This window comes from Schistosoma haematobium, chromosome 1 (genome assembly GCF_000699445.3).
Source record: "Schistosoma haematobium chromosome 1, whole genome shotgun sequence".
Classification (NCBI taxonomy): Eukaryota; Metazoa; Platyhelminthes; class Trematoda; order Strigeidida; family Schistosomatidae; genus Schistosoma; species Schistosoma haematobium.
The window spans coordinates 81,356,767-81,500,945 of NC_067196.1; the positions used below are offsets into that span (position 1 = coordinate 81,356,767).

At 33.5% G+C, this 144,179-nt stretch overlaps 4 protein-coding genes across 4 annotated transcripts; 1 reads left to right on the forward strand and 3 right to left on the reverse strand.

Moving 5' to 3' along the window:
• The first annotated feature begins 4,509 nt into the window (after positions 1-4,509).
• On the forward strand, positions 4,510-76,179 carry WC2_3 (blue light receptor). Its single transcript, XM_051209826.1, has 5 exons — positions 4,510-4,848; positions 55,994-56,289; positions 57,998-58,319; positions 72,975-73,500; positions 74,317-76,179. Exons 1-5 carry the CDS (start codon positions 4,764-4,766, stop codon positions 75,305-75,307), a joined length of 2,220 nt encoding a protein of 739 aa, XP_051075289.1. The 5' UTR covers positions 4,510-4,763; the 3' UTR covers positions 75,308-76,179.
• On the reverse strand, positions 27,968-42,134 carry MS3_00002255 (uncharacterized protein). Its single transcript, XM_051209827.1, has 2 exons — positions 41,895-42,134; positions 27,968-31,272 (listed from the first exon to the last, which is right to left on the reverse strand). Exon 2 carries the CDS (start codon positions 31,149-31,151, stop codon positions 30,816-30,818), a length of 336 nt encoding a protein of 111 aa, XP_051075290.1. The 5' UTR covers positions 31,152-31,272; positions 41,895-42,134; the 3' UTR covers positions 27,968-30,815.
• A 2,390-nt stretch (positions 76,180-78,569) lies between the features above and the next one.
• Positions 78,570-84,909, reverse strand: MS3_00000942 (uncharacterized protein). The gene is made up of 5 exons (XM_051208505.1): positions 84,507-84,909; positions 84,191-84,311; positions 83,310-83,504; positions 81,616-81,803; positions 78,570-79,289 (listed from the first exon to the last, which is right to left on the reverse strand). The coding sequence occupies exons 1-4, from the start codon at positions 84,507-84,509 to the stop codon at positions 81,691-81,693; spliced, it is 432 nt and encodes a 143-aa protein (XP_051075291.1). The 5' UTR covers positions 84,510-84,909; the 3' UTR covers positions 78,570-79,289; positions 81,616-81,690.
• Positions 84,910-98,088: 13,179 nt separating this feature from the next.
• MS3_00000943 (uncharacterized protein) lies at positions 98,089-118,006 on the reverse strand. The gene is made up of 8 exons (XM_051208506.1): positions 117,563-118,006; positions 116,540-116,670; positions 114,935-115,130; positions 107,315-107,457; positions 106,455-106,596; positions 101,586-101,786; positions 100,132-100,319; positions 98,089-98,660 (listed from the first exon to the last, which is right to left on the reverse strand). Exons 2-7 carry the CDS (start codon positions 116,561-116,563, stop codon positions 100,207-100,209), a joined length of 819 nt encoding a protein of 272 aa, XP_051075292.1. The 5' UTR covers positions 116,564-116,670; positions 117,563-118,006; the 3' UTR covers positions 98,089-98,660; positions 100,132-100,206.
• Between the last annotated feature and the right edge of the window lie 26,173 nt (positions 118,007-144,179).

Sequence of the window (144,179 nt, forward strand, 5' to 3'; positions counted from 1 at the left end):
AATGTTATTCACTGTTTTTAGTGTTATTATATGCACATTATTGAGTCTTGAGATTTCTGTTAATAAATTCATATTCTTTATGATTATTCGTTCTTTTCTGGTCTATTTAGTGTGTAGAAAAGTTGTGTTAAGTGTATTCTATAATTTGAATATTTCCCATCAATATTACTATCAACAACAATACTCAACTAAACTAGGTGATTACAAAATAAAACAAATAATAACTGTCATTGGGAAAAATAATAAATCCAATCCATTGTGGTAGAGTTTAGTTTTCTGAGCTGGATAGTTTAGTCGTAAAACTTTCATTATCCTTCTGAACAATAGTATTAGCACAAACTCCAAGTAGAAGAGATGTATTGGAATTTCTTCACATATAACTATCAGCTTGTCTTGCTGACTTTGATTTTGATTGGTTTTCGTTGACCTTTAACTTGTTATTATCTTCATTACTAACAATTTTAATAACTTTCCCTCAGCAGTGAGCATCCATGATCCCACCTCGAGAGATTCGAACACAGGACCTATCAGTCTCGAGCACGAGCACTTAACCATTCGACCACTGAGCCGGCATCCAATGGTGTTGTTGTCTAGTTTCAACTAATACACGAAATTGCGCGACCATCTTCCATTGTACTGAGGTAGGTACCTGTCACGATTCTTTCGGAACAGAAGATCGAGAAATTACAGAACCACTAAAAAGTATATTATTTTAGATATTTGGACGAATGAGAGAAGTAATAAATTGTATTTGTCCCTTTCAGAAATATGAATTGAAAATTTTTGGACTGAAGTTTTACTCTATGCATTGAATTGCTGACTGATTTTTAAAAAAGTGAATGAAAGTCAAGTTATGATTATGAACTAGTTATTAGCTAGTTATGCAACTTGATACAGTGGTAAACCTGTTTGTTCTAACATATCTGTTAAGAGGACATGATTTATGAAGAAATGACATACTATGAAAGCCACTTTTTGAACGTTGGTTTGCTTATTACATAATCTGCAATTAAATTCCCTTAATCATAAGCTTTCTTTTAGTCTATAAACCGTTTTCATACTTTCTTCTACTCCGTAAATGGCTTAGTTTGGCGTAGATTATATTTTTTTCTTTATTGTGAGTTATGATTCAGTTATTTATGTGTTTCGTTTTGAGTTCTAGTTACCGGATATATATGTTTTTGCTACGGCGTCTTGTTTTTTCTCTTCCCAACCAATTACTGACAGTGTAGCAGGTCATTAGACGGCGAATAGGATATTTTTCTGAGCTGAAATTTGATCAATCACTAGTCGAATTCATGCATTCACAGTGTCAAGGTTATATTAATGTGCTTGACTCATCAACGCCATTAACTAGTTCAGAGGCAAATCTCCCTGCATATCTGATGCAGAACCATTGGGGAGAAAAAGGGCACAAAAATCATCTCCTATTACTAGTATGAAAAGGAATCCTTGACACATTGTAACGTACAACCTTTTTAAATCCACGTCTACCCTTAACGTATGTTGTTTGCTTATGGAGTTTGAAGAACGACGTATGAGACACGATGTATAAAAGAAAGAAACATAAACCAAACAAGCAGTAACTAGAACATAGATAAGTTAGCGAAAAAACAAAGCGGGGATACAAAAGAATGTAAAAATATAATTTTGTATTAAACTTTCTGAAGAAATCGACGTTAAACTGGCTCATAGATAATTTTCAATACAAAGGATAGTTATCAAAAGAACTGAAAGACAGTGAAAAGACTTACTGAATACACATAGTAGAACATTACAAAAAATCTGTAGTACTTTGGAATATCACTGAAATGATCAGAGTCATTGTCAAGTCGTTAGACCTGGAGGTCCTGAGTTTAGTCGGTTTTCTGATTGTTGGTAAGAACTGTTAAATAAACCAAATACTAGGAAGAATAAGCTATCTACAACTCACTACTTTTGAATGATGTTCTGAATTAAGATAATCAGTGACGAATACCACCTAAAAAAGATATTACATTGAAGAGGAAATAACTTATGACTTATAAATTGAACAAATCTTAATATGAATCAAAAATCGAGATATCCATATTAATAATAATAACAAGTGATCTAAATCAATTAATGCATAAAAACATAAGTTTTATTATTTCACTTTAACATTTAGCTACTGTAGTCATAACATACACATAAACTCATAGGCTGAAAAATCCTTTATATTATAAAATATCACGTTCATCACTATATGACATTAACACAAGGTGATTTCATGTAATTTTAATGTTTGCTTATCTATTTTTTTTGTACCGGGATATTCAGTCGAATTACGAATTAATTAGATGAAGTAATCATTGTTCTTCAAGTTATAACACACAAACAAGCATTATTTACTGATACTTTAAACACCATAACGAATTATATTTATAATGTTTATTGACCACTGAAATGGTAGAAAGATTGTTTTTTTTTAGAAATGTGAATTGACAGAAATCAGATAATGAAGCTCCACAGAAGAGTTATTATTTACTTCCGTTTAGAAATTCAACTTGAATGTAATCCACCTTCGTATTTTGAAGAGACCTTGGAATTCTTGGAATAGGCTATTGTCTAATTTAATTAAAAAAATGTTTATATATACGCCTGATTCTATCGTTATAAAAAGTACTCAAGTGATAATACAATAAGCATAGGTATGAGAATCATTGGGAAGGAGTAGAAATGATAAAATCTAAAAAATAACAAATCATGATTGTTTCTGCTCGTTTCCAATTCTTTTCATAACTATCAATTAGTAATTATTACAACGTTTTGTAATGGTTTTTTTTAATTTTCACATTGATGTTTAGAACTGCATTTGATCAGTCTCTTATTAGCACATGTTCATCTTATGCTGATTACCCCACTATTGCCAGTGGCTATCTAGAATCAATAGGTAAGTGGATAACGCGATAATATTTAAGCGAACGGTACTGGGTTCAAATCCCAGAGTAAACATCAACTCTAAGATGCAGGTATATCCAGCTGACGAGTCTTGAACAGGACGAAACGTGCGTCTAGGATTCCACTGGTAGCTACTGATCATCTCTACATATAATTATTATAACAATTTCGATGGCTAAAAATTTGTCAGCCAAAAGATTTATTTCAGTATGTGTTCAGTTTTGTTGCGGATTAAACTTAGTAAATTTTGTCGTCATAGTGATCTCCTTTTATTTGGGGATAGAATCTACCTGAGTAGAGAGTAGCTTGCATCACTTATATCAATTAGGAAATTCATCTTTCATAACTAACTGGTATAAGGCATGTCTTTATCATTTAGGCCAAATTACTTTTAACAAAGCACCCTAAGAACCTCACAGGGAATAAAACCAACTGTTTTCTGCTCACTTGGTGATTTTTATGCTTTTGTAACACTAAACCAGAATCTAAAAATCTATATTTCATACAACTTTCATTCAATACAGTCATATAAGACTTATTATTCTTTGAAGTTAATCACTTCCCTAAAGAAATTTTGGAAAATTCACATTTGCAGGTAGTAATTAATGCAAATATATTTTATTATAAAGCGATATATATTCAAATTATTTAGATTTATACATAACCTATTAACAATAAAAGGAAGCATCATCGATGAACAAGGAGGTTCAGGTGCGGACGTAAAGGCGAGTATTGGCAAAGCAAGGGACGCATTCCTACAATTGAACAACATATGGAACTCAGAACAACTTTCAACCAATAACAAAGTGGGAATATTCAATACGAACGTCAAGGCAGTCCTACTGTACGGAGCTGAAACTTGGAGAACTACAACAACCACCATCAAGAAGGTACAAGTATTTTTAAATGGTTGTCTACGCAAGATACCCAACATCCATTGGCCGGATACCATCAGCAACAGCCATCTGCGGGAGAGAACAAACCAGCTTCCAGCTGAAGAGGAAATTAGGAAAAGACGATGGAAATGGATAGGACATACATTACGCAAATCACAAAACTGAATCACGAGGCAAGCCCTAACTTGGAATCCTGAAGGGAAGCGGAGAAGAGGAAAGCCATAGAACACATTACATCGGGAAACAGAAGCAGATATGAGAAGGATGAATAACAACTGGAAAGAGCTGGAAAAGATTTCCCAAGACAAGATTGAATGGAGAATGTTGGTGAGTGGCCTATGCTCCTTCACGATGAGTAACAGGCGTAAGTAAGTAAGTAAGTAAGTATTAACAATAAAAAAGCTGTCACTATTAACTTTTTATCAGAATCTATTAGAAATTGTTTTTTGTTTTTCTTTCTTGTATTTTGAATCTTTTATAATTTAAATTACTCAAAATGACAAGTTACCTTAGTTTACTTTAACTTCTTGTTAACAAGTCACTTATTATTGTATCATTGTTTATACAAACAAAAACAACAAAAAAAGAGTCCATGTCGTAAATTCCTGATTGGTTCATTTTTCATTGAATTCTAATTGGTTGATTTTATCAAAACATGTATATTTTTGAAAATTGTTTTTTTTAAGAGGTTAATGTTCAATTGAATTGTGAATCTTATATGGAGAAAAACGGTTTTAATAAATGTACAATTTTTTCAAAGTAAAACAAACAAACAAGCAAACTGAATTGTAAAATTAATTTATTAGTTAATGAATCTAGAATAAACATGAATGAATGTCTTGGATATTGATGAGATGATAATTAATGATTCATTAAATTAAGACTATTGTCTATTATTATTGTCGTATTATATTCAATTGTAATAACAGGAAGAAAAAAAAGACAATTATGTACAGTTTAATAACATATTCTCATGTTACTTCTCTGTTTATATTATTAATTCTGGGAGAATTTAACATGCAAATAGTTTATAGTAAGTTATATTGAAATTATCGAGTAATTCATTTATTTTTATTACATATGTATATTTGAACGCATAAATATTGGTACAAGGAGGAACAGAATACATATACGCCACACAAATCACTTGATTTGTATTTGAGCTGTAATACTGCACGGGTTCTCAAACAGAAGCAGGTGGTTCCTTTAGAGGGGCCACAACCGGAGCCTTCGACGTAAAGGTCTAATCCACGTGGCAGTGGAACAACATCAGACGATGCAGTCTCATGGTAGCCAGTGACCAACAATAGGTCCATATACCACTTGTTCCTTCAGGATCCTGGAGCCCATGTAAAATATCGGTTTGGAATCAGGGTTTTCCATTTCCCCTTGGTGGATCCTATGCATCCACAAACGCCATTAAAGTGCCGGACATTTGCTTTTGGTTCTCTCAATTTCGTAAACAACCTTCATCACCGCGAGAAGAAAATGAGTAGGCGTTGTCTGGCAGTGATTGCATATATATATATATATATAACTGCTATTCACATATTTGCTAAACATTTAGAAAATATAATAAGTCAAAGTTCACCAGAACTATAGGACATACTAGAGTAATATATTACATAGTTCGGATAAACTTTATCTTCTTACTGTATTGTCTGAACTTATTAGTGAGACTTTTAATTAAGTTAATTTGTCAAGTGTTAATTTATTTTACAAATGTTTGTTGACTAAATAAAACATGTCAAACTACTTAAGTGAATGATGAACGGTTGATAACCAACGAGAATGCTTTTTGTTTTGAATTTTTATGAATTGAATGGACGCTAGAGTGTGATAAAATTTGACAAATGTTCTGTCTTAATTTGTGAAAATGCATATATAATAAATTATTAACTTGATTTGCAACGAAAACAATTTAATCAAGAAACTTAGCACACATAAATAAAGCTGTATAGTTTTATTTATGAGTTACTTAGCACATAAGTCTACAGTCACACAGATATGTACAGCATCATTTAAAATATGATCAGAAATATTTTTATAAATAAGACTTTCCAATAATATTTCTTAAGAACAAAATGAAATGATATCTTATACATGATGTTTGTGAAAGTACAGCTCAATCTTGAAATGGTAAATTGCCAACGTTTTTGGATGGTACAGATTTTTTGATCTGTGTTCTCTTTGGGTAGGATTGCTTATATCTTTATGTAATTTTAAAAGTTATTTATAGGGCGGTTATGTGAACAAAATGAACTACGTATTTTAGAATACGACAATTGATAGCTCAGATAGATTGTACGTCACTGAACAATGGACAAACGAATGGTGACGAAGAAACTCATTTTCCCTTTCGACTGCTTTTCAACTACGTATATAATTTAATACAAAAAGTTCATGTTTGTTCAGTATATTAAGTCAGTCATACAAAGAAGAGAAGAGCTTTCAGTCATGAGTAACCACCATTTGATCAAAAAATTCTCATACGATACAACAGATTAACTGAAGTGTGCAGCTTATGTGACTGCCTCAACATAGGTAGTTGAATTGATAAGCATACATATGAATGCGATGGATTCGGGGAGTTTATAATTGTTTATGGTCATAATTATCAGGTGATAAAAAAATGATATTTTTGTAAAGATCCCAAGATATCAAACAAGTACATACCCATATATATATCTTGAAAAAATTTACGATTAACTAAATGCTCACTCTATACACTTGTGTACATTTACATATGAGTAAGTATTCATTGTAAGAAAATATATCAGGTCATTGTTTTTTCGCTTCAGATTCATTAAATATCCATTGTATACTTACTTACTTACTTATGCTTGTTACTCCTCGTGGAGTAGCATAGGCCGCCCAATTCATTATATACTTGTTTAAGTTATTATACTGAAAAAACAAACAATTTAGCTTAAAATTAAATTTCTTAGACAATCCTGTTTGACTTGCCTTTCCTTCTTTTCTTTTTTTAAAAAAAAGGAAAATAGAAAAAAATAACAATTTAGACTAATTAATACCCCCCCTCCCTTTTCACTGTAAAGATAATTTAAAGAAAAAGTTTAACCTTAGAAACAATAATTTGGGTTACATTTATAAGAAGAAAAAATAAGAAGTTATTTTATCCTCAGGCTCTATTATCAGTTAACATACAAATAATCAGTGTTTATGATTGAATTAAAACGAATGAAAATTTGTTTAAATTGAAAAAAAGGAAATAAAATGAAAAGTTAAATTATTATTGATGAAGAACTATATATGACCACCCAATAGGTTTTTAAATTGTCTATCATTTTATTCATAAATAGTGTATAAATCTATATTCCATATCAACTGTAAGGGTTTAATTTAATATTAGATCGGAAAACAGTGTATATGTAAACATTTAAATGATTGAATATGAATAAGGATGTGAAAATTAAATTGAAAAAAGTAATTATATCAAAATTTATATTGGTCTATTATTATTAAGGGAAAGGTCAATTATTCATAAAATTTAGTAGATATTTTTATTTATTTATTTGAACACATAAACATTGGTACAAGGAGGCACCAAATAGATAAATTGTTCGATTTGTGTGAAGGCTAGGATACTGTACGGGTTCCCAAACCGAAGTGGATAAGTTTCTTCGGAGGCCACAACCGGTACATTCGACTTAGAGGCCTGATCTACAATGTAGTGAAGCAACGTTAGAAGATACAGTCCCATGGTAACTGAAGCCCAACAATAGGTTCATGTACCATTTGTTCTCTTAAGATCCTGGAGCCTACGTGTAACATTGGTTTCGAATCAGGGTTTTCCGACTCCCGTATATAGATCCTTCATATACACTAACCCGATTCAAGTGCCGGACATTCGTGTTTCGTCCTCTGAATTTCTTAAACAACACCCTCGCCACAAAAAGGCAATGAGAAGAACTTACCTGTCAGTGGTTGTATGCACGTGGCCATGTGGGAGAATTTTGAGAGACAGAGGACCCTTCCCACTCTCGGCCGTACCAGATTATTTGAGGGCATTTTGTGTACAATAAAAGTTAGAAATTTATGTATAATCAATTTGTTCCGGTATGATTGTCTTCAAAATTTGTACACGTAAACTTATATCCAGGAGTGAATCTAACATATTTAAGTTAGTGAATATTTTTAGGTTCTTTCAACCTATGACATATTGTGATCTTCACTTAATGATTCATTATCTTAATATTGAATTAACTTAATCTATAAATGATAAGTTCGCACTAGATCTTCGGGAGAACTATTTCGAAACTATTCACTAATGAATCTAAGTCTTTTAAAAGGTTACATATGTTTAATTTTTAGTGGTCCTATATCTGATTCCAGTGAGATCGGACAAATGATCATTATTGAATGATTGCTGACTAAATACCCATGTTGGCTATCCTCGTATATAATTATCGACTTAAATCACGTTAGTGTATAACGGAGTTAAATAAATCAAATACAAGAATGAATTTCGAATATGTATATTTCATACAGTCGTTGATCTAAACAAAAGATTGGAGAAGCGAAGAGAAGAGAGGAGAGTGAAATGACATGTAGTGACGCGACAGTATTTGAGCCGACTCAATTTAACCAAGTGTTAGTTAATATTTATAGTCATACAAAATAAGTTACAAGTATGTGATGAATAGAATAAGAAGTGTACACACATAAACGCTAATATGAAAACAGTCAGGTCTGATAAGTGAATGATTAACAAGGTCAGAATGTGACTCAAGAAGAATGGATAGAATAAGTTATATGGGCTTAACATAGTAACGGACACTACACATTTACACTGAATCATTACAAATGTTATATCCTCTTTGTACTCCCTAATATTAGAATTAATTAATGTGAAATACAAGAGGAATTTCTTTAAGAATTTTCCCAATTATATTGATGGATATATTTATATACATAAATTAATCTTTATGAAATATAATCATATTAGAATAATTTCATTTTTATTTATAAGAATAACAATTCTTGTTATGATTGTTTGTTTAACTAAAATGATTCACATGGTTTGACAACTAACCAATGACCAACCGAATAATTACTTCGTGTTAGGATTGATTCATGGGGGTTGTGCAATGTATGAACTTCTTCATCTCTCCGTCACCTTCCCTCCCTCCCTCCCTCTCACTCTCTCTCTATATATACTAATTGTCTTGTCTTTAGACTAAGTAACAAATTAATTAATTAACTTTCACATGTCAAATAGTTTTTTATCATATTTATTTAAAGATATGTCAATGTCATTTATAACCTACCGCTTAAAATTAAAATCATGAAAAGAAATCTAATAAGTATTGTTGCTGTGTTTCTAATGTAGTGTAATAAGAAAATTTGGTAAACATTAATGTGATTTAAGGTAAGAAAAGTGAATAACTAATGTTCTTTATCAGAAGGGGTTTGTGGAGATTTTAGGAATTTCAATAGTTGAAATTAATTGGTGTAATTATTTAATTTAATAATGAACATGAAGGATTTACACGCAGAATTTGTCAAGAATAAAGAAACCTGTAAATAAATTAACTTTATCTATACTACGTGTTAGTCAAAATTTAGGGCAATAATTACACGTCGGTTACTGAATGAAGATTAAGCTCGGCTTTTTTTAATCAGTTGACGTTTAAACCTATGAGCCACAGGTTTGAACTTTAAGACAGAGAATTCCATTAGCCAAAAAGATGTATGCACCCATAGATAATAAAATGTACCTTCTGTTAAGTTCACTACTTGATTGACGCAGAATAAAGTATACAACTACGGCACTTGAACGTACAGAACTCCCAAAATCGCAAATCAAAAGACAGAAGAGGACTGTAGAAGTGCTTGTTGGGTAGGAATCAAGATGCACAGTAATTCATGGGTATTTAGAGATATTAGTGTTTGGTATATCAACATTATAATTAAGCCAATCCGCAACGAGGCATGCTATGCTACTGTCCAATAGTAGCATACCATATTGATATTCTAGAAAGCTTCATCATGTTCTAATTGAATGGAAACTCTTCGGCCCCTTTAGGGCCTCTGAGGCCTCCTTTGTAGTTCTCGGAAGCAGTCCCAACACCTCCACTTGACTATAGTCAACAACATTTAATGTACTAAATAATTATACAGTATGATTCATCATGTTCTTAAGAAAAGCAATGTCTCTTCAAGATTAATAGTTAGAGTTTGCTTGTGGTCATCAGAAATTTGAAAACCCTGATCAAAGGACTACAGACTACCGTTAGTAACTGGTACATAACATATACAATAAAATATAAGGCCTATTTATTTAGATTCGTGATTTTGCCGACATGGCCAAACAAACAATACTATTTTTGTGATCGAGTAGTGTGGTTTTTGAGTCAGTTCTAATGGTCATGAAAATTTTCTAGTGAAAATGGACAAAAGAAACAGTTACCGACCGAGAAATGTTTACTTAAATTAGATGAATGAATGTACAATAATTTAAATTTTTAGTCTCCAATCATTCTTGAACTGTAAAAGGGAGGTTATTGTGATTATTATCATATTGGAAACTAAATATATATATTTGCGAATGTACAGCTCTGAAACTGAAGTCGCCGAAAACAGAACTCCTCGCCTAACCAATCTTTATTATTTTATGTTTCACTGGGCATATTCCGATTAATTTCGTACTTTGAGAATGGGGATTTGTGAAGAATATATTAATTTTAATCGTTGAATTCATGAATCGTTTTAAGCCAGATCACCATTGAAAACCTGGAATCACTGATCTACCGTTCTATCGTGGTATGAGACTCTTCAGTAGTGCTCATCCACGGTTCTTCTTGTTATAATTTAATTCGTTTCTATTTTTAATAATTAAACTCATGAGTCAATCTAAGCTACATGAAGGGTTGCGTAAAATCATGGATCAGTTGAAGTTAGGCAATAACACTGTTAGATGCTGACTCAGTGGTCTATAGATTAAGTGTTCGCGCCCAAGACCGAAGGTCTTGGGTTTGATTCCTTTTGATATGGAATCGTGAATACCTTCTTCTGAAGAATACCGTACTAAGACAAAACGATCATCCAATGCTTTCAGGTTTTCAATTATGGTCTAAGTTAGATTGATTCATGAATTCAACTATTATAATTTTATATTTGTTTACTTTGTAAGAAAACTCTATTGATTTAGATTTTTATTTAATGAATAATTTCTAGTGTGATCAATAAAAGCAGGATAATTTCTTTGAAATCACTTTTAGATAGTTTAGTGGGTTTGTTTTAGGGATACGTTTAGTAAATTTACAAACATGGTAACGAGTATGAGTGAGAGATGAATAGACAAAGTTTTGAATCTTGTGACTGAATATTATATATATATCTATGTAGAAGGATTTAGATATGATCATGGAACCGTTGAATAATTTAATTACAGTTATTTATCACTATTGACACTATTGTTTAAACTTAATTGTTATTTCCGTGAAATGCTTTTTTCCCTTTCGAATTGAATCAGTTTACTTATGTGTTTAGTGAAATATTAAATTGCCTTCCGATGATGAGGCAAACAGTTATGATTGATTTTTTACCATTAGATCATGATAATTTTTGATGGATAAATTAATCTTTGTAAACACTTTTACATGGTTACAACTCATGGTGATGTGTATGAAAATTATTAAAAACTTCAATATTGTTTTATGAATAATTGATAGATAATTCCCAGTTAAACATTGAAATTAAAACATGAACTTCAGCGAAGGGATCTCTTTTCAACGAATTTATTATCTAGCTGTACAATCGTATATATCTGAAATTTTTTTGTGAAGGTTTTAGAAATTTCACAGATTGAAATCATGAGTCAGTTGAAACTTGACCACCATGGAAAACCTGAGGAGTCTCATACTAGGACGAAAACGCCGTCCAGTGCTCCCAGGTTTTCCGTGGTAGTCTAGCTTCGACTGACTCTAGATTTCAATCTGTGAAAATTTTTTTGTTTTTGTAAAAGTACTAATTCCGTGAGGAAATGTGAACACAGTTAACCATGACGTAATAAAAAGGGTTATAATACTAGATTACGTAATACGAATGGTAACAATAGATTTGGTGAATATAATAAAATGATTAAAATGTTTTTGATTGAGATCTTGAACCAATTGATGTTAGACCATCACAATTGAAAACCTGGAAGCACTGGACGGCCGTTTTGTCCTATTGTGGGACTCTTCGGCAGTGCGCAACCACGATCCCACGAGCGGGATTCGAACCCAGGGCCTTCGGTCTCGCGCGCGAACGCTTAACCAACTGGACCACTGAGTCGGCATCCAGTGGTGATAGTTTCTAACATCAACCAATCCACGAAATTGCGCGACCAACTTCCATTGTACTTAAGTAGATAACTGTTTCTACCCGACAAGGATTAGCTCCACTGGTCACGGCACTGCTGAGGAGTCCCACAATAGGACGAAACGGCCGTCCAGTGCTTCCAGGTTTTCAATTGTGATGGTCTAACATCAATTGGTTCAAGATCTCAATCAAAAACTTAATAATCTCCACAACCCCTATACTAGTAAAATGTTTTTGTTATAATAATTAAAGGTGATAGAGGTGTAGAAATAAATAAGGTGATATGATGAGCATTTACGAATAAAATAATGAGAATATAAGACATAAGTAAAGGAGGAATGAAGTAATAATAATAATAATAATAGGATAATCAAAATAATTGAGGCCAAGGTAACGATAACGATAAGACGTACTTCTTTTGTACGCATAGTTCTGGTTTAAGCTACTGGATGGTAAGAGCTTCGGCTATTTTTAAGAGTTTGATACGGGGAAATCTGGGTAAATTTGAATGAATCATATAAACAACCTTAAAATCAAATTGTAGATCTGTAGAATGGTTACAATCGATTAGGTGTTCAAGTATAGAACTCCTAACTGCTTTCCTTTCACCCTTATAGAACCAAGCTGGGATATGTTCCCGTATCCGAGTATTATAATCTTTTTATTACGTCATGGTTAATTGTGTTCACATTTCCTCATGTAATTAGTACTTTTACAAAAAAACAAAAAAATTTCATACATATACGATTGTATAGCTTGATAATAAATTCGTTGAAAAAAGATCCCTTCGCTGAACTTCGTGTTTTGATTTTTGTAGAATAATTGTGCAGTTTATAGGTATCATTACCAACGTTTGATTTGGTAGTTTCGAATAAGTCAAGCATTGGGTAGATTGTTATAAATAAATAATACATTTAGTTATTTATTCTCTGAAGAAGTGGCTCACACTAAGTCACGAAACATCAGAAAATCTAATTTTTCTACTCATTGAGATATTAAAAATATATTAGTTATTTATGTTGTACAGTTTGTTCTTGAACAATAAAACAGGTTCTATTTATGCATAAAAGCCAATGGATATACTGAATCAGTATTTGATTTTTCAAAGACTGATTAGACGACTTGTTTGAAAAACACAATTTAACAATATTGTTTATCTTTTATTTCACAAAATAGTTATGTATAAATGACAAAAAGTTGACATGGCTAACAATTCTTGAGATCGAGGGTCCTGTATTTGGTCCATTCTGAGGATTTCAATACTAAGACAGTGATTATTTAAATAGAATCAGTCGTTGATGTCTGTTTTGAAAAAAGAGAAAATGTAAGGCTTTGCAATATCGTATGGTTTTATCATTTCAATTAATTTCACAATTAAATTCATTGTAAAATCAAGTGAAAGCACTAGATGACTTTAAATCATATTTTAATCTTTCTCTATATACATTTACTTGTCAATCGTAAGTGATTATTTCATTTGAGAAACTGTTATTTGGTTGATGATTATTAACCGTAATGTATAGTACTTTATTATTAATCATGAATTGTTCTTAGTTGTATAGCAATCTTCATCAGTACTCGTTCATCGTTGAACATAAATACTAACTAAGAACCACACGGTCACACTGAAAGCACACTAACTATCATATATAATACGAGAAGCTAAGGTTAGTGAAGATTAATTATATCACACAACGTAGACTCCGGAAATGTAAGCTAATGCCTATTTAGTATTACCACTGAATTGTTTTAACTCGAGTCTTTAATTCCAACGAAAATAGATTACTAGCAGCATATATTATTTAAAAGTCATTTTGTGCATCGACATTCTGTAATTTTAGGAATAGCTATTCACATAGTTTATTACATTATAAGTGAAAGGGAACTTATTCCGACTGATAGATTCATTAAGTATAAAAATGACCTATTCTTGCGTTTTAAAACATAAACCACAACTGAGTACTTGTATAGATTTGGCTAGGGTTTTTCAAAACCTTTTTGATATTTAATAAGTATATCATACCATTCAGGGTATTTTTCTTTTTTACGTAGGAGTGCTAAATAATCGACTATAATTTTCAGTAGTCTTAAGTTATTCGTAACTGTCTGCTATGTCTGAATATGTCAATATAAAAGAAGATAAAAGCATAAATATTATAAAAGTTATCATTCATAATCAAGTTACAATCTAAAAATTCAGCACTCATTTAGTAAATTAGCGAAAACAAAATAACTGAAAATTTTCATTAAAAAATAGACAATAAATCAATGTCAGAAGGGGTTTGTGGAGATTTTTAGAAATTTTCACAGATTGAAATCATGAATCAGTTGATGCTAGACCACCATTGAAAACCTGGAAGCACTGGACGGCCGTTTCGTCCTAGTATGGGACTCCTCAGCAGTGCGCATCCACGATCCCGCACCACGCGGAACTCGAACCCAGGACCTACTGGCTTCGCGCGCGAGCATTTAACCACTAGACCACTGAGCCGGCATCCAACGGTGTTAATGTCTAACTTCAAACAATCCAGGTTTTCCATGGTGGTCTAGCTTCAATCGACTCATGATTTCAACCTGTGAAATGTCTAAAAAACTCTCTACAAAACCCATTCTGATAATAATCAACTGCTCACTAGTGATTGACTTCAGGAAAAACTCCTGGAGTTCTAGTGAGAAGCCGTTACCAGTGGAGTTCAACCAGGTCTGTTGTGAGATAGTAACTCACTGAAGACAATGGTGTACGGTGGCGCAACCTCGTGGATTGATTGAAGTTAGACATTAACACCGTTGGATGCCGGCTCAGTGGTCTAGTGGTTAAATGCTCGCGCGCGAAGCCAGTAGGTTCTGGGTTCGAGCCCCGCGTGGTGCGGGATCGTGGATGCGCACTGATGAGGAGTCCCATACTAGGACGAGACGGCCGTCCAGTGCTTCCAGGTTTTCAATGGTGGTCTAGCTTCAACTGACTGATGATTTCAATCTGTGAATATAAATCAATATATCAGATCTGATTTTAATCTATTTTAATCTAAATTGGTTCACCTATAAACAAAATTCAGATTAGATGTATAAATACATTTATTAAACTGTCCCATACACCTGTTTGTTGACGATAAACATATACCTATATATTCTTAATCGTTCAATCTAAAATATAAAGGAATTCCTCCAATTTAATACATATGTATTCACTACATCATATATACAGATATATAAGCATTTGCAAGCATTCACTGGTACATAGTAATATATAAACGAATAAGTATACATAGTGAATATATTGTGTAGCCTAATATATTAAATATGATATGAAAGGGAAATAAATTTTGCTTTCACTCTCCCTCTCTTTCTCTCTTTCTCTGTTTCTTTCTTTCTTACTCTCTTTCAAATAAATGATTATTTGTATACATGGATTCGAATTTTTCAAAGGAAATATAAAAAAAATACAAACAAAATGATTTTTATTCGACCACCCACATGTATTATTTCTTTATTTACTTAAAATAATTTCATAAACCCAATATTATATAAATAAAGTCATTTATTTGAAGAAGAAGAAGAAGAAGTAGTAGTAGAAGAAGAAGAAGAACTAGGAGAAGAAGGAAAAAACAAATGAAAATTCAGAGTGATATACGCCAAGTGAATGGGCCAAAGGGGTGGGGGTGGGGTGGGGAGGCACACTATTGTATTCTATACAAACTTCTTTTTTATATACCTCAAACGATTTATTTTAATTTTCTTACAAAATTAAATATTGAAATCTATTAAAATGTATTCAAGATAAATAGGTTATACTTAATTCAGTGAAATTTATATTTATCTTTTTAAAAAGAAATATGATTCAGAGATGATTGTTCCTTTGGTAACCATTTAAACATCTGTGCATAATAATAATAATAATGTTTATCGTGTTTTCGGTATGTTTATTTTTTATGGTTGTTCTTGTTTTAATAAATAAATCACAATTTTGTCAAATGTTCATTTTCAATTTTTAATAAAGATGTTTTGTAATCATCAATATTTGATCTACCGCTAAATTTTTTTTAATAGTTTGTTTATAAGAAAAAAAAAGTGAGATGATGGAGAAGATTTATAGCTCAGATGGATGATTTTGATGGAGTTTTGTTCTTTGAGTTGGATAGTTTGGTTATGGAGCTTTCATCGTTCTTGTGAATGATATCATTAGTAGAAACTTCAGATAGGAGTGAAGTGTTCAAATTTCTCCACATGTGATTCACAGTTTGTCCTGTACAGCTCGATGTTGATTTGTTCTTGTTGACCTTAAGCCTATCATTGTTTATTGCTTCAATTCTAATTAAGGTTTGTGTTGATGATGTCGTTCAGAAGAACGATGAAAGCTTCACGACTAAATCATCCAGCTCACAGAACAAAACTCCACCAAAAATGTGATATATATATGATGTAACAATCAAATTGGTAGTGTAATATCATGATAATTTACTTTATAATATAAAATTAAAACAAATAAAAAGTGTAAAATAAGGAAGTTTGTTCAGTTTTATTTATTCTAGCCTTGATTTAGTGACTAAAATATACTAAAGTGTTCAGTCACAAGTTTAAACCATATTTGATTAATTTATGTAGGCCTACTAAATATAACCTAAGGATAATAACTATTTAGTATAAAGTAAATCTATCAAATATGATAAATGATAGTGATTTTTTCTTTAACCGAATGAAGGATGTGAAAATAACAGCGTATATTATTCTAATGATAAAGATAAGATAAATGAATGGTGGCTAACAATAGAATTTAGGATATGTATTTCTTTTTTGTGTTTGGGATTAATCGACCGGATGCATAACGAAGTGTTAATCTACCGGTTTGGACTCGAATTGAAGAACTTTTGTATAAAATGTCAATGTATTATCTACTGATCTGATAAGTTCAGATAGTCTTTAATCTGTTCAACGAGTATGGTACATAGATTATTATTAAATAAGCTTGAATTATTTTATTTTTAATGTTCAGAGTTAAATTTTGGTCAGTTTTTGTTAACATGTATGCAGTTAGTGCAGACTGTAAATATATAGTCATTTTGTCAAGAGTTTTTTTTCAGAATAAATGAATTTATACCAATAGTCAAATCTAGGATGCATGTTTGGATCTATTGGAAAACTTATTATCGTTCGAAGCAAGAAGTACTGGGTATGAGTCTCATTCTATGCATCAACTCTAGGATGGAGGTACATTCAGCCAACGAGCTATAACTATGACCAAAGGCATCTCCTGCTTACCACTGCCGCTCACTATCTAACTTGACTTAAAACTATAATATTGAGCCAATTTTCACGGTATGGACATATGTCAAAAAATACCGATCTAAATTCGCTTTTGGATATCACTTTTTACCAATCCATCTTTGTTACTGATAACAATTTAGAAAATTTTCTTTAGGGATAATAACATTATGAACTTTAGTGCTTATTTTTATCTCCTGTCCAATTTGTATTAATTGAATGCAATTAACGGGACTCACAAATTTTATCTTCTGAAGCATAACATAACATCGATTTTAAACAATTCAAGCTGAAGTGTGAGATTTTCGTTTATACATGAGATAGTAAACGTTTATGAAAATGAAAGAAATACGTCACAGATACCTTAAAATGTTTTCCTCTCTTCTGAACAACAATTTTGCATTTGCTGAAAAATTCCCATCATATTAAAACATAGATGTATGAACGAAGAATATTCTTTTTTAATTCATAATCCAAAAAATTGATCAGGTTTAAGACAAGGTACATCATTTAAAATTATAACATGTGAATTGAGCATTATAGACAGGGAAAAATGGTGGCTAGCAGTAGAATCTGGGACGAGCGCTTCGTTCTATTTAGGATTCGTCGGCTGGATGTATCTGTATCCTAGAGTTGATGACCACTCCAGGAATCGAAAAACCAACACAAAAATGAATTAAACCAAGGATTGTGTGTCATATAAAATCAAATCAGATCCTTAATGTTGGGATGACTGTTATGAAGTGTTAACTTGAATGAGTTTATATATTAAAATGAAATTGTAAGATAAATGATCAGAATAAATATAGTTAACTTTGGGTGAGAGCGATAATGAAGTAATTACAAATCATAAATCACTTACTATGTAGAATAATATGAATTGCGTACGAATTAGTAAATAGGAATGGATGCTGAACAAATTTATCAAAAAGGTTGGCAGTTGTTATAATCATAATAACAATGATAAGATGCGTGAATAAATTTAATCTATAAAAAATGAACATCACTATATCGTAAAAATGATTATTAGCTGATTAGACCAGAAGCTGTCCAAGATGAAAGGAACGGTTGAATACAGTTCTTCGAATAATCCATGTCAACCATAATTATTCTGTACATTTATCTCACAATTTCATTTAATGTATAAACTTATTCAAGTTGACAATTCATATTAGTCAGCCCCAACATTAACTGCATAATTTGACGAACAATCCTTGATTCACATGTTATAATTTTAATAATTTATATTCTGAAAATAATAATTACAGAATTCACGCCAGTTTACAGGCATGATCAATTTGATATAAATAGTAACATTAGATGTAGAGAACAAACATGTGATAGAAGAATGTTTTAAGTATATTAGTTCAGTAGTTGTTTAAGTAGTACATGTATTACAGCGATCCAATGCATCAGCCGGGAGTTTTTAATATTTCTTAAATGGACAGCCTGTTGATTTATGAATGGAGTAATTAAGGTCATTTCGTGTGCCAGATCGAATTAATGACAATTATCCACAACTAGAGAAATTAAAACGAAAGCAGAGCACGGAACAACAAAGCAGTAATTACCAAAATATGTCAATCAGGTCTACCAAAATGCATGTGTCATGTGACACAGTGATATACTGTTGATGTTATTCAGATTAGTTAAACTTGCTGGGGACGGTGTTAACATAAAGTGACAGCAAGTGGGTGGTTTCACTTAGGGGATTCACTAATAAAGATGGCTAAACATTTAAAGTTCCTAAAATATCACTTGTGGGATGAGATACACTTACAGGTGCTAGAACATTCAATGCATTTTCAGAGGAGCAGTATGCATCGATGCAGCGAACAAATAGTGGGAGTGACTCTATCGTACGGATAGATTGTGGTAGGTCATTCCAGAGTCTAGAAAATTTACAGGTAATGCCATTCATATAAAGAGATGATTTAGAATAAGTTTGTTTCACTAGTGTCAAGGAATTACGGATGTCACAATGAGAAGTTTCTGCATATTGAATCACGTGATTGGATGTAAAGGATAGTTTATTAAGTACTTTGAAGAAAAAGATAAGATTTAGTTTGAGTCTCCTCCTCCATAAAGGGTCTAGCCCAAGTTTATTACATCTACAATTATAAGTTAAGGTACAATCAGCTCCAAGAATACGAAGTGTAAATCGTCTCTGTACTGATTCCAGCCTTAATTTATCCTTTATGCGCGCACTGCTAAGGATAAACGTGCAATATTCTACAAGTGGTCGAACAAAAACTTTGTACATTAAAATACGTGACCCATTGTTATGAAGGTTTCGAGTTATGTAACCTACAAGACGTTGATACTTAGAGGTCTGTTTTAATATATGTTCAGTAAACGACAAGTCTTGGGAATATCTAAGTCCTAAGTCTACTACTGTATGTAACCTAGATAACACTTCTCCATTTATGGTAATGTCTAGGTTGAGTGATGTATCTCCGAAGCATATCCATCCACATTTAGCCGTATTAAGCTCCAGTTGCCATTTTAAGCACCACTGTGCATGATATACCTTACCTTAAACCCAGCCGATTTTCATTATAATTAATTTAGATATATAATTGTAGGACCTGATGAGAAATTATTGAAAAGAATATTCTTCGTTCATATATCTGAATTTATTCTGATTCACTCATTTACCCTTAACATTAAGTAATGACTAACTTTCACATTGAATTTCATTACGAATATAGAAAACATTATTATTATTATTATATTACTACTGAATAATTTTCAACTTTTATTCAATCTTCCTGAATGTTCATCGGAGCCTGGCGTCTCCCCCTGTCTTTAGAATGATTGAAGTGTTAGCTATTTAATAAATATATGATAATGATGACTTACCTTTACATTGTACATAGATAGTATTTGATATAAGAAAATGTAATAATTTTTGATGAGTATATTTGTGCTTATCTGTATCATGATGATATCAGCTCTCAAGACTTTAATGTTAAACCTTAAACGTCGCCAACTTCAATACAAGTAAATTCATCATCTGTATTACACATTTATAAATAGAGAAGATTCTATCATATTTAAAATGATTGACATATTAGTCTTCTTATATATATACATATTAGTGACTCATTTGATTTATTCTTATATGAATGAGTGTACTCCCATCTATGAAAAACTTAAAAGTGAACAATTTTTATGTATTCAATTGTATTGTGTATCAAATCACATTTACACATAGTTGGTTAATAGAATACACCCCATACAGCAAAGAATTATAAACAAGTTTGTAAAAAAAAAATAAAGCTTCAACATGTCATAAATTAATGAGTAGATAATTATTTTTCAAACACTTTTGATTTTTATGATTGATATCATGAACCGAGTGATGTTAGACCACCATTAAAAACCTGGAAGCACTGGGTGGTCGTTTCGTCCTATTGCGGGACTCCTCAGCAGTGAACATCCACGATCCCGCTCAGTGCCTTTAGTCTCACGCGCGAACGCTTAACCTTTTGATTTATTCATACAAACCATATATGGTTACTTTAAAAATTAGACTTATATCATGTAGATAAGTATAGGAATGAGGATTTGTGGAAATTGTAGTATTTTCATAATTGAATTCATGAGTCAATCTAAACTAGACCATCACTTCTGAGGAGTCCTATATAAAGGATGAAATGGCTATTCAGTGTTTCCAGGTTTTCATTGAGTTTCTAGCTTAGAACAACTCGTAAATTTAACAGTAAAAAAACATCAGGTTTTAGCTGTTTAACAGCTATAACTTCATAAAATTTGGAGAAAACCCAAAAAATCAAAATGTTGAGGCTATCTACTTTTTCTGTGATTGAACAACTTTAGCAACATGTACATTCAGTTATTTCATATTTATTTACGTACTTCAGATAGATCATTTTGAACTGAAAATAGTCTCTAGTCAATAACTGAAATCAGATGGGTAACTATAAGTGACGAAATAATACTGGATAGGAATATCATTCACTATCAAAGAATTCCAGACTAGGATGATACAGTTGTCTAAAGTCTCTTTTTTTTAACCACTAGTTCTCTACCTAATATCAGTCCATGATGAAAAATGACTTTATATATATATATATATATATATATATATATTTAGCAACACCTTAGAAAAACCACTGTAGGAAGTGAAATCTAACATTTTATTTCAAATATATCATAATTTATATCTATGGAGAAATCATTTGTATAAGTTGCTTACAATTCTTACGGTATAACATACTACTTCACTATATTTTACGCCTTTCATAAGATTTCTTTATCCTTACTTAATACTTATAACCTATATATTTCTTAACCCTTTAATAGTTATACTTCACAACTGTTTAAAAGGATAGAATTTAAATTATTATTTTTTAATGCCGGAATCAATTAATAGTCTATAGACAATTAGTTTTCCATTAATGTTAAGTGAAACAAACTCTCTATTCAATTATGAAATGATGTAATTCCATTAGTCAAATATTAATTATGATTATTATTAGCTACAGTAGTTAAATATTAATCAATAAATTTATGTGAACAGATAAAGGGGTTTTTTGTATATAAGACTAAAACTAGTCATCAGGTTTTTAAAGAATTTACTAATTAACCATTCAGTATCAGAAGGGGTTTTGTGGAGATTGTGGTAATTTCAACAGTTCTGATCATGAGTCAATTGAAGCTAGACTACAATGGAAAACATAGAAGCACTGGACGACCGTTTCATACTATTATGGGACTCCTCAGCAGTGTGCATCTACTATCCTGCCTTGCAAGATTTGAGCTCATGACCTATCAGTCTCGCGCCAGGCGCTTAACCACTAGACCAATGAGCCACCATCCATGTTGGTCTTCCTTCAATTGACTCATGATCTCAAGTGTTGAAATTACAAGAACATCCACAAAACTCCTTCTCATACTAGTGACTGGCTTCAAGAGGTATATCCTGAAGTTTTAGTGAGAAGCAGTAACCAGTGGAGTTCAAAAGGATCTGTTTTGAGATAGTAATTCACTGATGACAATAGTAGATGTGTCACTCAGTTTCGTAGATTAGTTGAAGTTAGACATTAACACCACTGGATGCCAGCTAGTTCAGTAGTCTAGTGGTTAGGCGTTCGCGCTCAAGACCAGTAGGTGTAAGATCCAAATCTCGCGAGGTGGGATCGTAGATACACACTGCTGAGGAGTCCTACAGTAGTATGAAATGACCATCCAGTGCTTTCAGGTTGATTCATGATCTCAACTATTGAAACCAACCGTTCAATTTTCACTATATTGAAGATTATTTTTGTGTGAATACATTGGTTAAATAAATTACTATTCATATAGAGTTATATTTAAATTTAGACATTTTTAATGCTATGAGTTAATGACATCATAGGTTAAAAATAAACAAATAAATTTGAGGTCAATTTTACAGACAATTACTGTCTAGTTATTTCACAATAGAAAATATTCATTATAAGGACAATAAAACTGTTCTGATTTATTTCTTATATATAGGTAACTAAAAACTATGATTTATTTCGATGATTAAATGGTTCTTACCTTTTAAAACTTAACTGAATAAAATACATTTTAATGATTCACTTTTTGTTGTTGTGATATATCTCAAGTAATTTCAGGCTTTAATCTTAAAAAATGTAGGTTAAAAATGAATTTTGTGATGTTTGGCAGTAAACTGAGAAAGAACATTCAATGTGAAGGGAAAATCAAATAGATGTGAACTACTAGGATCGAATTTCAAGTAGGTAGCTGAAATAATAAAAGTTTTGCTAAAGTTCTGATTCTCAGTTTTCACAGTCTGTGTTGGTTAAGTTGTCTGATTGTACATACGTCACAGGTTTCTCGAAGTACAGCTAAACAAGTCAACTTATGATTTGTCAATCACTTACCTTCGTAGTTGAGGAAGAGTTTGAAGAAAAACAACAGTATGTTGTTCCGTTTAGTCATATTTAGTTGATAATTGTCATCTAGAAGATCAAACCAAATTATTCTACTGTTATTTATGGGATTCAATGATTCAAGCTAACCAATCAGATCGTTGTACAAAACAGAAATTTATAACACTCATCACTTCCATGGTCGGATAAAGTTTAGCAAACGATTTTACTCACTACTATTATTTTCCCATATCCTTCGTTTGTTTATTATTCTTGAAACCTTTTTCGTGAATGCACTTCACTACACATGGAACGATCAATGTTTTGACACCATTAAAAACCCGGAGGCAGTGTACTGTCGTTTCAACCTAGTATGAGACTCCTGAACATTGCTCATCCATAATCCCACACGAAAAAGATTCGGACCCAGAACCTTCGGTCTCACACGTGAACGCTTAATCTGTAGACCACTGAGGTAGTATCCAACGGTGTTAATGTCTAACTTCAACTAATATTTGTCAGTTCTTCAAAACTTCTTTTCAAGTACATTCGAGTAAACTTTTAAAAGTAATAGTACATGTTATTAAAAACTCAACCTTGATGTTGAAAGCTAACCAACTGTTTACTAGTTTAAGTTACAATAGTTTCCTAATTGATGTAAGATCCTGAAGGAAACTATCCTTATATTGTGGAAGTTTCTTAGAAAAATAACTCAGCTATTGGTTAACTGTAAATACTATAACATATACTGTCATATATGTCTAAAAAAATATATTCCAATATAAATTTCTAAATGATTAAAGGAGATATAAGCTTAATTATAAAACTTGATGTTTAACATATTCATTTCTTCGAGTTAAAATAAAGCACAGGAAATTAGTAAACATTCTATGAATATTGTTATAATTAGACAGATTGAATTGCGTTACATTTGTAAATTTCTCATGAGTATTCTTTGTTATTTTTAAGATTTAAGACTACAGAAAATTTGATTATATATTCAGTGAAGATTGAAACGAATAAAAATAAGACGAAAATAGGATGAAACGATCATCCAGTGCTTTCAGGTTTTCCACGGTAGTCTAAGTTTAACTGGTTCATGATCTCAGCTATCGAAATTACTATAATATCCATAAAAATTCCTTCTGATATTAATTAACATATGCTCACAAGTGACTAGATTCAAGATAGATTTTTTGGAGTTCTAGTGAGAAGCAATGACTAGTGGAGTTCAACCGGGTCTGTTGTGAGATAGTAATTCATTGATGATAATGGTGGATGTGTCACTCAATTTCGTGGATTAGTTGAAGTTAGATATTGATATCGTTGGGTGCCGGCTAGTTCAGTGGTCTAGTGGTTAAGTGTTCGCACGCGAGACCGGTAGGTCTTGGGTACAAATCTCGCGAAGTGGGATCGTAGATGCACACTTCTGAGGAGTCTCACATTAGTATGAAATGACCATCCATTGCTTTCAGGTTTTCCATGGTGGTGTAGCTTTAACTGACTCATGATCTCAACTATTGAAAATAATACAATATCCATAAAAATCCCTTCTGATATTAAAAATATATTATAAACTTCAAGTAGAAATTACTGAACTTATAATTTGCTGTAAAACACATTGAACAGAAGAGAAAAACTTTTTAAATTCAACTCGTGAAATAGTATAGTATTACTTATTAAAGTAATTGAACAAACGCAAGTTAATTAGGGTATTGGTTTTAGCATAGACAATACGAATTTCGGGATATATGTATTTTTTTCACATCAACTTCAGGGTCTAATATAGATGTGGGAATTCTTTTAGCCATTTACTAGAGTCTAATCATAGGAAATCTAATTGACATAATTAAATCTTAAGAAAGTAGTTCTGGAGCCTTCTATCCATTTCCTTTGTTATTCATCTTAATTGTTTATCATTTTGTATTCATACAACTAAAATGTATACAATAAAGATAACAACTGTTTTACACTGAATTATATCCTCTCATGATTTTCATTTTCATTTTTTCTCTAAGCGAAAAGAAACACCCACATTTTAATTATTTTGTACTTTTCAGCTAGAAAAAACAAAACAATGATTGATGATAGTAAGAATGTGTGTGTGGTCATATTCATGTGTACATTCTCGTTTAGCGAACTAGGACAGTACAAATATGATTTTACTGAAATTAGACTACCATTAATGCGTCATTTCATGTATATTTACAATAAGTATATGACAGTGATAATTATAATTGTCATATGATCAAGTATATAGTTCAAGGAAGGTTGAAAAGATGTACGGATTAAGGTTTAATACAAAAAACAATTATCTAGTAGAACAAGACTAGAAAATAGTTTAGGGATGAATTCTGTGAGACTATAATGTTTCATTCTAATTTGTTGTTGCTTGATTTATAATTTAACTATTCAATGATCAGAATTCATTGAAGAGATGTTTTAACCTATGTCTTGACTCCACAGTAATGTGTTGTTATGACAATACTGATTCTGATGCATCGCTTATGGTATATATATATATATATATATATATATACTTATATATAATTTGTCATTTGAATGCTTATTGTCTTGGCTCGTTTAATGCTACTTTTTGTATCTGGTCGTCGCTGATTGTTATGTCGGAAACACTTATCACTTATACTGGGAACGAGGGACCTCTGCAATTCTCACGACGCGAAAGTAAGAACACAAAGACTGGTATAAGTGATGATTTATTAACCTCAAAACACGACGACGACAACTCTAGTAGAAAATACATTCATTTATATATTGATTGTACATCCGTTTTGATTAGAATGTAATCACATACATGGAAAATACCCAGAGTTATAAAAAGTCACAAACTGAGCATAGTTCATGTTAATGGAATACAAGAATATCGTATATTATACAGAATAAAATATCCTACGAGAAAAGAAAACGAATACTACATTGAATAATCATTACATTGAACCACAACGGAAATAATCTTGAACAATCAATCGAAAATTGACTTTTCTTTCCATCATATCAAAACTGAGCGAGTGAAATTTGATAGGTATTGAGTTAAAATATTAATGAAATACTATTAAAGGGCATTTTAATTCACTGAATGAGACTTGAAAGTTGAGTTTATTTTCTCATTTGTTCAATTCGACAAATGTCTATAAACACTGGAAGCAGCTAATATGTCAGTTATGATGTTTCAATTGTATGTACATAGAAAATATATCCAAATTCTTACTATATGTTTGATTAGGATTCTATATTTTACATGGTTAATTCAGTTACTCATTATTCATTCATAAAGGTTTAGTTTTTGATTTTCTTATTACTATTTTTGTAATTATATAGTTATATTCTTATATTGACATTACGTAACTCATAGTGTTACATGAACTTTATACCTGATTGATAATACCCATCTGTTTAATCACTGACATTCTTCCTCAATTTACAATTTCTAGCAACTCGAATACTCACCATTATTTTCTTTTTATTTAGACGTAGGTTCATTTTAATAAAAAAGACTCAAGTCATATCTTTTCACAATTCCGTACTTTATTTAAGCACTCATAGGTTAAAACTGATGAGACTGTGAACAAAATGTTTATTACTCCAGTAGACTTGTTGAAGAAGCATTATCATGAGAACCTTTTTTGGATTCTTAATGATTTGATTGTGCTGAATGAAATACTTTAGAAAAGTATGTTAAAATCATGATGTCGATTATCTAAATAGCCAGTGTTTCAGTGAAACTGATGAAGATTTGAATAACACTTTATTGTTAAGTTGTCACTCTCATATTTTGCATCCTGTCTTGAAATGTAGGCAATAAGATCATTACCAACAAACAAGATGATTTCTTAATTACCGTAATGCTGGAAATCTCTAGTAGTAATAGTAATAGTAATAGTGATAGTAGTAGTAGTAGCAGTAGCAGTAGCAGTAATAGTAATGGTAGTAGTAGTGGTAGTAGTAGTAGTAGCAGCAGCAGTAGTAGTAGTGTAGTGAACTAACACTTACGTGGGAATGACCAATATAATTCTTAATACATAATTACAGTACTTTAAGAAAATATGAAAACCATACATTGGATACATCATTTGTACACTTTCAATCAGTTGTCCTTTACATGTATCATCATCTTTTGAATTCGGCTTCCCTTTCTGTCTTTTTCAAATGAATCTTTACATTTTTCTACATACATTCCATATTTAATTGAAGCTACATACTACTTATATCTGCCAAACATAAGTAGTATACACCACAGCAGTATTAGTAATAATCTTTGTAAATTTAACACCAAACGACAAAAAAATTTTGAAAGACTGACTTCATTCATGGTAACAAAGTCAATTCCTAGAAAGAAAACAGTGATAGTATACTAGAATTTTCTACTTTTATATAAATCACATCCCTATTGATCTTATTTTATTTGTACTTTTCAAAAAAATAATCAACATGTTTTTACTTAAATATAACACAGTTTCTTTTTTCTGTCTTTTGTTACTAAGTCTAGGCACTGATATGACTTGGTATCTAACTATATCAATCATGAATTTATCAAATACATTAACAAAATTCAGTCTATACTAGATTGTGAAACACATTTGACATTTTGACTTCTGTAAAACTTATATTAAGTTTCTATTTTTATACTCATTACAATGTTATTATAATAAAATATTCAATGAAGTAAATTATTCTGGATGTATTATCAATAAAAGTTGAATATAATAAATGTATATGTATACAAGTTACAACAAGTTTAACTGAAAGTATACTTGATATGGTCTGTCAATATGATAGGCTTATGTGAAATATATAGATATATATATTTGGCTGATTAATTTAAATTTTTATATTGTCTAGGTAATTCAATTTACTCTTTAAAGTATATAATGGTTCGAATCTCGTAAGACGAATTCGTGGATGTGCACTGTTGAGGAGTCCAACAATAGGACGAAACGGTCGTCCAGTGCTTCTAGGTTTTCCATGGTGATCTAGCTTCAATTGACTCATGATCACAACTATTAAAATTGCTGTAATATTCACAAAACCTCTTCTGATATAGTGGATAAATTAATTTCCATTAGTTTTGTTCTATGGCCTAATGAATTAATGCAAATCTTATTTATCTAACAATCATCTTTAATTTATAGATGTATTTGATGGTTTTCATTTTAAATCAAAGGCTGATTATTGTTTGAATGATAATGTAGGCAAATAACAGTTGATTAATACTGAATAAGATGTAAACATTTTGAGGATTTATGATAAAATATGATAGATTTAACATTTGATCTATTTTATTGGTACATGTATTCCATTCAAATTAGTTTGTTGTTTGTTTCAATATGTGTTCTGCATACATATACTGTTTTAATGTTAAGTCTAAAAAAGAATTTAATCAAAATTCTCATCTTAATATTTGGTAAATAAGGAAGGAATGGATCGAGAGAAATGAATATGTTGTTTCAATAATTGAGATCATGAGTCGATTGAAGCTACACAGCCAGGAAAAACCTGGAAGCATTGGACAGACCTTTTGTCCTAGTACGTGGATCCTCAGCAGTGCGCATCCATGATCCCACTTCGGGGATTCGAACACAAGACCTAGCAGTCTCGCACGCGAGCGCACTGCTGAGGAGTCTCACAATAGGAAGAAATGTTCATCCAGTGCTTTCGGGTTTTCTATGGTGGCCTAGCTTCAATTAACTCATGATCTCAACTATTGAAATTCCTAAAATCTCCACCAAACCCCTTCTGATACTATATACCTTATGTAATAATTATATAATGACATATTGATTATAAACTGACATTGAGTATTGGAAGAACGAGGAATAATAACAATAAAAGTAATTTTTGTAAGCAATGATGAATTAAGGCAATATCGAGGCATACGCACAGTATGCACATATGCCAATAACAGACTGATCAATTGCAGTTTTAAACCTTAATAGGAAGATACAAGCCAAACAATGCCAAGTGAGATCAAAGCAGTTGATACGTTGCATAATATATAAAAAAGGAAAAATGAACTAACAAAAAATTTGTCCTTTTAACTTCTAGGAATAATCTGTTTGGTTTGCAACATGCACAGATATACCCATCAAAAGTTTGGTATGTATAGAAAATCTAGCAAGCAAATTGGGTTAACTGCACCTTGTATAGTTAAAAGGAATGGTATATAATGACATCAACACTTAGTTTTAATTTTTAACATTCAGCACAAAAATTATAAGAAAAGCACCTTTTATAATATTTTGATATCCTTATGGTCATTAATTCCCTATAATATTCGAAAATGGATAAGAATGTTAGATTGTCATAGGTTATTGGTAGAAAACCCTGGACTTCACTGACTGTTGTCAGCTAACTAGAAACCTGGGTCCAAGATCCTGCTGATTATCCCCAGCTGCCTGACCACTCGACATAATCAATAGGAAGTTGAGTCAGTTAGACTAGTGGCTACATTGAAAATTGAACGGTAGAACTCCATTGACATCAAAGGACTAGGTAAACATGACGTTGGCTAATGCTTAGTGATAAATGAACTGCGATAAAACTGTACAAACTTGACTTTGTATCTTCTTATATTTGTGAATATAAAGCGTTTGAATCTATTGTCAATGGTGTATTTTAAGCTTAATAAATACTAGACATTCAGCCCAAATGAATGGTAGGTGAAGAATTTCTGTTTATTCTTTATTACTGAACATATAAAAGGCGTTCAAATGAATAATAATATTGTTCCAGTTCTGACTGTTTTCACTCCACGTTCATTTAGTTTCTGTCAATAAAATGTTCTACACTTCGTTAATAGTGTTTATTAAAAACTCTTATCGTCTTAAAGATCATCTATTTCCTACTAGTTTCTGACTTAGTAGCTATGCTTTAAAATATTTTATATTGGTGGTGCTCATGGTAAGTTATTAAGAGGTTGTTAAGAGGTTCAAAATTTAACAAAACAGCTAACTTATCAGTATAGGGTTGTGGAGATTGTTGAGTTTTGATTGAGATCATGAATTGATCAATGTTAGACCACCACTGAAAACCTAGAAGCACTGAACGACTGTTTCGTTTTAGTATGAGACTCTTCCGCAGTACACATCTATGGTCCCGCATTCGAGATTCAATCCCAGGACTTTTGGTTTCGTGCGAGAATGCTTATTTAAACGTGTATCTAACGGTGTTAACTCCGCGAGCAGGATCGTAGGTGCGCACTGCTGAAGAGACCCATACTAGGACAAAACAGCCATCCAGTGCTTCCAGGTTCTCAATGGTGGTTTAATATTAATCGATTCATGATCTCAATCAAAACAGCTTATGCCTATTCGTCTGTTAACATTATCTCTTCGCTGGTTTATGATCAACAATGTCTTTCATCGAATTTTTTCAATAAATTATACTTGTATATCAACTGATTCATAATTAATAAACATTGTACGTTAATATCTTAATTGCGAAAATACTATGTGAAAATATTTATTCTTGTTTATGTATATACACTGTCAGCTTCAAGTTGTTTTCTTTTTACTTACTTACGCCTGTTACTCCTCATGAAGGAGCATAGGTCGACCATCGGCAATCTCCATCCAACACTATCCAGTGCAATCCTTGCCAATTCTTTCCAGTTATTATTCATCCTTTCCATGTCTGCTTCCAATTCTCGACACAGTGTGTTCTTTGGTCTTTCTCTTTTCCGATTCCCTTCAAAATCCCAAGTTAGGGCTTTTATCGTGATGCAGTTTGATGATTTCTTCAATGTATGTCCTATCCATTTCCATAATCTTTTCCTAATTTCCTCTTCAGCTGGAAGCTGGTTTCTTCTCTCCAACAGTAGGTTGTTCCTGATGGTATTCTGCCAACGCATATTGAGTAACTTGCTTAGGAAACTATTTATAAATACTTATATCTTCTTGATACAGGTTGTAGTAGTTCTTCAAGTATCATTTCCGTACATGTTTTCTTTTAATTATTTTCATAATTTATATCTAGATTTAGGTGAAAATAATTTGTTAATTTGCCGCTATTCTGACATTTTAATGGTTTGTATTTTAATAAAAAATAATTTCATAAACCTTAATTGTGATGTGTTTTGTTTTTGGATGTCTTAACGTTTTAGTTGTCGTTGTTCTTGTTGTTGGCACTTTGTTTATTTCTAATTAAATAATATTAATCTTATATCCTTTGAAGTACCGTACTTACTAACATTTATTATTATTTGGAGATAAGTAGATTTTTTAGTTAATACTGTATAAGGGAAGATACGTCCTTTTTCTTTGTTCTCTCTTACAAATGATTTAGTTAACAAAAAACTATCAAAATTCAATTCATCTATTTTTGATATATATGCTGATGTTTCTTCTTGATTAATTTAATTGAATTCTTCTAAGACAAACTAAAAAAATTGATTGAAAAACTTCACAGTTTTTCAGTATACAAAAGTTCACCTTTTTCAAGAAATATATCAGTCAGTCAGTCAGCTAAAACGTAGGACCAGGCACATATATGCATCGGTCCAACTTGCCATACCTCATTAGCACAGCAAGATGGACACCGGATTCATAAAAGTAGTTAATTCAGAGGTGGTAATATGTAAAAGAAAGATTGCAATAAGAAGATAGTACAGGAAGAAAGAATTAGTTCCAAGAAAGAAAGATATGAAGCGATTTTAATCCCATAGTTTAAGGGAAGACAGAGAGTGTATACACCGACTCCATTGTGGTCGGTTCTGAGTCATATCACCAAAAGTCTACAACCATTGGCTACGATAGTCCCGCGGATCCCAACCAAGTAGTCTGCATCTACCAACATGGCTCAGACTAGAAATTCGTGTCTTCAAGCACTGATGCCACGTTTTGGTTTGGCCGCCCCTAACTTTCTTCCAACCATCTCCAACACCAGTTAGCATTGCACGTCGTGGTAATCAAGGAATGTATAACAATATTGAATTATATAAAAATCACGTCATCAAAGAAACATTCTGATTAATATAAACGTAAATGTAATAGTATACATGTATTCTACAGGTATCCATATCAAAGTTAGACTTGATAGTTTTAAATAAATTAAGTATTAGGTAAAGAATGGGTTTTGTGGAGAATTTTTAGAAATTTCACAGTTTTTTTGAAATCATGAGTCAGTTGAAGCTAGACCACCATTGAAAACCTGGAAGCACTGGACGGCCGTTTCGTCCTGGTATGGGACTCCTCAGCAGTGCGCATCCACGATCCCGGTAAAGAGTTATTATTGAATATATTTTTCAATAGTTGAGATGATGAGTCAATTAAAGAGAGATCAACATGAAAAATCTGGAATCACTGGATGGCCGTTTCGTCCTATTGTAAGACTCCTCAATAATGCGCACCCACGATGTTGTTATATCACAATGAGTGAAAAAAATTGTATTTCTAACGTTTCGTGACTTAATACAAGCCACTTCATCAGAGTAAATAAATAACCGACAATTATAAATAGTACGAAAGATAAAACAAAAAATAATTTTTTTATTATAAACGCATTCGTTTGCTGATTTACTGAAAATAGTCACTGAATATAAGATCTGACGAAATTTTTACTGGTTCAAGGTGAATTTTGGGGGTAATTATTATAGGTCAATAAATTTTTAGCAAAGAAACGTAAAGGATTCGATAAACTGTCTAATGTAATAGCAGATATTTTCTACTATCTGTATTGTTTCCTCACAATATTGATACCGTTTTTCACATTTTTGGCATGTAAGATGTTGTTTATAATATTTGTGTTACAAAACCCTTCATATATATAATCAGAATTTTACTAAAGCCAATTATTTGTGGTGGTCGAGTTTTTTTATCAATTGCACTAAATCTGTAGAGTAATATCTTATTCGAAGCGCTTGATCTATTATAGCAATAATCCTACAGCCAATTCCGATTATGGTTAATTTTGAGTTATGCTCTTTTATTACCTTACTTAACAGACAATGTTATTTGAGTAGTAACAATTTGTCTATTTCTTTGTACTGTTATAATCACTAGATCACATGACAGACTCTAGTTAAAATGTTGATTGCTTAAATATCACTCGATGATTCATCCTCTTCCCCATTTATATATGTACTCAAATCCTATTATTAGTCCTTGCTTTGCCTTTCTGTGCCCTTAAGCGATTTGACTATATATTTTTCTCTTTATTTGTTCGCATATACATATTCACCTCTTTATTTCAAATTCGTTTGATGTGCTTATAGATTTGTGATCTGCGCTATCCGCTAATAAACTGTAGTTGTCGCTTCTCATGGGCTTCTGATTCTAATCATCACTGAGATCTATATCATAACGGTTAACGAGGTAATCGATTAACGAAGCAAAGCCATTACAATATCACTAAATGTACAACATATCTATGATAGCTAAATTTTTGATATCTAACTAATTATAGTGACAAGTTAAATTAATTAATAATCATACTTCTGAATAAAATTTAACTAACACTAAAGTTAAATGTAACCTGCTTTTAAAATACAAAAAAGTAATAGTCAGAACTAACTGGTATATTTAACTTATAAATAACACTTATATTGTTGAAACTATAAGTCGATTGAAACTAAACTATCATGGAAAACCTGGAAGCACTGGATGGCCACTTCGTCCTACTGTGGGACTCCTCAGCAGTGCGCATTCACGATTCCGCGCCCTGTGAGATTCGAACGCAGGACCTATTAGTCTCGCGAGTGAAAGCTTAACTACTAGACTACTGAACTGGAATCCAACGGTGTTATTGTCTAGCTCCAACCAATCCACGAAATTGAGTGACATCCACCATCGTCTTCAGTGAGTTGATATCTCACAACAGACCTGGTTGAACTCCATTGGTCACTGCTTCTCACTAGAACTCCAGGAAATGCCTCTTGAAACCAGTCACTAAAGAGCAGATGATTATTATCAGGTGTTTTGTGAAGATTTTATTAATTTCAATAGTTGAAATCATGAGTCAATCGAAATTAGTGGATGCACACTGCTGAGCAGTCCCATACTAGGAAGAAATGGCCGTTCAATGCTTCCAGGATTTTCATGGTGGTCTAACTTCAATTTACTCATGATTTCAACTATGGAAACTACTAAAATCTTCACAAAACCCCTTCTGATAACAATTATCTGCTCATTTATATTGTGTTATATATATATATTGTGTGTATCTAACTAACTACTTTTCTATTCTGTAAGTGATTTTACATAAATTTTCACAAATTTATTTTTTTATTTCTGGTTTTAGAAACTTCAATGATTTCTTATTATCTATTATTTTCTTAATGAACAACTGTTAATCTTTTTACTGACCATAAGAAAGAAAATTTTCTAAAAAAAATATAGAGATAACACATGGTTACAAAACTATTTAAAATATGGTTTAATAAAAGTGTGAAACAGATCACCATCATCCTCATCCTCATCAATAGACGAAAAATGAAACACAAAAATAGTCTTGTATAAATTTTACTAATGGTTTTCTTATTTTCATGTAAAAGACATTTGTTCATTATATCTGGTTAAAAGATTAGAAATAAAGTTTAATTAGAATGTAAAATTTTGATGTTTTGTTCATTTGTTTTAATCATTTTAATAATTGAATTTATTCAACTATGTTATCTCCGAGTGATGATTAAATTATAGGTAACTTCTGAGAATTATCAATGAACTAATATTATCTATATATATTCTTATAGTATAACTATTCAGTAACTAGATTATGTATATCTATATTCCTCTTATTATAAACTTCATTTTGATCTATAGGTTATTATTATACGATTTACTGTCCTTGTTATGTTCAGTTTATTGATTACCGTCTCCTACGTTCACAGCCACAGTTTGGGTTGATTTTATATAAATGTTATTTCCTATTTATGGTGTGATGACGTCTGTTTGGCTGATATATAAACCAGGTATGTTTGAAATAAATGATTCGTATAGTGGAAGCTGATATTAGTGTTCTGGACTCAATTGGACGGGTCAGCGTATAAAGGACGCTAGGCTGTTCATAACGCTTGAATGTTATTGGTTTGGCACAGTTCTAAGATTGAATAAGTCGTATTTTGATTGGTGAAAAAATCACGTGATAACAAACCGGCCTTAATGTCACAACAAATCATATCAATCTTGTTTTGAGCATAAAAATCAGAACAGAACAGAGATCCCAAACAGATCTAAATGATCCTTAGAAAAAAAACACAGTTTAAAACTAATTCATAAATAGATCTCTTGTAGTTCCTTCCTGTTTAGACTGAACGTAAATTTTTCTTAAAAATTAACCATAATTTTCATTCACAATCAACTTTCTGTTCTAACTGCATTTATACTGAATAAGTGGGAATGTGATTTTTTGAAACAGTTTGTTCCAACAAAACAGAACAATGTTATGTTTATGATCGACTTGAATGAGTAATTTGGAACTTGAAACATACATAGTAAAACGTTTGACTTCTAAAAATTCTGATGAAATGAATAAATAACCAAATATTTGGCTGTTTTAAAATAAATAAATCAAATAGGAAATCCAAAAATCAGAAATGTAAACTTTTGGATGGAAATTAATCAGTTTAAAGATAAGGTTTTAACTGCGTAGCTTGAGTTTCCTGTATTCACAATCTTGAAGAGTTGTGTGTGTAGATTAGTGAGGAGTTGAATAATCGTTAGTTATAAAGATTAGGCTAATTTACGCGATAAACAAATAGTATACCATTAAAAACTTTAAAAAAACAACTAAAACCCAGGACCTATCAGTCTCTCGAGCGAGCGCTTAACCATTAGACCACTGAGCCGGCATCCAACGGTGTTAATGTCTAACTTCAACCAATTCACAAAGTTACACCACCGTCCATCATTGTCATCAGTAAGTTACTATCTCACAACAGACCCAGTTGAACTCGACTAGTCATTACTTCTCACTAGAACACCAAAAAAACACCTCTTGGAGACCGTCACTAATGAGCATATAATGGTTATTAAATTACTATCATATCCACAAAACCCCTTTCTGATTATAAAGATTAAAACATCGTTTTTTTTTAAAATTATCAAATTGTTTTACATAAATGGACAATTTTTCGTGAAGAAAAAAGACTTTTACTGATTTTCTAAAATTAGTTTACCATAAAAAACCTCTCATTTAATTTGTTCACTTACTTACTTACGCTCGTTACCCTTAATGGAGCATAGGCCGCCGACCAGCATTCTCCAACCCAATCTGTCCTGTTTATTTAAATTATGAATATCTTGTTTTAGTTTGTTTTTTTATATCAACAACATACTTGAAATCAAAAAATCTTGACTTTAAAATGAAATTCGATAGTGTAATTAAAGACAAAGAAAACACACAATGAATGATGTTTATATTTGTTGTTCTTTAATATTATGTAACAAATTCATTGTTTTAGACAAACTGATGACTAAGTTGATCTAATATTATTATTTATTTATTATTTATTTTGTATATTAACAATAATAAGTAATAAGCAAAGATGAATAGTGGCTGGTAGTAGAATCCAAGATGTGCGTTTCATCCCATTTTGGGACTCGTCAACTGGATGTAGCTGCATCTCAGAGTTAATGTTTACTCTAGGACTCAAACCCAGTACCATTCACTTCAAACGCTACCGCGTTATCAACTTAGCTACTGAGTTATTATAAGTAATTGATTTCATATATTCAGGGAGGGGTTTGTGAACACTATAGTAATTTAGCAGTTGAATTCATGGGCCAATAGAAACTAGACCATCATGGAAAATCTGAAAGCATTGGATCGTGAATGCACACTTCTGAAGAGTTTCATACTAGAACGAAACGACCGACCTATGTTTCTAGGTTTTCCATGGTGGTCTAGATTTAATTAACTCATGAATTTAAATAATTATATTAGTATTAATAATCATTAAAGTGATCATATCATTTTTTGAATTTTTTTGAAAGGAAATCTGTATTTTTTTTATCACAGATTTAGTTCTTAACAGAATCCAAGTCATTTATTCCATCACAATTATGTTCATTAGAACATAACAATTCTTTTATAAAAGGTTTGAATAATTTTTTCTTGTTAGCGTTTTTTTAGCGAGTTAGTTTTCTACCCTCCTCCTTTATCTGGGCTTAGGACCGGCAATAGCCCCCGGAGGGACTTCAGGCGGAGTTACAATTCTTTTATAACTAAATGAAAATAGATAAAGATAGATAAAGAAGATAAAATAGATTCAAACTAGATCAAGTTTTTGTCTTTGACTAGGAAAAGCATCTGAAACATACAAAACATTTTCATTGATAATCTATATTAGTGAAATGAGGAACTTCTTATTCAGCCTAAATAATGTAAACAGTAATTTATGATTAGATTTAACCAAAAACAAAAACAAATAACGACGATTCATTATATCTTGATAATAGAAGTAACGTAGAAAAAGATTTACTCCATTGCTTATCTTATTTTTTCTTTATAGTGTACTATCTGTAAACATGTGTTTACATTTTGTTTTTATCAAGTCAACTTAATGTAGAATAAGCATTAAATAAATGTATACAACTACACTATTGGTTATTTATGTATGTATTATTTCCCGAATAGGGATATTTATGTTTTAGGTAATCACTATATTAAATGTATTTCATCATAGTTTCTTTATTTATAATTTATTATTTCTAAATTTATTTATATATATGAGACTGATAGGTCTTGAGTTCGAATCTCGCGGAGGGTGGGATCGTGGATGCGCACTGTCTAGGTGTCCCACAGTAGGACGAAATGGCCGTACAGTGCTTCTAGGTTTCCCATAGTGGTCTAGCTTTAATTGACTTATGATTTCAACCTGTGAAATTTCTAAAATATCCACAAAACCCCTTCTGGTAATAATCATCTACTCACTAGTGACTGACTTCAAGAGATACTCCTGGAGTTCTAGTGAGAAGCCGTTACCAGTGGAGTTCAACCAGGTCTGTCGTGAGATAGCAGCTCACTGAAGACAATGGTGTACGGTGGCGCAACTTCGTGGATTGGTTGAAGTTAGACATTAACACCGTTGGATGCCGGCCAGCTCAGTGGTCTAGTTGATTAAGGACCTGGCCCGAGACTGGTAGGAACGGAGTTCGAGTCCCACGGGGCGCGAGATCGTGGATGTGCACTGCTGAGAAGTTTTGTACTAGGACGAAACGGCCGTCTTGTGCTTCCAGTTGTTCCATGGTGGTCTAGCTTCAATTGACTCATGATTTCAATCTGTGAAATTTCTATAATCTCCACAAACCCTTCTTAAATTGTATAACACAAGATTACAGAGTACTTTGGGAAATTGTGAAAACCATCAAATATCATTTACATCCTTTATGATTCCTCTAATTCACAATTCATTTATATTTCCCATTTTGTTTTATTTGATTCGATCTTTGTTTAGTTTTCTGCTGTAAGCTATTCAACTTTTGATTGGTGTTACATACTACTTATATCGACAGTTATAAGTAACATACACCACAAATATACATGTAGATTGTATTATTGAGAGAATAAAATGTTCTTGGTACATTAAATATGACATTAATAAATGTTTTTTAAAGGCTGGTAAAACTTTATTTGAATGAAGTTCGATATTTACTAATAGATGTGATTGTTATTGCGATATGATTACTGATTTTATTAATAACGAATGGTAGAAAAATTTCTCTCATATACTAATTTCAACTAATGGATCATTGAAATTTAATTAAACATTTAACATAAGTTTCTAATTCCTTTCAGTTGAATACCGATAGTTTTGTCAAGGTTCACACTTTGAACGGATGTATGACCAATGTTTTCTGTAGTCTATATATAGTTTTCTTGATTGTAAAACTTGTTCATTGATGTACTGAATTCTTGATTCGAAAAAATTTTTTTTACAACCTTCCTACATTTTATATGTAGCTTAGTTAGTTATAAATCGAATTAACAAACAAATAGGTTGATATTAAGCTTACCTGTTTAATGGCAATTGATGAAATATATTCAGCCTAATAGAATCACATGAAACTACAACTTCATGTATTTGTTAGAGAAACTCAACGAATCATAGAAATGATGACTTTTTTTGTAAAATGATTATTTAAATTATTCATTGTTATAGACATGTAGTTACATTTAATTTATCATGTAAGCTTAAAAAAAATGTAACTCTAGACTAAGCTTAATTCATTCATAGTAGCGATAAATAAAACCAGTTTAATCTACGGTATCGAAGGCTGCAGTTTCTGACTTGAGAGAGCTATACATACATACATACATATGATTTCTGGTCATTCATTAATATGGAATTGAATTATAAGCATTAAGTTGTAATTTCTTGGTCATTGATTTTGAATAATACAAATTGATTGTGTTTTTTCATAGAATTCTACTACAATTCAGAGATGTCAGTGAAGTACTGATAAGCAAGTTCTTCCCTTCGTTATAATTTTTTTTTGTTTTGTTTTTACCATTCTCTGATATTCAAATATAGCAAAGGAAATACTTTTCACATACATTTTGTATAGAATATAATGTAAGTCTACAAAATTCATAAAACTAGCATACATTATTTGAATAGACTGGTACATGTATGTATTCTTATCAGCATAAATTTGTTCAAATAATAAATGAATACATTTTATAAATAAGGGTATACATTGTATTTATGACGAGATCATTTCCATAGTTTTTTTTCCTGTTTTATTCTTTATTTATATAAACTTTATTCATACTAATCACCATCGAAGCAGAAGTAAAACAATAATTCTCATAGATGTATGATTTATCTTCTAAACGAGCATAATATCATTTGAAATTGGAATTTAAAATGGTCAGTCAGTCTTGAGTGTTGTTGGAGGTATGAGGGCGGTTATCACTTCCCCGTTGCCCACACCGTGAAAAGGTTCTTCTGGAGGTAACTGAAATGGAAATTGGATTAGAGGTGATCTTAGTGACCTGAGAGTGTAACCGCAGTGCCCAAGGGACAACTGCTTGAGGTCGGTCACACACGACTTTTATGTGAGTAGTTTTCGTGTTAGCTCCGTACTTGTTGAGACATTACCGTCTGAGACGGATATCTGTGGGATAAGGCGAGGTGTGCATTGTTAGGGCCGACCTTTTCTAACCCCACCCCTACTTTGTGGGAAGGCAATATTACTGTCATGCTAGTTGTTTGAAGGGAGCACCTTACTGCCGTCACATCTCTCTACAGTCGGCAGTACGACTTCGCCTTCAGACCTTGGGTTTGTTGCTTTTAGTCTTACCGCTTTTCAACTGATATGTCTGGCATGGTAGAACCTTGAGGAACGATTGTTCCAGCCAGTATAGCTCGATTGGTTCATCACGATAGGCAAGCCCGACCACCACGTTAAAGTAGTAACAATGGTCGGGGAATTTGAAATAATTATGGAAACATAATTTATCCATGTGAAATTTAGTTAATAAATGATTATTATTTGCTCTTTCACCAGATGAGATACTCTATTCGAAATGTTTAAGGGAACAAAACAATCTAAACAGATGTTTAAAGCAATAAGTTCACTTGTGAAAAAACATATATTGAATTTGTATAACAGTTACTTTACAAAGCTATTCCATTTATTATATTAGGAGAAATTGATTCAGTTTTAATGTATTTATTGAGACTTGAAAGCATGTAAATAAAAGAAATTACAATCTGTATTTTATATGAAGTGTAGATAATGTATGTGCTTATTTATAAAGTTCTGTTAGTTAAGGTTTCTTTGTTATCAAATATGAACAATTTCTGGTAATTTAGAATTGTCAGTGAACAATTTCGTACTGTATTTGTGAATGACTCTTTCTTTTAATGAATGATTGAATGAATATTTCTTTTCAATTTGATATTATATTAAAATTAATTATGAATTTAATCGCAGCTTATCACAATTGATCGATCACTGGGTGGTAATCAATGTCATGTGTGTCAAGTCCTTTTTAGTGCAGATCGAATGCTATCGATCAAGTTGCAATGTGGCCACTAGTCTAGGTGACTCGATATTGTGATTACATCTCAGTCCTACAGGATGTCGGTTGCAGCTGGGATAGCTCAGTAGTAGCGTCTCTGTCTGTGAAGCTGGGTGGCACGGGATCGAAACCATCAGGGAGCACCAGTTCCCTCAAGATTACAGGTACACCTTGCTGGCGAGTGCCAAGTAGCACGAAACCCGGGTCTAGGGTTTCCTGTTGACTACCTCCAACCACCATCTTAATCGCAGCTTTTGTCCTGTACTCAATTATTAAACTAAATCTTTGAGTAGTGAATCAACTAATAAAACTTTGTCAAAAGATTTAAACAAATAGTATTCTTCAAAATGGTTGACCATAATAGATAAATAGTAATATAGGCACTTAAGTAATATAAAATGGTGAAAATGATAAATGCAGTTGAAATTCACCTGATGAACTAATATTTCTTATATTATTTGTTTTAAATGAAGGACTTGGTAACTACTTAATTTGGCAATTTTTTCAAACTAAAGTACACTAATAACATTCTATACTAGTGACAAGAAAAATTCAATAAAAACCATATCCTATTTTATGAAAGAAATATTTCTCAGTTTAAAATCAGTCTGAAAGTATTCTTACTTACTTACTTACGCCTGATACTCCTCGTGAAGGAGCATAGACCGCTCACCAGCACTCTCCGTACAACTCTGTCCTGAGCAATCCATTCCAGTTCTTTCTAGTTGCTATTCATCCTTTCCATATCTCGACACAGCGTGTTCTTTAGTCTTCCCCCTTTCTGTTTCCATTCAGGATTCCAAGTTATGGCTTGCCTCTCGATGTAGTTTGGTGATTTCTGTAATGTATGTCCTATCCACTCCCAAAGTCTTTTCCTAATTTCCTCATAGACCAGAAACTGGTTCGCTATATATATATATTTGAAATTTTAAGGATTAGATCCATGATACTATTTTTGATTATAAATATATATATATCGTAAATATAATATTAATTTACTACATTCTTTTATACAAAGTTGACGTACGTTTCATAAAAATGCCATAAAAATGGATGAAAAATGTCGTTACATTTATTGTGGTTTCTATAAACAATACATTTAGTTATCGGAAGCCGACAGTTACTTCTTTTTTTTCTTCCTCCATTCATGCTATACAATTCCTTTAGTATATATAGTTATGAATTTATCTAGTTAGTATATATATATAGCCACAGTTATTCAGAAGAATGTTTATATTGATAAAATTTATGAGAAAAGTTAGAATGCTTCTGCACAAAAAAATGTATTTTTACGAGAACAGTTACATTAAAATCCGTTTCAGCCTATTGATATACTGAATTAATCCCATTTTTTATGAAGTTATATAGTGATGCTAGAATTCTGTTGGTTTTATTTATTGACATTTAATTGAAATGAAATAATTAATGACTATTAGTTTGAATATAGTTAAGTCTAATCACTGAGTGCTGACAAATAATAAATCTCAATTATAATAAGATATTAGTATTTTTAATAGTTGAGATCATAATTCAATTGAAGCTAGACTACCATGGAAAACCTGGAGGTACTGGATGGCCATTTTGTACTATTGTGGGTCCACTCAGCAGTGTGAATCCACGATTTCACTTAGCGGAATTCGAGCACAGGACCTATCAGTCTCACGCGTGAACGCTTAACCTCTAGACCACTGAACCAGCCGGCACCCGATGTTAAAAATATTCAATCACAAAAAAATGTTATTAATTACATTAAATATCTTTTTCCTCAAAATTGACAAATCATGAAATAATTTACGTATGTCAAATGGTCTCTAGTATAAAATTTATAAAGTTTAATGATTGAGTTCTTAATTTAATGAGTCATTAAATAATTTTGATTACTTTTGACAGAGTTTTGTAGTTTGAGCTCAGTAAAGAAAACTCCATGAAAACCATCCAACTCATAGAACAAAAGTCCATCAAAATCATTCACCATGAGCTATAAATCTTCTCTACTATCTTATAATTTTGATTTATCTACCATTCATTTATTAGATATTAATCAATGTAATTATATGGATATAAATTACCCCATATGACTAATCTAAGTGTAATCTGATTAATGAAATCTTCCATAGAAAGTTATTCGATGATCACTGCTCATTGAATCTACTCATTTATATCGATAATTGACTTACATTGACATTCTTAACAGTGAAAGCCGATTAAAATAACCATACATTCTAGACATTCATACGAGTGTATTTTAATCTTACCAAGGAAATTAATATGAAATGATATGAATAAATGTGATAGTTTTCTAAACGAACAAGTGAGGTAGAAAATGAAAACTGATACCACACGAACTAATTCATATTTTAAACTGTAAGCCTGACTTTTCCATTGTTAAAACAATTGACTCATGATCTCAACTGTTTAAATTGCCACAATCTCCACAAAACCTCTTCTGAAATGAATGATTTTATTGAGTTATTGGTCAACCACACGAAAAGGTATGTACCAAAAACCGATGATATCTTGAAAACCATTAATTTTATTATAAATTAAAAATAACTGATTCTACTTCTCGGTTAACTTGGATTTGGGTATATCTATCAGATGAGTATTAAACAAAACTAAGACATATGTAATCTATGTTCACATATATATAAGTCAACTAATTTGATCATTTAACTCAGAAAATCAGCTCTTGGTAAATCGGCAAGTGTTCTTTGATTAATTTACTTAGTTACAAATTGAAGTAAAGCAATTTTCATTAGGCTGACGGTTTCAATTTATTCGAAATTCAAGTGTCAATTACATGGCTTTTTATTTCTATAAAAACAAATTCATTCTGTTATTTAATTTTCTACTAAGTGGTATGTGATTTTTGGCTTACGTTTTGACACGTAGACATACAATAAAAACGGATAGCATAAAAAGCTTTTCTGTATTACACTGTTACTTTATGTAAATAGATTTGGCTATTATGGAAAAAAAAAGATACGTGAATGTTAGACGCGTAAAGGCATTTTAAACTTGGCTTTGGGAAACGTTTTAGCCGTAAGTTTACGCACAAAATCTTTATATATATATGCCTAACTTTCCAGAATTGTGCTACAGTTTAAATGTATATATAAGACCGATTAAATACAAATAAATATATTAGTTACTAAGCAAATAAAATAATAAGCTAACCAATCAGAACAATCCTGGCATAATGCATATCAACTGTTATAACACTTTCTACTTAAGTGCATTAATAAATGAATATCACTTAAAATTTGTGTATATTGAGATATTTCATTGGCTTGACAATCGAATTTCAATTATCGACCATGAATATAGTGTATCAAAAAAACAAAACAACATAACAACAAGAACAACTGTGATTAAGGCGAAAGTTTTGTGGTGAGATGACATGCATTCAGTTTCATTCATTATGCTTATATTGGTTTTCGATTAATTTATAATACCCTGTCACATAAAATAGGGTGGTGAAAATGTTACTATAGTAAACAGGAAATCAATAATTATACCACGTATATGAGTTTTTCACATCCAAAAGTATAAATTTTTTTTAGTTGGAACGTTTTTGAGATTTTGTATAGTTTAAAGATAATTTTCATTAAGAAGTGGTATTCACTGAAAATCTGACATTTAAATAACAAGAAATAAAGAACAGGAAAACACTAATATGAAGTAGTCTAGTCTATAGTGTTTTATTATTTAAAATAATAAGGTAAAGTGTTTGAATATCAGAATATTTGTCTAGTTGAGTTTAGATATATATATTTTATCTAACTTAACACGGTACACACATCTTTTCGCTTCCAATAATCACCACGATCAGAAATACTATAAAAATCAATGTAAAGAAACTAAACAAGGATTACTAAAAATTTGAATTTTTGATTGAGATCATGAACTGATTGATGTTAGACCACCGTTGAAAACCTGGAAGCAGTGGACGGCCGTTTGGTCCCATTGCGAGACTCCTCAGCAGTACGAATTCGCTCGAGGGATTCGCACCCAGGGCCTTCAGTCTTGCGCGCGAACGTTCAACCTACTGGACCACTGATGTTGATGTTAGACACTAACACCATTGGATGCCGGCTCAGTGGTTCGAATCCCACGAACGGGGTCGTGGATGCGCACTGCTGAGGAGTCCCACAATGGGACGAAACGGCCGTCCACTGCTTCCAGGTCTTCAGCGGTGGTCTAACATCAATCGGTTCATGATCTCAGTCGGAAACTTAATGATCTCCTTAACCCCTATACTAAAAATTTAAATGCTCAGAAAACATAAATCTATATTTTATAAAAGTTTATAGAATATTCCTTACGGTATCAGTTAAATCAGTCTTCATCCTTTTCTCTGTCTTGAATGTTCCTATTGCCTTGTCTATCCACTTGCACTCTGTTTTTTCGTACGTATTCCTTAATGCTTGGTTTTTAGATGGTAATTGTTACTGCATTATTCCGGTTAATTTTACTACACATCTTATTAATTTATTCTTGTAGTGGCCAAGTAGTACGGGAACGGGCTATGTTAGTAAATTGTATGTTAAAAACATTTTTTTTTGAATATGGTATAATAAAAGTGACTCAATTAATCCATAGTAGTTCACCTATGAAACATATTCCTTCTTTACTGTCAACCATCCTATCCAGAATAATTCAATTAAATACACAACACCATATGGATTCTGTTTTAGAACAGAGCAATGAAATCCTCTTAACATGAATACAAGGATTTCTACCTGGTGGTAACCGTTCACCTAGTTTTCTGTATTCTAAATGTTATAATCTTCACAGTAATGTCATCATTTAAAATCCATTCAAAATATCATTTACATGTTAGCGATTATCTTTTATTTCATTTTACGAAGGTTAAGAGAGTAAAAGTGATTAAATTGTGTCTGTGAGTATTTGATATTCAAACATCTTTTTTCTTAAAAAAATCACTTTGTATTGTTTGTTTGAATCTTCCCATTGATGTTTAGGACTTCAACTTATCAGGTTCCTATTGAAAAATGTGTATCCTGTGAGAACTGTCTCGATATTGTCTTAAGTCACAAGCATTATTAGCAAGTCAGTCAGTCAGTCAGTCGATCAGTCAGTCAGCTACAACGTAGGACCAGGCACATTTATCCATCGGTCCAAACTGCCATACCTCATTAGCACAGCAAGATGAACACCGGATTCATAGAAGTAGTTGATTTAGTGATGGTAATATATATAAGGATTTAATACAGGAAGAAAGAATTAGTTCGTAGAAAGAAAGATATGAAGCGATTTTAATCTCATAGTTAAAGGGAAGACAGAGAGTTTATACACCTACGCCATTGTGATCGATTCTGAGCCATGTCACACAGAGTCTCCAACCATTGGCTACGACAGTCACGCGGACCCTAACCAAGTAGTCTGCATCTACCAACATGGGTTGAGGCAATACGCACAGCATGCACATATACCAATAAGAGATTGATCAATTGCAGTCCTAAAGATCACTTGGAAGATTCAAGTAAACAATACCAAATGAATTTAAAACTTTACCCTATTGCACAAGCAAGTGGCTATTAGGACTCAGTAGCTAAGTTAATAACGCGATGGCGTTTGAAGCGAATGGTACTGGGTTCAAGTCCCAGATTGAACATCAACTCTGAAACGCAGTTACATCCAGCTGACGAGTCCTGGATAAGATGAAACGCGTGTCTTGGATTCCACTGCTGGCCGTATATCTTTTATTACTAACTAAATTGTTCAGTGTACTTCTTTAGACGAAATAGTCTGGAGCACCCCTGGGGCTGCTGCCGGTCCAAAGCCCGGATAAGGGAGGGGGGTCGAACATGGGGTTAGCGACCCCATCTCGTAAAAACTAACTCGCTAAAAACACGCTACGATAGGAATCAGAAGATCAGTTCTTTTTTGAATTAATAACAGTGTATATCACTGAGATGAAATAGACTATCTAATAAATATCATTCCATGACAAGTATATTATCTTAAATATTGCCATCAAAGTACCTAAGTACTGTTTTAAGTACAGATTGAGAAATAACTAGTTTTCACTAGACTTAAATATATTGTATTCACAGTCATACATCGATTAATAATTGATTAAATTGCTAGAGAAAAATTACATTTGTTTCCAATTAACAGTATCACTGTATTATTTTCAGTGATTGAAATCTTATAGAATTTTACTTTAGTTCATAGTTATCCAAAGTTAACTCTCTGATATGGTTGCTATCTAACTCCAAATGAATAAACACTTATTTCCTTATGTATCTATGTATTTGTTACGAATCGCTTTGGAATAGCTATTAAATTTCGATAGCTTCAGATTCATAAAAAAATTTCACTTATTTTTTATTCATCATATAAAATCCAAATCTCATTCAAATTACCAACAGTTATGTATTAGCAGTTTAAAAATCCCCATAGAATATTCAAAAACGAAGAATATTTGAGCGAACAATTGTTTTCAATAACTTCATCATCAGGCTCTACAGTTATAAGTCCATAATTATAATATTTTACAAAGGCCAAAAATAAGGCATGTTTTAATGAGTTTGACAATGTTATGTGTTAAAAAAAAATGGTGAACATTTGCATCTGTTACGATATATATATATATATATACTTCAAAAAATTGTAATATTTGCAAATTAGAAAGGTCATTCAATAAAGGTCAGTAAATTGTTCAGTCACAATAAGATAATAGTACTATTGCAAAATTGAAAATAATTTTGTCAACTGAGATAATAATAATAATATTGTTGTGTGAATATAATATGTAATAAGGGGGGTGTTATCAAGGTAATTACGGTCAACAAATTGGGAATGATGGATATGAAGATTAAGATATAGATAATGACAAATAATGATAATAAGGAAAATAAATAAAATGAAGGAAGGAAGGGGTAAGAGGTTTATAATATTCAGTCTAGGTATTTGGTGATCCAGTCGTAGGCCAGGGTAAACATAGAGGCTGGATATATTTTTTCTGGATGCATAAATTAGGTCTTCTGGAGTTGATCCAGATGGCTTCGGCTGTGTAAAGTAGTCGTAATCTAGCTCCTTGAGGTAGATATTTTGGAACTTAATATAAAACAGAGAAAGCTTCCTCTATTTTAATATGATCTTCACTATCTACCAAGTGAGAAAGAATAGTGCTGTTAATCGATTTGGTGACTCCTTTTCCCAACCATGCTGGTACATGTTCACGAACACGCAAGGATAAAGCCCTCTGAGTACGGCCTATGTAACTAGCTCCACAGGAGCAGTTGAATTGGTATACACACATGGAGGAGCCCATCTTCGGTAACTTATCCTTGATTAGTTGTGTGAGTACTGGCTTAGTCGAGAAAGTTATGTGTAACTTGGCGTTATGTATTAATTTCAATGGTTAAGATCATGAGTCAGTTGAAGCTAGACCACCATGGAAAACCTGGAAGCACTGGACGGCCGAGTCGCTCAATTTCGTGGATTAGTTGAAGTTAGACATTAACACCGTTGGATGCCGGCTAGTTCACTGGTCTAGTGGTTAAGTGCTCGCGCGCGAAACCAGTAGCTCCTGGGTTCGAATTTTGCAGGGGGCGAGGTCGTGGATGCGTGCTACTGAGGAGTCTCACAATAGGATGAAACGGCCGTCCAGTGCTTTCGGGTCTTCCATAGTGGTCTAGCTTCAACTGACTCATGATCTTAACCATTGAAATTACTATAATATCCACAAAACACATCAGATATGTATTAGACTAAAGAGTTTTTACGTGTTTTTAAATACTTTGTAAATATATTCCATTTTGAACAGTATCCATGTGTATATTATGTTTTTCTAATCTATATTAAAACTGATTATCTGTCATTTAAATTAAAATAGAAAATTAGTAGGGATAGCAACACTATCTTAAGGTAGTCTGTATGTATATTTTAATATGTAATTGTGCACATGTCAAAAATAAATTAAAATTATCGATGAAAATATCAAATAATTTAACTGATTGTCTGTCTATTCAGTAATTTAGTTACCTTTTTAGATAAACATTCAAAACTCCAGTTTTGAACAATTGGATATTAGATATAAAAAAATTCTCTTTTGAACTATAAAACTTCGTTGTATTTGAACTAGCGCCTTATATATAGAGTTATATTTGTATAACATTCTTATGTGAATCTGTCCCAATGAAATTGGTTAAGTTTTTTATATCGTATATATCAATAGGTAGGATAGATTGAGTCAATTGAATGAAGTATGGAAATGATTACTGGTGAATTTTTAATTGGTATAGGCTAACTAGTCAGATATTCGAAGTAAAATGTATAAGTTTCCAGGTATGAGCCAACATTATTCAAGCACAATGCTAGAGTGTCCTATAAAGTAAGGGAAGAGCAGTCTAGCGCTTCTTGGTAATTTCATATTTACTATGGTGATTATTTAATACGTGGTATTCGTCTGGTAATGTATAATTTATACATGTAAAGTTTTCATTAAAATAATAAGTTTGTTTGAAATGATAACAAATTTGTCACTTATTAAACAATGTAATTTACTAGTTAAATACGGCTTATTTGGTCACCATAAAACGATAGTACACTTATTAAATCATATTGCCCGGCGACTGAAACATGTGGTCTAGTTGCCAAAATTGAAATGCTTGAACTAATATGTCACTTTTCAACTGTTTATCCAGAACAAGATAATTTTCTTTGTAAGAGTTTATATTTTCCTGTACATGATGTCGAGGACACTTTCCATTACCATTTGTGCATCTCAAATGGATTGCTTCTGTATTTCTATTAAGTTAGAAGTTTTTGTTAAAGTTGGGTTTAAAGTTTGCTTTTGAAATAAAAAATTCTGTGATTTAAGTTTCAATATGAACGTGAACATTGAAATGCAAGTGAATTCAGCTGCTGAATTCCAAGTAGGACTAAATCAACGCTTTGATGTCACTGCTAGACATTATCCAACTTTACTGATAAGATCGTTCGCTTGTCATTAGTTGAAATGTTCTTTGTGTTATATTTATAAAGACTGTGTGTATCTCTCGATAGTTGCTCGAAAGAATTTTTATAAGACAGTCGAATTTTGAAAATGTTTTGACTAATCATTACTCTTTAGAAATCGAGAAAAATCCCTGAACTTTCTTAATATACTTTTACTATTCTGATTAAATAATTATCAAATTTTGTACCAGTATTTAGAATCCTTACTTGATATGTAATACAACAAATACCCTTGATTTTTGTGTATGAGTTAACCGTCAAAGTAAAGCATCTTCCTTCCAAGACAATCTTTAAATGAAAACTTTACAAAAAATGTATTTCATAATGGCACTACAATTGGTGATTTTGATGACAACACTAGAAAATCAACTTAAAGTTTCATTTAAGCATGTGAAAATTATGTTACATACATCATTAGAATTTGAATAAAAGTAAAGCATTTTCTTGTTCACATAGAGACAAATAAAGACAAACTGTTAAAAAAGAAAGAGAGTTCAAATATAACTTTCTGTTTCGGTCGTGGAGCTTTCATCGTTCTTCTGAACGAAATCATCAGCACAAACTTCAGATAGATAACTTTCTGTATTTAACTTCAATCAATATTTCTCAAATAATGAAACTGTTCATCAAACCATATCATGAATCACAAAAATGATTCAACGGCTCAGTATACAGTAGTTCCAAGGCCATTGGAGGAAAACATTTAGTTTATATACTGACTCCTTTAATATTTTAACATGTTGACTGTTTATATATGTATCTACATGAAATGAAACAGACATAAGTTAAAGAAAATTGCAATAAATTGACTACAAGCTAAAAGTGATTGTATATAAGGGAAAATATCCTTTACTTAGTACTTTTCATAGTCTAATCTCTAGTATTATTTTCAATTCAGACTATCAAGATTTTGATACCAATCAAATTGGTCACATAGTGTGAAAAATGTCAAATATCATGAACAGTAGAAATTGTTTTTTTCCAACTACTGTATTTACCAAATAACTCATACACAGGTTGAAATCATGAGTCAATTGAAGCTAGACCACATTGGAAAACCTGGAAGCACTGGACGGTGTTTCGTCCTGGTGTGGGACTCAGTGGTCTAGTGGTTAAGTGCGCGCGCGCGAAACCAGTAGGTCCTGGGTTTGGATCCCGCGGGGTGCGGGATCGTGGATGCTCACTGCTGAGGAGTCCCATACCAGAATGAACGGCCGTTCAGTGCTTCCAGGTTTTCCATGGTGGTCTAGCTTCAATTGACTCATGTTTCCAACCTGTGAAATTTCTAAAATCTCCACAAAACCCATTCTGAAAATAACTCATACATTGAGAAACAATAAATACTAACTATTTATTGGTTTTATACATCAATTTTCATTAGAATTACTCATCCATTTATTGAGATATATTTCAATAACTAATAAAACTAAATTAAAATAATTGTAATAAAACTGACAGAGAAACATTTCAGAAATTTTATAGTTGAATCCATGAGTCAATTAAAACTAGACCACCGTGTAAAACCTGGAAGTACTGGATGAGTACTAGTATGAGACTCCTCAGCAGTGCGCATCTACAATCCCTCACATTGGACACAAAATCAGGACCTTCGGTCTCGTGCACAAACGCTTAACCACTAGATCACTGAACCAGCCGGCATCCAATGGTGTTAATGTCTAACTTCAACTAGTTCACGAAATTGAGTGACACATCCACCATTATCTTCGGTGAGTTATTATCTCACAACAAACCCGGTTAAACTCCACTGGTCATTTCGCACTTGATCACCATGGTGGTTTAACTCATGAATTCAACTATAAAATTACTAAAACCTCCACAAAACCCCTTCTGATAATAAACATTTGAAAGTTTGTATTTATCATTCGTTAAGTTTAAGGAGATTTGTGATTCATGTGGGTGATCTTAGTTGAATGGTGTTTTGTGAGCTGTATAATTTAGTAATTGAGTATTTCTGGACAATATCCTCATTGCAAACTACAGATAAATGTAAGCTATTCGAATTTCTCCACATATAACTGACAGTCTGTTCCAACGATATTGATCTTGATTGATTGATTGTTGTTTCTTGTTCATTCACTGTCTGATTATTTATTTTGCTTGTTTTTCCCTCTAATCGGATTTTCGATACAATAGTTATCCATGATTTTTCTAATTGATTGATAAGTTTATTAGTTAGTGATTGACTTGATTAACAAGCTTCCTAAAGTTCTCGATTCTGCCTTGTATTCCCCTTGTCCAAAATCCTAAATATAAATCCGACAAGATTTCTCTCTAGTTACATTTCACTCATCTTATTTCAAGATTTAATACAAAGGATGTTTTTTTCTAAAAACTATTACCAAAACCATTGATTCATTTGTGTTGTTTGACATGTTGAATTTAGTATTTTTGGAGATAATCTTTGATTAATACAAACTAATAATAATATGCAATGGTCAGGGAATTATGATTTCTTGTAAAGTTCATATATTATTTAAAATTTAGACGGAGATCATGAACCGATTGATATTAGATCACCATTGAAAACCTGGAAACAATGGACGACCGTTTCGTCCCATTAGGGGCTCCTCAGCAGTGCGTACCCACGATTTCATTAGCGGGATTCAATCTAAAACTTAATAATCTTCACAACCCCTATACTGATATTATTTAAATGACATTTTTATATTATCATGATCTTAATACTATCTCTGAAAATTCATTATATCATGGAACTCAAATAGCAGATTTGTGAGAAATGTTTTTCGTATAAATCAAACCTAAATATTATTTTGAATCCAGTTAAAGAAAAATATACCTAATTTGTTTCCAAAATGTCTTGACTGTAATTGTATTTGTAAGGATTATTTCATCACTAGTAACTTTGTATGTTTTTACTTTATGTTAAATTAATTATAAAATTAACACGAAGATCAGCTAAAACTTTATGTGTTTAGGACATGTTTTATCTTTCTGTCAGGTTAATTATAAAATAATTCAAAAGGAACAATAAATGTTAGAAGTAAATATGAACTGAACTGGAATAATAAACCTTAGAAATGAAAATTTCGTGCATTAGTTGAAGTTAGAGATTAACATCTTTGGATGCCGGCTGGTTCAGTGGTCTAGTGATTAAGCGCTCACGCGCGATACTGAAAGTTGCTGGGTTTGAAACCCGCTAGGTGGAATCAGGGATGCGCACTGCTGAGAAGTCCCATATTATGACAAAACGGCTGTCCAATGCTTCCAGGTTTTTCATGGTGGTCTAGCTTTAACTGACTCATGATCTCAACTATTGAAAATATAAAGGATTATTTATTGCCTAAAGTTAATAAATTTCAACTCCCGGTTTACATGCTCAGACATCGCTTCACCTAGTTCTGTTTAAATAAATAGTATTACAAAAATAATAACAAAATATATGTTAATTTACAAGCATTGTCAAATTAATATAAAAACCAATATTAGATGTTTGGTTAAGTTGTTTTAAAGGATATGGTTCGTAAATTGTTTTGTGAGGATATATGTCCCATGAAGTGAAATAATATTAGTGAGCAGTTTGGATTCACTTATTGTTAATTAGAGAATTGAACCGTTTTGTCATAGTATGAATTGTGTAACTAGGCGAAATTTCAGTATTGTTGCAAAATAATTATAATCACTTGCAACTAGAGAAACATAACAAAAACTGACAGGGTAGAACAATAACGGCAAACAATAATGTGATAGGTTTTCCCTTATTCATGTGTTAGGTTGTTTTACGTTCTAATGTTTTGGATAAATATAACTTAAATGAATTAGATCAACCAGGGATAAGTTTAAAATATCCGCAAAAAATGACTTTCGAACAGTATGTTCAGTATTAATAAACATTTACCAATGGAATGTGGTCGATTCACGATTATGAGTATTTCTTAAGCAGTGTCAGGCGAGATGTGATTATTAAGGTAGTAAACAGATGAAGATTTCATAGACAGATTGTTATAAACTATTCCATAGTTACAGAAAGAATCAGATAGTCTTATCACATCAATAAAATTTACCTCTCAAAGCCAAGTATATGAGCTTATCTAAACATGGTTACTGAATTACACAGGAATATAATCTGTAAACTTTTTCATATATTTTTATGCGTTGAGTACAGAACATTAATACTATAACTAGAAATTAGTCATTTGTTCGAAGTTCTTCAAAATCGTTTGAACTTGTCTATGCTTCAATACAATTATCCCACTGGCATTGTATTTATAATATGCTTATTATGAGTATTTCATTTTACTTTTCAGTCTAGTAGAATATAATATATTTTCTTTAAATTTATTCCAATAATGAGAAATTCTTTAACCTATATGATTTTGTGTACAGGGATTTGTGCAGATTGTAGTATTTCCAAATTTTAATACACAAGTTTATCTAAAACAAACCAGGTAGCACTATACTGGCGTCTCATCCTAGTATGAGACTCCTCAGAAGTGCGCATCCACAATCCCATACGAACTGAACTCGAACCTAGGACAGTTGTTCTTTTGAATGAATACTTAACATCCAGACCATTGAACTATTATTCAACAGTGTTAATGTCTAACATAAATCAATTCATGATCTTGTGTAACCCTTCATCTGTTACCTGATATGGATATATGTGTCATGTTATAGATGAGTAAATTTTGATTGACATACTGATGTCACTATGCTATTCTAATGAATTAATAGCCGCTTTCACAATTCACATATTGATATCGTCAGTCAGTAACAAAGTAGAACTTCGTACGTACTCACATCAGTTCGAGTTGCCATAACAGATTAGCACACAAATACAATTATCAATTCAATTCCCATAGTGGTAGAGGTAATAAAAGTATAAGCAGTAATCGTAAACATTAGGGTTTGAAGATGTTATTCAAAGAGTATAATCCAGTGAAATAAATTTGGAAAGAGAAAAACAAAGGATACAAAGAATTCAGAAGATTAGAATTCAGGAGAACACAAAAAATGGATGCACCTACGCCATTACAAACAATTCTGAGTCATAATGATAAATGATATCGAGTAACAAAAATTCGATGAACAGTTTTAAATCAGATGCTTTATGAAGTACTTAAACTTATTTAAACTAGTAAGAAATAATCTTTTATCATAATGAAATGTATAAGACATTTGTAAGCAGTGATGGATAGTGGCTAGCAGTGGAATCCAGGACGCGCGTTTAGTCCTATTTGGGACTCGTCAGCTGGATGTACCTGCATCTCACTCTGGGACTCGAACCCAGTGCCATTCGCTTCAAACGCCATCGCGTTACCCATTCAGCTACTGAGTCCTAATAGCCACTTGCTTGTGCAATGGAGTGAATTTAAACTCACTTGGTATTGTTTGGCTTGTATATTCCCATTGACTTTTAAGACTGCAATTGACGAGTCCCAAATAGGGCGAAACGCGCGTCCTGGATTCCACTGCTAGCCACTATCCATCATTGCTTACAAATAGCTTGTGGATTAAGGTAGTATCTAGGCATACGCACAGTATGCACATATGCCAATAACAGACTGATCAATTGCAGTCTTAAACCTCAATGGGAAGATATAAGCCAAACAATACCAAGTGTACAAGACATTATTCGAACTAGGAGAGGATTATTCGTTTCAATATACATTGTAACTATTTCTTACAAAGTTGTACAATTCATGCATATTGTATATATTTAAACTAATTTACAAATTCTTCTTCTTCTTCTTACAGGTTATATATTCTGTCATTGTGATACTGATGAATGCCGTGCTTTTGGTTATAAAGAATGTAAAGCAGAATTTTATTGTTATAGTATTTATGAATTAAATTCATTATCAACTAATCATATACAATTGATAAATCGATCAACAGAAATTACTGGTATCTCAATTAGTCGTGGTTGTATATCAAATAGTTTTTTAACAATGTGTACAAAAAAAGAAATTCGTCATAATAAACAATTTAATTCACCATATTTAATTACTCGTTGTTGCAGAGATGCTTGGTGTAATACAGATAAAGTAAAAGTAAGTGAAATTATTGACTATTGAATATAATAAATATTATTGTTTAAATTAATGATTAAAGCATTCATTTTATTAGTTGAGATCATGAGTCAGTAGAAGCTAGACTACCATGGAAAACCTGAAAGCACTAGACGGCCGTTTCGTCCTATCGTGTGACTCTTCAGTAGTGCAGATCCACGATCCCACCTCGCGAGATTCGAACACATGTGCCATCGGTCTCGCACGCGAACGCTTAACCACTAGACTACTGAACCAGACGCCATCCAACGATGTTATTGTCTAACGAAATTGAGTGACACATCCACCATTGTCTTCAGTGAGTTACTATCTCACAACTGACACGGTTGAACTCCACTGGTTACGGCTCCAGGAAATCTATCTTGAATCTAATCACTAGTGAGAAAATGTTGATTATTATCAATTTGAACGCATAATTTTACTTTAGAACCAATTATATCCAAAACAAATAAGTAGTAAACAAGGTACTTAACTATAATATAAACACAACGAAATTGAAAGATAGAGGTAGCATCTGATTTTTTAAATCTGTTTATATAGTTTGATGATAATTGCAAGAGATATACTGATTATTTCAAGTAATCTAATATCATATAAACAAGCAAGAAGACTTAACGATTATCTTTTAACACTTCACATTTTAAACGTTAAATTTATAAGCTCGGCATAGTTTTTCTTCTAAATAAATTATGTAACAGACTTTTGAATTGGTTGTAAGTAGTGAAAGCGAAACCTGTATTGGAGTACACATTAATTACCTACTGAAGCTTACTGTTAGCATAGGGTTTGGATTAATGAGTAGCAGTTAGTTAACTGACTAAAACTTGAATAAATTGTCATCTTAAGTGTTTCAGATATCTACCATAAAATGTGAGAATTATAATACGGAATACTGAGTACAAAGAAAACAGTTATAAATTATTTGAAACTAACAATCTGTATTCTATTGTTTTCCCATTGATTACGAAAGACTGATTTCATTTCATCTCTTCTTTAGTCATTGACAATTTTAATAAAATCAGAACAATAATTGTAAGTCATAGAGCCTAAATTACACTACAAAACAAAAAAAGAAGTTTCCATTGTCTCTTAAAAGATTCAAATCATAGGATTTAGGATAGGAAAAATGTTTCTGGGAGAAAGGGTTTGAAATTCTTTCTGTATATTACAAAATCAAGTGTGTACTGTATTGTCTATAACAATTATAACCATTCTATTCAATTAAAAAAAACAAATTTTCTATTAAGATAATTAGTGGGTTAATGTTAGACCACCTTTGAAAACCTAGAAGCATTTGATGGACATTTCATCCTGTATGAGACTCTTCAACAGTTCGCATCCATGATTCCGCAAGTGTAACTCGAACATAGGACTTTTGGTCTCAGTGGCATCAAAATTAGCTTACTCTCTATGCACTATGGTGTACAATAGGTTTACTAATTTTACGAAACTTTTAGAACCATGGACATCCAATTCATGTTCTGTAATTTTCATTATATATATATATATATATATATATATATATATATATATGTATATATATATGATGTCTATATATTGGAGTGAGAATTATAATCACAACTACAATCACAATCGCTAAAATGTACTGATTGATTAACTATCAATGACATAATATCTGTAAAAGTCATAAAAATATATATATTATTTTTATATGTTTATTTATATTAAGATTGCTCAAAGTGATTGGTCTTTGCATGAAACAAAACGTTATACACTAGGGGACTATTCTAACTATGACGCTGAACGAATGGGATCGATTAATTCAAAACAACAAACACAATTCAAAACAGGAACAGAAGCATCATCATTGTTGACAAATTCAAAAGATTTTCAACATTTACAAAGTGACCTTCATTTAACCGATGAAGATTTTTCTGAAAATTTATTAAACTCAAAGTTACTTCATCAAGATGTATCTAAACAAATAAAAATGGAAGATCGGTCTAATGTGATTAATTCTAGAAGAGGAATACGACGAAAAGGAGATAAAGGTATATAAAATGGTCACCATCATTTTAAAATGATTATTAAATACTTTTATATCTTTAAAGTGAATCTAAGTATTAATAATAATTTCATTCTTCGAACTTAAGTAGTGATTAATGAAATCCGAAGATGAGACTTTCAAACTTAAATTGAAAACAGACATGTAATTTATTTCTAGAAAATGAAATGTATAATTGACAGAATGAGCATAAGCTATGTCGAAGTGATCTCAAGTTTTACTCAAGTCACCTTTAATTGGTTTCTAAAATTGTTGTTCTTCACTTAAATAAGTAACACTCAGTTACAGTAATATACAATGAAATCAGTCTCATGATCTCAACAAATGTTTCTAGGGAGTTCTGATCAGTTTGTTAAGCAATTTACTCAAGCTATCTAACTTCTGTTGCTGAGGTTTCTAGAAATCTGGTTTCATTTTTATAAATTTCAAGAAATTTTACTAAAAATCATATCGTAGTTTATGAGCAACTGGTATTTTGTGAAATGTGTTTACACTAAGAAACTACACAAATCGAACCTACAAAATTTAAGATGTGAAACATGTATATATATATATATATATATATATATATATATATAGGGATTTGGAAGCAGACAATAATAATTACAGAATTCATGCCAGTTTAAAGGCATTATCAATTTGATATAAATAGTAACATTAGATGTAGAGAACAAACATGTGATAGAAGATGGTTTTAAGTATGCTAGTTCAGTAATTGTTTAAGTAGTATATGTATGACAGCAATCCAGTGTATCAGCCGGAAACTTTTAACTTTTCTTAAGTGGACAGCCTGTTGATTAATGAATGGTGTATTTAAGGTCATTTCCTGTGCCAGAACGAATTAATGATAATTATCTATAACTAGAGAAAGTAGAACGAAAATAGAGAGCACGGAACAACGAAGCAATAATTACCAAAATATGTCAATCAGGTCTACCAAAATGCACGTGTCATGTGACACAGTGATATACTGTTAATGTTAGATATTATTAAAATTAGTTAAGGTTGCTAGGGATAGGATCAATAGCCACTGGAAAGGATTGCCAAGGAACGAGTTGGGTGGAGAATACTGTTGAGCGGCCTATGGTCCTCCATGAGGGGTAACAGGTGTAGGTATATATATATATATATATATATATATATATATATATATCGTGATGAACGTAAAATTTTCTGCATAAATGTAAACATACGTTGATTAATCACAATAGAAATAAATGTACAATATTATATATAATATATAAGTTGGCTATACGAATGGCGCTAAATTAATGTACACTAGTTACATTTAAAAAATACAGTCTCAGCAACGGAAACTTCGAACAATATTTGGTTTTATTCTTATTGAAGATAAAACGGAGTTTGAACGTATATCCGTGTGTATAGATCTCAACTCTATCAATTCTAGGTCTACAATTCTTTAAACACACTAATTACTAAGATGGGAATTAGAAACAGTCATTGTAGTATATATTACTTTTTATATATCTTCAGTGGTATCTCACCTTGGTGGAGATGAATTAGCTTATAACAACAAGATTTTTTTATGATAATGAAAATATGGAGAATTCTGTTAGAATAAGAACTAACTAATGATGAAACCTTGTACTAAACCAGACTTAAATCATCATCTATAACAAACAATTGAGGTTTAGAGAGAACTTGAAGTATTATAAAGATACGTTTTACTTACGTGCATAGAATCACTACATGTTACATTGGTCAACATAATCTGCTTTCTATGTTACAATCAACTAAAAAAAACTCATTAGAATTTCAGGTTGCTGAGACTAACAATAGGAATAAAATTGACACAGATACTATTTGGTTTATAATGGCTTATTTAAAAGAATTAGAAAAAGGACTGAGTTAGGTCTTACTCATTTGTTCATTTTGCCCACTTTTTCTTGGTAATGAAGAATTAATATTAGTATCATAAATTATTATTATTACTGTGAAAATGTGTTGAATGAAACTGGCATAAATTCTTCATTGTTAACCGATTCAGGATGGTGATTTAGAACGAACAATTCGATTCTCAAAAGTACAATACACATTCGAGTACATTTTTATGTCTCAATAATTTAGTTTATCTCTTTTCAACGTATACTTGAAAACTTAAAAGTTGTTTTTTAAGTAACATAATCATTATACGATGCTTAACAAGGTTTTAACATGAGTTAAATTGATAAGGATGAGAATTTTTCAAGGAGCATCAGCTCCTTCAGGATTATAATTATGTCTTGTGTGATTAGTTCTAACTAAAATAAAAACTGGATTCAATGCATTTTATCAATTAAATCTAATTACTTAACATCATAGAAGGTGTATCTTAATCCTGGATAACCTAGATTATTCGTTAACAATGAGCATCATATGGAAATGTCTTTGTTGTTTAAACTTCAAGCCAGATATCTTATTTTCCTAACCATTGACTGTCTGTACATACAGCAATACATGAATGCTAAAATGATATAATCACTTTATTAGTAAATATTATTGATAGTACTAGTAGTAGTAGTAATATTAGTAGTGAAACCAAGTACAGTACAAAATGTATTCATACAAACAAAATGATTAATAACATCCTTTCAGCTTATCTTAATCATAGATAAACATTTTACTTTAGTAAGAGAAAAAAAGAACATCACTTTTATTTTTGCCAATAACATTCAACCTTTTACTAGAGTGATATTTTAATGATTCAAGTATGAATCAGTTTATCAGTTGTAACATTTTACTTGGTATTTCGTTAAATACCATCATTGCCATCACCATCATCATCATCATCACCATCATCATTAACATCATCAACATCAACATCATCTTTAATAATATCACCATCCTAATCATTGTAATTGTAGTTTACTGATTACATGTAAATGTTAACTAATTGTTTCTGATCCAAACTAATTAATTTATCTAAAAGAGTATTGTCTAGAAAAAAAAATTAATTGTTTAGTACTGATAACAGTAAAGAAATAATAATAATTATCATAGAAAGTTAAGATAAATTACTTCTAATCAAACTAATTTACCAGAGAGTAGTAAGATAAATGTATGTATCTTAAGAAATGAATATTTATTTAAGTTAGATCCCTTTTTGAGATTTTGTTTTTTAGCAAATGTATTGACATAAAATTAACTTTTCTCATTTGTATGACATGAATTAGACGTAGAATAAATGAACATTCTCTTTTGAATACACGCTTAAAGGTACTTGGTGTTATTTTGCTTGTATCTTCTGATTGTTATTCAAGACTGAAAAATTGATCAGTCTGTAATTGGCATGTGTGTATACTGTGTGGATTGCCTTTATATAGCCTTAAATCACAAGCTTTTTAAGCAAATATGGATGGTGGCTAACCATGAAATCCAGGACGCGCGTTTCGTCCTATGTGGGACACGTCAGCTGGATATACCTGTATCACAGAGTTGATGTTCATTCCGGGCTTAAAGGGTTAGCTGAAATATATACAGATTAATCTGAAAGTGTAATAATTCATGTAGCATGTTTAAATATATTAAAATGTAGTTTCCTGTAAACCACTTAGCTAACGACACCAAATAACTCTCATTCAATAGTTGTCACAAGGTAGCGTTAGAACTCTAGTACAAAGGATTGTTTGTATGAATGTATTGTGAAATCTAGGATTAAATATGTATCGTACACTAAATATAACGACCATAAAATTATAGAGTAAATTTGGCTGTCTTCAGTTAAATATGTCAGTTCATTATATCAAATATTCTTTAGAACTATTACGTGTTTTTACTTTATAGATCAAATATCATATATTCAATAGTAAACTAATATGTTATGAGTATAAAAGTCATCATTATTCACATTACCATGTAAACCAGCCTCACTACTTACAACTAAACAGTTTTTTTCAATAGACATTAATTGACATAAATATCAGTTGAATAAATAACAAACACTTAGGTATATTTTACTTAACTTGTAGTAAGCATACGTATATATTTGTATTCATATTTATATATGGTGTAGTCGTGTTTGATGAAATCGAACCTCTGTAAATGTGTATGATAATTTGAATTGAAAAACGTTTAAGTTGTGGCAGTAGATACAACATTTTGCCTTCAGGCACTGTTGTAGTGAATGAGAACATAAATGTAGGCAATCGAATGTATTTGAATACTAAATTACAGAATCTCTTAGTAAAATCTAAGAACAATACAGTAAATTCTTCATTTGCAAAATGTCAATCAACTGTCTCAGACTTGACTGATTCTTCTTATCCATGCCAATTATTCTTTGTTCTCGTTCTCTTCTGTTCGATCTTAACCTTCTGCTACTAGGTATTTCACTTTCGATTCATGATACATACTATTTATATCTATCGACATTAGTAGCACACACCACACTACTTTCAGAAACTCATCTATCAAGTTATGAAACAAGATTGAAAACCATGTCTTAATTTCTCTTTCACTATCGATGCTTATCTTGCTTTAATTTTCTCATATTCAAAGAGTAGCGATCTGTTATATCCGCGGAATTGATTAATTGACTTGATATTTGGTACAGGAAATCATGAATTGAATAAAACAAGTAAGAATAAGAAGGCGATAAATAGAGATTTATTAGGTTTCTATTATAAATTAAAATGATGCAGGAATACACAGCTGTTATATGTTTTATTTAGTCACATAAACAGATGTATAATTTGAACTGTATACTACTTAACACTATCTAACCAATAATTCATTGTGTGAATACAGATTTACAGTATCATACAATTAGGCGTATATAACTAACAGATATAATTCATTGATCGAATTATATAATTACTCCATAAAATGTGATTACATGTTACAGACGATTGGATAAAACTGATCCCAAATATCATTCGCCCCACAATCGATTAATTCATTGGTCATCATATCAAAATGTATTTTGACTGTATAAATAGTTTTTATAATGGATTTACATCAATTAAGATGTAACTGAAAACCAAAGAAAAGTAGTCATTAAATAATCTGATTAGAGATCGAACCAAGGAAATTTTCATTCAGCAGTTACTATGATGATTGTCCGATAATATTGATCATGACATACAAAATCATTTATTACATTTAGGTATTGAATTGAATAGTTCTAAACTATATTTCAATTGAATAACAATGAAGAGGGTTACCAATGTACCTATTCAAAAGATATAAGATCATTATTAGTCACTAAGACATTTTTAAGAATTATATTCACATTTAAATTATTTTCATTTTATACAGAGTTAATGAATGATAATGTAATTTTTGGTAGGATACAATTTTTTTTAGTTTGTCATGGTCACAAATAATTTTATACAAACAGTTCTGTTTAAGTACAAGAAAAAAGAAAAAGATCAAAAACTTTATCACGTTATTATTTAGATCATATTTAAGATCAGTTAAACATCTTCATGAAGAACCAGCGGTGAACAAAATTTTAAGTGTGAATTAAGTATATTGTAAAGGTATACATTGTTCATAAATCAGTGTCAAGAAATGACATCTAGTCAATGCTAATATCAGAAAAGGATTTTTGTGGATATTATATTCATTTCAATGAGTCAATTGAAGCTAGACCACCATAAAAAACCTGGAAGCACTAGATGGCTATTAGCCATTATAATAGGATCTTATTTTCTAACACATTTATGAATTAATTATTATTATTGTTATTATTAATGGCTTTATTCAATATTATAGTTTTGGTACAATATAGAATTCTCAGCACAAAAAAATGAATCACCACATACAACTGGAAGTGAATCACTGAAGGCAATAACAGCGAACTCAGTGAATTCATCAGCGAAAACAGATAGTGCAGATGGTGTGCAATCTGGAGTCACGTAGATATTGGTAATATAAACATATTTGTATTTATTCAGATGTTTTGGACGACATCTTAGAGTTAGACAGTCGATAAAGTCATTTGAAAACTTAAAACACACAAACGAAGATCGACACCAGTTTATGTTTACAAATGTAGCTACACCGCCACCACACCTCTTTTTATTGTTTGATCGATCCTGACGATAAATTATGAAATCACGTAGTGATACTAGGCACTCATCCTGTAAATCATTAAACCAAGATTCTTGAATTGTGATGACACCACAATTACGATACATATTTTGACTTAGTAGGAACTGCAGATAGTCCACTTTGTTGATTAGTGATCGACAGAATTTAGCAGCTCGGGAATCGACATACGATTAATATTCATTCTCTTTAACGCATATTGCCAACCACCACGATGTCTTTTATAGTACTTTTTTGTAACCTGTGCAGCGAAAGGTCGTAGGCTTTTCATAAAAGCGCCTGAATAGGTTATGCGATTAATTGACATAATTATAAGTTAAAACAAACGAAAAAAACAGATAACTTGTTGAAATAATCAGATGGCAGAAACAGGTAGCCCAGACATTCAAGCAGGCCGCCCAGATATCTTAATCAATATAGAATTCTAGAAAATATCAGTCAGTATCTATAGTTTTTATGCTAAAAACATTTTAGAGTTATCTTCAGTTCACAATTACAAAAAGTAAAGTCCATCAAACAATAAAATAAGACATTTGATTTATTCCTGAATAAGATAAAAAGTAACACTGAAAATCACAATAAAATAAGGGTAAAGTGCTCAATGGTTTGGAATAACTCAATAATTCCAGATAACATTATGTTTAAATTGTGCGAGCTATATGCAAAGTCGTTTTAGTAACAAAACCTTCTTGTTCCTCTTCTTCTTCTCCTCCTCAACTAGCAGCTAGACTCAAATAGAGTTTTTGAGGTCCCAGTGATAATTATTTATGTTAGTATTTCATCAATTACAATGAATAATATGTGTGACTTGTCATAGTGTAGCACTATATGACATAAATTCTAACTTTTACCGTGAAAGCTCAAAGTCATTTGTTTGAACATGAAGGAGGTAATGGTCGTAAACGAATGAAAAATTCCGCAGTAAGACAAAATAAATAATCATCGATATCAAGTTTCAATAATTTATCAAACGACATCTGTTTGTAAGTAGGAGAATATAGGTATGAAGTGAATAATGAAAACCTTATTTAAGTAACTTCTTAATGTTTGAATAATGAATCCATCAATTTACGAATATTTCTACACAACTATTATTTCTAGCAGAAAGGATGTTCCTAATTATGATAATTTATAGAAAATTTATCTTTTTCATTAGGAATCTAAAACTTAACACATTTCTTTCATCTAGCTTAAGAGTTCGTAAGCCAAGTCGTTCAATAATAAATTATAACTAGTTTTCATCTGTATATCACCCCTCATCAGTTACATATATTTATTTTATAAATAGATATTAGTACAAAGGAACATCGGATACATATACGCCACACAAGTCACTTGATTTGTGTGTGAGCGGTGAAACTGTCCAGACCAAAATAGGTAGTTTCCTTAGGGAGCCGCACCCTGAGCCATCGACCTAAAGGTTCGATTCACAAGGCAGTAGAGAAACGTAAGGAGATGCAATCCCATGGTAGTCGGTGACTAAACATTGGTTCATACGTCATTTGTTTCTTCAGAATACTGGAGCTCGTGTGCACCATCGGTTTGGAATCAGGGTTTTCCAACTTCCCTAGGTGGGCCGTCCATGCCCACCAACCTGGTTAAAGCGCCGAATATTCGCTTAGCATCTTCTCAATTTCTTAAACAACACCCCTGCCACGAGAAGGGAGTGAGTAGAACTTCTCTAACAGTGGCAATATACACGTGGCCATGTGAGAGCATTTCGAGACGGAGAGCTAACTCTCCCCACCCTCGATCGTACCATGGCATTTGGGAGCAAACCGTTACCAAATTATATCTTCCCAATAATTCTATATAATAATTAGGCCACAGAAAATACTAATTGAATGAAATATATAACTAGAAATATATGTTGGGCAAATTGTTTTCACTGTTTTATTTTACTTTAATACACTAAAACAAAATAGCTTTACCAAAGATTAACAGTGGTTTATTTCTACACTATTTTATTATGTTTCCAATTATCTTAGTATTCATTATGAAATATTTTGTCGTTCTTTTCTTTATGACAATTAAGCAGTTGGTTCATGTAGGTAATGTAATGCTTTTAAATTGCATTTTGAATCATTAATACTTGAACATAAATAAACAATAATATGGTTTATCCGGTAAGAAAAAAACACACAAACAAACTAATTGTCAGTCTATATACAGAATATGACATTAAATGGTGAGACTATAATTTATGGACGACCTTTGAGCTACGTCAAACTGACCTTTAGAATGTCCATCTAACGGCAGGGATCAAATAAGGGTTATAAGCCTGTGTAAGGAAATAGAATTGTGATTTACAGTTGATGATTAGAGATAGAAATTAGATTTAGAGTTTTAATCAAGAACTGACATCAGCTATAATGCAAAAACTCTATTTATTCGAATGAATGAGTGAATTCCGCGTCAAAATGAGGCCTGTTATCTTATAGGTGATTGGTTCGTCCATAAATTATAGTCTCATCCATTAAATCGATAAACTTAAAGAAAATTATGCTTTATATCTAAGAATAACTATACAATAAGTAAATCACAAAATGTATTTCAGTTGTGGATACCAACATTCAGTGGTTATGAGTGTATTTACTGTTAAGTGTATTTAATTGAATAGTTTATGAAGTATATTTTCATATTGATTGTTTACAATTGTCCCTTCACTTCAAAATAATAAATTTAGGACTAGATTTCGCTTCATGAATCATGGAAATAATTAGTATTTAATAGCATACGATGTAGAATAGGAAGTTGCTTTGTTTTAAACCAAAGAATTACAGAAAACTAAAGATGACCAGGCCAATTTCAAGATAAGAACAGATTGTTTCTGAACACATGAAGGATACAGATTTTGAAATGTTCGGTACTTCCAAAAACCTAAGAATATGCTCATATAATTGATATATAAAGATTTAGAAGTTGTCTTAAGGTCATTTGGAAAACCTGTTTCACTTAAGAATTGATATAGCTGTGCATGGCAGTCTACGTTATTTATTTATTTGGGCTAGTGATTCTACCATATTACTTTAAGTAGTAAACTACTAATCATTGTATTTTTCTATATGTTGAAAATAACACTTGGGTATACGAAGTTCTATAAGCGAAGGTAGTTCTCAACTTGTAATTCTCTAATTAAAGGTAGGGCGTTGTTTCTAATCAACTTTCATTTTATCAGAATAGTATTTCATATTGAAAGGTATGAACTAACAGAGACGAAAATATATACCAATTTCGTGTATTTCGTAAACCAAATCTGATATTAGATGAAGATAGGAAGCAGTTGGTCAATATAATAATTAACGCAAAATTTCAGCATTCGGTCAAATGTATTATCGTATATAAATTAGTATACTGTAAAACGAGACATGTCTTTATGTGCTCGAAAACTAGATTGTATTTAAAGCAATTAGTCCCTTTGATAAATTTCGATAATGTAATAAGAAGACGAAGATTATCAGAACTATGTGATATATTAGCGCAATACATTTCGAACAGTCTGATCACATATGTACTTGTTAAGAACATTTATCTATAAAAATAAAAGGTCAACCAGACTGGAAATGGGGATAAGAGGAGACAAGGATAATAATTAGAGTAATAATAATAGTGTGAACACACTCTGGATAATAAGCCAATATTACTAGGGTAAGTTTAAGGTGAGAACAAACTGTTTTTGAATACACAAAAGGGGTTTGGATTTTCGTATGGCTAAGGTTTCAATAAACCTTAGTATACGAATTTCTGCACATTTATACAACACCACAAAAGCCAAGTTAACATCAACCGGTTATATGTTTAGCAATAGAAGGTGATGGATGTTTATCCTCTACTCTTATTATGTCACTTGATTCTATTTGTTTCTGCAACAATTTTTGGTACATGTTCACACACTAATTTTGAGATCACGATTGCTCCTCTTTATGTATTTGTGACCACACACATTTAAATTGGTGAAAACAGTAAGATGTGACACAATCGTTTTCATGTCTTTTAGGTTTTGGATGAAGCCTGCACCTTGTTCTTTCTTTCATAATGACCTTTGCTGAGCAATACGTTGATGATTGATTTAAGCCTTTGTTTCAATAAAAGGCTATTTGAATCACCTTTAAATGGTAAGGTGATGTAGACAGGCTTTTTTTCTACCAAGGCTACAGTAGGTTTCACTGTTCCATGAACTTTCCATCTATATATGAATTTCAAAGGGTAGCCATTTTCCACTAATGATTTATTTCGCAACCTAACATTATCATCAATGAAGTCATTTGTACAAATACGATCAAGCCTGTTGAATAGGCACCTTATCTTACCCCGTTTGTATTGCACGGGGCAATAACTATAATAACTAAAGCTGAAGAAGTAGCCATCCGGATGAAGAGGCCGGAGTTATGCGTACAAAATAAATATCTTCAAGCACTCCTCTTCCCCTGGCCAACCTCAAGGCCAATTAATCAATAGTAATCTTAGCTATCGAATGACCTATTTTGACTATTGTACTTACAACCTTTCGTAGTCAAATGTAATAGTCTCTGTTATCTTTATTCACAAATCTTTTATTATATAAATATATATACCTCCTTATTACGTTTTACTAATTTTTCACACTAAACATTTGGTCGAATGGTAATAGCACTATTATTTCTCTGACCCTATCTGACCCATATTTATTCTGATCACGAGTCTTAAATTTCACTTAACCTATAAGCTAATTCAAGTTAACATTCTATGGGTCAGCTAATAGTCCAATTGATAGATATAAAGAAAAAACGACAAACAAAATGTTATTTTATGTAAGTCATATCAGGCATAACAATTTTATTCTATCAGAAGGGTGGTTTTGTGGATATTATAGTAATTTAATGGTTGAGTCTATGAGTCAACTGAAACTAGACCACTATGGAAAACCTGGAATCACTGGATGGCCGTTTCTAGTTTGTTTGACAATCCTAAATTAACATGCTTTAACTTTAATAGATGCGCTTTATCCTTAACCTGGCCATTTTACGGATCACTAATTTGGATATATAATTCTAGAACCTGAAGAGAATTTATCCAAAAGAATATTTTTCGTTCAAATATTAGTCTTTTAACATGGTAGGGATTTTTAAACGATTGATATATATCTACTAATGAGTAGGCATTTATTACTGAATTTATTCTAGCATAACAGATAAAAGTGAAATTATTGACTATTGAATATAATGAACATTATTGTTTAAATTAATGATTAAAATATTCATCTTAATAGTTGAGATCATGAATCAGTAGAATCTAGGCCACCATGGAAAACCTGGAAGCACTGGATGGCCGTTTCTTCCTACTGTATGACTCCTCAGCATTACCCATCCACGACCTCGCCCCCCGGGATTTGAACTCATGATCTCAACTATTAAAATTACTACAATCTCCACAAAACCCCTTCTGATAAAAATCACTTTATCATAATGATTCATTAAAAAAATACTATCGATACATTGTAAATTTGATTGATAAAGTTTAGTCATCATTTCATATTTGACAATATGATGATTATGGATAAATGAAACTAATAACTAATAGTCATAGTTATGATTTCCTACTGTTAATATAGAAATCTAAAACAAACATTCATACATATAGATAAATAATAAAATTAATTAAATTAAATCAAATTTCTATTAACTGATCACCGGACTCTTTTAATTCATTTCGTACATCTTTTTTTAATTTTTTAATTTTTTTTGGCGGATATTCAAAATCATAAATTTACATATTATTTAACAAAACGATATTGTACATTATACAAGAACAGATTGAAATGATATTTGATTTTTATTTTAATTAATCTGTTAAACTTTCAACGAGATTCTAATTTATGGACGACCTTTGAACGAATCTTAAGCGACCTTGAGAAACGTTAGCCAATCAGCAAACAGTCAGTATAGAGTAAAACTATGTTATACAAAACCAAGGAAATAAAATGGATATACTTCTTATACGTGGTTCAAAAACTTGTCAAGGTTAGAAAGAGGTTCGGAGGTTTTAAAATCGTAATGCATGCAGTAGAGGAAATCACCCATACGGCTACAGAATAGTCGGCCTGTGGAGTCATGATAAAGTAACAAAAACTCTTTCAGCGTCGACCAATTAGCTTCAATATTATTTATGTGCACTCTGGTTGTTGAGTGCACAAAATGCTACTTTTGGATAACGACACGATGCACATAATCAAGCCTATGTAGGAGTCTGTACACTCTCCAAACGTCCGTATATATTGTAGTACCTGGCTGCAGCCAGTGTCACTGGTGCTTTTTTTCTCCAGTTCGCAATAATTGTCGCAATTCGCCTAAGAAATTATATATGCGGTTTTCATCACGAACTGACATCAGCTATAATGCCAGAAATGTATTTAGCCAGATGGATGAAAGGCTTTCGCGTTAAAATCCGAGATCTATTATCTTATACCTGATTGATTCGTCCACAAATTATAGTCTCGCCGTTTTATTTGTTATAGTCATTTTGTACAAAATTCCCTGTGAACCGATCGTACGTTAGCATTAATCACGGAAGTTGGCGCCGTAACCTTGAAACCTCTAAAACGCCTCTAATTGGCTCGTTCATAAAATAGAGTCTCGCCAAACTTTCTAGTGACAGTTTTATAGTTTTTACTAATAAATAAGTAATTTATTAAAATAAATTGATGAAACATAATTGAAATGAATCGTTTGACTTAGTAGTTAGTGTTATATCCTTACAGGAATAAGGAATGGTAACTTTTGAGAACTATTTATGGAACAGTATGATATATATTTATTGTGTCATTGTTGAGCAATTAAATTATTCATATATGTGTTCCTCTTATTACAAGCTTTATTTTGATTTATAAACTATTATTATACAATTTACCATTCTTCAGTTATACTCAGTTTACTAATTACAGTCTGTTTGGTTTGTATGTAAACTCAGTATGTTTGAAATACATGATTCATATCATAGACGCTAAGATTCGAGATCTGAACTCAACAGGCAGGGCTTGGTAGGAAGAAGGATCGATTAAAACTCTAGACTACTTGTACGGGTTTTAAGCCTCATTGGTCCAGTCGGTAAATCATTGTTCCCTAATTGGCGGTATCATTACGTAATATGCTAATAAAACACAAGGCCACACGTTATAACACTTAATAAAGTGATAACATTTTGCTTTCATCACAAAAATCAATATGGTTTACTTCACTTAAGAATTCATTTTATCTTAAAACAATATCTTATACAATAGGATGTTTAAATCATTTATTCTTCAGTGAGGTATAAATTTCGGAACTAGAAATAGGGATAAATAATTCACTTGATGTTTTTTACCTGTATATTTAGGACTGAAATTGATCAATTAATTTAAAACTTCACGCCATTGCGCAAGCAAGTGGCTATCAGGACTCAGTAGATAAGTGGATAACGCGATGTCGTTTGAGACGAACAGTTCTGGGTTGGAGTCCCAGAGTGAACATCAACTATGGGATGCATGTACATATAGCTGACAAGTCAGGAATAGGAGGAAATGCACGTCGTGGATTCCACTGCTAACCACTATCCATCTTTGCTTAAAAATAGGGATTTTCATCAATAAACAACAATTTTTCTTAGGGACTACTGATAGTTATTACTGAAAATGTTGTTGTTGAGAGAGTTGAATCATTAGTGATTATAACCTAGTGATCAATAGGGATAAATATATATGCTAAGGAAGGTAATTTGTCCAAGCTTTAAAATTTGCATTCTTATTGCAGAATTTATTTTATAGAGGGAGAATAAACACAAGGAATTTCTTATTTTACTATACCCAATACTATTTTATTTCATAGTTCATATCACAAACTTATCTTATCTAAACCACTACTGAAGACCAGAGTTCACTGGGTATTTGTCACGTCTTGCTATGATGTTCGTCAGGAAGGCTCATCCACCTTATCAGTAGGAACGAACAGAGGACTGTCAGTTACGCGTGAGAACGGATAAAATTTAGATCACTGAGCCATCATCCAATAGAGTACATGTCTAGCTTCAGTCAATCCGTAATGTTGCGCAATTAGCTCTCATTGCCTTGGGTGAATAACTATCTCACACTCGACAATGTTGATCTTTTATGCATAATAGTGTTTAAATTTAAATACAAACAAGCCCTAGTACTTATTGGAAACGATGTTCGCCTTGATATTTACAGATTTCTCAGATTGTTTCAGCACCATTATTGATCTGAAATTATTCGCAAATTTATTTTAGAATATTAGTCAGACGATAGTAATTAAGAAGCATGTTACTGATAGGAAAAGGAAAATTGATTGTACTTAAGGGTTCATATTACAAGAGTTATTTGCTGCTGAAACTGCTCTCATGATCTCACTTAATCATGTAGGAAACATAGGCAAAAAGGAGGTTGACCGGAACTTTCTTTTACTTTTATTGTCTCAATATCAATTAATGACATGAAATATTCAGACAATCACATAGGATAACACTAAACACTGAAAAAATCATAAAATGTCTCACAAACTATTTGACTACTAGTTAGTAGCTAGAAAATATGTCTCAAATAAATGTTTTATTTTATTTTCAGGTGACGGAAATACTGAAATTGATTCAAGTCGTATTCTTACAGAAAATTTCCAATTATCCTATTTCAACCCGGTCAAATCAGCACATTCGAAATCCTATAATATGAATATGTTGTTAGCAAGACCAATCTATGTAGCAATGGGAATATCATTAGCTATTCTTTTATTTGGCCTTATCTTCCTATCATTTGCCTTGTTGTTTTATCGAAGGAATAAACTGGTACATATTTCTAATTGTCGGACAGTTTGTAGTTATTCATGCCACAATAGAAATAGCATTACTTCACCTATCAGTGAGAGAGTTATCTGTAAAAGTGCTACAGGAATATCAGAAAATACGGAGAGGCTGCAAAATTGGAATCAACCGGTTTCTGTATTTCCAAATCAACATTCAACAGATGAACCACTTTTATTAAATGGTATCAGTTCAATTGAAAGCATAAATCCGTCCACAGATTATCGATCGTCAACACTAATTAAAACAGGAAGTAACTGGTTGAAACCAACAGGTTACACAACATCATCAGAGTGAGTTTGGTTTCGTAAATTCATACTAATTTTCTCCAGATGTATTATAAATGTGTAAACTACTGGTTAGTAGAATGAATGGTAATTTACTATTAAAATGAAGGTAACCACCTGGTTATTCAGTACTTATGAAACTCAAGATATTTGGTAGATTTAAAAACACGACAGTGAATAATATATTCAGTGATGTGATCTGAGAGATTAGATGAAGCGTACTGTTAGAGTGGATGATGCTTAGTTCGAGTAAACTTGTAAATTGTGAAGAATTACCAGTCACTAAATAAAATATTAGTTTGAAATGATCGTCCAATACTAATATCATCTAGAGTATCATGAAAGACTAAGCAGAATATGATGCCGATAATCTCTTAGTGTTATAACTATCTAGTTTGTAAGAATTCTTCAGCTAGCATTAATAAGCGAATAAGTTTAAAATCTATGTAACTAGAATAATATATTTAACAAATCCATCTGAAAATATTGTAAATTATTAGAATGGGGATTTGTGGAGATCCTAGTTAATCGATGTAAGCTAAACTACCACTGAAAACCTTGAAGCACTGAACATTAACACTGACACTATTGGATGCTGGCTCAGTCGTTTAAACATTAAGTGTTCGCTCGCGAGATCAAAAATCTCGGGTTAGAATCCCTTTGTTGAGGGATCGGGGATGCACATTACTGAAGAATTCCATACTGAGAGGAATCACCAATCCAGTGCTTCCAGGTTTTCAGTGGTGGTCTAGCTTACATCGACTCATGAATTCAACCATCATACTAAGTTAACCCTTCTTAATTTCATATATTAAATTTTAGAAAGAAAGAAAATGTCTATAAAGAGAATTTATTTACATATTACTGCAATCATTGTATATGCTGTTATTCTAATAATGATAACAATGTCAATAATGATATAAATGATTTTAGTCATTCAACAAATAAAGACTACAAATCATTTATTAACTTATCACAATTCAATAAAAGAATTATGACTATGGACAATACAGAAAATAATTATATTAATAATAATAATACTATTAATGATCATCATTTACATCCAGTTCTATGTGAAACAAGTGAGTTTAGTTTAAATACAGATAATCAAAAACAAGAACCAAGTAGTGTATCTACACCATTATTTAGTATCCATTCATCATCTACTCATCAATTACCAGATTTTATTGAATATAAAAAGTTAAATACTAGTAATCATAGTTATAATAATAATAATAAATCATTATTAATCAATGATCAAGATACATTTATATGGATACAAAATCAACAATCACATAATCAGAATTCAATAAAACGTCAACAATATAATTATTGTAATCAAAAATTACAAAAAAATATCAATTCAATACAAAAGAATACACAACGTCGAATTCATTCAATGCTTAATGACTTCAATGAAAATTGTTCTGATTCTGTTTATTTATATGATATTGATAATAATAATAATAATAATAATAATAATAATAATAATAATAATAATTCGGACTATGAACATATTAAGACAATGCCAAAACAGAAATTCATTGATATGGAAGCAAGAAAAAGTAACACAATACAAGTAAACAGTAATACTGATTCAGTCTCTCCTATATTACGTAATGATATAAGAAGAAATACAAATTGTAGTAATAGTAGTAGTGGTCATTTAGAAAATGAATCGATAAATCAACAATCTGTATTACCAATTCAATTTACTGATTTATTTTTTCCTCATTTACCACCACCTCCATCTTATCCACCGCCTCCTTTGCATCAACAGCACGAAACTCAACAAAAATTATTGACATTTTAAATCCTCATAACTTTACTAATACTAATAATAATAATAATACTAACAGTAATAGTGATAATAAAGTTTTAAATCATAAAAATACTCTATTTGTTGACTTACATCGATTTGATATACTTTTACAACGTCAAAGAGGTACTGGAAAAACAAGTAGCGGTGGTGAAGATAATAAGACAATAGAAAGTGAACAATCTGATATAAATCAAACTTGGAAAATGTCCGGTTCAAATGAAAATAGTAGTGAGTTGAATACTGTTATCTTAGATCATAGAATTATTCCTTTAAACAACAATAATAATAATAATAATAATAATCAATTTTCTAAATGTTCAACTGATTTAAACAAATTAACTGGACATAGAATTCTTGAAACAGACTTGATTGGTTTGGCAACTTTTCGTAAAGCTGATGAAAAAAGTGTAGATTTAGTTACACCATATGCACAATTTGATTTATCACCAGATTCAAGTATGTGTATAACAGCTGAATAATCAATAAAATATTATGATAATAAAAACAAAACAAAACCCCCAGAATATTTACATTACATTACTCCTCTTTTATAATATGAAAACATATATATTTTAGTGTATTAAACGCATACATAATCAAAATGTAAATAAATTCATTTTACATTTGTCATTAAAACTGTACATTTTCACTTAATTTATACATAATGAACAATATTACTTTTAGTATTAGCCTTATAAACAAAGATGGATGATGGCCGATGGCCGATATTGGAGTACAGAATGTGTGTTTCATCCTATTTGGAAATAGTCAGATGGATGTATCTGCATCTTAGAGTTGATGTTCATCCTGGGACTCGAACTCAGAACTGTTCGCTTCAAACGACATTGCGTTAACAACTTATCTACTGAGTTCTGATAGCCAGTTGTTTGTGAAGATGGGACGTGGCTATCAGGACTCAATAGCTAAGTGAATAACGCGATAGCATTTGAAGCGAAAGGTAATGGGTTTTTTGGTTTTGAACATGCAATCAGGGTTAGGATTTCTTAAGATGATAAGAGACAATGATATTGTCTCGCTACTCGATCATCTCAGAAGTCGAAGATGATGAGATGTGGAAGTAAATCGAAATTATGGGTCGATGTCTCTTAGTGTATGACATTTAAGCTGATTAGTTATCGTGGGAGGTGAGCAGTATAGAGTATCTAAAAGTTGTCTGGTTAGGAAGTTCAACCGAGCTCCTTTAGTTATTGATGTGTCCAGCAATAATACTGTGCCTGGTATCATTACCGAAAACCTATAAAGTTACGTATTTTGGGGATTTATTTACTGTTGGATTCTGATTGGTTGAGTCTTTGACAAATCTACCCTCTATATAACGTTTGTACAAAACTGCAAAGGCTGAGTTACGGTCAAGCATGTAAACTGTTTCGAATATATGTTTAGCAATAAAGAAAGATGGGTATTTGTCATCTGCCATTACTGAGTCATTTGACTTTATTTGTTTTTGGAGCCACTCTGGTACATGTTCAGATATTCTAACTTGAATATCACGAATACTCATCTTTATGTTTATTTGGACACATACAAGTAAATTGGAAAACATAGGGATTTGAAGAGCAATCGTTTACATTCTGTGTATATCTTCGGTGAACCACATACCTTGTTTTAAACAGAATATTAGTCAACTATGGTTCGTGTCTTTACCATAATTGTGTATTCGAGTCACCACTGTAAGGTAAGGCGATATAGACAGGCTTGTCTGATTTCAGAAGACTAGTAGGTCTCACTTAAGATCTCATCGATTGCCTTTTTTGGAGGATAAACAATCTCACTCAGTGTTTTGTTTAATAAGCTCACCTTAACTAGATTAGTATCATTTATTTGGATAGAAACAATCCTATTAAATAGCCATTTATTATCTTCCATTTACCTCTCAATTTGGCGGGTTGATCATTGATTTTCAATAGAAATACACCTTAACAAGTGAATATGTGACCAGACAGTTCGAAGTATATTCAGCTTACATATCACATGAGTGAAAATAGCTTGATCTTGTATTTTCTTAAATTCTGATGTAAACTAAATTAGAATTCATAAAAATTTGGAAGACAAAACTCATTTAATGTTGCTAATTAAAAGACCATTTCAGTTTTTCTTTATTTCAAGACGGTATTTTGGAAACTGTAATCATTAATTGTGCATGAATTGACTTACTGATTAACTAAAGTTGAAGGCCATTAAACTTATTTAAACTATGTCTATAAATCGTATGTTTAAGCGTTGAGTTAAGAAGTATAATGCACTATCTGGTATCTGAATATTTTTAAATAATAATTTGAATACAACAGAATTATAGGTCGATAATTAGTGCTAATTTCTTAACAATAACAACAATTTATTTAACAGACATGGTTGAAATCCATTTGTCACAGCTACTTACTACAAGTTTTGGAAATCTATCTTGACTAGTGATTGGCTACAAGATAGATTTTCGAAAGTTCTAGTGAGAAGCCATGACCAGTGGAGTTGGACCGTGTCTGTTGTGAAGTAGTTACTCACTGATGACAATGTGGTGATGGTGGTGGATTGGTTGAAGTTAGACATTAACACCGTTGGGTGTCAGCTCAGTGATCTAGATGTTAAGCGTTCGCGCGCGAGACTGATGGTTTTGTGTTCGAGTCCTTTTGGTGTGGGATCGTGGATGGGCACTAATGATGGGTTCTATAATGGCACGAAACGGCCGTTCTAGTGCTACCAGGCTTTCGATGGTTTTCCAGCATTCATAATATCAATCTAAACTCAACAATTAGTGCAGCGTTATACTGATAATAAAATCATTGTCAGACTGCCAATTGAAATTCTCGATTCTGAAGTGAATACGTTTGTTGAAGTAGTGGGTAAATCAGTAACAATAGAGAAAACGTCATAGAGCACAGACAACTGTATGTCTGCCAGTCTCTTACTCTTCTGATTGTTTCGATATACATGAGTTCCTAGGTAAGATTGCTCGACGATATATTTAAATTGTTTAACACTCAGCTTCTGTATATGTACAGCCAGCTGTTAGGTGACACGAAGAATACGTGCTGCTCACTGAGTAAAACTGAAGAAAATTGATGCTTCTATCATGAAAAATAATTCAGATGTCATTAATCGTGACCTATAGTTTACTGCTTCCTCAATCTTATCACGTTTTGCCAACAGGGAAAGAGATTTATAGAATAACTTAATGTTTAAATAAGCTATGTATTTTCTGGAACTACCAATCATTTACATTTGTCGTCGATCAATCATTACTCACTATCTATCCTCTTAAATCACCGTTTTTCTTTCCCAAATATATAAGAAGAGATCATGTTGTGCATCGTATGACCTTGAAGAATGCACGTAGCTATGATGGTTTGTGTTTTGGCTTTATTATGAAGATGGTTGATGATAGTTTTTTGAAATCTCACAAAAGCTAGCATATGTTATTTAGTGAAATACTAACCATTCCCTTCATTCTTCCGTATATATGGGTGAGGACTCTCATACATAAGTATTCATTTTTGAAGAGGAAAATGAAGAGACTCAATAATATCGTATTTAATGCATATTATCTTACGAAGAAGTTGCAGGAGTAAAACGGAAATCATGATAGTTGACTGTGCCAACCAGTATATCATTGTTATTATATTTAAGTGATTCACAAATGTTATTCCGGAGGAATTACTATTCTTTAGACAGGTTTGACCAAGCGAGAAGTCATCAGTATCTATTAGTTCGAAGCCTCATACTGAAAATTCAACTTTTCCACGTTTTCTCATTCATAATTATTCATAATGTGTTTATGCAAAGAAGATAACAAACCAAAGTATATTTATGTTCTTAATTGATTCATACAAACAAAAAGAAATCATCTTAATAAATTAAAACAAATGTGTTTGTGTGTGTGTGTACAAGTAAGGAATGTAAAATAAATAGATTTAATGATCCGACTGAATTTTCGATCTCTCTGAATGACCTTCATGACCTGAAAACAAAACACAAATAAACAATGGTATGTTATGTAATATTGCGTTCACAAGCTACATAAGACAATATAATCTCCAATAGCGGACAATATCAAATCGTGCAGTTACATACCATGAGACGTGATTGTAACGAATTTGTAATTAATTAGATCTTTAAAATTAGATTCTCATTATGACTTTTACAACAAAAACTGACAGATTTGGCAACTGGAGATAATAAAATCAATATTAATTAGGCGATGATGAATGACTTCTGAATTTTATAGATGTTCACGAAACGATAATGAGTAGATCCATAAAGTTTGAAGGTTCACCAAAAAATTGTTTTGTATATTTACTTGAGTTTTTTTAAATATTTTGTAGTTTCAAGATCAACACAAACGAATATTAACTGCGATTAAATGACAGACGTTTTGTTCTAGCTTAGGATTCTTCAGATGTGGGGAAGTGTGACAAACATACTATCGAATGGATAATTTCCAAGTCTCACAAAAAATAACACTATAACTAGTTATTAAATGAAGTTGCAAACTGAATTAAAACAATTCTTCCGAATTTCTATGGCTTTACAGTGGTTTGGAATAAAATGACATTTAGACTATGTAAATATTCTTCTCAAAAAACGTTACAATGTATATTATAACACTGATTAGTGAAGAAACTGGAATAGTTGTACAATCTCACAGTTACACAACAAATTGATTTAAATTATTAATTTTACAACAGTATTTGAAAGCATAGCCGTCATATCCTATTTAATCCCCAGGGCACTTCATCCAATCAAACACAACCATTTTAGATTATAGTTCATATAAGAGTTGGCCATATCACATTGAAACGATCAGAACACCTGGTTGGCTTATACGAACTCATATCACTTGTGGAGTAGACGAGATATCGGTCTACTAATCTAAGGAAGAGTTTACTGAGCAGCAGTTTGCTCCGTTCTTCCATATTATTGTGCAACATGGTCATTAAGAGGATGAGATATACGTAGACTACGGGTATTACATTGTAGGTGTCCAAAAAGCATTGCTTGTGTACAGTGAGATTACAAAACAAGAAATGTTTGGGTTAGGAATAAAGTATTAGGTAAAAATGAGAAATCAATTGGTGAGGTAGTATATTTACCTCAACTGAGGTGGTTGGGACATGTGTTACTTTTGCACAACCACTCACTTCTTCGACGAGCAACGATGTATGGTATAGGTGTAGATTGAAGGAGAGCTAGGGCCGGACAAACCAAGACATCGCATCAGTCCATAATCACACTGAATATTGTAATGAGACATATATAGAGAGATGCAGATACCTGCTTGAGGATCACGCGATTATCGTAACTAATAGTTGGACACTGGAATGAATGGTTCAAAATTGTTTGCAAATGATCAGGTAGATTCACTCCCAGTATTTCCTTAGATTTGAAGTCTATAAATGTTTTTTAATTCACTATTTTATAATTTCATCTTGAATTGTGTTTTGGATACATAATATTTTCTATTATTACTGATACTACTACCATCTCTACTATTGTGTGATTTGCCCTGACAATTTCATACAGACGGGCTAATGGGCTATAGCAACTTGTATTCACGTGACAGATTTTACGTTGCGTTTGACTGATTGAAAATGATTACATAGATTTAAGATGATGAATTGCAAAATAGTCGAGATTATTGGAGCGTCGATGATACTGAGGAAAACTTTAAATTGAGAATATGGCTGGAAATTACAGAGTGGAACTCAAGGTCTACAAGAAAATAACGAGTGAATGCATTCACGCTGTTTTGACGAGTTTTAAGCTGTGTGACAAAACGCATTCGACTGCTAATCGTGGTTTTCGTGTGGAAACCAAAACCAGGTAGTCTATATATACCTACGTCGCTCACACCAATAACTGAATGATTTCAATAAGGCTAACATCTGTTATTAATTTAACAACACTCAAATGAATATCTATACAAGTAGGTCAAAGTGAATCTACTGTTCCACTACTTAGTAGTTAAACAATGCTGAAGTGTCGGTGACTAAGCGGTAAGAAATATCAATTACAATGTGTTCTGTAGTGGTATTTACATATATCTATGAACGCAATGTAAACTATATTAATTTCAAGGGAAACATAGTTCTCATAAACTTTATATTCTTATCGCATTACCTAGAAAAGAAATATTAGTGTCAACAATTTAGAACAATGTTAAAATAAAAGTTATTCAATTAACGGAACATAATCAACAAAGTGGTATGAATATCATTTTACTGAACTCAACATAGATCAATAAACAAGATAAATCTAATTCAAAGTATGTAAATTGTGAAACATACTTTTTCACATTGATTGACATTACTTGGAATTGGTTATTATCATTAAGGTTAAGGTTTCAAAGCATTCGATGATAATTACGACGATGTGTCCACAGAACAACAATCATCGGATTCTATAACCGATGGCATTACATTGTTCGACTTATCATGTGTATTATTTGAAGTATCAGATGAATTTTGTCGAATAGCTGTATATAGATTGGGCGAAATGTTAAGGATGGGAAAAAGACATATGAGAGAAGTAATTGAATAAATGAGTGAATTCATATCATTAACAAATAAATAACTCAATAAATAGAATACTTGGGTTATTTTGAAATATTGGCCAACCGAAGCCCCTAGTAATGGTGACAACTTGAACCAATATACACTCATGGCACGTCCAATGTTGTTAATGGGTGACTGGTGTTGTGTTCATTTAGAATCGCTGACGATTTACACGTGTTTTACTTTTATTATCGTGAGAAAATCTAACGTCAACATATATAGTTTAAAATCCTGGAGGACGTAGTACTTTCACTACTGTGTTACACTCCAACAGCGAAACCAAAACGACAACAGGGTATACTCTGGAGTGAATCAATATGAACTTCAATCTTCCTCGGAGTTTATGAACACAATCAGATGTATGAGGCACAAAAGCATATAACTCTATTCAATATGAAGTTTTCAACAAATCTGTCTTATTAAAGAAGACGTATAAGAAGCATACTATATTGTAAAAATGATTTCCGGATAAAAGTGAAGCAGTGAGCCAACAGTTTGCCAAAAGCTGTCATTAGAAATTGCATTTATTGCGATATGTTAGGAATAACGAATATTCTTATTTCTATTCAGTATTATGATAGAAATACTGATGAGACTAACTTTCTTGACTCGGAGTAGTCAAGCATCAATCTAATTTTGTCACATGAGAATAACGTTACGTTAGGGTGATAAGATAAGATAAGAGCTTACTTTTGTGTTGGGTACGCTATTTGAGATGGATGGTTTAACTGTGGGGGTTTCAATGATGTTTTAGTAAGAGTTTATTTAGTTCGGTTGATGTATAATTATGTGGATGACTGATGATTTCCATATTCAATATTAATTCTCCTAATGCCGTAGTGTTTAGTCAGTGATATCTACAGTGGAATCAGGCACATCGATGGATATTTTTGACATTTTCTCCGTACATATTGATCAATGTGATAATACGGATATGAATTTAATTGGTAAAGTGTCAAAATATGCAATCTAGTAAGCTAAAAAAAAACCCAGAAAATTTCTTGAAGTACGGCATTCAGGTTACCTAACATATCGAAGTGGATACAAATGATCAGTTTTTATGATGAATCAACCAAATGATGATTAAATTGAGAGTAATAATTTATCATAATCTTCTGAATTCTTCATGTCCCTTCTTTCTCTTTCAAAATTTATTACACTGGATTAACATCTTGAAACACTCATGTTTACGATTACTGCTTATACTCTTACTATCTCTACCACCATGAGATTTGAATCGACAATTGTATCTGTATGCTATTGTGTTATGACAACTCGAACTGATATACGTACGTACGAAGTTCTACGTTGTTGACTGACTGAATAAATGAATTATCATATACTAAAAATTATTTTTGTTCTAAAATATTAATGATATGTGCACTCAATATTCAATAAATCAAAAAATATTTAGGGCAATAACTCACCTGACTTAATTCTGCCTCGATGTACAGGAAGTTTTTTCGAAAAATCTACATTCTTAGCATCGATTATGTTCGTAGATTTTTTTAAAGACTTGAAAGCATCTGTCAATTCCGTAAGCATTTCTATACTGGGAGATTTTAAATTATGTTTATAATCAAATGAAACTGATGTTGATAATCTTCTGACAGGTTTCACTCCTGAATTTTAAGTAAATTCGAATGTAATTTTTTATAAATAAGAAAGATATATACAATCAGGACAGAAGTTATGAAAATTATTTATCATTTTATAAATTTTGGGGAAGAAAGATGTGAAATTTAGGGGCTTGACTTATGAAACAATAATCTCCAACTCTAGCAAGAAAAATAAAAGTTTTCCAAAGACAAGGTAAACACATTGTATGAATTTGGATCCGCCAATGTTGCTAATGTCCTTGGCACAGAGAACGGAACATAAACAACTAATATAAGAGCAGAAGCGGTAGTGGTAGAAATACTTACGCCTGTTACTCCTAGTCGAGCATAGGCCACCGATCAGCATTCTTCGACGTAATAACATAGATCAATTACACAGAATATGATTACAGAAGAATCAGTTGACGCAGTAAAAAAGTAGAACACGTTTAAGATGTAGTAACACGCAACAGATATGAAACTAACATAGCTACAAATAACAACAAATTAAGACATCACAGAAAACAGCTTCGTGTAATCTAACAATCAAAACCATAACAAAATTACTAAGTTACAAATGTGGAAAGATCAGTGGTAAAATTAATTTCTTAAAAATGAAAAAATTGATTTTTTAATTAATTACAGCAAAACGAAGGATCAGTTATCATTTCGTGAATCACTCATTTCAACAAAGTACCAATCGGACTTACCTGAATCTTTAAGTGATGGATCCGAATAATTAGCACGCATAGTGGAGTTCCGTTGTAAAGACGATGGAGCTGGTGGAGGAGGTGGTGGTGGTATTGCAGAACGACATTCTTTCTCAGATTCCTAAGAGCAGTGAGAGAAAGTATCAACTATAATCACGTCATGTGAATAAAAATGACAAATTAAACTCAAGTACAACATCATCCGATTAGACTGATCAGACATTATGTTTACATTGCATACATACCAAAAAACATTGATTTTCCACATCCACATTGAAAAGAGACAATGAAACAGTCACAAATGGAATCCGCTCACCATAGAAATATAAAACCACAATAATACATTTACTAAACACAACTCAATATTTTAAACGAGTTAGTCAAAACGCTAATGCGTGCGTAGAAAGGAATCTAAGGTCATTGTGACTGAAAGAAAAACCAGCGCACACAGTACAGCTTCCACAAAAGACAAATGACAAATCGTGTGATAGTTTTCAAAATAACACTGATCACTGTTATTAGTCTATTCTACAGGTCAGAATCAATGGTAAATATATTTATTTTATGAACAAGTAGGACATAAATTATCTGAAAATATTGGCTTTAGTCTGTCCGGCGCAAACTCAGTGTCTAGAAGTCCATTTATATCTCCGCCTTCAGCCCTTCTAGGTTCACTGCTAGTCCCAAACTCGGATAAGGATGCAAGTTTGGGCATGGGTTTATTAAACCTTTCTGAAAAATAGCTAATCAGAAAAATCATTTCAATCATTCAAACTCTCTCCTGTGAGTTGAAGGACAATAATTCAGAAGACTTACGACGACCTCAAGTGGAAGACGAGATTTTCTATATGTCATGAGTCCGATGCCGCTTCTGACAACCAGAGCGACAATTCATATAGGTACATGGAATATCCAAACAGTGGAGGATACCGGGAGGACCAATGACTCCTCAAAACTGAAATTCTTCGCTACACTTGAGTCATTACTCAAAACTACCGGAATGAGTGAAGAAAACAACATAAAATAAGACAAAATATAGTACCACTAACTTCACGAATGAAAGACAACACGCAACTGACTTTACAAGAACAAAAGGCTTTAAAGATACTCAGAATCAGAGAAGGTATTGTCATCGTTGCAGCGGACAAGGGACATACCACAGTGATTATGGACAAAGAAAAATATATCATGAAAGCCGAGGAACTACTTGGGGATAAAAGAATATCTGCACCGGTGGACACAAATCCAGTCAAAGGGTTAGACAACTGAATCTCAAAGACTTTAATCAAGCTCGTCAAAGTAGGACAAATATCAAAGCACAAACCAAACAACCCACTAGGTAGAATTGTAGCACTTCCGGAACCCCAGAAAACAACTTATCATGAGAAATATCACGAATATTGAAACATTTAGTGCATTCGTCCAAACACTCCACCAAATCCCCAACACAATTCCTCGACCACATTTACCTTACACCCAATAAAACATAGGACGCCGACCACCACTCTCCAACACACTCTGTCCTGAAACTTCCTTTCTAGTTCTATCCTATTGTTGTTCATTCTTCTCATGTCTATCTCCATTTCTCAGCATAATGCGTTCTTTGTTCTTCCTCTCCTCCATTGTCCTTTGGGATTCCAAGTGAGGTCTTGCCTTGTGACGCAGTTCGGTGCTTTCTTCAATGTGTGTCCTATCCATTTCTAGCGCTTCTTGATTTATTCCTCTGCTGGGATGCGGTTTGTTCTCTCCTACAATAGGTTGTTGCTGAAAGTGTCTGGCTAACGGATCTGAAGTATTTTGTGTAGACAACTGTTAATAAACAATTATATTATCTGGATGATGGTTTTCGTAGTTCTCCAAGTTTCCGCCGTATACAGCAGAACTGACTAGACATTTGTATTGAAAATTCTGACTTTGGTGTTGGTTGGCAGTTCCTTTGAGTCCCAGATGTTATTCAGTTGTAAATATGCTGCTCTTGCTTTTCCGATCCGCGCCTTCACATCTGCATCAGATCCACACTGTTCATCAATGATGCTGCCCAGATACTTAAAGGTCTTTACATCCTCCAAAGCTTCTCCGTCAAGTGTGATTGGATTGGTGCACGCTGTGCTGTATCGGAGAATCTTGCTTTTGCCTTTGTGTATATTGAGACCTACTGCTGCTTAGACTGCTGCTACACTGGTCGTCTTCTTCTGCATTTGTTGTTGCGTTTGCGATAGGAGGGCCAGATCATCTGCGAAGTCTAGATCGTCTAGCTCCATCTTAACTTTCCACTGTATTCCATGCTACCAGATGCTAACGTTTTCATAGTCCAATCGATCACCGGGTGAAAGAGAAAGGGTGAGAGTAAGTAACCTTGCCTGACGCAGTTCTTTACCTCGAACGAGTCTGTCAGTTGTCCTCCACGCATGAATTTGCAATTTAATCCATCATAGAAATTCCGTATGATGTTGACTATCTTCTCGGGCACGCCGTAGTGTTGAAGAAGCTTCCATAGTGTTGTCCTGTCCATTCTATCAAATGTTTCTCATATTCGATGAAGTTGATCTAGAGTGATGAATTCCATTCAAGTGATTGTTCCACAATGAACCGTAGAGTTGCGATTTGGTCTGTACACGATCTATCCTTACGGAATCCAGCCTGTTGGTCTCGAAGTTGGGCATCAATGGAGTCCTTCATTCTGTTTAAAAATACCCGAGTGAAGAATTTTCCTGGTATTGAGAGACGAGTGATGCCCCTGTAGTTATCACACTTGCTGAGATTTTTTTCTTTGGTATTTTGATCAGAAGTCCCTCTTTCCAGTCTGATGGTACTTGTTCTTCATCCCAAATATTGTTGAAGGGAATCCGAAGTATCCCTGCCGTTACTGCTACATTTGCTTCCAGTAACTCTCCTGGAATGCCGTCTGGTCCTGTTTCTTTGCCGCTCTTGATTTGTCTAATGGCCATGCTGGTCTTTTCAATTGTTGGTGGGCCAACATCGATTAGGAGGTCTGTGGGTGCTACTTAGATGATGGGTAGGTTCAGTGGAGCTGGTCGACTCAAGAATTCTTTGAAGTGTTCTACCCACCTGTTTCGTTGTTCTTCAATGTTTGTGATTACTTTGCCTTCCTTGCTTTTCACTGGTCGTTCTGGTTTACGGTGATTTCCAAAGAGTTTCTTTATTGTATCATACAATTGTCTCATGTTTCCTTCCCTTGCAGCCTTTTCCGCTGTCATGTCTAGATCTTCCACATATTTACACTTGTCAGTTCTAATGCTCCTCTTCACTTGCTTGTTTACTTCTTTGTATTCAGCTTGTACCTTAGCTTTCTCTGCTCTCGTTCGGCTGACATTGATTGCTGTCTTCTTGTTCCTCCTTTCTTGAATCTTATCCAGTGTATCAACAGTGATCCATTCCTTATGATAGTACTTCTTGTGGCCCAGAATCTCATGACATGTTGAAGTGATTACCTTTTTTATCCCTTTCCAGCGTCTCACCATAGTAGTTCCCTCTCCACTGAGTAGATCATGAAAGGCCTAGAACCTATTGTTGAGGGTTATTTTGAACTCATTGAGTCTGTTAGCATCCCGAAGAAAGGCTGTATTAAACTTTTGTGATGTTGTCCGCCCCATTGCCTAATGCTTCTTGAATTCCAATTTCATCTTGGCGACTAGCAAGTGATGATCTGATGCGATACCAGCTCCTCTCTTGGTTCTCACATCTTCCATCGTCCTCCTGAACATTTTTTTAATGCAGATATGGTCGATTTGGTTTTGCATAGTGCGATCCAGTGAAGTCCATGTGATTTTGTGTATACGTTTATGTGGGAATATAGTCCCGCCTATGACCAGTTTATTGAAGGCACATAGGTTTGCAAATCTCTCACCATTTTCGTTCCTTTCTCCTAGTCAATGTCATCCCATGATGTCTTCATATCCGGTGTTGTCCATTCCAACCTTGGCATTTAGGTCTCCCATCAGAATGGTTAGGTCATTTGTTGGGCACTTCTCGACAAATGACTGCAGCCTATTGTAGAATTGATCTTTAGCATCTTCATTGTAGTCGTTGGTAGGTGCATAGGTTGGATGACGTTCATTGAAATGCCCTCTTTCTTTGTTTTGAAGGAGGCTTTGATGATCGTTGGTTCATGAGATTCCCATCCGATAAATGCTTTTTGTGCTTGTTTGGATAGCATCAGTGCAACTCCTTGTATATGTGGGGCATTTTCTTCTCCATGGCCGGAGTATAACAACAGCTCGGCTGAAGCTACACTTTGTTGTCCAACCTGCGTCCAATGTGTTTCACTGATTCCTAGCACCTCCAAATTATATATTTTTATTTCGGCAGTAACTTAGATTACTCTCCCGGTCTCCCACATTGTTCGAACATTCCATTTACCTGAATTAATGGTTGCGATGGTTGTCAGAGGGGCATCAGCCTCGTGATTTCAAAGGAACTTGGTTTTCAACATGAGACGTCATAACTCTTCTAAATGAAGACCTAACTCCTAGGGCAGAGTTTAAATGGTTTTATTTACTGTTTTCTGGTTGGCGTTTTTTAGAAACTTAGTTTTCTACGGGATGGGGTCAATAACCTCATGCCCAACCCTCCTTCATTATCCAGGCTTGGGACCGGCAGTAGTTCCAGAAGGGCTACCGGCGGAGTTCTCGACCACATTAAGGACATTTAAATCAACAATGACAAGCTGATGATATCCCTTGATGTAACAGCCTTGTTCACCTCAATTGAATCTAGCTTAGCAAGGGAAACTCTATGTATGCTTCTCACCAACGAAACAAATCTCGCAAAGTACACGAAGCTTCACATTCAAAGTTTATTAGAACTCATCGATTCATGCTTAACAACGTGTTTTCAATTCAACAACAAAATCTACGAACAAACGAAAGGAACATCGATGGAATCACCAGTATCTGGGCTTATCACAGGAGCAATGATGCAGAGACAGAAAGCCTTGATCTTACAAGTGATCAAGCTAGAAATTCGGATTTGTTATGAGGACGACATATTCGTCGTCTTCAAAAAGGACGAGCTGGAAAACACCTACAACCTAATCAACAGCGTCTTCGATGACATCAAATTCACAATGGAACAAGAATCAAACAATAAACTACCATTCTTGGATGTATTAATCATCAGAACCGACATAGGAAAACTGGAAACTCAAGTGTATAGGAAGCCGATCCACACAGATCAAATTATCAACTACAGTAGCAATAACATAAGAGCTCACAAAATCAAATGCGTACAAACTTTGTTCAAGAGGGTGGGGACACACTGCAACACACTTGCAGCACGAAAAAATGCAGGAAAATAGCTGAAAATCATCAACTAAAAAAACCAGCGAACGGACAACGCTACGAAATTTAAAAGGCATATAAAAAACTACGACGAAATTGTTGAAACCTTTCTTAATAAGTGTTGCACACAAGCCCACAAAATCACTACAATCAATCCTATGTAAACCAAAGGACAAAATGACAAAAGAACAAAAACTGAACACAGTCTACGAAATAAATTGTGCCAACTGCAAAAAACAGTACATCGGACAAAGTGGACGCCCTCATCATCTTCGCCTGCAAGAACATCAGTCAGCAATCAAACAGCATAACATGACCTCACTTATATTAGTGCATGTAGACGACTGCGGACACAAATTCGACTGGAAAAATATTGAGAACTTGGATAGAGGCAACTCTAAAAACACCAAAGAACTTTTAAAGGCTTGACACTCAGGTCAATCAGCCATCAACAAGCACGTTGAAATCGACACAATTTATCAAAAATTATGAACAAATAAGACCAAAAATCAAACCGATAGGAGATACAACCAAAATACAGAAGTAAACAATGATAGTTCACTTGGTATTGTTTGCTTGAATCTTCCCACTGAGGTTTAAAGCTGCGGTTGATCACCTTCATATTGTCTGATGGCCATGTTGATTTTTTCGATTGTTGGCGGAGTTACAGCTATAAGGAAGGTCTGTGTGTGCTGTTTCGATGTCCAGTGGGTTCAGTGGAGCTGGCTCATTCAAGAGATCTCCAGTGTTCTATCCACCTGTTCGTCTGTTCTTAAATCTCGGTGTGTGGTTTACCTTCTTTGTCCTTGATTGGACACTGTGTTAAACTATATTCTCTTGGTAGATTATTCTTTGTATTATATAACTGTGTCATATTTCCTTCTCTTGCAACTTTTTCCGCTATCATCGCTTGGCGTTCCACATATTTCCGCTCCTGTTCACTCGCTTGTTTGCTTCGGTATATTCTTCTTGTGCCTTGGCTTTCTCTGCTCTTGTTCGGCTGTTCGTAATTACTGTTTTCTTGTACTTCCTTCTTTCCATCCTTTACTTTTGTTCAGGATATCAATAGAGACCTACTGTTTATGATGGTGCTACTTGCAACCCAGCAGCTCCAGTCATGCTGAATTTGATGCTTCCTTAATCCCTTTCCAGTTATTGTTCATAGTAGTTTCCTCTTGTTTAAGTTAATGTTGTAAGTGTTGGGACCTGACCTGCTGTTGATACCTATTTTGAATTTTTGGGGCCCTTTTATTTGCCGTCATTCAGATAGGACAATGTTCGTTGAAGGGCTCACCATTTTAGTGGCCCGTGGATCTGACTCCTATTTAGATCGTATAAATGATTGTTATCGCCTATTCTCGTATATCATCGTCGACTTGAATCGCGTTAGTCAATAACGGAATTAAATAAGTCAAATAACGAGAATCGACTTATGAATACATATATTTTATACATGAAGCGATTGAAACAGCAAAGCAAAACGACACGTATGGAAGATGGTTGGGAAGCCAACTCCATTTTAGTTAAGCGTTACTCAATATTTATAGTCAGACAAAATAAATTACAGACATGTGATGAGACGTGGGATAAGAAGGGCACACACATATCCGCTCATATAAAAACAGTCAAGACTAATAAGCGAATAATTGACAAGGTCAAAATATGACTCAAGTAGAATGAATTGAATGGTTTGTTCAAAAACTAGAATAAGATATATTATGGGCTAAAACTAATGACTAACACTACAAATTATTTGAGTTTGTCAGTATCTCAAAGAAAGACTGTATCAAACTTTTGTAATGTTGTTTGCTCGGCTGTTCAGTGCTCTTTTGGCTCCAATCTCATCTCGGTCTCGAGAAAGTGGTGATCCGAAGCCATGTGAGCTCCTCCGTTTGTTTTCACGTTTTCCATGGACCTTCTGAATATTTTATTGATGCAAATGTGGTTCTGTGTATTGTGGTTCGATGAAACTCGTGTAGTTATATGTATGTGTTTGTGGGTGAATATAGTTCCACCCCTAACCATTTTGTTGAATGCATATACATTTACAAAACTATAACAATTGAACTCAAAGGAACTGTCAACCAACACCAAAGTCAGAATTTTCAATACAAATGTCTAGTCAGTTCTGCTGTATACGGCGGAAACTTGGAGAACTACGAAAACCATCATCCAGATAATATAATTGTTTATTAACAGTTGTCTACACAAAATACTTCAGATCCGTTAGCCAGACACTTTCAGCAACAACCTATTGTAGGAGAGAACAAACCGCATCCCAGCAGAGGAATAAATCAAGAAGCGCTAGAAATGGATAGGACACACATTGAAGAAAGCACCGAACTGCGTCACAAGGCAAGACCTCACTTGGAATCCCAAAGGACAATGGAGGAGAGGAAGAACAAAGAACGCATTATGCTGAGAAATGGAGATAGACATGAGAAGAATGAACAACAATAGGATAGAACTAGAAAGGAAGTTTCAGGACAGAGTGTGTTGGAGAGTGGTGATCGGCGTAAGTTATTAATTTGACAGAGTCGAATCAGTAACGATTATTTTCTAGTATCAATAGGGATAAATATAGATGCTAAGGAAGGTAATTTGTCCAAGCTTTAAAATTTGCATTCTTATTGCAGAATTTATTTTATAGAGGGAGAATAAACACAAGGAATTACTTACTTTACTATATCCAATACTATTTTATTTCATAGTTTATATCACAAACTCATCTTATCTAAACCACTACTGAAGACCAGAGTTCACTGGGTATTTTTCACTTATCGCTATGGTATTTGCCAGGAATACTCATCCATAACCTTAACACTATGAACGAACAAAGGATTTTCGGTTACGAGTGAGAACGGATTACATTTAGACCATTAAGCCATCATCCAGTAGAGTTCACTTCCGCTTGTACCTCTTCCAGAGTTAATGCTGCCACCAAGCCCGATTAAAGGAGGAGTGTTGGGCATGGGATTAGCGACCCAATCCCGTAGAAAACTAACTCGCTGAAAAAACGCTAGCCAGAAAACACTAACCTGTAGAGTTCATGTCTACGTAGGTACATCCAGCTAACGAGTCGAAATAGGGCAAAACGATCATTCTGGATTCCATGGCTAGTCACTATCCACCTTTACTTATAAAGCTTGTGAATCAAGGCAATATCGAGGCAATGCTCACTGTATGCATATATGTCAATAAGTGACTGATCAATTGCAGTCCTAAATATCAATAGGAAGATTCAAGTAAACAATACCAAGTGTATTTAACTACTAGTTAGTAGTTAAAAAATATATCTTAAATAAATTTGTAAATTACTGGTTAGTAGAATGAATGGTAATTTACTGTTAAAATTAAGGTAAACACCTGGTTATTCAGTACTTATGAAACTCAAGATATTTGGTAGATTTAAAAACACGACACTGAATAATATATTCAGTGATGTGATCTGAGAGATTAAAAGAAGAGTATTGTTAGAGTGGATGACGCTTAGTTCGAGTAAACTTGTAAATTGTGAAGAATTACCAGTCACCAAATAAAATATTAGTTTGAAATGATCGTCCAATACTAATATCATCTAGAGTATCATGAAAGACTGAACAGAATAAGATGCCGATAATCTCTTAGTGTTATAACTACCTAGTTTGTAAGAATACTTCAGCTAGCATTAATAAGCGAATAAGTTTAAAATCTATGTAACTAGAATAATATATTTAACAAATCTATCTGAAAATATTGTAAATTATTAAAATGGTGTTTGTGGAGATCCTAGTTAATCGATGTAAGCTAAACTACCACTGAAAACCTGGTAGCACTGGACTGCCGATTCGTCTTTTTATGCGCATTCACGATCCCACACCAAAGGGATTCGAATCCAGGACCTTCAGTCTCACACGCGAACACTTAGACCCTAGAACACTGACCCGGCATCAAATCGTGTTGATTTCTAACTCCAATTGGCCCATCGTCTGAGGTAGATACCTGACTGTACTCGACACGGATTGAACAGTGGATGGATGATTGCTCGAAATCATGGGTCGACTAAAGTTGGATATTAACACTGTTGGGTGTCGGTTCTGAGGTCTAGATGCTAAGTGTTCTTGCGTGAGACTGAAGGTTCTGGGTTCGAGTCCTTTTGGTAAGGGATCAGGGATGCACATTACTGAAGAATTCCATACTGAGAGGAATCACCAATCCAGTGCTTCCAGGTTTTCAGTGGTGGTCTAGCTTACATCGACTCATGAATTCAACCATCATACTTAGTTAACTCTATTCAATTTAATATATTAAATTTTCGAAAGAAAGAAAATGCCTATAAAGAGAATTTATTTACATATTACTGCAATCATTGTATATGCTGTTATTCTAATAATGATAACAATGTCAATAATGATATAAATGATTTTAGTCATTCAACAAATAAAGTCTTCAAATAATTCATTACTTTAAATACTTGCTCCTATTACCTCCAATAAAGCACAGGACGCCGACCACCACTCTCCAACACACTCTGTCCTAGGACTTCATTTATAGTTCGAGCCAACTGTTGTTCATTCTTCTCATGTCTATCACCTTAACAAGTGAATGTGTGACCAGACAGTTCGAAGTATATTCAGCTTACATATCACATGAGTGAAAATAGCTTGATCTTGTATTTTCTTAAATTCTGATGTAAACTAAATTAGAATTCATAAAAATTTGGAAGACAAAACTCATTTAATGTTGCTAATTAAAAGACCACTTCAGTTTTTCTTTATTTCAAGACGGTATTTTGGAAACTGTAATCATTAATTGTGCATGAATTGACTTACTGATTAACTAAAGTTGAAGGCCATTAAACTTATTTAAACTATGTCTATAAATCGTATGTTTAAGCGTTGAGTTAAGAAGTATAATGCACTATCTGGTATCTGAATATTTTTAAATAATAATTTGAATACAACAGAATTATAGGTCGATAATTAGTGCTAATTTCTTAACAATAACAACAATTTATTTAACAGACATGGTTGAAATCCATTTGTCACAGCTACTTACTACAAGTTTTGGAAATCTATCTTGACTAGTGATTGGCTACAAGATAGATTTTCGAAAGTTCTAGTGAGAAGCCATGACCAGTGGAGTTGGACCGTGTCTGTTGTGAAGTAGTTACTCACTGATGACAATGTGGTGATGGTGGTGGATTGGTTGAAGTTAGACATTAACACCGTTGGGTGTCAGCTCAGTGATCTAGATGTTAAGCGTTCGCGCGCGAGACTGATGGTTTTGTGTTCGAGTCCCTTTGGTGTGGGATCGTGGATGGGCACTAATGATGGGTTCTATAATGGCACGAAACGGCCGTTCTAGTGCTACCAGGCTTTCGATGGTTTTCCAGCATTCATAATATCAATCTAAACTCAACAATTAGTGCAGCGTTATACTGATAATAAAATCATTGTCAGACTGCCAATTGAAATTCTCGATTCTGAAGTGAATACGTTTGTTGAAGTAGTGGGTAAATCAGTAACAATAGAGAAAACGTCATAGAGCACAGACAACTGTATGTCTGCCAGTCTCTTACTCTTCTGATTGTTTCGATATACATGAGTTCCTAGGTAAGATTGCTCGACGATATATTTAAATTGTTTAACACTCAGCTTCTGTATATGTACAGCCAGCTGTTAGGTGACACGAAGAATACGTGCTGCTCACTGAGTAAAACTGAAGAAAATTGATGCTTCTATCATGAAAAATAATTCAGATGTCATTAATCGTGACCTATAGTTTACTGCTTCCTCAATCTTATCACGTTTTGCCAACAGGGAAAGAGATTTATGGAATAACTTAATGTTTAAATAAGCTATGTATTTTCTGGAACTACCAATCATTTACATTTGTCGTCGATCAATCATTACTCACTATCTATCCTCTTAAATCACCGTTTTTCTTTCCCAAATATATAAGAAGAGATCATGTTGTGCATCGTATGACCTTGAAGAATGCACGTAGCTATGATGGTTTGTGTTTTGGCTTTATTATGAAGATGGTTGATGATAGTTTTTTGAAATCTCACAAAAGCTAGCATATGTTATTTAGTGAAATACTAACCATTCCCTTCATTCTTCCGTATATATGGGTGAGGACTCTCATACATAAGTATTCATTTTTGAAGAGGAAAATGAAGAGACTCAATAATATCGTATTTAATGCATATTATCTTACGAAGAAGTTGCAGGAGTAAAACGGAAATCATGATAGTTGACTGTGCCAACCAGTATATCATTGTTATTATATTTAAGTGATTCACAAATGTTATTCCGGAGGAATTACTATTCTTTAGACAGGTTTGACCAAGCGAGAAGTCATCAGTATCTATTAGTTCGAAGCCTCATACTGAAAATTCAACTTTTCCACGTTTTCTTATTTACGATTATTCATAATAAATAGAGTATGGTTACAATTTACACCTGAATGATTAATCGAGAAATCTAGATTTTTCGGCAAAATGTCTGATTGAAAGTAAAGAAGTAGATGTTGTAAAATAAACACATATTTTGTGTGTAAACATTCATGGAATAATTCGACCAACAAAATAAGCGTAACACTTACATTACTTAATCGTTGTTTGTTCAGTATATAAGAATGCCCTACAGATGGGTTTCTTGATCTATTGAGTCATTAAAGGATGTTCACAAAACTACTGAAGTCTACATGCTCAAATATTTGGAGATTTATCCGAACCGCCATTTGAACTGGCTTCCTCAACAGAATCACTGCTCTTCTTACTTTTATTATCTTCGTACATACGCTGCTGCAGTTTACTTCTTCAAATACATTTCAGAGATCGGATGCCTATATATTACCCACTTAACTGACAGAGACGTTACGAGTAATTGATCAGTTCTTTGAAGCACCACTCACGTATACTGGTCCACTAAGCGAGGCATAATGAAATTTGACATAAGGCTCTAGGATATGAACATTTTCTGACCAAAATGGGTGTGGCATGTTACGGACTACTTGTTGGGAAATTCAGAAAAATATCCCAAAAATTATCCTGTTAAGTCTAATGCTATCCTTGAACGTGAAATGGTGTCATTTTCCTATTGGTCAATATTTATTTCACGCGTCATTTCCCTACTGGTCAATATTTATTTCACGTGTCATTTTCTTGTTGGTCAATATTCACGGTAGCTCTTACTGTATAAATATGCATTTGTCTGTAAAGTATTATTCCTATTCTCATCCTTCCCCTGACCCCATAAACAATTTCATCAACGGTTTGTGTTCTGATATATTGGAGATTGGGGAACAGTATTGGGGTCGTACTGGGATATTTGAAGTTGGTCAGTCGGTAGAAATTAGAGTAGCCAACCCGCGGTCCACAATACTACTACAATGAGAATAACTGGCCACGGTTAGATCAGGTTGAATAGAAAACAAGGGTGATAGTAATCCATGTAATCATCAACTGTCGGCTTTGATTTCATACGATTATTTACATCTTAAACTCGAATACTACTTCATGTTTATTTATCCTTACTTGTCTTTATTGAGGCGTATTCTCTATATTAATTTTCAATATCAATAGCATCATAAGGATTTCGATTCCTTCGACCTCCGTTGAAATAAATTTCTCTATTTGTACAGATAGTTGAACTGATGTACATTTGTGTCGAATTACACAATCTTTGTATGTGACTAACATACCTTGAAATAATAGTGCATTTTGTTCCGTCTATATTATCCTCAAATGTTCTTTTTTTTTAAAAAAAAATCTTATTACTCTATGACTAAGTAGAACGTTAAAGGAAATAAGTAGACTTTCAAAGAATCAATAAATTTTTCCATCTAGACCCTAATCCGTCTATCAACCAAAGGACGTGTTTACTGCGCAGCAGTTCGTTCCGTCCTACTTTATGGCTGTGAAACGTGGCCGGTAAGAGTAGAGGATATCCGTAGGTTACTAGTATTTGATCATAGGTGTCTTCGAAACATTACTCGTATATCATGGGACCATCGAGTAAGTAGCGCAGTTGTCAGGAAACGGGTAATAGGCAAATCAATTGATGACGTAGTGAAACTTCATCAGTTGAGATGGCTGGGACACATGTTACGTATGCCCAACGACCGACTATCTCGACGTGCTATGTTCAGTGGTATAGGAGTAGGTTGGAAGAAAGCTAGAGGCGGCCAAATCAAAACATGGCACAAGTCTATGAAGTCACTGACAAGTGGACTGAGTCATGTTAGTAGGTGTAGACTACCTGGTTGGGGACTGCGAGATGATAGCAACCGATGGTTAGAGACCCTGAATGACATGGCTCAAAATCGTTTGCAATGGCGCAGGTGCATCCACTCTTTGTGTTCTCCCAAATTCTAATCTTCTGAATTCTTCATGTCCCTTTTTTCCTCTTTCCAAATTGATTTTACTGGATTATACTCTTTAAATAACATCTCCGAACCCTAATCTTCCCGATTACTGCTTATACTCTTGCTACCTCTACCACTACGGGATTTGAATCGACAACTGCAACTCGAACTGATGTACGTACGTACGAAGTTCTACGTTGTTACTGACTGACTGACTTAGACCCTAATGAAATTAATCAAACAGAAAATAATCACAATATTATATTTGGATATTAAAACTAGTTTATCATTTCAAAACAATAAGTCGAAATTGTTCATCGAAAGGATTCATTAAAATCATGTAAACATTTTTATCTATGAAAAGTATACCTGAAAGGTTGATACTTCAATCGAAATGACGGTTGATTTGAAAAAAAAAAAGAGATTAGATAAGTGTACATGATTTAAAAAAAACAAACTTGAGAAACTAGTAAAAAATATCAAACATGATAAAATGTAATTTTCATAAGTCATTGACATAGTATATAAGCAAGCAACAAAATGAGTTATTATTCAATCATAAATATAACTGAAGATTTTTGACAATTTAAAGTATAATAAATGATAACAATAACAGAATAAGTGGATTATGTTACATTAGATTAGGAGTTTTTTTTTCTTATTTGATTCAAAACAAACAAAAAGAAACCATCTTATTAAATTAAAACAAATGTGTTTATGTGTGTGTGTGTGTATGTATGTGTGTAAGTAAGGAAAACAAAATAAATAAATTTGAAGATCCAACAGAATATTCGATCTTTATGAAAGACCTTTATGACCTGAAAAGAAAACACAAATACAACACTGGTATATCAAGTAATAACATGTTGAAAGTAAGTAAGCTATTCACAAGCTACATAAGACAATATAATCTCCAATAGAGAACAATAACAAATAGCGCAGTTACATAGCATATACATAGACTACTGGTATTACATTGTAGGTGTCCAGAATGCATTGCTTGTGTACAATGAGATTACAAAGTAAGAAATGTTTGGGTTAGGAATAGAGTATTAGGTAAAAATGGGAAATCAATTGATGAGGTAGTATATTTACCTCAACTGAGGTGGTTGGGACATGTGTTACTTTTGCACAACCACTCACTTCTTCGACGAGCAACGATGTATGATATAGGTGTAGATTGAAGGAAAGATAGTGCTGACCAAACCAAGACATCGAATCAGTCCATAATCACACTGAATATTGTAATGAGACATATATAGAGAGATGTAGATTTCCGCTTGGGGTTCACGCGATTATCGTAACTAATAGTTGGACACTGGAATGAATGGTTCAAAATTGTTTGCAAATGATCAGGTAGATTCACTCCCAGTATTTCCTTAGATTTGAAGTCTATAAATGTTTTTTAATTCACTATTTTATAATTTCATCTTGAATTGTGTTTTGGATACATAATATTTTCTATTATTACTGATACTACTACCATCTCTACTATTGTGTGATTTGCCCTGACAATTTCATACAGACGAGCTAATAGGCCATAGCAACTTGTATTCACGTGACAGATTTTACGTTGCGTTTGACTGATTGAAAATGATTACATAGATTTAAGATGATGAATTGCAAAATAGTCGAGATTATTAGAGCGTCGATGATACTGAGGAAAACTTTAAATTGAGAATATGGCTGGAAATTACAGAGTGGAACTCAAGGTCTACAAGAAAATAACGAGTGAATGCATTCACGCTGTTTTGACGAGTTTTAAGCTGTGTGACAAAACGCATTCGACTGCTAATCGTGGTTTTCGTGTGGAAACCAAAACCAGGTAGTCTATATATACCTACGTCGCTCACACCAATAACTGAATGATTTCAATAAGGCTAACATCTGTTATTAATTTAACAACACTCAAATGAATATCTATACAAGTAGGTCAAAGTGAATCTACTGTTCCACTACTTAGTAGTTAAACAATGCTGAAGTGTCGGTGACTAAGCGGTAAGAAATATCAATTACAATGTGTTCTGTAGTGGTATTTACATATATCTATGAACGCAATGTAAACTATATTAATTTCAAGGGAAACATAGTTCTCATAAACTTTATATTCTTATCGCATTACCTAGAAAAGAAATATTAGTGTCAACAATTTAGAACAATGTTAAAATAAAAGTTATTCAATTAACGGAACATAATCAACAAAGTGGTATGAATATCATTTTACTGAACTCAACATAGATCAATAAACAAGATAAATCTAATTCAAAGTATGTAAATTGTGAAACATACTTTTTCACATTGATTGACATTACTTGGAATTGGTTATTATCATTAAGGTTAAGGTTTCAAAGCATTCGATGATAATTACGACGATGTGTCCACAGAACAACAATCATCGGATTCTATAACCGATGGCATTACATTGTTCGACTTATCATGTGCATTATTTGAATTATCAGGTGGATTTTGTCGAATAGCTGTATACAATGCGAAATGTTAAGGACGGGGAAAAGACATATGAGAGAAGTAATTGAATAAATGAGTGAATTCATATCATTAACAAATAAATAACTCAATAGATAGAATATTTGGATGATGTTGAAGTATTAGCCAAACGAAGCCCCTAGTAATGGTGACAACTTGGACCAATATACACTCATGGCACGTCCAATGTTGTTAATGGGTGACTGGTGTTGTGTTCATTTAGAATCGCTGACGATTTACACGTGTTTTACTTTTATTATCGTGAGAAAATCTAACGTCAACATATATAGTTTAAAATCCTGGAGGACGTAGTACTTTCACTACTGTGTTACACTCCAACAGCGAAACCAAAACGACAACAGGGTATACTCTGGAGTGAATCAATATGAACTTCAATCTTCCTCGGAGTTTATGAACACAATCAGATGTATGAGGCAGAAAAGCATATAACTCTATTCAATATGAAGTTTTCAACAAATCTGTCTTATTAAAGAAGACGTATAAGAAGCATACTATATTGTAAAAATGATTTCCGGATAAAAGTGAAGCAGTGAGCCAACAGTTTGCCAAAAGCTGTCATTAGAAATTGCATTTATTGCGATATGTTAGGAATAACGAATATTCTTATTTCTATTCAGTATTATGATAGAAATACTGATGAGACTAACTTTCTTGACTCGGAGTAGTCAAGCATCAATCTAATTTTGTCACATGAGAATAACGTTACGTTAGGGTGATAAGATAAGATAAGAGCTTACTTTTGTGTTGGGTACGCTATTTGAGATGGATGGTTTAACTGTGGGGGTTTCAATGATGTTTTAGTAAGAGTTTATTTAGTTAGGTTGATGTATAATTATGTGGATGACTGATGATTTCCATATTCAATATTAATTCTCCTAATGCCGTAGTGTTTAGTCAGTGATATCTACAGTGGAATCAGGCACATCGATGGATATTTTTGACATTTTCTCCGTACATATTGATCAATGTGATAATACGGATATGAATTTAATTGGTAAAGTGTCAAAATATGCAATCTAGTAAGCTAAAAAAAAACCCAGAAAATTTCTTGAAGTACGGCATTCAGGTTACCTAACATATCGAAGTGGATACAAATGATCAGTTTTTATGATGAATTAAGAGTAATAGATTTATCACATATTAGATGTTATTTTTTCTCAAAGAAATTATTAATATTGGCAGTCAGTTAGGTACCATAAAGTTCAATAAATGAAATGGTGTTTAGGGCAATAACTCACCTGAAATAAGTTTACCTCGATTTACCGGAAGTTTTTTTGAAAAGTCTACATTTTCACCATCCATTATACTGTTAGTTTTTCTTAAAGATTTGAAAGCATTTGTCAATTCTGTAAGCATTTCTACACTAGGAGATTGTAAATTATTTTTAGGATTAGTTGAAATTGTTGATGATAATCTTTTGGTAGGTTCCACTCCTGAATCTTCAGTAAATGTAAATGTAATTTATATAAATCAGAAAAATATATACACAATCAAGACAAAGGTTATGAAAATTATTAATATGTGTTGTATAATATACTAGATATATGAAATGAATACTTGCAAAATGTTAAAAAGGAATTAAAACCATATTTGAAAAAAGAAATAATCATTTTCCAGTGTATATATATGATGTGGTTATTGGTTAGTGATAAAATAATAATGGTACAATGTGAAAAAAGAAAACTTTAATAAAATGGTTTTGAGATGGTGGAAAAGATCTGTAGCTCAGGTGGATGATTTTGATGGAGTTTTGTTCTCTGAGCTGGATGGTTTAGTCGTGGAGCTTTCATCATTCTTCTGAACGACATCATCAGCACAAACTTCTACGACCAAACCATCCAGCTCAGAGAACAAAACTCCACCAAAATAAAACGGTTTGTATATAATACATGATAATGTAAACTTTGATGTATTATAACTTGGCATTTATTTCACGTTGCTATTTATCCAACTAAATGAATCAGGTTATTTCTCAAATAAATATTAATACTATATATTGTAAAATATCAAGATATTAAGTTATGAAGCAGTAACGATAGATTACTGATGTGAATATACCTTACCTTTTAATTTAACTTTTAAAAAAACTTACGTCAAAGATTTAGTAGACGCTACGGATGGAAGTGTTGAATAAAATAAGAATGTACTCCTATAGTGTAAACTATATATCGACAAATGGTTCAAACGTAAATAATCAATTCTGTGTGAATTTAGAAATAAAGTAATGACTGAGTGATAAAAAACTCTTTTATCAACGAATTAATCCAATTTTTTTCAAGTATTCAGGGGATATCACTAGACCATACAAAAACATGTGGCTTGAAATACATTACACGGGCCTGTATTAGCTACAGAGTAGGATTTAAAACATTTATTATTATTTATTTATTTGAAAAAAAAAACATTGATACAAGGAAGCACCAAATATATGTGCGCCATACTTCATCATTCGATTTGTGTGAGGGTTGGAATAATCTCCAGACACCCCAAACCGAATCGAGTGATTTTCTTGGGCGAATATTGCATGAGCCTTTGACCTAGGGGTTTAATCAACAAGGTAGTGGAGTAACGTCAGTAGATGCAGTCCCATGGTATCCGGTGACCAACAATAGGTTTATATGCCATTTGTTCCCTAACGAACCTGAAGTCTATGTGCTCCATTAGTTCGGAATCATGGTTTTCCGACTCTCCTAGATGGATCCTCCATATCCACCAACCCAGTTAAAGTACTGGACATTCGCTTTTTGTCCTCTTAGTTTCGTAAACAACACCCTCGCCACGAGAAGGCAGAGAGTAGGACTTCCCTGTCAGTGGCTGTATACACGCGGCCATGTGAGAGCATTTCGAGGGGAAGAGAGGACTCTCCCCATCCCACCCTCGGCCGTGCCAGCGCATTCGGGGGAGTAGGATTTAAAACTTATTTTATTAATTATTATTTTCAGCTCAAGTTTACTTATCGCTGTCACTGATGTATATATCACAGATGTGAGCAGTTTTCATTGTGAAACAGATGAGTACAACCATAAAAACAAAATTATTTTCAGTAACATATAAGCGCCATATTTATGAGCTAAACATCTTTCTTCCAATGAATTTACCCCCACCCCAAAAAAAGCTTATGAGATAATAATTTCGAAAAAAGAAAGAGGAATCGTAGGACAACAGCATAAAACTTTGTCGTGACATTGATAAATTAAAGCGTCAGCGTAATCTATGATACGATAATCGGACACGATAACAAACACACAAAGTCAGGAGAATACAAACAAAAAGACCAAATTACAAGAAACGTATATATGTTATTAATAAGACTTGTTAATTATATATTACATATTATATCCTAGGTGAACACTGATTATTACTATGATAAAGAAATGGATGACATAGATTTAATATAAATTCAATCAAACTTAATACAAAATCAATTGTATTAGGATGATAATCTGTCTACCTTTCACTAATTGACAAACAATCATTAATATATTCACTATTTTTCCGACCACAGCTTAATACTTTAAACTTTGTAGGAGAGTAGTTTAGCGATACTTCAACAATATACATTCAAAGTGTAAAACGTTTTAAACCAATTTCTCGCGGTATCAAAAAAAGTTGAAATCTACACTGTGCATACAACAAAATGGTTAGGGGTGGAACTATATTCCCCTACAAACACATACATATAGCTACACGAGTTTCATCGAACCACAATACACAGAACCACATTTGCATCAATAAAATATTCAGAAGGTTCATGGAAAACGTGAAAACAAACAGAGGAGCTCACATAGCTTCGGATCACCACTTTCTCGAGACCGAGATGAGATTGGAGCTAAAAGACCACTGAACAGCCAGGCAAACAACATTACAAAAGTTTGATAGAGTCTTTCTTTGAGATACTGACAAACTCAAATAGTTCAAAATAGGTATCAACAACAGGTCAGGTCCCAACACTTACAACATTAACTTAAACAAGAGGTAACTACTATGAACAACAACTGGAAAGGGATGAAGGAAGCACTGGGAAAAAAACTGGAAAAGACAACCGAAAACACGGTTGGTTTGTGAATACTGTTTGGCAGTCTATGCCCCACGAGCAGTGACAGGCGCAATTAAGTAAGTAATGCGTTGATCTTAATCTCATAAAATATTTCAGTAAACCATATCTTGACACAACGTATAAAAACAGGTGGTTATAAGTTAAGGTGAATGCTAAGTAACACCGTATTAATTAACAAAAATTTGTTTACTATTCTAAAAAACTCCTTATCAATAAGAGTAAATGCACATTGAAACTAGTGAATAGATTACAGTTACTGAAGGTGATTAAGAAAAGACGCCATTATATTGAGATTGGAATTTGATATATTATATGAGTAAGTATCCATTACAGAGCAACTGAAAGTATTTTAACACAAACCCAAACATATGAGAACTCTAACAGATCGAAGGTATATCATACAACTTTCAAAGGTAATAATTTACATGCTAATATCAGGCCAAGAGAGGAGACTGGAATTTCAGGATAGCTTAATATTCTGAATAGAAGTCTAAAATTGAATAAAATCAGAAAAATAATTGAGGCAGAAGAGTATGAAGTCGTTATATTTTGTGTTTTCTCATTAACTGCTTACGACCATTGATGTGTAATAACGTGCAACACTGAGATATGATATAATGTGTGACAATATCTCAGCATTTAACTGATATCGGGGATATCATCGACAATTCCCAATCATTAAAATCTATCGGTTTGCCGACACAGTAGCAATTCAGAAACTTAAACTTGATTTATGTCCCCAGATAGGGACAGTCACCCACCACCCTGATAAATTCACAACTTTGATTATTATCATCTTCAAGTATTTTTGTTATCATTATTTTACAAGTGTTTATTTTGTTATGTGGCTTTTGTCGAACTAACTCTTACCTCATCTACGCTAAAATCATACTTTCATTTATCAGTTTTTTACTCATTTCACCGAATTCTCTAAACTTATGTAAATTCAACAAACTTTGTACAATTATTACGTAACCTTTCGATTGTTAGTTCTAGACAATTATTATTCAAATTCTTTCTTTCATCAATGTCGATTACTTCATATCATTTCATATATCGATGTTGCACTTTAATACAAACACGGTTGTGCAGCTGTTGAGAAACCACGATGTATAATGAATCCACAGTATTCTGCCTCGACTGTTGTCATGGCTTTAATCAAATTTGTAAAAAGAACCAATTAGTGAAAATCCAAAATCCAAATGGAACACAATAAATGACAATAGATAAGTGGAGAGCGGAAGACGATGAGGAAATATAAATTAGAAAAAAAATTATCGACTTTGTACTTTGAAAAAATAATAGGGAATAACAAGAAAATAGATAACCTGAGGTCTCCTTAGCGTAAAGTAAACTTAACTTTTAGGGACCCTTAAAGTAATGAGCCTGTGCCTTTTAATTTTGTATCTGTAGGACGACACGGTAAGATTAAGAAACAAGATAAACAACCTCATAATGGTCAGGTTATTCAAGCAAATAAGTAGAATTAAGACTAGTGTACGAATTTCGGGAAAGAAAGATATGAAACTTAGGGGCTTGACTTATGAAACAATAATCTCCAACTCCAGCAAAAATAATAAGTTTGCCAAAAACAAGGTAAACACATAGTAAAATTTGGATCCGCCAGTGTTGCTTACAACCTGACAACACAAAACGGAACAAAAACAATCAATATCAGAGCAGAAGCGGTAGTGGTAGAAATAGCATTCGTCGTAATGACATAGATTATTCAAACAGAATATGATTCCACAAGAATGAGTTGACGCTGTAAAAAAGTAGAACACGTTTAAGATGTAGTAACACGCAACAGATATGAAACTAACATAGCTACAAATAACAACGAATTAAGACAACGACACAGAAAAAAGCTTCGTGTAATCTAACAATCAAAACCATAACAAAATTACTAAGTCACAAATGTGGAAAGATCAGTGGTAAAATTAACTTCTTGAAAACGACAAAATTAATTTTGCAACTAATTACAGAGAAACAAAGGATCAGTTATCATTTCGTTAACCACTCATTTCAACAAAGTACCAATCGGACTTACCTGAATCTTTAAGTGATGGATCCGAATAATTAGCACGCATAGTGGAGTTCCGTTGTAAAGACGATGGAGCTGGTGGAGGAGGTGGTGGTGAGGGAGGTGGCGGTGGCGGTGGTATTGCAGAACGGCATTCTTTCTCAGATTCCTAAGAGCAGTGAGAGAAAGTATCAACTATAATCACGTCATGTGAATAAAAATGACAAATTAAACTCAAGTACAACATCATCCGATTAGACTGATCAGACATTATGTTTACATTGCATACATACCAAAAAACATTGATTTTCCACATCCACATGGAAAAGAGACAATGAAACAGTCACAAATGGAATCCGCTCACCATAGAAATATAAAACCACAATAATACATTTATTAAACACAACTCAATGTTTTAAACGCAATGCAACAGAAATACAAGGCAGACATAAAAATAGAAAGCACCTGAGAACAATTGGAAAACACTGCCTAAGACGGATTTGATTGGAGAATACTGGTCAACAGCCTATGCTCCACAAGGTGTAACACGAATAATTAATGAAGATAACGTTGTTCAGAGTACAACTATCTAACCCAATCCAATTTACTGTCTTGTACATTCTTATCTGAATTAATCACAATTATGATTATAGTGTATAAATCAGATAAAATATTTAAACGATCGTACCAGATGTAGGAATATAATTACGCTTTATGTAGTGAGTAAAATCAAAGTCAGAACACAACACATAACACTGTCGTCAAACAACATTTTGTGAGCAAACAAGAACCCCACGACCAGATACACAAACTCACCAAAATCATTCAAATAAAAACACAACACTCCTTAGAATATATGTTTTTCTAGGCAATATCCATAAACAAACCTTCTTTGTAATGGACGTCATTGTGGTAGATGGTTTATACTCATGAGAATTTGATTGATTGTTCACAACATCGACAACACTTGGCTTTGTAACTATTTCTTGAGAATGATTTTTGGGCGCTGAGCCTTTATTTGATTTGCGGCCTAGTAAAGCACATAAATAATAAAGGTTACAAACCATTATAACACAAATAATTTAAACATACTATAACATTCTACATACAAAGATGTATTTCAGCAGAAACATGATTTTCATTGAATATGAATATGTAATGGAGATTGACCAGTAATACTGATCAAAAAAATAAGTGTACATCAGTTGTTGACAAAGCATGTGTGCCCTTTACCACAAAAACTACATACATAATATATGTTCACATCACAAAGCGTTTAAATAAATTAACGTTATTTTAGCGTCTTCAACAATCTTAACTATTCCATTACCGTACCTACGATAAACCAGTTGGAAAACAAGTTTTCACTTTGGACATTTGTCTATGAAAGTTCAGACGAAAAAGGAGCTAGCAATTAGAGCACATAACTGACAAAGTAATCACTTTAAGTCTGAGTTCACTGTAGGTTCGACTTGACCAATAGCATTCAAGTAACGAGATTTTAATAGGGAAGTATAATTTTGGCACGCCACTTAGAGGTGGGTTCTAATGCTGAAAACCATCTACTTCAGAGAAACACGACCACAATAGCAATAATTTACGTATCCTTAGAGCTTCATACTTGCCAATCACTATCATCGCCCACTGAAATTTATGGGACATTTGTGGTGGTAATTTTAGAACAGACTTACACTACGTAATCACCATTACTTAATCTGTCGAAATAAATACGAAAGATATCGGTTGTGCATGACACGAATTCAAAAAATTGCTGCACTGAGCCAGATATCATTGTTTAAAATGAACGGACCAGATGAAATCTACAATATTTTAGTCTGGATAGATGTACCAAGATTCATATGTTGAAAAATAACACACAGAATTGACAAAGTTGTTTACCTTCTTTTATGAATTCATCATCTAGGCGACTATCCGTTTTAAGCAAGTTCGAATCAGATTTACGAGAGTCTTTATGTGTTGACTTGGGCATGTTTGGATCATTACCATTAACAGGTTTATTGAGACTTGGAAGTATTTGTGGTGGTGGTGGTGGTGGTGGTGGTGGTGGTGCAGGAGAACGATATTTTTTCTCGGATTCCTAAGAGCAGTGAGAGAAAGTATCAACTATAATCACGTCATGTGAATAAAAATGACAAATTAAACTCAAGTACAACATCATCCGATTAGACTGATCAGACATTATGTTTACATTGCATACATACCAAAAAACATTGATTTTCCACATCCACATGGAAAAGAGACAATGAAACAGTCACAAATGGAATCCGCTCACCATAGAAATATAAAACCACAATAATACATTTACTAAACACAACTCAATATTTTAAACGAGTTAGTCAAAACGCTAATGCGTGCGTAGAAAGGAATCTAAGGTCATTGTGACTGAAAGAAAAACCAGCGCACACAGTACAGCTTCCACAAAAGACAAATGACAAATCGTGTGATAGTTTTCGAAATAACGCTGATCACTGTTATTAGTCTATTCTACAGGTCAGAATCAATGGTAAATATATTTATTTTATGAACAAATAGGACATAAATTATCTGAAACTATTGGCTTCAGTCTGTCCGGCGCAAACTCAGTGTCTAGAAGTCCATTTATAACTCCACCTTCAGCCCTTCTAGGTTCACTGCTAGTCCCAAACTCGGATAAGGATGCAAGTTTGGGCATGGGTTTATTAAACCTTTCTGAAAAATAGCTAATCAGAAAAATCATTTCAATCATTCAAACTCTCTCCTGTGAGTTGAAGGACAATAATTCAGAAGACTTACGACGACCTCAAGTGGAAGACGAGATTTTCTATATGTCATGAGTCCGATGCCGCTTCTGACAACCAGAGCGACAATTAATATAGGTACATGGAATATCCAAACAGTGGAGGAGACCGGGAGGACCAGTGAAATAGCTCCTGAAATCAGGAGATAAAACCTGATGGTGTTCGGAACAAGTGAACGCATTGCACCCATGATAGACAGAAAAAATCACCTTCGAGAGAGTAGCTATTGTACTCTAGTGATGAGGGAGAAAATCTGTGGCACACACAGAGTTGCACTGATGATTTTCATAGAAATACGAGAACTCATGAGATTGGAATCTCATGGACCTAGGATCATCAAAAGATACTTCAAAACACAGAAGGGGGGGATCCTAATGAATGTTATCCAGTGCTATGGGCACATCAATCATAGCAACGAACACTATAAAGAACAGTATTATGAGAGGCTCTAGTCGATCGTAGATAAGTGCTCACTAAAAGACCTGACAATCTAGATGGGAGACCTAAACACCAAGGTTGGGATGGACAACATCAGGCATGGAGATACCATGGAAAGACATGGACTAGGAGAAAAAGGGACGAAAATTGTGAGACGTTTGCAAATTTATATGCATTCAACAAAATGGTTAGGGGTGGAACTATATTCCCCTACAAACACATACATATAGCTACACGAGTTTCATCGAACCACAATACACAGAACCACATTTGCATCAATAAAATATTCAGAAGGTTCATGGAAAACGTGAAAACAAACAGAGGAGCTCACATAGCTTCGGATCACCACTTTCTCGAGACCGAGATGAGATTGGAGCTAAAAGACCACTGAACAGCCAGGCAAACAACATTACAAAAGTTTGATAGAGTCTTTCTTTGAGATACTGACAAACTCAAATAGTTCAAAATAGGTATCAACAGCAGGTCAGGTCCCAACACTTACAACATTAACTTAAACAAGAGGAAACTACTATGAACAATAACTGGAAAGGGATTAGGGAAGCATCAAATTCAGCATGACTGGAGCTGCTGGGTTGCAAGTAGCACCATCATAAACAGTAGGTCTCTATTGATATCCTGAACAAAAGTAAAGGATGGAAAGAAGGAAGTACAAGAAAACAGTAATTACGAACAGCCGAACAAGAGCAGAGAAAGCCAAGGCACAAGAAGAATATACCGAAGCAAACAAGCGAGTGAACAGGAGCGGAAATATGTGGAACGCCAAGCGATGATAGCGGAAAAAGTTGCAAGAGAAGGAAATATGACACAGTTATATAATACAAAGAATAATCTACCAAGAGAATATAGTTTAACACAGTGTCCAATCAAGGACAAAGAAGGTAAACCACACACCGAGATTTAAGAACAGACGAACAGGTGGATAGAACACTGGAGATCTCTTGAATGAGCCAGCTCCACTGAACCCACTGGACATCGAAACAGCACACACAGACCTTCCTTATAGTTGTAACTCCGCCAACAATCGAAAAAATCAACATGGCCATCAGACAAATCAAGAGCTGGAAAGCAGCAGGACCTGACAATATACCAGCTGAAGCACTGAAGTCAGACACAGAAGCAACAACAAAGAAGCTACACGTTCTATTCAGGAAAAATTTGGCGAGAGCAATTGCCGACAGACAGTAGAGAGGGACATCTCATCATGATACCAAGGAAAGAAAATCTCAGCAAGTGTGAAAACTGTACAGGCATCACATTACTACCAGTACTAGGGAACGTTCTCAACACAGTGTTGTTGAACCCGAGTAGACGCCTAACAGGCTGCATTTCATCAGGTTTGATGGCATACCGACCAAATCGTGGCACTACAGATCACCGTTGAACAATCAGTTAAATGGAACACATCGATTAACATCAACTTCCCCGACTATGATAAATCAATTAACGGTGTAGAAGGGAGAACCTTATAAAACTTTCTTTGACATTGTGGTGTACCTGAGAAGATCTTCAACATAAGGAGTTTTAACGATAAACTACACTATAAACTCGTGCATGGAGGGTAGCACACAGATCCATTCCAAGTGAAGACGGCTGTCGGACAGGACAGCTTATTATCATCTTTTCATTTTCTTCTGGTGGTTGACTCGATTCACACCTGAGGGAAAACATGGAATAAAATGGACAGCTCGGAGTCAACTAGACGAGTTTGGAGATGACCCGCCCCTTTTATATCTCATACATAAACTCACCAAAATCATTCAAATAAAAACACAACACTCCTTAGAATATATGTTTTTCTAGGCAATATCCATAAACAAACCTTCTTTGTAATGGACGTCATTGTGGTAGATGGTTTATACTCATGAGAATTTGATTGATTGTTCACAACATCGACAACACTTGGCTTTGTAACTATTTCTTGAGAATGATTTTTGGGCGCTGAGCCTTTATTTGATTTGCGGCCTAGTAAAGCACATAAATAATAAAGGTTACAAACCATTATAACACAAATAATTTAAACATACTATAACATTCTACATACAAAGATGTATTTCAGCAGAAACATGATTTTCATTGAATATGAATATGTAATGGAGATTGACCAGTAATACTGATCAAAAAAATAAGTGTACATCAGTTGTTGACAAAGCATGTGTGCCCTTTACCACAAAAACTACATACATAATATATGTTCACATCACAAAGCGTTTAAATAAATTAACGTTATTTTAGCGTCTTCAACAATCTTAACTATTCCATTACCGTACCTACGATAAACCAGTTGGAAAACAAGTTTTCACTTTGGACATTTGTCTATGAAAGTTCAGACGAAAAAGGAGCTAGCAATTAGAGCACATAACTGACAAAGTAATCACTTTAAGTCTGAGTTCACTGTAGGTTCGACTTGACCAATAGCATTCAAGTAACGAGATTTTAATAGGGAAGTATAATTTTGGCACGCCACTTAGAGGTGGGTTCTAATGCTGAAAACCATCTACTTCAGAGAAACACGACCACAATAGCAATAATTTACGTATCCTTAGAGCTTCATACTTGCCAATCACTATCATCGCCCACTGAAATTTATGGTGCACATGGCCTCCAGTATCCTGCGGGAACAAATGGCGTATGAACCAATCGTTGGTCACCGGCTACCATGGGATTGCATCTCTTTACGATGCTCCACTGCCTTGTGGGTTAGACCTTTAGGTCAAAGGCTCGGGGAGTGGTCCCCTAAGATAACCACCTGCTTCGGTTCGGGCACCCGGGCAGTATCACAGCCCACACACAAATTGATGAACTCTCTATGCCTATGGAAATTACCTTTCTCGCTTCGAAAAACAAGCAATTGATTCAGATTATTATCATTACAATTATTGTCATTATTAATACTATTATTATTACTACTATTATTGTCATTATTATTATTATTATCATTATTATTATTATTTTCCACATTATTCACCCTCTTTTATACTTATACAGCGGCTCGTCTTTGGTGGAAATTCGACTGTATCTAAACGTTCTCGAGTCACTGTCCGGTTGAAAATTGTATGTTACCACCGAATACGAGGACTGAAGCAGTTTTTCTGAAACCACGTGCACTATTCAAACTGGCTGCCTTCAACGTTCGCACATTTATGCAGGTCGGACAACAGATAGGGCTGGCTATGTCTTTGGAAAGTCTTAATATTGATGTTTGTTGTCTATCCGAGACCCGTATTCAAGACTCCATGGCCGGTGACGACTGATCCACCAAACGAGGAGGAAGTCCGCAAGGAACTCCAACTCTTGAAGCGTTACAAATCACCTGGCCCAGATGACTTACCTCCGGCTCTTTTTAAAGATGGTAGTGACTTTTTGACTAAGGAATTGACGACGTTGTTTACAAAGGTTTGGGAACTAGAGAGTGTACCAACGTCATGGAATGAGTCGATAGTTGTCCCTATCTTTAAAAAGGGTTCACGTCGTTCCTGTAACAACTATCGGGGGATAAGTCTACTTCCGACTGCGTCCAAGCTATTGGCTTCCGTCATACTTCGTAGGTTGTTCAAAACCCGAGAAAGATTGACTCACGAGGAGCAGGCTGGGTTTCGTTCCGGTCGAGGATGTATTGATCATATCTTCACCCTCCGCCAAATGTTAGAACACCTCCATACTTATCAAAGGCCAACAATCGTAGTGTTTCTTGACATCAGGGCTGCCTTCGATTCGTTGGACAGGACTGTTCTTTGGGATTGTCTATTGAAGAAGGGTGTGCCTGAGAAGTTTATTAACATCCTAAAAGCCCTATATACAAACACCTCAGGCAGAGTGAGGGCATACAACCACCTCTCTCCATTGTTCCATTCGAGCAGTGGGGTTAGGCAGGGTTGCTCAATCTCACCATTCCTCTTCAACTTTGCCATCGATGACATTCTGGAAACAGCTCTGATGAATGTAAGTAATGGTGGTGTGGATCTGTTGCTTGGAGAAAGACTTCTCGACCTTGAGTATGCGGACGATATTGTCTTACTGTGCGATAATGCCCAAGGCACGCAATCCGCACTTAATCAGTTGACAATCAGTGTCCGTAGGTATGGTATGTGCTTTGCACCTTCGAAATGCAAAGTACTTCTACAAGACTGGCATGATTCCAATCCTGTACTCACCCTGGATGGTGAGCAGATAGACGTAGTTGAGAAGTTCGTGTATCTGGGTAGCTGCATAAGTGCTGGTGGGGGTGTGAGTGATGAGATCAATGCACGAATAGTGAAAGCCAGAGCGGCTTATGCCGATCTGGGCCACCTTTAGCGCCTTCGTGATGTTAGTCTGGCTGTAAAAGGTCAGATCTACAACGCGTCGGTGAGAGCAGTTTTGCTCTATGCTTGTGAAACCTGGCCTCTCCGAGTTGAGGATGTTAGACGACTCTCTGTGTTCGATCATCGCTGTCTCCGAAGGATTTCTGACATTCAGTGGCAACACCATGTCAGTAATGCAGAGGTTCGGCATCGTGTGTTCAGGCACAGAGATGATAATGCAATCGATGTCATCACCTTGAAACACCGACTTCGGTGGCTTGGACATGTTCTACGAATGTCGTCCCAGAGAATTCCACGTCGTGCATTATTTGCCGACTCTGGGACTGGTTGGAAAAACCGGAGAGGTGGTCAGTGCATGACATGGTGTCGTGTTATGAAAGAGAGCTGCAAAGGGCTGGCTTGTGTTGGTCCTTCACGACTCCCTGGCTGGGGTCCGAGAGATGGTGCAACACAGTGGCTAGAGACGTTATCAGATATGGCTCAGAATAGAAGCCAGTGGCGATCCTGCTGTAATCTTCTTTTACTTTCTTCATAAAAAGTGGTTGTGTCTCTCTTACCTGAAAGATTTCTTCCGATTGTACCTTTGCGTTCCCTCATTACTACCACACTACCTTACACCAATCTCTTCGTTATTGTTCTCTCTTTTTTTTCTATTTCTCTTCGAATTCTCATTGTTTTGTGTGGCGCATATATATTGGCGCTCTCTTGTACCAATATTTATGTGTTCAAATAAATAAATAAATAACGTAATCACCATTACTTAATCTGTCGAAATAAATACGAAAGATATCGGTTGTGCATGACACGAATTCAAAAAATTGCTGCACTGAGCCAGATATCATTGTTTAAAATGAACGGACCAGATGAAATCTACAATATTTTAGTCTGGATAGATGTACCAAGATTCATATGTTGAAAAATAACACACAGAATTGACAAAGTTGTTTACCTTCTTTTATGAATTCATCATCTAGGCGACTATCCGTTTTAAGCAAGTTCGAATCAGATTTACGAGAGTCTTTATGTGTTGACTTGGGCATGTTTGGATCATTACCATTAACAGGTTTATTGAGACTTGGAAGTATTTGTGGTGGTGGTGGTGGTGGTGGTGGTGGTGCAGGAGAACGATATTTTTTCTCGGATTCCTAAGAGCAGTGAGAGAAAGTATCAACTATAATCACGTCATGTGAATAAAAATGACAAATTAAACTCAAGTACAACATCATCCGATTAGACTGATCAGACATTATGTTTACATTGCATACATACCAAAAAACATTGATTTTCCACATCCACATGGAAAAGAGACAATGAAACAGTCACAAATGGAATCCGCTCACCATAGAAATATAAAACCACAATAATACATTTACTAAACACAACTCAATATTTTAAACGAGTTAGTCAAAACGCTAATGCGTGCGTAGAAAGGAATCTAAGGTCATTGTGACTGAAAGAAAAACCAGCACACACAGTATAGAGTTCACAAACGATGAGTAAAACTTCGTACTATATGTTCCGACCTAGAGTTTTTTTCTTATAATTGGCGGTCCATATAAAAGAATGTAATTATTAGGAGGTAGTAATTATATTTGAAGTTGTTATATTTGTTGATTATACTTGTTTAATTTTGTGATAATTAAAATTCAGCTTCTTTATTATGATATTCATTAGTTTACTCAAAATGTGGCTGTTGTTTATTGTAAACAAAAGAAGTTTTGAAATGTAGTTTTTGATGTATTTCTAGTGTTATATAAATATTTGTTCTGTGTACCTGTCTTTTTCCTTGTATTGTATCATATCAATTTTGTTTATTTATAGCACAAAATGAATAATGAATACGTTGGAATTATAAAGCAGTAAGACAAAAATTGTCTGAAATTGTTGGCTTCATACTATCTGGCTCAAATTCAATATCTAGTAGATCATTTTTGTTAAGATAAAAACTATTCAAAGCTCTCTGATTTACTGTCTTATACATCTTTAACTGAATTCATCACAATTATGTTTATGGAGTATTGATCAGGTTAAATATTTAAACGATTGTAGTGGGTGCAGGAATATTCCTACGCCTGGATTAATAGGTATAACCGATGCTGGTACAAAAAGCACTACATTTCTGACAAGTTACATCCTTTTGTTTTGTATTATCACTAAAGGGGCTGGAATCTCTTGACCACGGGCTTTGTATTTACCAAGATTTGTCAAGAAGCGCTTCTGAAACGTTTAGAAAAATTATGTCCGCCTAGATGATTCTCGAAACATCGCTTAGTGCTCCAGTCATTTATTATTAGTTAGTTAGTTAGTTCACGAACTGAGCTGCTTGGTCTTGGAGTAATCACTTTCCCAGTGCTTGTAAAAATTAATTAACCGAGGAAGCAATGTTTTTGGTAAGTGAACCACGTTTCTAATTTAATATTATATCAACTTAGTTTTGACGTAGGTTGTTTAATACAGCTGCGTTCATGTATCTTCTAAATTAAAGAAATACTCTCCCCGAAATGTATATATTGGCAAGACAAAAATTCATGAGACAAAATACAAACACGCAAACCTTCTTTGTATTTGAATTCACCATGGTAGACGATTTACGCTTGTGTGAATTTGATTTATCTTTCACAATAAATGATTTACTCCGTAATTCTTGAGAGCAGTTACTAATTGAGTCCCTATTTGCCTGAGATCCTAATAAAGAAAAGGAATAATACAATAAATGAAAATCAATTCAGTATGGATTGTCTATAGTAAGTTCAGAGCAGTGATACCACAGTGAACAATGAATCACTTGAATAACTCTATAAAGTTTAAAAATGAGTGATATGTATTACTGTAGACTAAATTCACTGATTAATAACCACTTACATTTCATTAGTTATAAATTAGCATTCCTAAAACTACTCTGTAAAATTCTAAATGATTAAAATATTAGATGTTGGATAAGTCCCAAAGATCATTCAGTGGAATCTCACCCACACACGAATTATATAACAAATACTAAATGTTCAATGCTGTTTAAAACAAATTACCTCAGTAACAAAGAAGTAATCAACCTTTCACGACGAATTCTTAGGCTAATTTATTACCTATATATTTGTCTGATCTTTTTCTGTGTAATTAACAATATAACTGTTTAACAATAACTTGAAGTACTGTTCAGTTAGTAGGTATCATTACCAAGGTTTAACTTGATAATTTCGAATAAATCGAGCATTGGGTAGATTGTTATAAATAAGTTAATATATTCGCAATGTCCCAAAGAGTAGAAAAATGAGATTTTCTGACGTTTCGTGACTTAGTGTAGGCCACTTCTTCAGAGAATAAACAACCAAATTAAAATTCTTGTTGCTCCGTTGTACTATTTAAACTTGGATTTATTTCAATTTTGTTGTTTATTCTCTGAAGAAGCGGTTTACACTAAGTCACGAAACGTCAGAAAATCTAATTTTTCTACCCACTGGGATATTACAAATATCTTATCTACTGTTCAGTTATATTTTATTTTTCTATTTACAGAAATAATATAAGAAAATACAGAATTGACCAGCCCCAAAAATGATCAACAGAGACTAGAACTTACCAACAACTGAATTTCGTTTATCGTCCAATTTTTTATTATCATTTTTCTTACTTGGTAGTGTTACACAACTAGAAGACTGTACCTTGTCAGGTACATCGGCAAAAGGTGATAAATGTCGATGAGTTATTTGTTGTTTAGCAGGTACACTTGGTGCTGGACGCCTTTTATGCTTACTTTCAGCAGAGATCTTAGTTAACAATAACAACACAGAAAAGATTATAAATTAATTAAACAGCTATTAGGCCTAGAAAAATTATAAAGTATTGTACATAAAGCTTGTAATTCAACTATATTTATTACTAACTTTTATTATATATTCATGTTAAAATTACTTATCAGAAAATTTATTTTAAACCAACTCAATTAATAAGCACTTGATCATGACTCAGTATATCATAGTTCGAATGGTTGCACAGTTAGAAGACAGCCATCATTACAGACAAAAATACCAGGGAAACCTGAATGTTGATGACTTACAATTCGATGTAATGTTGTAATTATGGTTTGCTGAGATGTTTAAAACAAGGACAGATATCTAGTGGCTACTCGGTTGGGGTAGTTCATTAGATGATATTAGTCTATGATGAACACGTTGAAAATGATAAAATTGTGAATAAACGCCAAAGTGAGCTATTATGATTATTACTAGTAATTTCTTCGCTTCATATGATTCATTGTAAAAAGAATTCTGTTAATTATTAACGCATAATTAACGATAACATTTATCCCTGTTCTTCAATTAAAATACACACAGATTTCCAGATGACCTTATGTAATTAATGATAAATTAACTATTTTTCGACTTTTCACACTATCATAATTCCTATTATTACGGCCCACCCACCCTTTATTGAGTAGCATTCTTGGACAATACTTCACTCGACAAGTCTCTAAATCAGAACACGGTTGAATAGGAACGTAATTATATTCCAAATAACAAGGTTGAATAGAAGTAGGAATCCCAACAAGATAAACGTCAGAATATTTATAATTTTCACATGAGAAGATTCTTCTCCAAGTCTCCGCTAGCGCTGATTGCTCAAGAAATACCCGACCAGAGTGCCTCAACACAATGCTGCACGGAGTATGCTTCAATTCAATCTATGTACCGCTGAAATGAACTTAGTCTCTTGTAAAATAATATTCTGGTGTACTATTATTATTATTACTACAGATATTATAAAAATAAATTTTGTTTACTAGAGAGTACTCTGACCTAAAATGTTAATAGTCTAGAAATCATTATCAGAAATGGGTTTTGTGGAGATTGTAGTAATTTAACAGTTGAATTCATGAGTGGATTAAAGCCAGACCACCTTGGAAAACCTGGAAGCACTGCATGGCCGTTTCGTCCTAGTACGAGACTCCTCAGCGATGAGTATCCACGATCCCGCTTGCGGGATCCGAACTCAGGACCTCTGATCCCACGTGCCAACGCTTAACCTCTAGACCACTGAGGCAGCATCCAACAGTGTAAATGTCTAACTTCAACCAATCCACGAAATTGCGCCACCATGGATGCGCACTTCTGAGGAGTCCCATACTAGGACGAAAAGGTCGTCCAGCGCTTCCAGGTTTTCCAAGATGGTCTAGCTTTAATACACTCGTGAAGTCTAGAAATTATCTTTAAACAACAATGTGACGTTAATTCGATCATAGGTGTCTTCGAAACATTTCTCGTATATCATGGGACCATCGAGTAAGTAATACAGTTGTTAGGAAACGGGTAATAGGTAAGGATGGCAAATCAATTGATGAAGTACTGAAACTTCATCAGTTGAGATGGCTGGGACACGTGTTACATATGCCCAACGACTGACTGCCTCGACGTGTGATGTTCAGTGGTATAGGAGTAGGTTGGAAGAAAGCAAGGGGCGGCCAGACCAAAACATGGCACAAATCCATGAAGTCACTGACAAGTGGACTGAGCCATGTTCGTAGGTGTAGACTAGCTGGTTGGGGACCGCGAGATGATAGCAACCGATGGTTAGAGACCCTGAATGACATGGCTCAAAATCGTTTGCAATGGCGCAGGTGCATCCACTCTTTGTGTTCTCCCAAATTTTGATCTCCTTATTCCTCCTTGTCTCTTTTTTTCTCTTCCCAAATTTATTTCACTGTATTATACTCCTTAAATAACATCTCCAAACACTAATTTTCCTGATTACTGCTTATACTCTTATTACCTCTACCACTACGGGATTTGAATTGACAACTGCATCTCTGTGCTAAGGTGATGTGGCAACTCGAACTGATGTACATACGTACGAAGTTCTACGTTGTTACTGACTGACTGACGTTAATTAATTACAAAAAATAAAACAGTGGTCTTCTAGGTTGAAACATCCATTTAGAGTTTTCAAATCACTATATCAGAGGCGAAAAATGTAAAAACTTGGGAATGTGTGTCAATAGTCAATGAATTTAAGAAGTGATTCAATGACATGCGACTTTTTTATCCCACTACTATGCTGCAAATCGCTGGCTAGTGATATGTAACACAAACCTAAACAAATTCACTCGTTGAAAATCCAGGACTTTCCAAAAGACTGGCTACTAACATAACATACTAAGTCACTTATGCTATCCACTAATTCAATATAAATGATGGAACTCAAGAGGTAACTGAAATGGCCATTTTAAAGAATAGTTGGACAAAATTCTTACTTCCACTTCCAAATTAGATATCAGAGAGTCATCATTTTGACTCTTTTTGTGTGACTTTGAGTTCTTGCTAGATTTAACTTTTCGTTCTGCAAGATAAAAGATTTAAAAAATCATAACAGACAGACACCAAGATATTAATATAGGAAGTGATTTGCAAGTTTTAATAATTTTTAATAGCTGTAAATTCATACAACTGGAGAAATTACATCAAGCGGCTTTCTCATCTATTTGTTTACAAACAAGCGTGCAAGTAACCGTCAAGCAGCGATTCAGTTAGGTAAGCTTAACTGTTCAAATATCACTGCCTAATTTTTTGAACCATATTTCTTATGTTTAGCCTTACATCGGAACAGCCATTAATATTTTTATCGTTCTTTCCATTCCAGTGATATTCTTTCGCATAGCTCTTTATTCAGTAGCCACATAGAACTTTGGTTGTTCCTTGAAGATAAGCTAAGAGTTAACTATCCAAACTTCATTTCTCACACTTAAACTACCATTGCTTTTCATGTTATTTTCCATACTATGCTTCCCATTTTGTCTGTTTCCTCTAGCTGCATTGATGCAAGCGGAGGCGACTTGGAGTGACGCAAACCCATCCCAGGTCCTACATAGATAACGACTAATTGACTGACCGATTACTTAAAGATAAGATCAAATAATTTTAGTTTTTCTAAGTAATCAACCTTTGACGACCACGTAAAGTGGCTACATATTGAGAGAACAATAACTCATGTTCAAAATGAACAGTCTCGGAGACTAAATATTTCGACACTCCTGCGAATGTGGCAAAATGGTGAAATAAAGTAGATTTAAACGTAATACATGCTATTGGACAGTAACCATGTCCTAAAAAGAATAGCAAACCACTCGGCGATTGGTTGATTAGTGATATTATTATAACTATGTATTCTCAAGTGGTATTTTACAATTGTTTGACACTCACTATAACCGAACTACAAAAAGACTCTTGAAACAAATATGTCAGTAAAATTTTTAATCCTTAAAATAGCTGCCAGGTTCTACGTTGTTTATGACTGACCTTAGAACATAGTCACTAAGGAAATGATAGAAAGGCTGTTTCAGGATTAAGAAAGAATAAATAAATGATAAAAGAGCTATTTCGTAAACCTGAAATTTAGCTAGTTTTTTAATCACATGACTACAATTCAGAATTAAAAGATCATGCAACCAAGGATTTTAATCATTATAAGACCATAATCTTTCCAGTAAAGACAGGAAGAATTAAGCGCCAATTTAAATAGCCCTTGATGGTCGTTCTGAGCAACTCTGGCTGGCGGGTTATCGAAAGCTATCGGTTTTATTTATATCACGTTTGTTACATCTATATCAACTTTACAGAAGCTAGTAACAAGATAATAAATGGGTTATTATAAATAAATCCAAACCGAGTTACTAACCTTTAAGTTCAATTTGGTCTGCATTTTGATTTAAGAATGTATCTTTTGGATCTAAAATCGTTCCCTTTTGGGGATCAGTAATGTAGTAGTTGCTTAATTGAACATGACGCTCCGAAGACACCTGAAATGAAAGCAAGGCAAAATCGATGGCGCTAAACATGTATATCGTCAGTAATTGAATACATCACACACCGAATAGTACACGTTAGTCCCTAAAATTGTCAAAAGATTCAGCCCACTAAAAATTAAAGGAATAAATCGGCAGATTCAGACTACGATATATTTACCGCCTCAGACAAATCATACCACTTAAAGGTCTGGATCGCATTGGTCAATAAGAAATAAAGCATACAACCCGAGGAAGTTAGACCGGCTTCAGACCTGGTTGTCGATGTACTGAAAGTCTTCGCCGTTCAGTAGGTTTGAAAACACAAGCACCTGTACTACCAGCCAGTTGTGACCATGTTTATTAACCTGAAAAATCAGTAGTCTAAGTCGGTCACCTTTGGTACCGACGCGACATATTTGAGAAACATAAACAGAAGTATGACATAATACAAATGTGTATCAGTTCAAATCTTCTACGTTTCGTACTGCCATATCTAAAGGAAATTAGAACGACAAGGAGTGGAAACAATGATACTGACGGTGATAAATGATGTAAAAATGGAGATAACAGAATTCAAAGTACAGAACAAATCGGCAAAGCTAAAGAAATAGTAAGTTTAGGCAGCATCGCGCCAAACTACTATGCAAAATTCGACCGAAAAATGCTTACTTTTTGAAGTACTTTACTAATAGGTTGATCCAAATGTCCACGAACGACAATTGTGCAGTCTTCTGGTAAATGCACAGTAATCCGATGTCCCAGCTAATTTTAGAAATGCAGATAAAAAAGCAGTAATGTAGTGCATCAACAAGCATACATTTACAGAACAGCTTTGGAGTTTTTCCTTCTAATATACAGTAGTAAAAACTTTGTATGGCAAGAACCAGTAGTGAATAAAACGAAAAACACATAAATGAAATCATTGCGACGTATAAATGATTCAGAGGTCAAACTAGTTTTAGGGGATTAAGAAATGAACGGAATTTACGAATTATTATTACAGTAGAATACCCCGTGAGTTAAGATCAAAGAAAAAGCAAGCACTGCTTGACAAACACATCAGACGAAATGGTAGTTGTCTAAAAACTGTAAATGAGCACTTTGAAACCAGTTGTTACCATCATTAATAGTGGTATGATTTTGGTAGAGAAAATAGAAACTGCTGACTACTGAATTATGTGATTTAGAGCTGATCTCCAATAACTTCAACACAAAACATGTTTATAAATACTTTTTTCTCTTTGTGTCTACTTGAACCACTGTTCAAAACTTTGTGTCTAGCTAATGAAATAAAATCCGACGAGGTCATTAGTAACTCAGTAAACGGAAAAAAATTATTTATAACTCACTTCGTTTAAAAATTCTCTCCCCGTTTTTAGGAGTGTAATAGGGTATTTGAACTTCGTGTCAAGGAATGGATACTGATAAAGCTTAGCAGACTTCTTGAAACAGCATTTAGCAATGAGCCTAACCATAGATGGTAGCGTTGTTTGAGTTGTATCAGAATTAACCCAATGGCCAAGCCTACTCCTAGAAGGAGCAGAAAGCCAAAAGATGCCTGAAACTCCAGAAAGGCCCTCGCAAGGAACTAAGAAAGTGTAATCCACTGCTTCTAAGCCACATAATGAACAAAGTCGAACGAGGAAATCAGAACATTGCATGTCGAAGTCCACACCATAAACGCGAATAAACTCTTCAGTAGCGATACACTCGACGTCGACATACGATCTATTATCACCACAATTCATATAATAAAATCTCGTGGGATCATAATTTTCAAAACCCCGGGAGTTGCTGCCGAATTCTGAACGATCCTTAGAGGACTTCGAGTAGACGATGTTCTTAAGTCTTTCAATTGCATCAGCCAAACCCATATCCTTAGTTAATGTGTAGTATTAAATTTGAAACACTACAGTCCCCACAGAAATTCCCAGAAAAATTGACAAGAGTCGTCAGTGGACTAGTAGGAAATGAAATAAATATTTGATTTAGGAATTTATCCCAGATTTTAGTTTATGTTTATAAACTTTCCAATGTTACCAACTAGAAAAAACTTCGACAAAAACAAGACAGTTCACTGTTTTGAGATATAGTACTGCCTAATATATTTATTTCCCAAACTTAAATAAAAGAGAATACACTACGTACAACAGCATTCTTAAAAGTCGTCAATTTTGTTTTGCTGACAAAGACGATTTTAACACAAACGATGTAATCATATCTACATATGAGTATTTAATGGAATGTTTTTTAATTACAAAGGTAACACATGTCTGGATTTTCAGTGATATCCAAATCCCTAGTTCCTTCAACTTTATGTTTATTCACTTTTATACACTTTATGCATATCGCCACGTTATTCCTCACTATTGCTTCGACTTAAAATGACAAAAGAACGCTTTTGAAAAGCTAAAAGTAAAATTAAGTTGATATGACCTTGTGAGTAGTAATTATTTCAAAGTGAAATGATATGTAGAATGTGAACAAGACAAAATCCCGCCTCTGTTTCATTAGGTCACCTGAGGAAGACCGTACTAGTAGTGGTACAAAAAAACAAACTACAATGTTCAAGAAAACTGAATTTTCTGTAATTTGTTGCGAAGTCATATTTGTGTAATACGCTTTCAAGTTACGGAGTTAATAAATACCCAAAATAAACAGTTCTGTACTTGTAGTATTGATGGTTGTGCACTACCGAGGAGTACCGTAGTGAGACGAAATGGCCGTTCAGTGCTTCCTGTCTTCGATAGTAGGGATGGGAGAACAATCCACCTATCTCAATCCTGGCAATTTATAGTACCGTGAAGATCCGATCTCTCGCTGGATGTACCAGGTGCTGACAGTACGTGTTCTCGAAAGGAACATTAATTCACTACTCGGTTTGACAAGTGCGTAGCGGCAAATAAGTCCCCGAGATAAATGGTTAAACAAGGCTTCGGCATTGACGATGATCTCATTGGTTTTACTGGGCACACCCTGACCGAAGGCGCTTGGTCACACATCCAAATCAGACCGCGAGTAGGCACGCCGTGCTACTCATCCTTTTTGACTACCAGCCAGGTCAGATTAAGCGCTCCTCAATACATCGACAATCTTCCAAATATGTGTTCAAGTATGTTTATACCTAAATCTTGATTTAACAGGGTTGGCACACTTCCATGAACAAGGTGTTACGGACAAGAGCGTTATCAGACCCTGAAAATCTGTAGCATATTTGATTTCGAGATCATCGTCAGTGTACGGTAAGCCAGTATTAAACCAAACTGTAATCTGTGATAAAATGACAGAAGTAGGACGTCACTTCTCAGTCTGTCTTCATAAGATAGGCTGAACAGACTACTCACTATATTGATCCTTCTTTATAAAACAAGCGAATAGTTGACGAGGTCAAGATATGACTTGAGAAGAATAAGTAAATTAGTCCGTTTTGAAGCTAGAAAAACCTATGTGGGTTGATATAGTACTAGCCACTACAAAGATACATTGTAAGAAGTAGCACAAGAATTTGAAATAGTTTGTTTTCGTTAACACTAAGCAACGAGAAATATTGTTCTATATCAGACAGGGTACAGTATCAAGTAAGGAGTGAGTGTATAATATGAGAGTGACATACCTATGTTAACAACGAATATGAATATTACAAAAATGCGGACAAAAAAAGGGAAATGTAAGCATGTGATTATGAACAAATTAATTGGCGAACATGCATACACTTATAGCACAATTATCCTAACGAACAATATTCTTCTCAACGATTTCTCATCAAGTTCTACAATTCTATATCCCAAATTGGCCAGGTTTAAAGCAGAGTACATCATTGATATTATAACATGTGAATTAAGGATTGTTTGTAATGTAAAATCAAATTGTTAATGCTTGGGTGTCTAATATAAGGTGCTAACTTGAATAAGGTCATACGTTAAAGAAATTGTGAGACTAATTATCAGAATAAATATGGTCAACATGGAGTAAGACAGAAAATAGTATATTTACAGATCGGAAATCACATAATATGTACCATGATACGAATTAGACAAGAATTGGTAGATAGGAGTGAATGCTGAATAAATATCTCAAAAGGTTAGCAAGTGTAATAATAATGATAAAATGATGATAATAATAATAATAATAATGACAATGGTAAGATGTGTGGATAAGTTAGGTTTATGATATAAAAATGAACAGTGGTTAAATTACGTCACCATATCATAAAAAATAAATAATGACTAGTTGGCTTCGAAGTTGGCCAAAGTGAAAGGAGCGGCTGAACATGTTTCTTTTGGATGCAAAGCTCTGGCACTTTAGTCCGAATAGCAATTACTTCAATCGTCTGCAGGATTCCCAGTATAATGGAATTAAGGAGACTGTTGTTAACATGATATATTATTATGAAAGATTGCTCCATGTTGGTCGTATATTCTGAGCTTAATTGGAGCTGTTAACAGTTTTAACTGTGCATTTGCTTAACCACACACATACATTTATAACATGTTTGCATAAGCGATTCGAAATGGCGTGAAAACAGAGTAATAAATAGTTTATGGGCATGACAGGAATAATTCGTGAGAGTAAGTAGAGTGGAATATTACAGATATTGACCTGTAGTGCAGATAGCATATAAGGATAAAGATTAATTGATTGTAAAAAAAGGTTCCAATAAGCCTCAGTAGAGTAAATAGTGTCGATTGGTTTCGTAGGATAAGAATAATCCAGCCATAAAATGGTAACTGCATTGATGAATGATATTTGTTGCTGTACTGTAATTGGCACTAATCATAAAATGCGAAGCCAGTGTTGTTGTTGTTGTTGTTTGTGTCATAACCAAATGAATCGTGTTATCGGTAAATATGCATTGATAGAATGACCAGAGGAAGAGAGTAGTGCCTTCGAAGACGAGATACAAGGAGTCGTATTCTTTTTTTGTCATGCCTGGTATTGTTTGTGTAGTTAGAGGGATATGTACTGGACTTAGTTCGTTACAAAAGCGTACTAAGGCGTGATAAAAGTGCCAATACATATGACTATCGATGACGGGCGAGTGAGACTGGCTTTGATGTGATGAATAGGAGTATATCTTTGAGAGACTAGCTCTATGTTCTGATCTACAGTGTGGCAGGGACAGAATTTTAGTTTCAGTAACCAAGTACTGTTTGCGGGTAATGAGTGATGCAGCATGCAGTTTTACATGTGAACACTTAAATAAGATTAACACAATTGTCGCTTATTGGCTAGTAATGCAACAACGAATTTTTGATGCATGTGTGGACAATAAGGCAAGGATCATCGACTAAACAAAGAGTGGCTGAAGCTCGGTTTGTATTGTCGTTGAAAAAGTGGAAGACAACGATTGCTGCGTAATAATGCAATGAATGGGCATTAGTTGCATATTGAGACCCTAACTTCGCGTGTATGACTCCAAACCTGTGTCTGTAATAGCGTTGTTAACCGTTGCCAGTGATATGGTAGCTGTGATCGTGCTATTTTCAACGTGAACAGGTTCACTCGACTGTTAAGACTGACTATTTGTATGCCTGCGTGAGTCGCTAGACCGTCAATTTACTTAGCATGTTGCAGGCTGTTCAATGTACGAGTAGCTAGTAAATAAGTTGAAGACAAATGACATGTTATTACCGTATATCCACAAAAGTGAACGATAATGAATAGGTCATTGGTGTGGCAGGTACTTCTGAACATTAAAAAAGCTAAAAAAACGTGGATGCAGAATAGTATGAATTCAATATATTTCGTGGTTTTATAGAATTCTGGTCTAGTTCGTTATTAATACTGCTATAATAATAGAAATAACCCTGAAATTTCAGATTTTTCATAGTGTGACTGTCTAGTCATTGAGATTATACATGGAAGTCACATCACTGTCCACGCTGACTCATCTTATCATACTGAACACTTTGAAAGAACATATTTTGTCTGGGGATGGAATAATAAATTCAATAGGCATCATTACAAGGTTTGAGTTGATCATTTCAAATAAAATGAGCATTGGGTAGATTATGGTAAATAAATATAATATATTTGTAACATCCGAATGAGTAGAAAAATGAGATTTTCTGACGTTTCGTGACTCAGTGTAAGCCACTTCTTCGAAGAACAAATAACCAAATTAAATCAGTCCAAGTTCAAAAAGTACAAAGGGATAAAGCAAGAATATCAAGTGCTGTCAACAAAAACATGTCTGAAAAGGTCAATGTTATGTCATTCCGATCAAGGTGTCTCATATTAGCCATGTGTGTCACTATGGACGAGCATCTGAAGCAATTACGACAACTAGTCATGCAACTACGAAAACATGGAATCTCTGCAAACGTTGAGATGTGTGAGTTCAGAAAGGGATCCCTGTGGTTACTAGGTCGCAGTGTATTACGCCGATCTCAGCAGAAGTCTGTGACATCAGAGATTGTCCATTATCCGACTCTTGGAAGAACTTACGACGATTTCTCGGGCCAGCAAGTTATTATAAACGCCTATTCTGAATTATGCAGCAATAATTCAACCGTTGACTGACATGCTCGAACATTCCATCTATCAGCAGAGGCGACACAAGCATTTGAAAACGCCAAGAAGGCAACAAACAAAGAGACAACGCTGGCTAGATGAAAGAGCGAAACACCATTAACTGCCATGACCTGTAACGGTATTAAAAATCATTACAGCTGACGTTACTAACGTGAGTTTGTTTTTCTTATTGCAGGGCAGCAAAGAGTAAACATACTGGAAGGAGAGTAACAAGCTCTATGTAAGCTGAACCTGCAGAACAATGGGTAAAACTATTTTGTAGTAAGTTTCCTTTTTTGTACTCGAACCGCGTCTTTCGATTTTCAAAAATATATCTGTTGTGCCGATACGCCTCGGCATTTACTGATCATGACTGTTGCGTTGTTGTTTCAGATTACTCCCGCTTTCAAGTGAATGCTAAAATAATGTGCTACAGACCGATGGATTGAATGAGGCGGTAAGAACCGTTTTACAACCGCTTCCATGTTTCTCGAAGAGACTGAATCATACACAAACGAGACATAGCACTTTCGTAAGAGAATTACCCGCAATTAACTTGGCAATAAAACATCAACATATAGTGAAAGGTACAAATTTTACTGTGTACATGGGCCACAAATCACTCACAAAAGCACTAAGCGTAAAGCAAGATAAATTCGACAGTTAGAATTTATTTCACAGTTCACGTCCAATATACGATATATTGAAAGCCAAGAAAACGAAGTAGCTGACGCACTATCAATGAGGACGATAAACGCGCTTTTTCCAATTGGAATGCATTATCACGGTCCGGTGAAGTTGTTAGAGACGGATAGTGAATTAAGTAAGCTAAGATCCGACGATACATTATCATTTATATTCGAACATGTTCATTTCGGTAGTGCAAAAGTGATATGTGATGTGTCGACAGGCCGACCACGACCATTCATCATGAGACCATTACTACAGAAGGTATTTGGAAGCATGCACAACATATCGCATCCGGGAATGAAAGTGACGGCTTCGTGTGGACAAACATGAATCGCGATATGCCTAATTGGACATAGGCATGCATGAAGTTTCAAAACGTCAAAGTACATCGTCATACACGCTCCTCAATGGGTTCATTCTCTCACGCAGACACTGGATTGGAACATATACACATCGATATCGTGGGACCACTGCCGGTTTCGAATAGGCACAACTATATTTTTACATGCATCGATAGATTTACACGATTGCCTGTAGTGGTACAGATAAAGGACACCTCATCCGAATCTGTAGACGAAGCCCTGGTCGAAGATTGGATTTCTTACCACGACGTACCAGCGGTTATTACAACCGACGGGGGAGCTCAATTCGAAAGTCGACTCTTTCAGCAGCTTACAGAACTCCTCAGAGTTAAATGGATTCGCTCGATATCTTGCCATTCAGTGGAAAACAATCATCGGGCTTATAAGCCTCTTGTCGTGTTGGGTCTAAGAATAACAGTTAAGTAGGATATGGGATGTTGTCCAGCTGAGTTGGTATATGGAACTATTCTATGTCTACCCGGAGAATTTTTCGTTTCAGGTAAGTGTTCTGACTGATGTAGCCAACTACGTTGAACGCCTGAAAGAGCACATGAATGATCTAAAAATAACACTTCTCAGACTACAACGACGGCGGGTTTTCATGACGCAGGAATTACGTAATAACACTCACATATTCATCTGAAGAGGTAAAGTACAACCACCTCCTCAGCCATATTATGACTGTCCGTTTAAAGTGATTACGAGAACAGATAAGGAAGTTGCCGTAGAAGAAGCTGGAAGGACAGATGTAATCAGCATCGATGGAGTGAAATGATAGCGATTTTCATTTGACAAGCACAACCCCATCGAACTAGATACACAGCACATATTAAATTCATCCTAATTTTGTAAAAGCTGATATCTCTCAACGACTGTCACTATTCTATCCAGTTAACTATTCTTTGTGCAAACAAAGACATTCTTTCATATAACTTTGTTTGCTGGAGTTATTTATTATAGTAACTATCCTACAACCAATTTTGATTACAGTTAATTTTGGTTGAGCCCTTTTATTAACTTACTTAACATACAAAGTTGTTTGAACAGTAACAATTCATCTAGTTCTTTGTACTGTTATGATCACTAGATCACATGACAGACTCTAGCTAAAACGTTGGTCGTTTAAGTACCACTCGATAATTCATCCTCCCCCTCATGTATATATGTACTCAAGTCCTATTATTAGTCCTTGCTTTGCCTTGCTGTGCCCTTATGAAATTTGATTATAAATTTGCCTCTGTATTTGCTCGCATATATATATATTAGCCTCTTTGCTTCAAATCCGTCTGATGTGCTTATAGCTTTGTGATCAGTGCTATGCGCTAACAAACTGTAGTTGCCGCTTCTCATTACCTTTTGATCTTAAACACCGTTGGCATTTCATCCAATTAGTTCCTTTTATTAATTTAAATAAAGTCAGAACAAATATTGATGCAGAATAATATAAATTCATTGTATTTCGTGGTTTCTCATCAGCTGTTTACAACTAAATATGAATTAGAATTTTACATTGAGACAAGAAACAATATAGAACAATTGGCATAAGTGAATGTAAAGGGTTGGAATGACAAAGGTTATCAATGATAACTATATATATATATATATATATATATATATATATATATATATATATATATATGCAAGAACAGGTCAGAGGTTATTTGGTGTTGGAACCAACGAAACATTAGGGATGTGTGTTGTAATAGTGGAGTTCAGAGATATATAAGATAAATTGTGTGATAATTTTAGAGGTAATAAAGGATTCATGGAATTAAAAAATTGATAAAATGGGTTACGTAATAAATGGATAGAATTTGAGGAGTTCACATAATTTAAGAGAATCAAGTGAGCGGAAATGTGTGAATGGAAGCGTGGTTTGAAAACTCGGTGATAGGAGAGGAATAAAACTAATAACCGAAAACAAAATACACAACAAACCGTTGACATTTATAGTATAACAGTTATCCAAGTCATTGATTAACCGCGGAAAGGAAGAACTCCAATTAATGTTTGATACGGTTTATTTAGTTAGGATGAGATTTTCTCGACCTCATTTTTACTTGACCGTGATAGAATTTAGTAATACTGAAGTGTGTGCTGCTTAAGTCGACATAAGTAGTACATAACGTCAATCAGGAATAGAATGTTTGACAGCAGAAGGTTGAGAAGATTAGGAACAGAATGTAATTCGTATGGAAATGAAGAAAAAATGAAGTCTGAGACAATGGATATTTTGCAAATAAAGTATTGAAATATTATTTCAACATTTTAACAATTAACTCTGTAATTTTGCGCTAAAGTATAATCGTTTGTCCCCACCTGTGCTCTCATTCATTAAGTACTACTAATATATATGCATGGTTATCAAACATTCTTCAAATGAATTAGTGATCATGTGAATTTCTTAAATATGAGTGCGTTCATGAGAGATATGCTCCAGTCTAAATGCTTTGTTGTACAACAACTCAGTTGTTTCTATGTATATTTACCGGCTGGTGGTGCATACAAGTAAGACCCAAGTACGGAGTTTAGCATAAAATAGAAAACGAATTATTTGAAATAAAGTGACTAGGAATTACTGATATCGATAAATTCAATGTACCACAAATGCAAGTGATGTGGAGTTACACAATGCTTCCAGGTGAACAAATCCTTACAAGATGATATACAATGAGTGGTGCTTATGTGGTTGTCAGGGAGAACATAAGCTGTAACCAAGGGAAGTACAACTCCAAACTCATATTTATGCTAATGGCTTGATCCTTAGTCAGTGTTCGGGTAACTTTGATAGTGATATTTTCAGTATGCAGGAGATCGGCTCGGCTACTTATACTAGTGATCTGAATGCATGATTGTGTCGCTGAACATCCAATTAGACTGACAGGGCATTAAGATATTCAATTATGTACGAAGATCCAAAAGTTGTCACAGAATTATTTAGTGAACACTTTTGTTTCTCACTAAGCAACGAAAAACCATTAATTGATTCCGAACGTATCTCAGTACCTCTGTAGTGGCATTGAACAATAACCGCACAATCCACAAAGCTGAACACGAGACTACTCAGAAAATAGATATTCAATATTTAACGCGGATAAATACCTAACGATGGAGAAGGCGCGAAGAATGAATTGAATGGACTGGGTTTGATCGGATGGCATGGCTCGTCCATGCAGGCGTGGTCCATCTCAATGTTACTTTATATCTTCTATTCATATTAAATATATTGTTCTTTCTCTAGCCTAACCTTGTTCTACATCATGTATTGGTAATTGATACGATACAGTGAGTTGGTGTAGTCGATGGTGTGACTTCCACGTAAGATCTTATAGATTAGGCAGTTATATCATGACAAATTTAGGATTAGGTCTATTATTAGAGCAGTACTAATATCATAGTAGACCATAATTCTACATTGGTGAGCCCAACTAAAGAAACGCAACCTGTTATTGTTAATCCTTATTTCCACCTTAACCTTCTCAATCGGTTTTTATTTTTGTAAACCCAGTATTCTAATAGTCCTTTGATTAATGGTCACATATATTATCGTAATGTTATATCTATAAGTTCACATAAGTTACTAGCTCAATCGATAATGAAAGTTGGTCATCTATATCAACTAATTAGCTTTGATGGTTCGTTAACAAGCTTTAATAGCATTTACCTGCTTCAGCAACATAGACTTGTTTAGACATCAAGCTCTAGCAAATATAACCTGTAAATAGCGTAAATATACATTGACTAGCAATGCAATCAAGGACTAAATAGTTATCTGGATCTAATTCTCAGTGTTCCTTCACTTAACACCTCATCCTGTTTTAAACTATGCACTATCCTGTAATATCTTTTCTTCCGACCACTGCCTGCCTAATTTCATATTCTCGAGTTCCATTGCCAAACAACAAGGATGACACTTCTCCAAAAACATACGGTGAGTTCCAGCTATAAGTTTTCTGCAATCATAAGGTCATTTTTAGATGGTTCGTTCAATGACAACCACACAATTATCTGGGTTCATTCGATTGTTCTGATCCGAGCGAGTGGCAAAAACCTCAACAGCATCAAGCACCCTGGAATTAATTGCCATACTGCATGTTTTATTCTGGATGCTTTTGGATCAATACTACTCACGAATGGCGTTATATATGTCGTCCACTGAATAATCTAATTTCCAAAAATAATCCAGGCGAGTTTAACTATTTTACTGGACGATTTCTTTTTGTACTTAACATGTATATGTTTTCCAGTTGCTTGTGCCATATATTTGTCAGTGTCTCTAGGCTAAATGCAGGAATTTCTCATGAAAAGTTTATAATGCGTTACATTCCTGCTTGAAGTTTCATAAGCAGTCTTGACTTTAAAATTACTTTTCCTGGTCATGTTCATTATTTTTAAATTGTCATATACGTCAAGAACCTGCATGTTAACCTGACCCACACACGCATTGCACTATATCTTCATGTCTTCTAAATTTAGAAATCATCTGAATCGTCTTTAATATTTATCAGTAAATCCATCATAGTCGTTGTTGCTAATCGTATTTGGGTTTATGAATTGGTTTATCATATTAGCAGCCTAAAATGCGAACATAGTTTAGATAATAAGATTAAAAATTTAGGTACTATCAACTGCACTAGTAAAATAACTAAATCCTCAGGTAGCTGTTGGCTAAACAAACGTTTAAAATCAAAACTCCGTAGCCTACTAGAATTAACACTAAACGAATATTTCTGAATTGAAATTTATAATTAAATTAGGCGTCTCGAATTCTTTAACGTTATAAATTTCTGATGATTTCGAATCACCTAAAGCAACAATACCTATTTTTCCACTGACTAATCCTCAATCAACACTATAACTAGTTAAATTTAATAGTTTCAGGATGTCATAAAGCATTGTCATAACTTGACAATCACGTAATATGACTGATAAAATTAATGAAACTATTAACGAAATCGGTCAACAAATTGACTTATAATTACCATTAAATGGTGTTGTTTTCTTGTTATCTTCATCCATCACAGATGATTACAGTATGTCTCTCTCTCAGTTGCTTATTCAGTAAATATCTCAAAACCTTGTCAGTCTAATTGATGGTTTAGCGACACAATCATGCATGCAAATAATCAGTATAAGCAGTCGAGTAAATCTCCTGCAAACTGAAAACATCAATGTCGAATTTACCCCAACACTGACTAAGGTTCAAGCCATTATCATAGACATGAGTTGGGAGTGTACTCCCCTGGTTACAACTTATGTTCTCCTGATAATCACATGAGCATCACTCGCTATTAATCATCTTGTAAAAACTTATTTAGCTAAATACATCTTGCAGCACCACATCACTTCGTAATATGACACAGGCCTAACTGATTTTAATAACTTATAACCACTATATCTCAATTAAATCGTATTCCGCCTTATAATAAACTGCATACTTGCAACTAACTTGTATGCCCATCAGCCGGCAAATATAAATATAAATAAATAGTCTATCGCAGATCAGAACATTGAGTCTAGAGCATGTCTCTTACGAACACACTCATGTTTAACGATTTTTTCCTAGCTATCTGTGCAAAATCCATATAATTATCACTCATGTATTTAAATTTTATTTTGATAACCATTCATGTGTATTAGTAGTATTACTAAGTTCTATCACGGTCAAGTAAAAATGAGGTTGAGAAAATCTCCCCTTAACTAAATAAACCGTATCAAACTAACTGGAACACTAGTTGAAATTCTTTTCCACGTTACTACTTTTGTTCCTTCAGTTAGCCTACTAATACAGATGCAATTGGAATTCAACTCATATGGACAACTTACCGGCATAATCGTTATTTGATTTCATAATTTAAACCAAAACTAATACCAATATTAACAATTCTACAATATTCATTACTTTAATATTTCTAAACACAAAATACTTACTACCTATACGTTAAGTTATTAACCAACGACTATTAACACGCATCGTTTTATTATTATTATTATTGTAATCCCATTTTTAATAGCTCAAATGATCTTCACCCAAATTTTCATTTCAAGCGTTTTAAGCATAAAGGCAGAGAATTTAAAATTATTACATATATTTCCCGACCAGATGCTGCCACTTTCTTTTGATTTATCTTTCAGCTTATCATTACCCGGGGATTCTTCCTAGTCTTGGTAACCTTCGGCGCACGACGATCCCATCCAATTCGGTATCGAACCAACATCACGTTGATTCTGGTGGGAGAGTAGTGTAGTGGCATTGAACAATAACCGCACAATCCACAAAGCTGAACACGAGACTACTCAGAAAATAGATATTCAATATTTAACGCGGATAAATACCTAACGATGGAGAAGGCGCGAAGAATGAATTGAATGGACTGGGTTTGATCGGATGGCATGGCTCGTCCATGCAGGCGTGGTCCATCTCAATGTTACTTTATATCTTCTATTCATATTAAATATATTGTTCTTTCTCTAGCCTAACCTTGTTCTACATCATGTATTGGTAATTGATACGATACAGTGAGTTGGTGTAGTCGATGGTGTGACTTCCACGTAAGATCTTATAGATTAGGCAGTTATATCATGACAAATTTAGGATTAGGTCTATTATTAGAGCAGTACTAATATCATAGTAGACCATAATTCTACATTGGTGAGCCCAACTAAAGAAACGCAACCTGTTATTGTTAATCCTTATTTCCACCTTAACCTTCTCAATCGGTTTTTATTTTTGTAAACCCAGTATTCTAATAGTCCTTTGATTAATGGTCACATATATTATCGTAATGTTATATCTATAAGTTCACATAAGTTACTAGCTCAATCGATAATGAAAGTTGGTCATCTATATCAACTAATTAGCTTTGATGGTTCGTTAACAAGCTTTAATAGCATTTACCTGCTTCAGCAACATAGACTTGTTTAGACATCAAGCTCTAGCAAATATAACCTGTAAATAGCGTAAATATACATTGACTAGCAATGCAATCAAGGACTAAATAGTTATCTGGATCTAATTCTCAGTGTTCCTTCACTTAACACCTCATCCTGTTTTAAACTATGCACTATCCTGTAATATCTTTTCTTCCGACCACTGCCTGCCTAATTTCATATTCTCGAGTTCCATTGCCAAACAACAAGGATGACACTTCTCCAAAAACATACGGTGAGTTCCAGCTATAAGTTTTCTGCAATCATAAGGTCATTTTTAGATGGTTCGTTCAATGACAACCACACAATTATCTGGGTTCATTCGATTGTTCTGATCCGAGCGAGTGGCAAAAACCTCAACAGCATCAAGCACCCTGGAATTAATTGCCATACTGCATGTTTTATTCTGGATGCTTTTGGATCAATACTACTCACGAATGGCGTTATATATGTCGTCCACTGAATAATCTAATTTCCAAAAATAATCCAGGCGAGTTTAACTATTTTACTGGACGATTTCTTTTTGTACTTAACATGTATATGTTTTCCAGTTGCTTGTGCCATATATTTGTCAGTGTCTCTAGGCTAAATGCAGGAATTTCTCATGAAAAGTTTATAATGCGTTACATTCCTGCTTGAAGTTTCATAAGCAGTCTTGACTTTAAAATTACTTTTCCTGGTCATGTTCATTATTTTTAAATTGTCATATACGTCAAGAACCTGCATGTTAACCTGACCCACACACGCATTGCACTATATCTTCATGTCTTCTAAATTTAGAAATCATCTGAATCGTCTTTAATATTTATCAGTAAATCCATCATAGTCGTTGTTGCTAATCGTATTTGGGTTTATGAATTGGTTTATCATATTAGCAGCCTAAAATGCGAACATAGTTTAGATAATAAGATTAAAAATTTAGGTACTATCAACTGCACTAGTAAAATAACTAAATCCTCAGGTAGCTGTTGGCTAAACAAACGTTTAAAATCAAAACTCCGTAGCCTACTAGAATTAACACTAAACGAATATTTCTGAATTGAAATTTATAATTAAATTAGGCGTCTCGAATTCTTTAACGTTATAAATTTCTGATGATTTCGAATCACCTAAAGCAACAATACCTATTTTTCCACTGACTAATCCTCAATCAACACTATAACTAGTTAAATTTAATAGTTTCAGGATGTCATAAAGCATTGTCATAACTTGACAATCACGTAATATGACTGATAAAATTAATGAAACTATTAACGAAATCGGTCAACAAATTGACTTATAATTACCATTAAATGGTGTTGTTTTCTTGTTATCTTCATCCATCACAGATGATTACAGTATGTCTCTCTCTCAGTTGCTTATTCAGTAAATATCTCAAAACCTTGTCAGTCTAATTGATGGTTTAGCGACACAATCATGCATGCAAATAATCAGTATAAGCAGTCGAGCAAATCTCCTGCAAACTGAAAACATCAATGTCGAATTTACCCCAACACTGACTAAGGTTCAAGCCATTATCATAGACATGAGTTGGGAGTGTACTCCCCCTGGTTACAACTTATGGTCTCCCTGATAATCACATGAGCATCACTCGCTATTAATCATCTTGTAAAAACTTATTTAGCTAAATACATCTTGCAGCACCACATCACTTCGTAATATGACACAGGCCTAACTGATTTTAATAACTTATAACCACTATATCTCAATTAAATCGTATTCCGCCTTATAATAAACTGCATACTTGCAACTAACTTGTATGCCCATCAGCCGGCAAATATAAATATAAATAAATAGTCTATCGCAGATCAGAACATTGAGTCTAGAGCATGTCTCTTACGAACACACTCATGTTTAACGATTCTTTCCTAGCTATCTGTGCAAAATCCATATAATTATCACTCATGTATTTAAATTTTATTTTGATAACCATTCATGTGTATTAGTAGTATTACTAAGTTCTATCACGGTCAAGTAAAAATGAGGTTGAGAAAATCTCCCTTAACTAAATAAACCGTATCAAACTAACTGGAACACTAGTTGAAATTCTTTTCCACGTTACTACTTTTGTTCCTTCAGTTAGCCTACTAATACAGATGCAATTGGAATTCAACTCATATGGACAACTTACCGGCATAATCGTTATTTGATTTCATAATTTAAACCAAAACTAATACCAATATTAACATTTCTACAATATTCATTACTTTAATATTTCTAAACACAAAATACTTACTACCTATACGTTAAGTTATTAACCAACGACTATTAACACGCATCGTTTTATTATTATTATTATTGTAATCCCATTTTTAATAGCTCAAATGATCTTCACCCAAATTTTCATTTCAAGCGTTTTAAGCATAAAGGCAGAGAATTTAAAATTATTACATATATTTCCCGACCAGATGCTGCCACTTTCTTTTGATTTATCTTTCAGCTTATCATTACCCGGGGATTCTTCCTAGTCTTGGTAACCTTCGGCGCACGACGATCCCATCCAATTCGGTATCGAACCAACATCACGTTGATTCTGGTGGGAGAGTAGTGTAGTGGCATTGAACAATAACCGCACAATCCACAAAGCTGAACACGAGACTACTCAGAAAATAGATATTCAATATTTAACGCGGATAAATACCTAACGATGGAGAAGGCGCGAAGAATGAATTGAATGGACTGGGTTTGATCGGATGGCATGGCTCGTCCATGCAGGCGTGGTCCATCTCAATGTTACTTTATATCTTCTATTCATATTAAATATATTGTTCTTTCTCTAGCCTAACCTTGTTCTACATCATGTATTGGTAATTGATACGATACAGTGAGTTGGTGTAGTCGATGGTGTGACTTCCACGTAAGATCTTATAGATTAGGCAGTTATATCATGACAAATTTAGGATTAGGTCTATTATTAGAGCAGTACTAATATCATAGTAGACCATAATTCTACATTGGTGAGCCCAACTAAAGAAACGCAACCTATTATTGTTAATCCTTATTTCCACCTTAACCTTCTCAATCGGTTTTTATTTTTGTAAACCCAGTATTCTAATAGTCCTTTGATTAATGGTCACATATATTATCGTAATGTTATATCTATAAGTTCACATAAGTTACTAGCTCAATCGATAATGAAAGTTGGTCATCTATATCAACTAATTAGCTTTGATGGTTCGTTAACAAGCTTTAATAGCATTTACCTGCTTCAGCAACATAGACTTGTTTAGACATCAAGCTCTAGCAAATATAACCTGTAAATAGCGTAAATATACATTGACTAACAATGCAATCAAGGACTAAATAGTTATCTGGATCTAATTCTCAGTGTTCCTTCACTTAACACCTCATCCTGTTTTAAACTATGCACTATCCTGTAATATCTTTTCTTCCGACCACTGCCTGCCTAATTTCATATTCTCGAGTTCCATTGCCAAACAACAAGGATGACACTTCTCCAAAAACATACGGTGAGTTCCAGCTATAAGTTTTCTGCAATCATAAGGTCATTTTTAGATGGTTCGTTCAATGACAACCACACAATTATCTGGGTTCATTCGATTGTTCTGATCCGAGCGAGTGGCAAAAACCTCAACAGCATCAAGCACCCTGGAATTAATTGCCATACTGCATGTTTTATTCTGGATGCTTTTGGATCAATACTACTCACGAATGGCGTTATATATGTCGTCCACTGAATAATCTAATTTCAAAAATAATCCAGGCGAGTTTAACTATTTTACTGGACGATTTCTTTTTGTACTTAACATGTATATGTTTTCCAGTTGCTTGTGCCATATATTTGTCAGTGTCTCTAGGCTAAATGCAGGAATTTCTCATGAAAAGTTTATAATGCGTTACATTCCTGCTTGAAGTTTCATAAGCAGTCTTGACTTTAAAATTACTTTTCCTGGTCATGTTCATTATTTTTAAATTGTCATATACGTCAACAACCTGCATGTTAACCTGACCCACACACGCATTGCACTATATCTTCATGTCTTCTAAATTTAGAAATCATCTGAATCGTCTTTAATATTTATCAGTAAATCCATCATAGTCGTTGTTGCTAATCGTATTTGGGTTTATGAATTGGTTTATCATATTAGCAGCCTAAAATGCGAACATAGTTTAGATAATAAGATTAAAAATTTAGGTACTATCAACTGCACTAGTAAAATAACTAAATCCTCAGGTAGCTGTTGGCTAAACAAACGTTTAAAATCAAAACTCCGTAGCCTACTAGAATTAACACTAAACGAATATTTCTGAATTGAAATTTATAATTAAATTAGGCGTCTCGAATTCTTTAACGTTATAAATTTCTGATGATTTCGAATCACCTAAAGCAACAATACCTATTTTTCCACTGACTAATCCTCAATCAACACTATAACTAGTTAAATTTAATAGTTTCAGGATGTCATAAAGCATTGTCATAACTTGACAATCACGTAATATGACTGATAAAATTAATGAAACTATTAACGAAATCGGTCAACAAATTGACTTATAATTACCATTAAATGGTGTTGTTTTCTTGTTATCTTCATCCATCACAGATGATTACAGTATGTCTCTCTCTCAGTTGCTTATTCAGTAAATATCTCAAAACCTTGTCAGTCTAATTGATGGTTTAGCGACACAATCATGCATGCAAATAATCAGTATAAGCAGTCGAGCAAATCTCCTGCAAACTGAAAACATCAATGTCGAATTTACCCCAACACTGACTAAGGTTCAAGCCATTATCATAGACATGAGTTGGGAGTGTACTCCCCTGGTTACAACTTATGTTCTCCCTGATAATCACATGAGCATCACTCGCTATTAATCATCTTGTAAAAACTTATTTAGCTAAATACATCTTGCAGCACCACATCACTTCGTAATATGACACAGGCCTAACTGATTTTAATAACTTATAACCACTATATCTCAATTAAATCGTATTCCGCCTTATAATAAACTGCATACTTGCAACTAACTTGTATGCCCATCAGCCGGCAAATATAAATATAAATAAATAGTCTATCGCAGATCAGAACATTGAGTCTAGAGCATGTCTCTTACGAACACACTCATGTTTAACGATTTTTTCCTAGCTATCTGTGCAAAATCCATATAATTATCACTCATGTATTTAAATTTTATTTTGATAACCATTCATGTGTATTAGTAGTATTACTAAATTCTATCACGGTCAAGTAAAAATGAGGTTGAGAAAATCTCCCTTAACTAAATAAACCGTATCAAACTAACTGGAACACTAGTTGAAATTCTTTTCCACGTTACTACTTTTGTTCCTTCAGTTAGCCTACTAATACAGATGCAATTGGAATTCAACTCATATGGACAACTTACCGGCATAATCGTTATTTGATTTCATAATTTAAACCAAAACTAATACCAATATTAACATTTCTACAATATTCATTACTTTAATATTTCTAAACACAAAATACTTACTACCTATACGTTAAGTTATTAACCAACGACTATTAACACGCATCGTTTTATTATTATTATTATTGTAATCCCATTTTTAATAGCTCAAATGATCTTCACCCAAATTTTCATTTCAAGCGTTTTAAGCATAAAGGCAGAGAATTTAAAATTATTACATATATTTCCCGACCAGATGCTGCCACTTTCTTTTTGATTTATCTTTCAGCTTATCATTACCCGGGGGATTCTTCCTAGTCTTGGTAACCTTCGGCGCACGACGATCCCATCCAATTCGGTATCGAACCAACATCACGTTGATTCTGGTGGGAGAGTAGTGTAGTGGCATTGAACAATAACCGCACAATCCACAAAGCTGAACACGAGACTACTCAGAAAATAGATATTCAATATTTAACGCGGATAAATACCTAACGATGGAGAAGGCGCGAAGAATGAATTGAATGGACTGGGTTTGATCGGATGGCATGGCTCGTCCATGCAGGCGTGGTCCATCTCAATGTTACTTTATATCTTCTATTCATATTAAATATATTGTTCTTTCTCTAGCCTAACCTTGTTCTACATCATGTATTGGTAATTGATACGATACAGTGAGTTGGTGTAGTCGATGGTGTGACTTCCACGTAAGATCTTATAGATTAGGCAGTTATATCATGACAAATTTAGGATTAGGTCTATTATTAGAGCAGTACTAATATCATAGTAGACCATAATTCTACATTGGTGAGCCCAACTAAAGAAACGCAACCTGTTATTGTTAATCCTTATTTCCACCTTAACCTTCTCAATCGGTTTTTATTTTTGTAAACCCAGTATTCTAATAGTCCTTTGATTAATGGTCACATATATTATCGTAATGTTATATCTATAAGTTCACATAAGTTACTAGCTCAATCGATAATGAAAGTTGGTCATCTATATCAACTAATTAGCTTTGATGGTTCGTTAACAAGCTTTAATAGCATTTACCTGCTTCAGCAACATAGACTTGTTTAGACATCAAGCTCTAGCAAATATAACCTGTAAATAGCGTAAATATACATTGACTAACAATGCAATCAAGGACTAAATAGTTATCTGGATCTAATTCTCAGTGTTCCTTCACTTAACACCTCATCCTGTTTTAAACTATGCACTATCCTGTAATATCTTTTCTTCCGACCACTGCCTGCCTAATTTCATATTCTCGAGTTCCATTGCCAAACAACAAGGATGACACTTCTCCAAAAACATACGGTGAGTTCCAGCTATAAGTTTTCTGCAATCATAAGGTCATTTTTAGATGGTTCGTTCAATGACAACCACACAATTATCTGGGTTCATTCGATTGTTCTGATCCGAGCGAGTGGCAAAAACCTCAACAGCATCAAGCACCCTGGAATTAATTGCCATACTGCATGTTTTATTCTGGATGCTTTTGGATCAATACTACTCACGAATGGCGTTATATATGTCGTCCACTGAATAATCTAATTTCCAAAAATAATCCAGGCGAGTTTAACTATTTTACTGGACGATTTCTTTTTGTACTTAACATGTATATGTTTTCCAGTTGCTTGTGCCATATATTTGTCAGTGTCTCTAGGCTAAATGCAGGAATTTCTCATGAAAAGTTTATAATGCGTTACATTCCTGCTTGAAGTTTCATAAGCAGTCTTGACTTTAAAATTACTTTTCCTGGTCATGTTCATTATTTTTAAATTGTCATATACGTCAAGAACCTGCATGTTAACCTGACCCACACACGCATTGCACTATATCTTCATGTCTTCTAAATTTAGAAATCATCTGAATCGTCTTTAATATTTATCAGTAAATCCATCATAGTCGTTGTTGCTAATCGTATTTGGGTTTATGAATTGGTTTATCATATTAGCAGCCTAAAATGCGAACATAGTTTAGATAATAAGATTAAAAATTTAGGTACTATCAACTGCACTAGTAAAATAACTAAATCCTCAGGTAGCTGTTGGCTAAACAAACGTTTAAAATCAAAACTCCGTAGCCTACTAGAATTAACACTAAACGAATATTTCTGAATTGAAATTTATAATTAAATTAGGCGTCTCGAATTCTTTAACGTTATAAATTTCTGATGATTTCGAATCACCTAAAGCAACAATACCTATTTTTCCACTGACTAATCCTCAATCAACACTATAACTAGTTAAATTTAATAGTTTCAGGATGTCATAAAGCATTGTCATAACTTGACAATCACGTAATATGACTGATAAAATTAATGAAACTATTAACGAAATCGGTCAACAAATTGACTTATAATTACCATTAAATGGTGTTGTTTTCTTGTTATCTTCATCCATCACAGATGATTACAGTATGTCTCTCTCTCAGTTGCTTATTCAGTAAATATCTCAAAACCTTGTCAGTCTAATTGATGGTTTAGCGACACAATCATGCATGCAAATAATCAGTATAAGCAGTCGAGCAAATCT

Coding starts and splice junctions, on each gene's coding strand:
- WC2_3 (XM_051209826.1), top strand. CDS start 4,764: ATGTACAGTTTAATAACATATTCTCATGTTACTTCTCTGTTTATATTA. Junction 4,849..55,993: donor TAACATGCAAATAGTTTATA/GTAAGTTATATT, acceptor TTCTTCTTACAG/GTTATATATTCTGTCATTGT. Junction 73,501..74,316: donor GGTTACACAACATCATCAGA/GTGAGTTTGGTT, acceptor ATTAAATTTTAG/AAAGAAAGAAAATGTCTATA.
- MS3_00002255 (XM_051209827.1), bottom strand. CDS start 31,151: ATGCGTTGGCAGAATACCATCAGGAACAACCTACTGTTGGAGAGAAGA.
- MS3_00000942 (XM_051208505.1), bottom strand. Junction 83,505..84,190: donor TCCATCACTTAAAGATTCAG/GTAAGTCCGATT, acceptor CTTAAAATTCAG/GAGTGAAACCTGTCAGAAGA. Junction 81,804..83,309: donor TCGAGGCAGAATTAAGTCAG/GTGAGTTATTGC, acceptor ATCTATATACAG/CTATTCGACAAAATTCATCT.
- MS3_00000943 (XM_051208506.1), bottom strand. CDS start 116,563: ATGGTGAATTCAAATACAAAGAAG. Junction 107,458..114,934: donor TGATGAATTCATAAAAGAAG/GTAAACAACTTT, acceptor GTGCTTTACTAG/GCCGCAAATCAAATAAAGGC. Junction 100,320..101,585: donor TCGAGGTAAACTTATTTCAG/GTGAGTTATTGC, acceptor CATTGTATACAG/CTATTCGACAAAATCCACCT.